Source organism: Haliotis rubra, unplaced genomic scaffold (genome assembly GCF_003918875.1).
Source record: "Haliotis rubra isolate DU_JTF1 unplaced genomic scaffold, ASM391887v1 Scf259, whole genome shotgun sequence".
NCBI classification, from domain to species: domain Eukaryota; kingdom Metazoa; phylum Mollusca; class Gastropoda; order Lepetellida; family Haliotidae; genus Haliotis; species Haliotis rubra.
In genome coordinates, this window is record NW_025766658.1 from 293,478 (window position 1) to 412,416 (window position 118,939).

Here is a 118,939-nt window from a genome sequence, read left to right on the forward strand (position 1 = left end):
TTATCGATGATCATGGTGGTCACACCAGATACTGACATTTCACTCTGACCAAGTGGCTTTAATAACCCTCTGTGGTTTTACCAAACATTTTATGGATTTATATATATAATTTATCATGTTTTGGATTTATATATATAATTTATCATCATTTTATTGTATCTGAGCAATGATGTCATGTTTGAATCAGTTATAATCACTCAGTAAGTAAACTCCCTAACAGCATGTCAAGTTTCTTTTTTTTGAAGAGTATATTTAAGAGCTGTTAACATGGTGTTAGCTTCCACTGTGAAAACAGAGCTGTGGTCAGGTAATCTAGAAGATATTGTACTGGATCCAATGACAGTGGCACAAGCAACGGCGCCACCATCCTTGGACCCATCTGTAAATAAACATTTGTATGTATTATAATTATTTCTTATTTGATTATATTCCTGCCTATATTGTAATTCATTGGTTTGTGACTTGTTTAATGCTGCCTTACTAAATGCCAAGGAGGAGAAGAAGACGAGAATGACATATGCTATACATTGCTGATTATGAAAAATCAAATAAACTAAATTATAAGTGTACAATCGCAAATCAAAAGTGCAATATTTTGTACTTGGGTTTACATGTAAGCACAACACAGTGGATTACCATCGGCATTAAGCTAATTGATGTTGCCTGATTAAAGGAGTATGGATAAGGATTAGGCCTAAGTAGGTGAGGTAAACTGGTGAGTGACAGGTGTCACTTGTATTATAAATTAATTGTCGAAAACAGTAAATTTGACAAAAGTAACACTCTGACGCATGATTGGTTTTTGACTGCCCGCAGTAAAAACATGCCCATTTCTGGCCCTATTTTGAAAGAGAAAGCTATTCAGTTTGCTCCAGAATTAAATGTCAACGAGTTTAAGGCATCAGATGGTTGGCTGGCATGTTGGAAGACACGACACGACATCAAACAGGTCAAAGTGAGCGGCGAAAGTGCCAGTGTAGATCAGAGTGATGTTGACAAGTTTAAGTCCCGCCTCCCGACTTTGATTGATTGATATTCGCTTGAAGATGTCTTTAACTGCGATGAGACTGGTTTGTATTTCCGTGCTTTACCGGATAAGACCCTATCGAAGAAATGAGATGCAGCCAAAGGTCTGTTAACTGTTCTTCACAGGTTGAAAAGGGAAATGTTCTCTAAACCGGCATGTCCTTTAAACCGGCATTTTAGAGGGCTTCCACTGTCTATGTTCCAACTCAGCAGAAATGCATGGTTGGATTCTTATCTGAAGAGATGGGACAAGTGAAGTTGTTGTTTTTTATTGTACAAGTCATAAAGAGGATTAAAAGCGCAATTGTAAGCAGGGTTTGACTCATTAGAATAAAGTTTCGTGACCTACTGCAACGATAATGTGGTACGGCGAAGTGTTCAAGAGGGTTCAGTTAGGACATAAGGACTGTCAACAGGAGAAGTCCTGAAGGATCCAAGACAAAGTTTTAGACCTTGATGATAGATAGAATCAAGTATTTTGAGGCTGCTTTTACAAGCTCCACTATATACCACGGAGCCGTAATCAAGTTTTGATCAGATGAGCGATCTGTGTAAGTGTAGGAGGGTAGTTTGGCCCCCCTTCCCACTTTGAATTGGAAATAATTTCAATAAATCGATTGCCTTCAGGCATTTATTGTGTAGGTATTTGACATGCGGAAGAAAAGTTAAATGGGAGTCGAAAATTAGACCCATGAAATTGGCTTCCTTGGCAGGTTCTAAGGGTATAATTTGTAGCCACTCCAGTAAAACGTTGACTAAAACTCACAGACGTTGTCAACAGTGTCACAAGCGCGTATTTCAAAAGACGCTGAAGAAAGTGTCAGTTTTCGTATTTGATATATATTTTATGTGAAATCTCAGAGGAGTTCCGTGTATGGATTCTCATGGAATAAAGCTTAAAATTGTCTAAATGTTTCTAAGTGAATGATGATCACATTTTCTTCACCACCAGAAACACTCATCTTTCACTAAACCAAGGGTCAGTTGATCAGAATCTTATAAGACCGCAATAAACAGACCTCTATAGCTAGTCTCGAGGGAAGTATAACAACGCACTAAGCAATATTCCAGCAATATATATGGCGGCGGTCTAAGTAATCGCGTCAGGACCAGACGATTATGTGATCAACAGCATAAGCATCGATCTTTGAGTAATTTTGTAATTAGGTTACAATGGCATGTGTAAGCCAAGTTAGCGAGCCTGACCACCCGATCCCGATGCCGTCGCCTTTTACGACAAGCATGGGTTGCTCAAGACCATTTCTAAATCGGACCAAATCCAAATATAGCTATAAGTACACTACACAAACTACTATAATCTTACCTGTGTTCCTGACGTGGATATGGTCCTGTCTGAAAATATTACCACTTCAATGATATTTTCAATGTCGCCAATTCAATAACGTATGCCCCGGAAATAACGTAGTGAGAAGCCCCTTGCGATTGAACGAACAATATCACTTTGTAAGACAATAAATGACAAACCTAACATGTTGCCTCAGTGGGATAATGCAAAACGATAAAAATGCCATAAACGATTTTATTAGTTGATACCAAAGGTAGTTACTACCATCCATGCTATTTATTCCCCCTTTTGAAGTGAAGATATCCTGAGACATAAGATTATACATTCATCATTGGACGTTGGGGGACGTCAAGGTCAGATGGGTACATCTGATGCGTCCTCAGGAGTGATGGGGTCATGAATGTTTTACTTGAACATAGATCAGGTAAGTATGGATTTCAACTTCGTTATTCCACCAGTGGGACGATGAGGTACAGATGTTGGTACTTTATCATGTGATCAGCAAATGAGTAGGTTATACGATCCTTTCAACAGAACGTGCATTGTTGGGTCCTACCAAAGGTAGCTCCGAGTGTCTGATTACCCGTAACTCTTGGGTGGGCATCAATTTCATTTGAATTGTATCCAACAAACTGGTTATTTCATGAGCACCATAGCAACAAATTATGTCATCTTGTATATTGATCCATAGCGAATATAGAAAATGACCATACTTTTATGGTCATCCAAACGTGCTAAAACCTGGTACTTTATTTGAAAGTAAGAACAAATCTTTCTTGGAAAGAAAACTTTGTTCTCTCCTGATGCTAAGCTACAAGTCCCCTAGATAATAAAATACTTTCATCTTCCCTTTAAACAATATAAAAACTCACGGGCGAAAGAAACGTCACCCAAATTATTTTTGAATCTTTTATCGCACACTAAGTGATTATTCATATCTGTAGTTCACACTTTCATCATTCAGAATGTTGTAAATCCATTAATTTTCCACATATGATTGTTCAATTTCCAAAATCTGAGTTTGTTGTTTTGTGACATGTTAAAAAAGCGAGGTGACGTTTCTTTCGTCCGTGAGTTGACTTGAATCAGTATGTACATAAATATAGCGAATTGTAATACCACCATGTATGTGTTTTGAATAATATTGTACATTGAACTTCATATGCCACGGGGAGTATGTCTCTGTTCACCCATCAGTGAATGGGTAACCATAGCGACTCTACCCCTCACTCAGCATGGGTCGTATACGCCAAAAGGAGATGAGAATGAAAATCCGTGTGCACACTGATAAACTGGCAGGGGCGGTAAGGTAGATCTACTATGGTAGAGTACAACTGGCAGGGGCGGTAAGGTAGATCTACCATGGTAGAGTACAAATGGCAGGGGCGGTAAGGTAGATCTACCATGGTAGAGTACATCTGGCAGGGGCGGTAAGGTAGATCTACCATGGTAGAGTTCATCTGGCAGGGGCGGTAAGGTAGATCTACAATGGTAGAGTACATATGGGCAACATTCGCTTAAGAAATACATACACATATTTCAAACCAAGTTTTGACAACGAGTGTGTGTTTGGTTTTGTTTAGTTGTTGTGTAAATCCGTACTCAGCAATATCCTGGTTATATGCTGGCGGTCTGTAAAAAGTCGAGTCTGGACCAGACAATCCCGTGATCAACAGCACGAACATTGATCTACGCAACTGGGATACGATGACATGTGTCAATCAGATAATGGACTGTGGTTTTAATACACTGGATAACCAAAATACAACTATGACACTCAATAATGTAATCCATTAATTAACCTTATACAACATACAGGGTCGCAGAGTTAGCTGCACAAAGCTTAGTCCTATTGACATAACAAAGGATTGTGGGTTCGAAACCCCGATTATGTTTCAACGTTTGTCAGCATCATACCTGTCTACTTCAGTTTCACCAAAATGGCAGACGTTCTTCCCACAGTATCATGGGAATGCTTGTAAAAGCGCAGAACAGTTCTACTTGTATTAACGGCGTTGAACTTGGGACATGCTGACGGAGTTACGCACCGAGTACGGGTGAGTATTTTATGTCCGTTTCATTTACCTCTGACAGCGCGGATCGGTTGTCGCACTCGTTTGCTTAACCACCGTGTCGCGTGTCCCACGACAAAACACATAGAGTTCTCCGGCACAATTGCATCGAAAAGCACATCCTCACGAACCCAATACTTCCACTTTTGTAGCATGAAATGTTCAGCGAACTTTTGTTGCTTCGATTACTTTGACAGTGCTTGGGAGTATTTCAAATATTTTCTTTTTACTTCAAGTTTCTTTTTTTTTAAATACATCCTACAATTTTTCAAAGAAACTTGAAGTATCGATAAAATACTCAAAGCAACGAGATATTAGTCAAAGTAAGGAGGAATACTAGGTAGTATTGCCCTGGTATTTCCATTATTTTCTCGCTACTTGAAATTTCGAGTATTTTCTCGTTGTTTGGGGTTTCTTAAAAAAACTCGAAATTTCAAGTTTTTGAGAATATTATTGACATAACGAGAAAGAATGAAAATAAGGAGAAAAAACTTCAAAGCACCGACAAAATAATCAAAGCAACCAGGAATTTCGCTGAAATTCTCGATTAAGCAGTATGTTATATCTTCCTTCTAGTGTCATGAATAGACCGATCCAGTCTGTCAATCAAAACTGGCGCATGCGTCAATTTTGGTTAATCAGCAGGCCGGGCCATTCGCATTCGTGACCAACTCGTGTTATTCCGGGACAAGCCGAATAGCATTCGTCACCACTCGCCTCTTTCCGTAACCTCCAAGAACATTCGTCACCACTCGCCTCTTTCCGTAACCTCCAAGAAGACTCGTCCCCCTATCGATGCTTGTTATGTGCGAAAATACGACAAACCAATCAGAACGCGCGTAAATGACTGCGGTGTTTTGGTAAAAATAATCCCGAGTACTTCAATCGTTTATGGCATTATGTCATTGTTTAAAAAATCATGAAAAATATATATCGCCATTTTGAAAGTACAAAGAACTTAGCTAACAGGATTTTGATGCCTATTATGAAGTTTTTGATAAGAATCATGCGATTGACAGTGAGAGATTCAAATACACACACGTGCGTTTGTTGACATAACGACTCTCATAGGTCCAACTGAGGGTATTTCGGACGATCTTGCGAGCTTGCTATGGAGATTGTACGTGCGCTTCCAACAATTGTAGGAAATGTAATTATAAATCGCTACGAGTTTCCAAACAATAATATTAGACATATATCTGCATGTACCTAATCAACTTTAATCTTTAACATTGGGCATATATTTCACATCTCTGGGAATATTTTTGTCTGACTTTGTTTTTGGTCATTCATATATTTTTCAGCGAGTCATTTAAAATTCCACCTAGGGTATGACAGCAAGGTTACACGAATGTTCAGTTTGAGAAATATTTTAAAGTCATTTTTGAGTTTCTGCTTTGGGATTTAATGTAGCTTTTATAAATTTTATTTACATATTTAATAAAACAAATCCCATTTGTGATAATCAAACCCTATTTAGAAATATAATTGGAAATATAAGGTGAGCATCTGGTAATAATTATGTCAGAAAAAGTCTGTAACAAATAAGTTTTTCTCCTTCTTTTAGTTGTATCAAAAAGATTTAATTCTTTAAAAACATAAACAGCAATACAATGTAAGATTACATCGGTGATATTAAGTACCATTGGAATCAAACAAGAATAGAGTTATCGTTCCTGTTTAAAGTAGTTCTGATGTTCATGTGCCAATATGAAATCTTTCCAGAGGGGCACGAGTCGCTATTCGGCTTGTCCCGGAATAACACGAGTTGGTCACGAATACAAAAGTGTCGTCTGCTGTTTCATTGAGCGCATACGTTTGTTCGTGTAATCATGGGAAAAGAAATCGAAAGAACTCAGTAGTGATGTAGAAAACACAGCTGTGGAGTTAAAAGAAGAAGGGAACAGTTATAAAACTATTGCTGATCTACCTGTTGAGGATTCCCAACTGTAAAGTAGCATTTTAAGCAAAGTTCAGCCAACAGGTTCAGTGGAAAACATCTCGAGACAATGTAGACAAAAATTGTTTTCAGACAGAGCTCGGGCCTCTCTGTTCAGAATCGTGAAGCAAAATAGACAGAGACCTTTGAGGTATATAAGTGGTGTGTAGAGAAGAACGTGAACGATTTTACAGGCGCATTACGAAGAAACAAAATGGCTGTCGTGGGTTTGAACATAAAGAAAACCGTACGTATCATGTGCTGTCGGGGGATGAAGAGGGAAACTGAAAGGTCAGGTTGTTATATGAAACAATAACCGTGTACATGTTTGGCGAAAAGAAAAGCTGATCGACTGGAGTGCGTGTGTAGGAAATGCCGTGATAATATACCGATTTTTCATGGCGTGTCAGTTCGTATTGCGCTTGGAAATAAAACAAAATGTGGACCTGCTACCAGTGGACGACAGCCTTTGACCCGTGGCCAAAAAGCCTTCAAAAAGTGATAAATCTCTCCAAAAGTAAACAAAGTGCCAGTTCGTTCTTTATTTCAGTACAAATGTGGGCCAACGGCCCATGGTACAACATAGATTGGTCCATTACACATAAGTATGTACATACATGTATATGTGTTACAGAGATGCACATAAGGTATGAGGCAGTTCACTTTACTATAGCATGTCTAAGCTGGTTAGAATATATGAATACATTAAATTTTGTCACAGCAGGATATTCGTAATATTTCTTGGCAATATATCGTTGACGTAGATTATCAAAAACTGTACAGATCAAGAAAAAAATAAACAAAGTGCCAGTTTTGAAGAACTCTATTAAAAGGCTCTATTAAAGGTTTGTAGCATAACTTATTTAATTAAAGAGTCACACATGCATTCTCTGATGATTTCATATAGTTTCCTTATATTTAGTGATATATGAACTGTCTCAAATTGAGAAAATAGGATTCTCATAATAAGGAAAGCCTCTTTTAATGGCCTGGGTACTGTAGTAGGGTCATTTTCTGTCACTAGCTTAAAAAGAAGATGGCAAACTCGCCCACTCGCCCCTCATCAGCACCAGTTTGGAGATGAGAAACATAAAAAAATGTGGATGGCCCAAAAACTTTCATCATTCTTCATCAACTCAACTTCCAAAATGCCCATCAAAGAAGTTTGCAGAACAAGTAAACGTTCCAGTAATTTTGAATGAAGAGTTCACATCAAAAGTCAACACATGATACTTTGAAGTCAAAGTTGAAAGTCACATATTTAACGAGTGTGAATTGTCACCGTTGTATTCTTCTATCTGTAAGCAATGCACACCATGGAATGGGCAGTAGAAAATACCCTTTGTTGAAAGTCTTTTCATTGCACAGCAATATTTGAGGTGAGTCCAGTGGCCACATCCCCCCATGAAGTGAAATAGATGGAATCTGAATGTACTTTATCCAAGGGCACAAATCTATGGCTTACGCATCAGTTCTCTTCCTCTGTAATTTCCTCTTCACATGAACTTTCTAAAACTATGATCGGCTTCATACGACAAGCAACGTTTGCCTTCTTGGTGTTGGAAGGTCCAGGCTGTTGCAGGCCAGATGATGAAGCTGCTGCTGCTTTCTTAGGTTTTGGTGAAGCTCTACCAGTGACCAGGATGTTGTGTTGTACAATGTTCTCTCTTGTGGAGTCTTCAGTGATGGCCATTCCTGACACAACTGTGCTGATTGTCCTCCTCGTCCTCTTCTGGACTTTGCCAACAGTTCCTCCCTGAAAAACAAAGCAAAACAAAACAAACAAAAAATTCAACATCACTTTCAACAAAAAAATTTTTTTTAAAAACAAACAATCTCCATCACCTTGGAGCCTTTACAGAATAAACACAGGCATGTTTTCGTATTTCATTAATAACCTTTTAGCATCACTAGTTACCAAGGCAGACGCCAGGTACATTGGAGCTGTGATGAATGAACACTATTTGAGGGTTCATTTTCGTCCCGATGTTTTTGCATTAGTGCATGAACGATGCATTCCCATTTCAGGATGCTAATCATCTTCTTCATCTGGGCATGTGCTTGTGAATGTAAATGGTTACATGGCATAGACTATTGTGAATGGCCGGCAGTGTGTCTCGATCTGGAAATTACTGAACAGTTCGTAACTTTGGTAAAACAATTGGAAACACGTATCAAAACGTCCTGCATACATGCTGAACTTTCCACGCTGACACCTGGATCAGTTTGGGTTTGAAGGACATTCGCAACCTGAACCAAAATAAAGTGGGTCATTAAACCTTTTTGTTTCAAAATTCGTTTCTTCAAAGATGTGAATTATATACAAATGGACGCCATATTGAAGTGACGAATACGCGGGGTTCCTCCGTGGGTACTTCCAATTTTTCTTACTTTTGAGTTCTTTCCGCAGTTGAGTTCGACTTTTTAACCTAACCACCACTTTAATCCCTTATTACAACATGCGGTGCACTTCAAAGAACTGTTTTACTGAAATCACAAAGGTCGTCTTCCTGGGAAGACACCAGTTGGTATAGACGTTGGCAGGTGAGTTTGTGCGGTAAACCTTGAAATCAGCGTGCCGGATTGTAGAGCTGGCAGGGTTACCTACGACTAGAACTGAACCAGTTTTGTCACTCTCATATACATATTGACCGTTGTGGGTCCTCGCCTTGGTGGATACTATAAGACCAACTGTCGTTGATTTCCCGATTTCAGTATGTCGCATGACTACGTTATCAGTCAAGCAGAGAGTTAATGAATTGACAATAGTTAGCGCATCATGGAATCGGCTCACGTGAATCATTATCTTCATCACATGATGAATGTCAACAATACAAAGTCAGTCTTATCATATTGACTGGCCTCGCCGAGATGAACGCTATCAAGTACATGTGGTCAACTGCATTGTTCAAGCAGACATTATGAGGCCACCAGCTGTGATCAGCAGAGCGTGTTTTAAATGAAAGAAATCAATACATTTGAAAACAGGGCACACCTCAATGTGATTGACTGAATGAGTGAGTGGGTAAAATTTATAGTCACATCGGCAATATTGCAGCCATATTGTGATTTAAAAGGTATTAATTAACAATAAACGCAATTGAATATTTTTAAAAAAACTGTCCACAAAGGACAGTAAAATAACTAGGTTATCACAGAGAATCAAATCTAGCATGTAACTTTTAAGATGAGACAAACATTATAGACATTGCACTATAAAATCGGGCTGAGGATCACCAACAACTGAAGGTAGATCGCCATGCTAGGAACCATGGGGACTTACAGTAATTTGCTTCCTGCATGGGCCCTAGCTGGATTTACATCGTCCCTTCAGATGCTGGTGACTTTTGCACAACTTAGCTATAAATAATAAGAACACATATACTACGATTAAAATCACGGACAATGTCAAATACTTTAAATGAAATGGGACTTACATACCCTCTCTGGGGGGACAATACTTTTACGCTACTTCAGCCCCCTCTGAAGGAATAGCCACTAACAATCAGAGCTATTTAGTCATTCTCACAAATTACAATTCATATACTAATTACAATTCATATACTAATTACAATTCATATCAAAATTTATCAGTTAAATCAATTACTTTTTAAAACGCAATGATTAAATGAACATGTGCATTATTAATGGTCATTTTAATATTGAAATACTTATCCCTTGTGATGGAAAAATCAACACAGTCAACACGTGATTCTTTCATCATAAGGATGTAAACTGTAGGATCTTCACCTTTTTAACAGGTTTCATGGGTATATCGAGAGAGGCCAATAAGGCATCGTCTTAAAATGACCTTTTCAAATCTGGACTGACAACCCCAGTTTGGTATAACCAATATAGGGTTTTATTGCATTTATTTTATTGATACCTACTTGAGTGTCCCTCTTCTATTGCTTTAGATCACGGATGTAAGATCTAATATATATGATGGCTTTGTAATCAGATTATGGGATCAGAAGTGGTGTTACATATTTGTAAACGTTGTGTGCTAAGCAAAATGGGCCATTGTGTTACTTGATATTCCAGCATGGCTGGGTACCCAACAGAGGACGATGCTGTATTAGCCAGCAAGTTCATTATAATTATACAATTCAATTATTTCGATTAAGAGTGGATGTTTGCAAGACAATTTTTAACAACTTTTATTCAAGTTCATGTCCATAAGGTTTTATCATTTTCTAAGAAATTTATATTGAAGACAAACTACAGCTTTTAGCCAGTCAGTTTTATACTTTGTGATATATGACTGATGCATCCCTTTGTGCACATTAAGGAATTCACAGTAACACGTTCCCGCTACGAATAGCTGGAAAACTGCTGGTGCGCCGTAAAACAATATCTATTTACTCATTATTCATTTCTCACCCATCAAGATAACCAAACAGCGTTTAACGTCAGACGAATTTGCTCACTCATTCATTAATGTTTGATCTTCAGAAATCATTACTTACATAAAGTAATAATGCCTTGAGTAGATGAGAGAGGGAGTATGGTTTTACACTACTGTTATCAATATTCCAGCAATATCAGAACGTCCTGTGAGGTATCTAGGAATTTAAATTAAGACCAAAGTGTATCATCTATGTTCTACTGAACGTCCTACTGCTAAAGCGGCATAAGAAAGCACCCACTCACTCACTCACTCAGCCACAACGGAAGTATGGAAATTGTTTTCGTGATTATCCGGTAATCTAGAATATATTATTCATTATCCAATAGCAGTGGCACAAGCCACTGTGCCACCATCCTTGGACCCATCTGTGCATAAATATTGGTACTTTTTAATTGACTAAATTCTTGTTTGTTCTGTAGTTCATTTGTTTCTGACTTTTTAAATGTGGTTAATGTTAGGTCGACTTGTGGCTTCACCAACTGCCAAAAGGAGAAGAAAAAAAACGGGAAGGAGATACATTTCTCAGCTCAATTCCAGCCTCAGAAATGATCCTTTCAATATCAAAACAAAACTTGGCAGATATATGCGGCAGATCCCAAAGTGGTACATCTCTACGTGAAGGTGTTATGCCAGAACAGCTGAAGCGTGCAGCTATCAGCCCTCTCCTCAACAAGAAGAGCTTAGATCCTGAACAACTTAAAAACTATAGACCCGTATCGAATCTGACATTTGTCTCAAAGCTGATAGAGCGTGCAGTTGTTACAAGACTCAAGTATCACCTTTCCCTGAATGATTGCCAGGAAGAATTTCAATCTGCTTATCGTAACTTTCACAGCACAGAAACAGCACTGACGAAGGTTCAGAATGATCTTCTCATGGGAATAGATCAAGATGGGGCTGCTATTCTAGTGCTACTAGATCTCTCAGCTGTTTTCGATACCATCGACCACAAGATACTCCTTTCAACTTTGGAAGGTACATTGGGCATCAATGGAGTCGCATTGAAATGGTTGGAATCTTACATATCTGGTAGACAACAGACCGTCATTATAGATGGAGAGATATCAAGTGCCAAGAACCTTACATATGGTGTACCACAGGGATCCGTACTAGGTCCTCTCCTCTTCACAATCTACACTTCCTCTCTTGGTGCTATTGTGAGATCTTACAAGCTGGGCCTGCACTTGTATGCTGATGACACACAGGTTTACGTGGCATTTAAACCACTGGACAAGTCATCAGTCGATCTCACATTTGAGTCAGTTCAGCAGTGTGTCGGTAGCATCAAGACATGGATGACCTTCTAACTTCCTGAAACTGAATGAGGAAAAAAACAGAGCTTCTAGTATTCTGTTCCAAACGAAGTAAAAATTCTCTCTCCCTTCCAGAGTTCTGCATTGGTGATTGTGCGATCTCTGTAAGCAAGGAAGCCCGGAATCTAGGTGTGATATTCGACTCGTGCCTGAACATGGAATCGCATATCAATAGCGTCTGCAAGCGTGCGTACTTCCATATTCACAATATCAGCATGATCAGGAGGTATCTCGATGTCAAGACCACCTCAGCTCTTATCCAAGCCTTCATCACGTCGAAACTTGATTACTGCAGCTCGCTGCTGTTTGGAACATCTGAGCATCTACTTGGCAAGCTTCAGCGTGTGCAGAACACTGCAGCGAGGCTGATAACCCGTCACCAGAAATACGACCACATCACCCCTGTACTCCACCGTCTACACTGGTTGCCAGTCAGATACAGGATCCAGTACAAAATACTGTTGTTAGTGTTCAAGTGTGTGAATGGACTTGCCCCCAGCTACCTTTCAAATCTTCTTAAAATACACTACCCTCCCACATCCTTACGGTCTGGTTCCCAGTATTTCCTGGAGGTACCAACTACCCGAACAAAGACATTTGGCGACCGTTCATTCGCAAAAGTTGGTCCAGTAATGTGGAACAGTCTACCTATGCACCTGAGATCGCAAGAGAATCGACCAGCATTTAAGTCACAACTGAAAACTCATTTGTTCAGTGCTGCCTACCGAACTTGACCAATGTCGTTCCAGACTCATTTCCAGCGCTTTTGAGTGGCAGATGCCAGAAACTAGCGCTATATAAATATTTGTATGTATGTATGTATGTATGTACATTTCGCTATTTACAGATATTTGGCATTTTAATTTCTCCCGGTTTCATGGAAACGATTCGGACATAGTTTCAAAAGGGAGAGGAGGGTTTCGTTTCCCGGAACACAACTCGAAAACCTTTAAATAGTTTTCACCAGAACTTAGCAGATATATGAAGCGGATCCTAAAGTGGTACATTTCGCTATTTGCAGACTTTGGGCATTTTTATTTTTCTCGGTTTCCGAGGAAACGATTCGGACTTAGTCTCAAAAGGGAGAGGAGGGCTTCGTTTTCGGACCAAAAACGTTCAATATCTTTCTACAAGACTTGGCAGATATATCAAACAGATCTTGATGTGGTGCCTTTTGCTATTTACATATTTTTGGCATTTATATTGTTCATTATTTCCATGGAAACGATTTGGACTTAGTCTAAAAAATCAAGTTGGACTTCACGTAACTGTCAGATGATTTGTTCTTTCAAAGTTGTCGGGGCCGGGGGGATTCGTTGATATTGGGAACACTGCCGTTTCCCCTACTCCTAATGTTACTGACTGGGAAATAATCGCGTCTCTCGTCTTATGCTGTGCCCACTGTCAAATGAAAACTCGTGCAGCAAAATTAGTATTGTCAACCACTGCATATTCTCTCGTATGTGTTTGCTGGGTCCTGGTGAAAGACTCGGCACGTGTGAGGCAAGTTGACAACAACACCGGCCTCTGTGTTTTCCAGATTTCCTGAAGATGGTGATGGTATGCGTCAAATGTTAACACTTAACATTCCATGTCGCTATCGTGCTTACTGATATCTCTCAACGTGTCTTCTCTGAAATGGACCTGTGAAGATCCGGGTTTGAACTGGTCTTCAGAAACCCTTGCCTGTCGTAGGAGGCGACTAACGGGATCAGGTGGCCAGTCACTGACTTGAATACACAGTTCCTTTCAGAAAGTGGTCAAGTGTAACATATGTCCTATTTGTGAGTACACCCTCTCAGTCGATTCAAGTAAATATTTTGCTAATCCGGGATTCGAACCAACACTTTTTACTGTCCTTTGTTGGCATTCTTTGCTGAAATGAGTACATTGTTGTCATCGTTGTGTGGCTGTGACAATGCTGATATGATGTAAAATGTTAACTTGCTCTACATTAATAAAAAAACACTTTTATTCAAGTTCATAAGGTTCTATCATTTTCTAAGAAATTTATATTAAAGACAAACTACAGCTTTTAGTCAGTTAGTTTTATACTTTGTGATATATGATTGATACTATATGTCGTCTTTGACATCCTACGATTATTCCTTGTGCTTTAAGGAATTCACAGTAACACCTTGCCGCTACGAATAGCTGGAAAGCTGCTGATGCGCCGTAAAGTAATATCTATTTACTAGGGCTGCGCAATATAACCGATTTACCGGTATTAACCGGTTCAGACATGAGAACGATACGTATTGCGATACGCTGATCGAAAACCGGTATTTTGACATGCACTGTGAAAACTTCGTAACACTCGGAAATCTTCGGATATTTCCGTTTTTCACACCGGAAGTCATGCGTTTGTTGTAAAATGGTGACCCCCAACAGCGAACAATTTATTGTGGTGCCAAATACTAGGGCAAAGGCTTCAGTATGAAAGCATTTGGGGTTGAAAAAGTTCACGGTAGATGGAACTATTGATAAGAGGAACGCGGTATGTAAAATATGCAATGGTAAAGTGAAATTCTTAGGCGGGACGATTAATATTTTCATTAAAATTTTATCAAGCTTGGTGATTTTGTTGTGTTTTTGCTTTATAAATCAAGCATTAACTCGCTTATAAGTAGTCCTTTTGTTAAAAAAACGTCTTGCAATACTTTCAATACTTACATATTGCAATATGAAAATTCTCTGCAATACCCATCCCTACTATTTACTCATTATTCATTTCTCACCCATCAAGCTAACCAAACAGCGTTTAACATTAGACGAATTTGCTCACTCATTCACTAAAGTTTGATCTTCAGAAATCATTACGTGCATGAAGTGTTAATGCCTTGAGTAGACTACTGTTATCAATATTCCAGCAATATCAGAGCGTCCTGTGAGGTATTGAGGAATTTGAATTAAGACCAAGTTCCACTGAACGTCCTACTGCTAAAGCGGCGTAAGAAAGCACCCATTCACTCACGTACTCAGCCACTACGGAAGTACTGAAATTGTTGTCGTGATTATCTCACTATCGTTCAGGTGTAAACTTAACCTATTATATCATCATCAAAAGAAATTGGATTGTTTTAAAAAAAATGATAAACATGATTTGTAAATATATAAATAGCACAATCGCCAACGGCTGAAGTGATGGTGTAAATCCAGGTAGGGTCAATGCAGGAAATGAAGGTACTATAAGTCCCCATGGCCCATATGGTGATCTACCTTCAGTTGTTGGCAATCTATTGCCTGTTTTTTGTATCGTATTGTCTTCAACAGTTAAACATTTTTTAGATTTAATAGTGCTGATTTGACTTAACATCGTAACTCACTCACTCACTATTATATCATAAGTGTTACGTGACACTTTCCGAATCCTACAAGAACTGTTTTATTCTGTATTCCTTTTCGGTAAGACTCGGCTACAACTAGATTCAATTTGTTGTACCATTTTATCACAGAATTTACATACTACCGGGTTCTTTCTCAACATATTTCACCACGTCTTTACAAAGCTGTCATCGTCAAGGCCCGTGGGTGTTCAATTTAATTATTCGGGGAAGTGTAAGTTCCAATCCCCCAGCTGTAAATACGCTGATGGCGTTCAACCTCGCCCAGGTCACGTGCACTCCTTCCGGGGCTATTACCAGCAGGAAATTGATTGAAAGTTTACCAGGAGACAGAGCGCTTGCCTCGTTGATCTTTGCCTAGATGTGATCATCTCATTTAAAATATATTTCAGGCGTAATCTTTGAATACCACCCAATTGTGAACGATGTTTAAAGGTCAAGCTATTTTATTTGTGTCGTCCAAAGCACGTATTCAACAAGAGCAATGCCTCTGTTATGGTTCCCAGTCGGTATCGTTACGTCACTAATTACGAAATCCGAATGGATGGGATGATTAGTTTTAATAATGTTTTGTCATAATGAATAATGATTGTTATCATCTTACCCTGATGGTTTGGGATATCTTTTTTGATAATATTAATTAATCTGTATGATAATATGCACTGGTTCAGAGTTGACTATTAAAAGGCAAATGTGAAGCAGTTGAAATATCAATATTACTATCACAGAAATAAACAAACAAAGCGAAAATATTCAAACTATATCACCACGAATCAAGACGAATAATAGAAAATGAAACTTTTTCATTAACAAATTTGCAAAACTTCTTCCAGGCTCCGGACATGGTTATAATAGATTTCCTAAACATGAGTGTGGCGCCAGACGTGGTCAGGGGCAGCGGGTAGCACTTAAATATATTTCAAACATGATAACCGACTTTGGACTCCCCATTTAGCACGTGAGGTACGTCTTCTTTATGGAATAATTTACAAATCGTTGTGAAAGACATTAGATCATTCATACTAATTAGAATTACACTTTCTTCATTTCAAGAAGTTCTGGTTTTGTGTTAAAATAACACTACCTGCAGGTAAGGTCCAACATTTAAAAACATTTCAATGGATATTAGAAAGTGTTTCTAATATGTTATTAACCTGTGATGATCCTGGTTAGAATTGATCTTCAGCAACCAATGCTTATCGTAGGCGACTAGACGATCCAGTGATCGACATCATGAGCATCGATCTGCGCAATTGGGATACACGGACATGTGTCAACCAAGTCAGTGAGCCTGACCACCCGATCCCGTCAGCCGCCTCTTACGACAAGCATGGTTAGCTGAAGACCATTACTAGCCCGGATCTTCACGGGTCGTCGGTGACTACTGGGATCGGATGGTCAGGATCGCTGCGCTGACTTGGTTGATACATGTCATCGCATACTATTCGCGTAGATCGATGCTCATGAAGTCACTCCCTGGATTCTTTGGTCCAGATTCGATTATTTGCAGACTTGCGTGATATAGCTTGGGACATCGCTTGGTGCGGCGTTATACAACTAACAATTCTAATTCAACTTCGTATGTAACACGAGTTCTGATTGGTCAATGCTATAAATTTCCGACCATTTCCGACCATCAGCATATACGGTCGCAATTTGAAAACCGATTCACCAAAACCTTTGAATGTATCCCTACACTATTGGGGTAACGCTGTGTTTCAGGGCATTGTCATTTGCAGAAACCCTAGGTCAGTTTAACTCCCCTATCACGCTAAAATGGATGGAATTTGTGTGGAAAAAGACAAAACAGTATCATAAATTTAATTGTAAGTTCAAACAACTTAATCGCAACGGGCTGTTGACCAAACACTGTTAGATCATGAAACAAGATTTATGACGTCATTATGGAGCATGACGTCACCTGCTGTGACGTCATTTGACAACAGAACAGATAGTGGCCCGTAGTTGAGGAATCACCGGGCCATTATCATTTGCAGCGGCCCGCTCATATCTGATAACTTTAGAGGGCAGTTTCATGATAATTCCGTCCATTTTAGCTATAACACTATAAGTTATTCATCATTGTCAGATTTAGTCAGTGTGCACATAATAAACGTGTTGATGTTTGAAAGGGAACTACTTTTTCTGGCGATGGTGTAAGTTCAAGGAGTGATATGATTTACCTTTGAACAGAAACACTTTGACCTGGTTTACATAATGAATTTCTTTCACGAAAAAACAGTGTAAAACGAGTTGAATTAGAATGGGGTTAATTTGCGGCTATATAACTACCGGTATACGTCCCCAATTCGTCAAACACAGTACAGTTATCCCCTAAATATATTGTGATATTCTCTGATTTTACATTATTCCTATAGGGGATGCCAGAAATGGTCTTCACACACTTTACCTGTATGGGGAATCGAAACTATGTCGTCGCTCTGACGAGCAAACTCGCCTACAAACTTAGAACACCTGGTGTTATTTCTCATTTGTAGTCAGTGTGCGAAATAGCCACTGGCTTGAAAAAATCCAGGCGGGCCGGTAAATCTCCACAGTCACTGGTCCGACTGGCTAGTGAATTTTCATGGAGTCATTTTGTAAATATATCACTCTCTCCGACTTGTTAAGTTATAATACACTTTTAAATCGTGCAAGATACTGACCTGATAAAATGTTCATCATATTAGCAGCTTAATGATGAAACCCGTGTCCACATTCAAATTTCGGACTAGTAAGTTATTTTGTGGGCTAGTAACTTTCAGGCACAGCTAGCCCGACTGACTAGCAAAATTTGAAAACTATTTCGCACACGGTTTGTAGTGGTCCTTTCCCATAATTTTCATATAATTGTGCTTTTCGGTTCCTGTGCATTCTGTTTCTGCTGATATTGGATATTCTGTCGTATTGGCGCTTTGAGCAGATCTAAACTGTTTCCGTTTAGGGGTCAATGTGTAGGATGTCATGAATGTAGTTCAGGTTGGAGAGAGAGTGTTCATGACCTACAACAAAACACAAGTCCTTCTGAAACTGAATGAGTTTATTTCAAATTTCAAGATTCCTGTTGCACAGTCAACTACTGTATAACTGACACAAGTCCTATAACAATCGTTACCAAGACCAGATACTGATCCGTGGGGGGTTGAGGAAAGACTTCCGAGCCCGCCGTCACACAAACTGCCGTCAAATGAAAATAATACACTTGTAAATTGGTCCCAAGACTGAAAAACTTAGGTTCGAGGCCTGGAAACAATCGCCGAAACAATGCAAGTCTAAGATAAAAAAGACAAACATGATACCCGTATCGGACACATCACCATGAAGTGATGGTTTCAATTGTTGTTGGTTTCAATTTCAGCCACCTTAGAGCATAAGTGTAGGATTTCATTTCATTGGTCCACACCACACCACACTGTCAGCTGAGGAGTTTACGTTACTGCAGCTGTAGCGTCCCCCGGATCGTCAAAACTGGGCACCCATCAATTTGGAAATATAAAACACTTACCAACTGAAGTGAATATCGCATTTTTATTCTAATCGACAATACTGGCCTTCTGAGATGTGAATCGCAACGTCCGTTTGACACCCGGTTCATATTACTGGTTCAGTACTGAACACCGTATGTTTGGGTTTATTGACACCCTCTCTTCGTATTAAACACAAAAGGCTCTCTCTGTTCACACTCATCGTTGTTTGGACATATCAACAGTAAACGTTAATGTCACTTCTAACATTTAGCAATCTTGATGACTGTTCCTTTATTTTAATCTATGAGTATATTAAGCATTTTAAATATTCATTGTCAAAAATGACTTTAGTGGGGCAAATCAAAGCTGCATGGAAAATTATGTCGCAACATACCAGCCTTGTGTTGTGGGAAACACCAGCTGATGCTGGTCGGGGTCTATTACACTTTGATGGCACACAGGGTATGGTGTTGGCAAACCGTGAAACATTACTATGTCAAATCTTGGATTCAAACCCTTGATCAGTGTTTTTTTCTGGCACTCCAAAAGAAAACAACTCGGTTATGAAACCAGTAGGGATGTCACGATACTTTCATGAATCGATACGTATCACGATACCCATGTCACGATTCGATACGTACTACGATACCTATTTTCGCGGCATTATTGCGTAAATTTAGTTACATTTGGATCATTAATATTTCATATTTTATAATTGTCCATGAAAAGATCAACATTTTTTATTCTCACAGATTAAAAAGTTCTAATTTCCCATCTTTGTGCATGGGAATAATAAATAATCATTTATAACTCTCATAACATCAAAACTAAATATCGATACAGTTTTGAATGTATCGATAATTGTATCATCTTACATCTTAGAAAAAGCCTCGATATATCGATGTATCGTGGCATCCCTAGAAACCAGCAAAGATGGTCTTTATCTTGGACTTGAAACCTCCATCAGCAAATCCAAGCCTTTTTTTCATAACCTTCTTCTACATATGTATCATGTATACGTTATGATGGTATTTAATCTCTAATGGCACATAGCGTGATTACTTTATCGATGTGAAAATTATTTCCATTATGATGTAGACGACTAGTGAAAAAACGGTCGCCCTTGTTCACAAAACAAGATACTGTCCCAAGAACACCACAACACATCTTTAGTAACCAAGACAGATGTACTCGCCTGGAAGACTAAGCAATCCACAACTTACTGAGGAGACAAACCCAACAAGAACAACACAGCTCAGGACAGGGTATTTGGTTACTTCTTCGCAGCTCATCAACGTCAATAACATAACTATCTAAACCACAAATCATCTGGAAGTATGAAAGAATCCGCTGTCCTTTAGTTCTTTTGAGTAGTATATATTCCCTAACCATAGACAAGAAAAACATGCGTCTTGGAGACCCTGACGCCCGATGATCACATTCATGCAGGACTTCGACCAAGGTAAGTGATCTCGTAAAGGATCAATAAGTACGTTATCTAATTTCAAATGACAGCCGTGTTAGATATTCGTCTGTTTCAGCAGGCTTGTTCATGGCAGTACGTGTAGTTTCATGGTTGTTTCGACAGGCTCAAATAGCTCAATTGTCTGAATGATAATAAGAATAACAATAGGAAGAAGAATATATAAATCACTGGAATAGGCCCGAACACGGCATAAGACCAAGGAAGACAAACCCGATCTCGATGTCGTTTATAGATCTATTTAAATCATTGGTATCAATGAATTCAGTGTCGTGATTAACACGAATACGACTGACAAATGCAAGATTCAGGAAAAGTATGGCAAATGTGTGCACCTAGCTGACGAAATGTCACGATTGCATCCCAAGTACAATTTTGCACCTCTCTCCATTGTTCTTGGTGCCTTAGGTTTGGTAGCTGCCAATCTATTGACCTTCTTTGGGAGAGTACCTGTTTTTCAATAAGGAACACAGCACTTCTGACAACCTGGGTAATACAATGGCTTCAGTTTTGGGGGAGTCTTCACATTCTCAGAAAAGTTCTTGGTGGGTTTAACTAAGCAGCGCGTTCGTGGAAAGGTCCCCTTTGTTGTCTGGGTTGCGAGTAAAAGGGGGACACCAGGTGTTCGCGAAAAGGATAATCATGTCCTGCCTACCGGTATTGCCCGCTAATCAAACAATTTGCATAAAAATGAACAAATCAAACGTTCCATCTATTGACTGTAATGGCGACGCTAACGCTTAATAACATCACAATGGTGAGATCAAATGTACGTCGCCTACCTACACACTGGCGGTATTTCCTGATCAGCAAAACTTGACTAACCTATAGTTTTACAGCAGAAATACATCTTATTGTACTTAACGTTGAGAATTTTTGGCAACACTTAATAACAATGCGTAGTTCAGTGATTTCATAAAGCTTTCGTACAGGTAAGGATGCAAACCTTTAAAGTATATTTAAAAAATCAGGTCCACATGGCTTATCGCTGCCAAGCGCCCTATTTCTTCAAGGTTGAATGTGACATTGTAGCAACCTTGTCGCGCTCTGAACAACACTTAGTATTATATGTACTTATATTTGCATATGACAAGAGACATTATTCCGTGCATATAATCCCAATATGGAAAATTACATGTTAAAAATACATGTGTACATGTGTATTTGTAATATAGACAATATTGACCAGGTTACTTCACCTGACACAGAGGTTTCTCTCTAAACACAAATCCCATCACCTTCAAATCTCACACTATCCATATCAGCAAAGGGGAGCGGAAACTCCATATCTCGAAGTCGGATAAGTCGATCGGTAATTGAGTAAATTCACCTAAAACACGCAATATTTCAGCCATATTGTGACGACAGTCTTAAAATGAATATTAGTAGTGCAGTAAACAAAAATCAAAAAAAAATTTGATATTTATTAATTTTTGTGTCATTTGGACATTTGAAATGGTGTACTCAAAAAGTCGAGTTGTTGTAGATATACCACTGTCTTTAAATACTGTTATAGCCTCCTTCAGAGCTCCGGTGGTACAATTACACATTCAGTCTGCATGAGTGGTCTCGCGAGCATCCATTGGAGATCTTTCAACAAGTACAAGTACAAAAAACCTCCAGGTAAAACAAGAGGTGATCGGGATTGATGTGAGCTAATGTTTATCTTTACGAAACAGGACAAGAAACTATATATATATAAACAGTGCTTAAACAGAGCTACATCAAGTGTTCACATGTGCTGATCCTGCGGAAGTTCGTCAGTTTGAATACAATAAATACCTGCTGGTAAACGTCTCCAGCCGTACAGTGTATGTTGTTGAGTTGCATATAAAACAAGAATTACACTCATGACCGGGAATAAGTAAAAAGTGAAGCTTATATACATTCCGAGCTTTAACACAGGTGGAGAAGCAGGAAGAGGGCACAGAAATACTTGCGAGAACAATCGAGCTTTGTTCTCCCAAATTTACCTATATACCCTGAAGCAGTACTGTCACTCAAACTGTCACACCGCGTGTCACTCCACGCCCTAGCATGGCCATCGCAAGGAAGAGGAAGAGTCAGCAGAGGTGAATAACCAGGGTACATAATATATATTTGTTGCAAAACTTCCGGCAGGAAAACGCCTGTGAAGGGTAACAATGTGTCGAAATACAAAATTATAGAAGATCGGGGTGGTGAAAATTGGGACGAGGGCGGTTCGGGTTGTGTAAAAATAACACATCGAAAGGAGAGGGACATTAACATGTATGGGTATAGGGGGCGATGTCATGGAAAACGTTACGTGTATAGAGGAAGAGCGGGTGGACAACAATATGTAATAGTCTTAACAATCTCATCACCTTACGACTCCACACACGCAAACCTCACCCATTCCCACCGGGTTGAGATACTAAAGGGTAGGATGGCCATTCATCCCAGGAAGAATATGTACGATGGGGAATTCCTTTCAGCTTGCATAAACATCATATGAACATGTGAGATACTAGTATTGACTAAGATAGTGTATTAACATCATGTTGGTTGGAAACCTTGCCCTCGAAGGCAACGTTCAGATGATAACATAAAAGAGATGTTCAAATAATTCTGATGAATGCTCACGAAGTTTTCACATGTTGCTCACGCAGTGTCCTTCACAAAGTTCCATTCACAGATATATGTACTTCATTCAGCTATGTAATTCCGAAGAATCGCTCTTCAATTAGGTCATGTTTTACCCGGTTTATTCCACAACGTTGCCTTAGTTCGTCGAGTCATTTCAGAGTAATCACTCCTTTGTAAAGTCGTCTGAGAGTATTTGCTCCTTTGTTTGTAAAGTCCTCTGGTAATCGCTCCTTTGTTTGTAAAGCCCTTTGATAATCACTCCTTTGTTTGTAAAGCCCTCTGAGACTATTCGCTCCTTTGTTTGTAAAGTCCTCTGGTAATCGCTCCTGTGTTTGTCAACTCCTCACAGAGTATTCTTTCTTTATTTTGTCATGTCACAGAGAGCATTCGGTTTTAGCTTGCCAAATCCTTACATAGTATTCGTTCTTAATTGTTTAGGCCATTGAGTCTCGTTAGTAAATTGTCAAGTCCTTACAGAGTATTTGCTGCTTTGTCAAATCCTCACATAATATTCTTTCTTAATTTGTCAAGTAATCTAGAGTACTGGATTTTAGTTTGTCAAGTCCTTATAGAGTATTCGTTCCTTTGTAAATCCTCACACAGTATTATTTCCTCATTTGTCAAGTCATTGAGAGTACTTGTTTTCAGTTTGTCAAGTGCTTTTCGAGTATTCGCTCCTTTTTTAATCCATGCGCATGTTATCCTGTGTGACTAGCTTTAATCTGTGCACAGATGACAGAGACACTTTCGCGGCAGTCTGTGCAGTACGTGTTCCGCATAGCCAACAGATACTACCAGAGATCTGTTGGTGTCACATGAATATGAGAACTGTTCCACGAACGCCCAGATCTGGTACTAACTGTGCATACTATTGCTTGAGAAACAATATGTAATTATTTTATTGTCTGTATACTATGATGCCCTTGTACTCCTCACACTGGAGAAAATAAAAATATGTAAGTCATTGAGAGGACTGAAAGTTAGTTTGTCAATCCTTGTAGAGTATTCGCTGCTTTGTAAAATCCTCACAGAGTATTCTTTCTTAATTTGTCAAGTCATTGAGAGTACTGAATGTTAGTTTGTCAATCCTTGTAGAGTATTCGCTGCTTTGTAAAATCCTCACAGAGTATTCTTTCTTAATTTGTCAAGTCATTGAGAGTACTGAATGTTAGTTTGTCAATCCTTGTAGAGTATTCGCTGCTTTGTAAAATCCTCACAGAGTATTCTTTCTTAATTTGTCAAGTAATTGAGAGTACTTGTTTTTAGTTTGTCAAGTCGTTTTCGAGTATTCGCTCCTTTGTAAATCCTCAAAGAGTATTCGTTCTGTTCTTGTCAAGTCATTGAGAGTACATGTTTTTAGTTTGTCAAGTCCTTATAGAGTATTCCTTCCTTTGTCAAATCCTCACAGAGTATTCTTTCTTTATTTGTCAAGTCATTGAGAGTACTTGTTTTTAGTTTGTCAAGTCCTTTTCGAGTATTCGCTCCTTAGTAAATCCTCAAAGAGTATTCGTTCTTTTCTTGTCAAGTCATTGAGAGTACTTGTTTTAATTTGTCAAGTCCTCATAGAGTATTCGCTTCTTTGTAAATCCTCAAAGAGTACTGTTTCTTATTTTGACAAGTCATTGACAGCACATGTTTTTACTTTGTCAAATCCTTACATATTACTCTTTCTTAATTTGTCAAGTCATTGTCGCTCTTTAGTTTGTCATGTCCGTACACAGTGTTTGTTCTTAGTTTGTCAGGAGTCAATATGTTTTGATTCCACAGATCACACAAAGGCAATTGTGTTTTGTTTAAACAGTCATCTTGTCATGATTTCTTCCGCCTACACAGGGGGTCTTGGCAGATAATTACAATTTTTCCAGTTCCTCTTGGTCCATGAGTTTCTTGTTTGCGGGGTTAGACGAGATGGTGTCTTCAAGCGGGGAGTCTTTGGTCTCGCGGAGCAGGGCGGCGACTAAAATACAGATTGCCATTGTGACACTGACCACGATGAATGGCATCAGGACACCCTTCCCGCCCTGCAACACAACATCCTTACTTGAAACATGGTGTACGTGAAGCACAGGACATGAGAGAGGAACTAGCTTGAGGAAGAGAAAAGGAAAAGAGGGATATGAAAAGATATAGAAAGAGTGAGATGGCAGACAGGAAGAGAGAAATGGGGAACAAAAACGAGAGACAAACTTGGGTGAAAGAGAAAAATGAGCTATACATATTGTACCGATGAGGGGAATCGAACCCAGGTCTTCGAGGAGACAAGCAAACGCTTTAATCACTAGGCCACCCCAACGTCCATAACAAGATATACTGAGGGAGAACTAGAGAGAAATGGAGGAAGACAAAAGATGGAGAGGCAATTACAGTTGGCGAGGAAGAGGCAATGGAGGGAGAGGAAGAGCGAACGTGAAGTAAAAGAGTATGAAAGAGAGAGATGAAGAGTGAGTTTAGTTTTACGCTGCTTTAAACAATATTCCAGCAATATCACGGCTGTGGACACCAGAAATTGGCTTCACACATTGTGCCCATGTGGGGGGATCGCGTGACGAGCGAATGCCTTAAACACTAGGCTACCCCACTGCCCCAGAGAGAGATGAAGAGGGGAATGAAAAGAGAGGAAAATGAGAAAAAAATGGTGGAACTGGAGAGATAAGAAAAACAGAAAGCGACCAAGAAACGAATAAGGATTTATTGTTAGCATTACGTGAAAAAAAATAGTGGGTACATTAAATTGGCAAATGGTCGTTATCTCAGTAATACTATAACGCACAGTGAACACTGATCAAAGCTCACCAGAGTAAAGATGAATGGTGCGATGATGGCGCCAATACGAGATGACATTCCAGCCGCGCCGTAACCAAGATTCCTGAAGTAAATTAACTTTATATTACATATATATGACATTGGAGGTCAAGGGTAACCCAATTTGGACATCACTCTATGAAGGATTATATTCTTGAATCTTTAGGAATGACAAGTCGTTTATGCATGATCAACTACTTTAATGTGCAATAGTGACGTTTCGGTATAGATACTTGTACGTTTTCAAGGATGAGGTTGTGAATGGATACAGCATATTATATATGCTAGCCCTCATGTACCATATATATATACTAATGTAGTGAATGGAGGTTGTGAATGGATACCTCATATTATATATGCTAGCCCTCATGTACCTTATATATATACTAATGTAGTGAATGGAGGTTGTGAATGGATACAGCATGTTATATATGCTAGCCCTCATGTACCATATATATACTAATGTAGTGAGTGGAGGTTGTGAATGGATACAACATGTTATATATGCTAGCCCTCATATACCATATATATATACTAATGTAGAGAATTGAGGTTGTGAATGGATACAGCATATTATATATGCTAGCCCTCATGTACCATATATATATATATATATATATATATATATATACTAATGTAGTGAATGGAGGTTGTGAATTAATACAGCATATTATATATGCTAGCCCTCATGTACCATATATATATATACTAATGTAGTGAATGGAGGTTGTGAATGGATACAGCATATTATATATGCTAGCCCTCATGTACCATACATATATATATATACTAATGTAGTGAATGGAGGTTGTGAATGGATACAGCATATTATATATGCTAGCCCTCATGTACCATACATATATATATACTAATGTAGTGAATGGAGGTTGTGAATGGATACAGCATGTTATATATGCTAGCACTCATGTACCATATATATATATATATATATATATATATATACTAATGTAGTGAATGGAGGTTGTGAATGAATACAGCATGTTATATATGCTAGCACTCATGTACCATATGTATATATATATATACTAATGTAGTGAATGGAGGTTGTGAATGAATGCAGCATGTTATATATGCTAGCACTCATGTACCATATGTATATATATATATACTAATGTAGTGAATGGAGGTTGTGAATGGATAAAGCATATTATATATGCTAGCCCTCATGTACCATATATATATACTAATGTAGTGAATGGAGGTTGTGAATGGATAAAGCATATTATATATGCTAGCCCTCATGTACCATATATATATACTAATGTAGTGAATGGAGGTTGTGAATGAATACAGCATATTATATATGCTAACCCTCGTGTATACATATATATATGCTAATGTAGTGAATGGAGGATGTGAATGGATACAGCTTGTTATATATGCTAGCCCTCATGTACCATATATATATATATATATATATATATATACTAATGTAGTGAATGGAGGTTGTGAATGGATACAGCATGTTATATATGCTAGCCCCCATGTACCATATATATATATACTAATGTAGTGAATGGAGGTTGTGAATGGATACAACATGTTATATATGCTAGCCCTCATGTACCTTATATATATACTAATGTACTATGTATGAAAAGGTGGTTCTAAAATCAACGAATACTCCTGAGAATATAACACACGATCGAAACAAGCAATTTGATTGGCTGGTCAGACTGTCAATAAAATGCCTGCTTTCCCGCACATGTGTTTGCTTCGAGAAAACATTTTGTGTTTGCGAAGGCTCAGTTCTCGTCGAATTCACGAACAAGGTTGGAAATATATAGCTTTATTGATATTTGTCACATCTACTCTTAGATGTATAGCCCTTCTATTCTGATGTCTGCATCGAAGTCGACATGTAGATCTTGAGTTTATCGTTTGAGTTCAACTCCTTGATTTTCAATATCATTTCGTAAAAGTGTTTTTAATCAATTCATGTAATATGTGTTTCATGCACAATCGTATGTTGGTCAAAGGCTGATAACTGCATTAAAATCTGTGTACCTCGGACTGCTGTCTAATTCGGACTTTTTAGTCGGTCCTAAGCCGGTCCGAATTAGACAGAGTACATATATATATATATGGTTCATAAGGGCTAGCAAAGAAAATCGAGACAAGTCGTTGATCATCCTTAAAGACTTGTCATTCCTATCACTTACAACTTCTAGAATGTCTCTCAAACAGTTCTTGAATCTCTGTTAAGTCATTACAACATCATGTTATTCTTGTTTAAGTTGAATCTGAGACAGGAATTCAAAAACACTTTTAATGCATTTTCAGGTATAACTGACTTAGGTACATGTCCGTATACAAAATATACATACCTATATGTAAATATACTCTCCTAAAAAAGAAACGCATCATGAAAATAGCAATTTCATGTAGCAATGAATTAAAACGCGATTCATTTTACAAAAGGTTTTGCTCTGTTTATGAGTCCCATGGTGTTTATGTTTTGAAACATCACAACAAAACGAACCATCCGTAAAATACCCGTATTTAACAGCATGATTTGCAATTTCGGCGTGTAGTGTCACAGGATACACAATTCACATACAATGCACGTGAAAGTTGGGGATCAGATAGTCTCAATGATGGGTATAAAAGGATGATCGCTGTCTGTCGATTATTCACTGTATTTGGAATATTGTTGACGAACGCAAAATGCCACGTCTAAGTGAAGCCAACCGTCATATCGCCATTGGTTTGCTTGAAGCTGGCCAGTATCAACGTGCAGTTGCCCGACGCATGAATGTTCACCAAAGCACCATTTCACGGCTCTGGGAGAGATATCGCCGGCAGAATGCGGTAGCAGATGCCCCTCGTAGTGGGCGACCTCGAGCGACCACTGCGGCGCAGGATCGCTACATCCGGGTACATCACCTGCGTCATCGAACAGTTACGGCGACCAGTACCGCTCGACAAATACCCGGATTGAGGAGGCTTTCTGCACAGACCGTCAGGAACAGGTTGAGAGAGGCTGGTTTACGTGCCAGAAGACCTTATTTTGGCTATGTGCTTCGACAACAACATCGTCGACATCGAGTTCAATGGTGCACCAACGTTCAGGCCTGGTACCTACCGAATTGTCGTAGAATCTGGTTCAGTGATGAATCACGATTTCTATTGGAACGACGCGATGGCAGAATGCGGGTGTACAGACGTCGACGTGAACGTTTCGCCGACGCTTGCGTTCCCCAGGTGGATAGATTCGGCCGGGGAAGTGTTATGATGTGGGGAGCGATCACCTGCCGTAGGAGAAGTGATTTGGTGATGATCCAGGGCAACCTGACAGCTCAACGGTACTGTGACCAAATCCAATCCTTCCAATCATTGATCGCCAGAGGGAGTTGTTTAAACAGGACAATGCCAGGCCCCATACAGCACGTCACACTAGAGACTTCCTCCAGAACCACAACATCAATGTGCTCCCCTGGCCCTCAAGATCACCGGACTTAAACCCGATCGAACATATGTGGGATGCCCTGGACAGACGGGTGCGACGCCGTAACCCTCAGCCCCAGACACTTCAGCAACTCGCACAGGCACTACAGGCAGAGTGGGCTGCGATTGGGAAACACGAGAATCTGAGACTTATTCGTTCGATGCCGAGGCGATGCCGTGCAGTTCTGGATACCCACGGTGGTCACACGAGGTATTGACTTCAGCGCCACCACACGTCTCCATTTGACACTCAAACTGACTTTCCTCGAGTTGGTGCCAAAGACGGATAAGTCTGCATTCCCACTGTGCAATTTCGCTATATATCATTGACTCATAAAGCCTACAAGATGTTTCAAAATAAACATAAAAATACAGTTGAAATTCCTATATGCGTTTCTTTTTTGGGAGAGTATATATACAAACCAATTTTGTATCTACCATAAGGTGGTTTAAGGAAGAGAAATCAGAGTAAACAGATGTTCATAAGTTATCCATTACTGAGTCCATATATTTTCCAGGAACATATTGTGATATATATAATAATACGATAAACGTCCTTGGCATCAACATATATTTCATGTAATGTGACTGAAGCAATTAATTTCATGTCATTTGAACGGCAAATCAGTATTGATGAAATTAATTGCTTCGGTCCAAAGATTAAATGATATATATGTTGATATATCAGGCAGAAGGCAGTACATAGCATCATGATGATCTTAGTGAAATAATCATTTCGAAACAGCTGGTTTGCCGTTCATTTAAGATGAAATTAATTGCTTCGGAAGTTCGGTCCAAACATTAAATGGTATATATGTTGATGCAAGGACGTTTTATCGTTTTATCATATAAATCACACCCATTTCCTTACATATGGCTATGGACTACAATTCCGCTATGGACTTACATATGGCTATGGACTACAATTCGGCTATGGACTTGCATATGGCTATGGACTACAATTCGGCTATGGACTTACATATGGCTATGGACTACAATTCGGCTATGGACTTGCATATGGCTATTGACTTACATATGGCTATGGACTGGCATTCGGCTATGTGCTTGCACGTGACTATGTATTTACATTTGGCTATGGACCTACACGTTGTTACATACTTACATTCGGCTATGTATTTACACGTGGCCATGCACTTACACGTTCCTATGTGAGTGAGTGAGTGAGTTTAGTTTTGCGCCGCTTTTAGCAATCTTCCAGCAATGTCACGGTGGGGACACCAGAAATGAGCTTCACACATTGTACTCATATGGGGAATCGAACCCGGGTCTTCTGCGTGACGAGCAAACGCTTTAACAACTAGGCTGCCCCCCTACACGTGGCTCTGTATGTACCTGCCAGTGACGATATCTCTACACGTGGCTACCTACCTACGCGTTGGTATGTACTTACACGTGGCTATGTACCATACGTGGCTATGTACTTATACGTGGCTGTGTACTGACACGTGGCTACCTACCCACACGTGGCTCTGCACCACACCTGGCTATGTACTTCCACGTGGCTGTGTGTATTACACGTGGCTACCTACCTACACGTGGCTATATACTTACACGTGGCTGTGTGTATTACATGTGGCTACCTACCTACACGTGGCTATGTACTTACACGTGGCTGTGTGTATTACACGTGGCTACCTACCTACACGTGGCTATGTACTTCCACGTGGCTGTGTGTATTACACGTATACACGTGGCTACCTACACGTGGCTATGTACTTCCACGTGGCTGTGTGTATTACACGTGGCTACCTACCTATACGTGGCTATGTACTTACACGTGGCTGTGCGTATTACACGTGGCTCTGCACCACACCTGGCTATGTACTTCCACGTGGCTGTGTGTATTACACGTGGCTACCTACCTACACTTGGCTATGTACTTACACGTGGCTGTGTGTATTACACGTGGCTACCTACCTACACTTGGCTATGTACTTACACGTGGCTGTGTGTATTACAGGTGGCTACCTACCTACACGTGGCTATGTACTTCCACGTGGCTGTGTGTATTACACGTGGCTACCTACCTACACGTGGCTATGTACTTACACGTGGCTGTGTGTATTACACGTGGCTACCTACCTACACGTGGCTATGTACTTACACGTGGCTATGTACCACACGTGGCTATGTATTTACACGTGGCTGTGTGTATTACACGTGGCTACCTACCTACACGTGGCAATGTACATTAATGAAGGGAAATGCACGTACCTGATAACAGTTGGGTAAGATTCGCTACTGAGGACCTGGAATGCAGTCCACCCGGAACCTACCCCTACTTTAGCCACCATTGCCAGGGTGGTGATGATTACTCCTCGGTTTTCCAGGGGTGCTGTGGAATAAAGAAAGACACATCACAAGTATACCAAATGGTCTGATTCAGAACCTTGTTGGTCCATCATCAAATTTGTAAACGGGACGTCCAAAACTTGCCATCGTAACCTTGTCCGTATTAAACAGGTTCCACTATATCCGGGGATTTTTGTGAACTGTTTCACTCGATATTTTGAGATGATGCTCGTTTAAACAATGCAGTGGTTCAGCTAGCCATCTCATGAAGCGATCTCAGCTACGAACATCCCAATTCCTGGGTGGAACTTTCGATGCTCGTAGCTCTAGATTACATTGTTGGACACGATACTTTGGGTTCTACGCACATAAAGATTCAACAGGGATATATTATATTTATCTATAAACAGGTCTGGTTCTCTCAGTGGGGGAGCTGGGATTATTATAATACTTTTATTTCTGGGGACATGATTTAGGATTTAATTTGCAATGCTTCTAAACTATGCAGTAAGTTGCAGGAAGCTCGCAGCATTCTCTGCTATAGCAACCCATACACATCCCTTAAGCCCCCATACCATCAATTTTACATCCCCCGTACATAATAGAAGAGTAAGAGTAAGAGATGAAAATTCTTCAGTTCAACATTCCCCAACCTGTCCCAGTCCTCCATAATTATCCCTTTTTAGAACTGGGCAGGAAACTCTTTTGTAGACTTATACAAAATTCACGACAATGTAACGGTTGAAAACAGCTTCCTTTCTTCATTGATGTACATGTACAGAGTTTAGCTCTTACTCACTCACTCGCTAAATTCACGCACGCACGCACGCACGCACGCACGCACGCACGCACGCACGAACGCACTCAATCACTCACAATCATGAAGAGTTTGACCAACTGGGTCCCCCTACTATCACAAAGTAAATCAAGAGTAAGTTTATGACGTCACAATGCGCAGTGTGTATGTGATTCCTTTCATGCACGAATAGAGACGATTAGCAACAAGAACTGATAACTAATGATGGTAACGAAAGGAAAATAACAAAAATAACCTATTACGGTGTTAATATCACTGTTAACAACCCAAAAATAAATATAAAAATATAAAAAATTAGAAAGTTGATAAATGACTGAATCATTTTGTTCTTGTCCTATTTAGTTAAAACTTCGTGAAAAGCCTGACTCCTACATCTTTTAACTTCACAATCAATATAACTGTCACGCGTGCCCCGCGAGCGACAAAATACAAACCATGAATGGACGCTATAATGACGCTAAGGGCGCCGAAGAGTCCTAACACCAAATAGCCCAAACATGTATACTTCCGGCCGAACCTGAAACAACAAGTATGCGCATGTCCAAATTATTTACTACTTCCGGACCACGTCAACTGCTAGGTTCGATTTCCGGGTGGAGGGTTGAATGTCTGGAACAAAGCGGGACATATGTGGCACCGAGGTGAACATTAAATATTTACGACTAAAACAGGCTTTCAGGAAACTAAGCAACATAATATATTGGTACTTTTTGTAAAGACGAATGAAAAATCACGCCCGACTGTGCAGAATTGTTTTCACTGAAACGGAAGTATCGTTTTAACACGAAACATCAAATACCACGACGAAAATATCATTTCTGACACCCTTCCCCTCTATGGCATGCTGTACTTAGAGTCTGATATGGCTTTCATTAATCTGCAGCAAATGGGCTTCTGAAATAATCTGCAGTGGCAGATGCATTCAAGCCATAGCTATATACATATGTATATCTGTAATAATTACTAAAGGGTTTGTTTAATATATATTAAACTGTATACACATATTTTCTAAAGTGAAACTCTGTAAATAGGACCCGTGAAGATCCAGCTTGGGACTGGCCTTCAACAATCCATGCTTGTCGTTAGAGGCGACTAATGTGATCCTGTGGTCAAACTCGCTGACTTGGTTTATACATGTCATCGTATCCCAATTGCGGAGATAGATGCTCATGATGCTGATCACTGGATTGTCTGGTCGAGACTCGATTAGTTACAGAGAACCGCCACATAGCATGAATATTGTTGAGTGCGGTGTTAAACAAAAACAACGATAGCAAATAGAAACATTTGTAAATAGGTTCAGAATTGGAATTTAAATGTATTGCTGTAAGGCTTTGTGTAAACATTGTGTATTATAATGCGACTTCACAACAGAAAATAATATATCCAAACTAAAAAAGTGTTTGTAGTTATTTTAAAGGAGATAGTTGGTAAATTTGTGAATTATACAATCACTGAAACAATCGACAGTAAACACAAACAAAACTGTTCACTCGCGTTAACTATCACGTGGCTATCATGCTATAATCATTGTTTTTCATTCTGCACTCAGATAGCATAGCAAGTGGTTATCACGCAATAGTCTAACTAAAGGGCGCAAGATAACGCAATGACACTCTCACATCATAGCTACTTGGTATCTTCAGAAAAGTGCATTAAAGTAACGCAATCAGTATCAGGTTACATAATGCACGATAGCCACCTCCTATTTGCAGTTCGCAATACAAATAAACTATAACATAATAACCGCTTCTTTAGTTTATACTATAATACAATAAGACAACAACAGCCACTGTTTTACTTTATTGTAAAATGTTGCACAGTGAGACTAAAACATTATCATTCTGGTAAGTCTATGGTGTAATTACATTGATCACTGTGTTGAGGTCATTGTGACACTGTCAAAAGACAATGACCACTGTGTTCAGGACATAAGGATACTACATAGGGACAATGATCTCTGTGTTCAGGGCATAAGGATACTATACAAGGACAATGATAAATGTGATCAGGGCATAAGGATATTATACAGGGACAATGATCTCTGTGTTCAGGACATAAGGATACTATACAAGGACAATGATAAATGTGTTCATGGCATAAGGATACTATACAGGGACAATGATCTCTGTGTTCAGGGCATAAGGATACTATACAAGGACAATGATCTCTGTGTTCAGGGCATAAGGATATTATACAGGGACAATGATCTCTGTGTTCAGGACATATGGATACTATCAAGGACAATAATCTCTGTGTTCAGGACATAAGGACACTATCAAGGACAATGATCTCTCTTTGTTCAGGACATAAGGATACTACCTAGGGATAATGATCTCTGTGTTCAGGACATAAGGATACTATCCAGGGACAATGATCTATGTGTTCAGGACATAAGGATACTATCAAGGACAATGATCTCTGTGTTCAGGACATACGGATACTATCAAGGACAATGATCTCTGTGTTCAGGGCATAAGGATACTATCAAGGACAATGATCTCTGTGTTCAGGACATAAGGATAATATCAAGGACAATGATCTCTGTGTTCAGGACATAAGGATACTATCAAGGACAATGATCTCTGTGTTCAGGACATAAGGATACTATCAAGGACAATGATCTCTGTGTTCAGGGCAAAAGGATATTATCCAGGGACAATGATCTCTGTGTTCAGGGCATAAGGATACTATCCAGGGACAATGATCTCTGTGTTCAGGACATAGGGATACTATACAGTGACAATGATAAATGTGTTGTTCAGGATACTATACAGGATGATCTCTGTGTGTTCAGGGCATAAGGATACTATACAGGGACAATGATCTCTATGTTCAGGGCATAAGGGTTTTATCCAGGGACAATGATCTCTGTGTTTAGGGCATAATGATACTACCAAGGACAATGAACTCTGTGTTCAGGACATAAGGATACTACATAAGGACAATGATCTCTGTGTTCAGGACATAAGGATACTACATAAGGACAATGATCTCTTTGTTCAGGGCATAAGGCTATCACCAGGGACAATGATCTCTGTGTTCGGGAAGTAAGGATATAATACAGGGACAATTATCTCTGTGTTCAGGACATAAGGATACTATCCAGGGACAATGATCTCTGTGTTCAGGAAATAAGGATATAATACAGGGACAATGATCTCTGTGTTCAGGGCATAAGGATACTATACAGGGACAATGATCTCTGTGTTCAGGACATAAGGATACTACATAGGGATAATGATCTCTGTGTTCAGGGCATAAGGATATTATCCAGGGGCAATGATCTCTGTGTTCAGGGCATAAGGATACTATACAAGGAGAATGCTCTCTGTGTTCAGGACATAAGGATACTACATAAGGACAATGATCTCTGTGTTCAGGGCATAAGGCTATCACCAGGGACAATGATCTCTGTGTTCGGGAAGTAAGGATATAATACAGGGACAATGATCTCTGTGTTCAGGGCATAAGGATACTATACAGGGACAATGATCTCTGTGTTCAGGGCATAAGGATACTATACAGGGACAATGATCTCTGTGTTCAGGGCATAAGGATAATATACAGGGACAATGATCTCTGTGTTCAGGGCATAAGGATACTATACAGGGACAATGATCTCTGTGTTCAGGGCATAAGGATACTATCCAGGGACAATGATCTCTGTGTTCAGGGCATAAGGATACTATACAGGGACAATGATCTCTGTGTTCAGGGCATAAGGATACTATCCAGGGACAATGATCTCTGTGTTCAGGACATAGGGATACTATACAGTGACAATGATCTCTGTGTTCAGGGCATAAGGATACTATACAGGGACAATGATCTCTATGTTCAGGGCATAAGGGTTTTATCCAGGGACAATGATCTCTGTGTTTAGGGCATAATGATACTACCAAGGACAATGATCTCTGTGTTCAGGACATTAGGATACTACATAAGGACAATGCTCTCTGTGTTCAGGGCATAAGGATACTATACAGGGACAATGATCTCTGTGTTCAGGGCATAAGGATACTAGACAAAGGACAATGCTCTCTGTGTTCAGGACATAAGGATATTATCCAGGGACAATGATCCCTGTGTTCAGGGCATAAGGATACTATACAAGGACAATGCTCTCTATGTTCAGGACATAAGGATACTACATAAGGACAATGATCTCTGTGTTCAGGCCATAAGGCTATCACCAGGGACAATGATCTCTGTGTTCGGGAAGTAAGGATATAATACAGGGACAATGATCTCTGTGTTCAGGGCATAAGGATACTATACAGGGACAATGATCTCTGTGTTCAGGGCATAAGGATACTATACAGGGACAATGATCTCTGTGTTTAGGACATAAGGATACTACATAGGGATAAAGATCTCTGTGTTCAGGGAAGTAAAGATACTACATGGGGATAAAGATATCTGTGTTCAGGACATAAGATACTACATAGGGATAAAGATCTCTGTGTTCAGGGCATAAGGATACTATCCTGGGACAATGATCTCTGTGTTCAGGAAATAAGGATATAATACAGGGACAACGATCTCTGTGTTCACGGTGTAGGGATACTATCAAGGACAATGATCTCAGTGCTCAGGACATAAGGATATTATACAGGGACAATGATCTCTGTGTTCAGGGCAAAAGGATATTATCCAGGGACAATGATCTCTGTGTTCAGGGCATAAGGATACTATACATTGGGATTCTGTACGAGGACAATGATCATTGTGTTCATATCACAATGATCCTCTGCCTGGCACAAACTTGATTATTTACAATTATGTGGCACTAAAATATTCCCCGAAACAACATCCAGTCATGCATACCCTGTGATGGTGAATGTATCTTCATAACTATATGTATATCTTAGTATAAAAAGTATCCTATATGTATAAAAAACAGAACTATTAACAGTGGAGGGAAAATCAATAACCATTTAATCTTTAGTAACTCAAATTTAAGAATTCATTTTTTCTTATCCACATTCATGTTGGCACATATTTAGCATTCTGAAAAAGATATTTATGGGGTAATGCATCAAGAATCAATCTGAAAAAACAAGTTTTCTGAATAAGACCATACAACTAGAAATACTTTGGCATGCCTTTCTATTTCTATCATTCTTGAATAAAAATGCCAACAATATTACCACCCCGGTCACTTCTACACTGATGGTACTGTTAGCACGTGTATCCTAAAACTTAAACCACCCTGATCACATGTACCCTAAAGCATAAGAACACCCCCACCCCCGTCACATGTACCCTTAAACGTAAACAGTGATCACATATACCCTAGAGCAAAAACAACCCCATTCACATGTACTAGTACCCTGAAACAAAACAATCCTCCCACACACACACCCCCACCCCCACACCCCCACCCCCATACCACTTGTACCCTAAAACATCAACCCCGTTCACATGTATCCTAAAACATAAACAGCAGTGATCACATGTACCCTTGAGCAAAACCTGCCCCATTCACATGTCGCTAAACCGTTAACCACCCCGATCACATGTACTCTAAAACATAAACCACCCGCTGTTACAGGTCATTGGCTCCCTCCCTCTGCAAGCAGTTTGCGTTCTGCAGTTTATTTTGTTGACAGTTACATAGACAGATTCTGTAATACAAATGCATAAAATTGGTGATTTACAATGTGATTAGGTTGTCTGACAAAACATCCACTTGCACAGTTTGAGATCGATTGGGTCATTGGATGAAGAGATGTTTACAAAAAAAACGGATCCACATGCATTTCATGCCAAACTATTAAACAGTTGAGTCCGGGAAAGAACTGGGCGTGAAACCAACAAATTACAAAGATGGGACGTAATGATGGTCAGCTAATCTCTCTGAACACGATCATCATCCTGTTTGTGCGTTTCAAGTGAGGCCAAAGTCCGATCCCATCAAGATAACAACGTCTTTGTCTTAAGCACCATTCAGGTACAGTAGGTCAACCACATGTGAATGATTTACTCTACTGACAGCTACTAGTACAAACCTCTCTGTGAGTGAGTATGGTTTTACACCTCTGTTGGCAATGATCTATCAACATCACGGCAGGGAACTATGGAAAAGCTGTCCACACATTGATTCAATGTGGGAATTGAGCTCGTTCGTTTGACGTGACGAGTGAACGCTTTTAGCAAGAAAGATAACGTTTTACGTACTTGTTATTGAGATAGAGTGTCGCGATGTCGGCAGGTATGTCCACGACGCTCAGGAGGAATATGTTGAGACAGAGGTTGCCAGACAGGGCGTCCACGCCAAACAGAATACCATAGTAGATCAACGCTAAGCATGCCCTGGGAACAAACGAAGTATTTCAAATACAACCCACAGAACCTTTTAAGTATTCATAAGAGAAATCTCTCCTAAAACAGATTTAAAAATAATGTCATATAAAAATAAGAAAACGGTTTCATGATTTTATGAATCGCGATGCAATAGTGATGATAACAAGACGTCACAAACGCATGCAAAGGCAAGACAATTGATCACCATCATTTTTGTCATTGGTATAAATATGGAAATGTCCTCCACATGTCTACCATAAAACGTTTTGAAAGCTGGTGAGGCTAGCTAATAGTAACTGCCCAGCAACACCAGTGTCTGATGGGCTGTCCAATACAAGAAATACTTAAGCTGGGTCCCGATCCACAAAGCGTTCGTAACGTTACGACCTGTCGTAAATCTATAGTTTACAAAAGGCTTACGAATGTCGTAGCGCTACGAACGCTTTGTGGATCGGGACCAAGGTTGCTTAAAGCAATCAGATATTTGTCAAATGCCAAGGCCAAAAATATCAAAACAGATTCAAATGGGTGTAAAGAAAACAAACGGTGAAAATCATATGAACATTACTGAAAATTAGTACTGACGCGAGGTGTCTACAAGACTAAGTCTTGTATAGACTACAATCTCTGTACTTACATTGAAAGAAATCTGGACGTATACTACGCATGTCAAATAATTTATTGCGTCAATGCGTCCGGATAAAACGGGGCGTGGGTTACTGGAAACATCATCAAAATGAATAGAGGATGCAGACAATACAACTGACTACAACTTTACCACTGAAACTGAATGAGGAGTGACATCCTGCACATCTTCGAGCCTCTGTAGATGTCTATATAGGTATATTTCTTGTCTAGGGCAAGTCTTCGCTCTTCATCCGCAACCAGTTTCAGAATACCCAAGGTGTGTTCCGGCTTGGGCCGCTTGTTGTACTGGCACACTTTCAGGACAACCGCTTCCGCCTCTTCTAAACGGTTCTTGACAGCCAGCCAACGAATACTCTCGGGGGTGTAGCTGTAGAGAAAAGAACATCGGTGAGTGTCATGTACAGGATTCTTGACCCTAAACCAGGGATTATTTTGAAGTAGCTATTGAAAATGGAACATGGGTGATTGTCCTCTATTCGGTCTTTGAAAGCAAACCACGAATACCCTTATGGAGAAAAGAAGGTTGAATGTCCTGTACGGTTCTTGACAGCCAGCCAGCAGAATCTCTAAAGTAGCTTTTGAGAAAAGGACAACGGGAGTGTCCTGTATACAAATGTTAAGAGCACCAGCGAATATTTTCGGGTTTCTCGGATACATTCATGCAGCTGTGGAAACAACGCCACATATGAACATATTCTATACAGTTCTTGAAGGCTTCAGACACTTTTCTGCCGCTTTTAGCAATATTCCAGCAATATCACGGGTAAACCAGAAATGGGCTTCACACATTGTACCCATGTGGAGAAACGAACCGGGGTCTTTGGCGTGACGAGCGAACGCTTTAACCACTAGGCTACCCCACCGCCCCTCTTAAGACAAGACAAGGTAGCAGGGAGCCTATTCTGACGCAGACTCCCTAAGTGGAGACCCGCCTAGGTTGCTGTGCTAATCAAGAATTTATATTGGGCTAGTTTAAGTAGGCACAAAGCTATCCATAGTACAACGGTACTTACAACCATCCACACAGGAAGGGGATGTGGATGACGCCACAGATGATGTGAAGATTGGACCAATCAGGGGTCAGCCACGCAGTCAGGGCGAACAGACACACGCCCACTGACCAGAACGGCATCCCGGAGCAGAGTGACCGCCACTTCTTGCCGATGAACTCCATGTAGTAAGTGAAGCTGACCACGAGTAGAGCTCCGACTGCGATGCCCAGGATGAAGCTGAAGGAGAACGACGATCAGACACAATTTGGGGGTGTCGATCAAGACGGGGTGTATTGTAATGTCACGAAATTGGCCTTTGAATATTGAATAAAGATTGATAGATTGATAGAAAGTTGACTAGTTTGGCGTTTAACATAAACAAGTTTTACAAACGTTTTATAAAACATTTGCTGTTCCCGAATCAATTATTTCTCATTACGGTCTCATTCTCTGTCAAATTCTGACTCCCCATCAATACTCATGTTCTCACTCACATCTCACAATACTACACAGTACCCAGAATCGTTTCATCACTGGGGGCGTTTGGGTACCCTAGTGGTTAAAGTGTTGGTTTGTCACGCCGAAGACCCGGGTTCGAATCCCCACATGGGTACAATGTGTGAAGCCCATTTCTGGTGCCCCCGGCCGTGATGTTGCTGGAATATTGCTAAATGCGGCGTAAAACTCAACTCAGTCAGTCAGTCAGTTTCATCACTGATCATGTATTCCTGCACAGTAGTACAATTTGTGAAGCCCGTTTCTGGTGTCCCCCGCCGTGATATTGCTGGAATATTGCTAAAAACGGCGTAAAACCATACTCAGTCAGTCAGTCAGTCCTACTCAGTACCCTGAATCGTTTCATCACTCACTCACTCACTCACTCACTCACTCACTCACTCCACATAGCAACTCACCGGATTATTGCAAACATCTGCCATGACACAGAGAAGCCAGCAATGACGTTGGCGATGGCGTGGATGAGCATGAAGGCGAAGTGGGACTTCCGACGTCCGAACATCTCTGCGGACTGTCCACCAGCGAGTGCCCCAAAGAAAACCCCGCCCATCTGTATAGATGTGATGATGGGAGTGATCCACTTCCTGCTGCAGACCAGATCCCACTGGCAATGTAAGGACAAACGTATTGAATATAGCCTCTGTACATAGTGACAGGCAAAACGTTTCTGTACGGATGAATGGATAAACTGCTTCAAACATAGAATTTGAGAATGTAGTTAAGGGATTTGGCGTGAAACTGATCGTAGGTCTTAGAAAGGCGGAACTACATAGTTCAACATGTGTTTAAGTTCGTTCTCAAGAAGCTTTTGACAAAAGAACAGAATGAGCTTCCTGTAAACGTTCTTCACAACAAACCAGCGATTACTTTCGGGGATACTCGGATAGTCATAGTTTCACATACAGTCCGTTTGGCTGAAAAGCGGACCGATGAATTGCAATCTAACTCGAAGAGTGATAAACATAACATACTCAATGAAACGCTGATCATAATCAAAACATCATACCAACTCTGTGAGGTTTTTGCAGAACTTTTGTCCTAAAAATAATAAAGTTGTTTAACAAACTATCATTAAAATATTGACATAGTTCACTGTTTGTTATGAGGGAGGAGTGCAGTTATTTATTCATTAACCTGTGCTGTGCCGTCTCCATCCGTTCTCGAACACCTGACTGTCCCTTTCTCTGCACTCCTCCCTCGTAACAAATAGTGAACTGTGTCAATATTGTAATGATAGATTGATAAACAACTTTTTTAATTTTAGGACAGAAATTCTGCAAAAACCTCACAGAGTGGGTATGATGTTTTGATTATGATCAGCGTTTCATTGAGTATGTTACGTTTATTAGTTTTCGACTTAGATTGCAATTCATCAGTCCGCTTTTGAGCCAAACGGACTATAGACATACGACTACGGTCGCTTCGTGTAAGGGGTCAGATAGTCTTTGATACAAAATAATCGCAGCTCTGTGAATAACACAGCTACCGTAGTTTAACATGGGCTTGTTGTAGCGCTACGATCGTCCATTGACGGTGTCCAATAGCCCGTTACAACACAGTAATTCCCGCTGTTCGAGGAACTGCCGTAGTATTCACCACTGTCAGTGGACTATGTGGTAGGGGGAATGTTTCGCATGACTTACAAATGTCGGTGCAAAGCCCCAGGTGCCCCATGAAAGTCAGTGTGACATTATATAATTTATACAATCACTAATCCATTGTTGAGATGATAAAGATTAATCATACGTGGCTTAGATATGATAACAAAATATTGGAGGTTAGGGGTACCTCCCCCTTCCCATGCAGGAGGCTCATCTAAATCCCTGGCTGAAAGAACTCAAGATATGGGCCTTGCCTGACATCTCTCTTGATAGTTTTAAGTCTTGGCTCAGCCCCCTCGCAAAAGGAGAACTCCATTGTCGGTGGTCCAAATGGCCCCCAGCACTCTCCATACTATTCCAATTGTCCACGTTCGATCAAATTATTGATATTTATTTCTTCATGAATATGATTTTCCTAGCGTGTGTGTGTATTGGATACATATCAATGATCTCTGTTAATGCGTTATACATGTACAAATCAGCCTGCAGCCAAACAATATAAACACTTTTTCATAATCCTGTTTTACACCAAATGGATTCTGTTTGCTAAATAGTATAGTCTCTCTTTGAAATAGAACTGATTTAAATACACAAAAGGTTGTTGTTTCGTCGAGGGGGGTGAGAGGGGACAGGGCTTATTGTATTTATTGCTTTAAGTATCAACGGTGCAGTGTGGTAACATTAATGATTGATGAATGGTGGCTTTGCTGTGTTGCGCAGGAACCTATGAGTGTGCGTTGTTCAAATCCCAGATTATGTCTAGGCATGACAGCACCATACCCATGCCCGTGCATGTTGTAAACACCTGAGAGGCACTTCAGGCTTTGTAGTTTGGAAGGACACGTCTAGTAAGGGAAAGTGTTGGTTGGTTTCTGTTTCCATGGTAAACTGGATTCTTTGGTGCTGGGCAATGAGGTGATCAAGTAGTTACCCCCCTGGTTTCCATTTATTTTCTTATCCCTTGTTAGATTGCCACCATTGTTACCTCATCAATCATGCCTGGATTAACATTCCCTGGCTTCCAATTCATCTACCAATTCAGTGCCAATTAACTACTGGTTTCCCTTGTTATCTCATTCTGTACATATATAGCTGTCTGTTTCCTAATTTCTTCATTCACCTGATGAATGAGTACGAATATACTTCGAAACGTCTTGTCCATCACAATAACGAAGTTGACATCCATTAAAAAGTCTTGATTCAAAGTGTCGTCGTCGCCCACAGCTAACACTCCGTGACGTTATCTGAATGTTGTTTAAGGTGTCGTCGAAGCCATCCAACTTAATAAATGTACAGCAAACATAGAGAGATTTTTAGACAATTCGGATGGGTGCGGGTAATTTCGTAATGTTGCGATGGGAAGGTCTCTCACACAGTGGTTGTGTGTAGAATCAGTGAAAGTATACGATCGCCATTGGTCAACATATATAGACAGCATTCATAACAGATATACATGCGAGCGGACATGGTTTGTATCTAGTATATTCAGGACAGTTGGGATGTGAGAAAGGAGGTCGGCACAGAAAGATAATGATTAGTATGTCTCTATTGTTTATGGCAATAAACCTCCAAAGTCATCAGCGTGCGATCACGTGAACCGTCATGGGGGTCAAGGTCGACGGTTTCAGAGATTTGGAGTGCACGAACGTGTGCCAGATATATTGACAGTCATCACCATGTGAACAGTATTCAAACATAATAGAACAAACTTGTGTCATAACCAGTAACAGAACACACATATGGGTACATTACAATCTGCAGGGTATATATGCCAGTAAGGTAGACGACAGGAGAGGATATGCCAGTAAGGTAGACGACAGGAGAGGATATGCCAGTAAGGTAGACGGCAGGAGAGGATATGCCAGTAACGTAGACGACAGGAGAGGATATGCCAGTAAGGTACACGACAGGATATATATGCCAGAAAGGTAGACGACAGGAGAGGATATGCCAGTAAGGTAGACGACAGGATATGTATGTCAGTAAGGTAGACGACAGGAGAGGATATACCAGTAAGGTAGACGACAGGAGGGGATATGCCAGTAAGGTAGACGACAGGAGAGGATATGCCAGTAAGGTAGACGACAGGAGAGGATATGCCAGTAAGGTAGACGACAGGAGAGGATATGCCAGTAACGTAGACGACAGGAGAGGATATGCCAGTAAGGTAGACGACAGGAGAGGATATGCCAGAAAGGTAGACGACAGGAGAGGATATGCCAGTATGGTAGACGACAGGATATGTATGTCAGTAAGGTAGACGACAGGAGAGGATATACCAGTAAGGTAGACGACAGGAGGGGATATGCCAGTAAGGTACACGACAGGAGAGGATATGCCAGTAAGGTAGACGACAGGAGAGGATATGCCAGTAAGGTAGACGACAGGAGAGGATATGCCAGTAACGTAGACGACAGGAGAGGATATGCCAGTAAGATAGACGACAGGAGAGGATATGCCAGAAAGGTAGACGGAAGGAGAGGATATGCCAGTATGGTAGACGACAGGATATGTATGTCAGTAAGGTAGACGACAGGAGAGGATATACCAGTAAGGTAGACGACAGGAGAGGATATGCCAGTAAGGTACACGACAGGAGAGGATATGCCAGTAAGGTAGACGACAGTGGAGGATATACCAGTAAGGTAGACGACAGGAGAGGATATGCCAGTAAGGTAGACGACAGGAGAGGATATGCCAGTAAGGTAGACGACAGAAGAGGATATACCAGTAAGGTAGACGACAGGAGAGGATATGCCAGTAAGGTAGACGACAGTGGAGGATATACCAGTAAGGTAGACGACAGGAGAGGATATGCCAGTAAGGTAGACGACAGGAGAGGATATACCAGTAAGGTAGACGACAGGAGGGGATATGCCAGTAAGGTACACGACAGGAGAGGATATGCCAGTAAGGTAGACGACAGGAGAGGATATGCCAGTAAGGTAGACGACAGGAGAGGATATGCCAGTAAGGTAGACGACAGGAGAGGATATGCCAGTAAGGTAGACGACAGGAGAGGATATGCCAGTAAGGTAGACGACAGGAGAGGATATGCCAGTAAGGTACACGACAGGAGAGGATATGCCAGTAAGGTAGACGACAGGAGAGGATATACCAGTAAGGTAGACGACAGGAGAGGATATGCCAGTAAGGTAGACGACAGGAGAGGATATACCAGTAAGGTAGACGACAGGAGGGAATATGCCAGTAAGGTAGACGACAGGAGAGGATATGCCAGTAAGGTAGACGACAGGAGAGGATATGCTAGTAAGGTAGACAACAGGAGAGGGTATGCCAGTAAGGTACACGACAGGAGAGGATATGCCAGTAAGGTACACGACAGGAGAGGATATGCCAGTAAGGTAGACGACAGTGGAGGATATGCCAGTAAGGTAGACGACAGGAGAGGATATGCCAGTAAGGTAGACGACAGGAGAGGATATACCAGTAAGGTAGACGACAGGAGGGGATATGCCAGTAAGGTACACGACAGGAGAGGATATGCCAGTAAGGTAGACGGCAGGAGAGGATATGCTAGTAAGGTAGACGACAGGAGAGGGTATGCCAGTAAGGTACACGACAGGAGAGGATATGCCAGTAAGGTAGACGACAGGAGAGGATATGCCAGTAAGGTAGACGACAGGAGAGGATACGCCAGTAAGGTAGACGGCAGGAAAGGATATGCCAGTAAGGTAGACGGCAGGAGAGGATATGCCAGTAAGGTAGACGACAGGAGAGGATATGCCAGTAAGGTAGACGGCAGGAGAGGATATGCCAGTAAGGTAGACGGCAGTAGGGGAGACGGTAGGAGGAATGGGACTGGACAGTATACAACAGCATGGGATCTGACTGGACAGTATACAACAGCATGGGATATGACAGCATGACATGTGGCAGGTACAGGACAGAACAAGACAAGTCCGGACGAAACTGGACAGCAGGTGAGGGTCATGTTAGTTGAGACATAAAAGCAAACCATAAAGTATTTCGAAAACAGAGAAACAGATGGGTGAAAAACTGGCAAATAAGCACATATGATCGTTTTTGTCATTTGACAAACTCACCTCGTTAACAATCGTGTTATAGGTATCACTATACTCGCGGCTGCAGGTGACGTTGTCGTCTTCGGTGTAGCACTTGTGAAACGTTGTGTTGTCGAAGCTGACATTGACATTTTGGGAATGATTATCCCCTTTAGACACGGGGAGGCACCACCAGTCTGGGATTGTTCCAGTGAAGGACATCACCAACATGCTCCAGCCTAGCAGACCACGTGGCCCGAGAACCGTGACCAGCATTATCTTCTGGAAGCGTCCGAACGTCCATATTTCCTCAATTATCTCCTCCACGTGCATGTTGAGGACGGTACAACCACGGAATGTCAGAGAGATGGTATGATGAAATGTTCGGGGGTCCCGGCCCTAGCCTTCTTGTCGGGAGCACTTTCTGTCACTTCAAGGAGTTTCAACCACGGTGCAGAACTATAGGCCTCAAAACATTGTCGTGACACCTTGCCTGGAAGAAAAATATGAATTGTAAATATAAAGCCACATCTATATTCAAAGTAAATACCTGCCAATAGCAGATTGAATATTATTCCGACAATTCCATTAACATATGTTTATGAATCACTATCAATTGGTGGTGATGAAAGTCATACTAGAAAGTATATGCTCGATACCTCAAGCGTCATGGAACATAAAATCTAATGAATGAAACTGAATGAATATTCCGCGACTGGTGGAAAGTTGAAGTCATCATTCTTGTCATATAAAGATCTGAAAGTTGAAGTCATCCTTCTTGTCAGATATAGATCTGAAAGTTGAAGTCATCCTTCTTGTCATATATAGATCTGAAAGTTGAAGTCATCCTTCTTGTCATATATAGATCTGAAAGTTGAAGTCATCCTTCTTGTCATATATAGATCTGAAAGTTGAAGTCATCCTTCTTGTCATATATAGATCTGAAAGTTGAAGTCATCCTTCTTGTCATATATAGATCTGAAAGTTGAAGTCATCCTTCTTGTCATATATAGATCTGAAAGTTGAAGTCATCCTTCTTGTCATATATAGATCTGAAAGTTGAAGTCATCCTTCTTGTCATATACAGATCTGAAAGTTGAAGTCATCCTTCTTGTCATATACAGATCTGAAAGTTGAAGTCATCCTTCTTGTCATATATAGATCTGAAAGTTGCACCGACACTAATTTCACACAGATCAGGCGGCCTCACGGTCCCATTTTCTTTATTTCGAGCTGTTAATCAATGGATGTCATTTCGCAGGATGATATAAGTAAGGTATGCGGTAAGATTTACTGCAAAATGGGATTTAACAACAAGAGTCATCAGAAGATGACAAATCCCCCCGGCCCCCCACATATTTGAAAGAACAAATCATCTGACGGTTACTAAAAGTCCAACTTGATTTTTTTTAGACTAAGTCCAAATCGTTTCCATGGAAATCATGAAAAAATATACATGCCAAAAATCAGTAAAAAGCAAAAGGCACCACTTCAAGATCTGTTTGATATATCTGCCAACTCTTGTCAAAAGATATTGAAAGTTTTTCGAGTTGTGCTCCGGAAACAAAGCCCATCCCTCCCTTTTGAGACTAAGTCCGAATCGGTTCCATGGAAACCGGGGGAAAAAATGCCCAAAACCTGCAAATAGCAAAAGGCACCACTTTGGGATCTGCCTCATATATCTTCCAAGTTTTGTTGAAAGTTATTGACTGTTTTTCGAGTTGTGCTCCGGAAACAAAGCCCACCCCTCAATTTACATTGCATGCCGGGGGGATAAAAAGGCACACGGCAGGACTGTATTACAAAGGTATACGGCAGGATAGGATATAATCATATGACAGTACGGGATGTAACAGTAAATAATACTGCAATTTACCTATTTGATGGCTATTGAGTGATAATGGATAAAAAGTTGCTTGTCGAAATTACTTTATTTGGACTTGATTGATTTCAATAAATATGCATAAAGAAATTTAACAGATAAGCAAGAAGGGGCTGCACCTATTGCCTGTGGGGATTCCTATACTTCAAGCATGGCTGTCTCACCCCACACTTTACAAAGACGAGGAAGTCGAGAATTTCAAATATTGTTTTCCCAAAAACATGGTAAGTTTCAGATGTCATTAGCTTTCATTTACGACAAATTACCTTGATCATTAATGTGAATAAATAGATCACATGATATCATAAACTATTGAAGAGAAGTCAAAGGCCACCCTGTGTGTAACAATATACTAAGTACCAAGTTGATATAGTATGTCAAGGTATACAACGACGTTGATTTAATGTGACAATACGAATGTTTCATGTTTTATTCGTAACAGATTGTGGGTAATTAGATATATGTAAGTCTCTAGCTTTCTACTTTATAGTGTCTGCAAAGTATGCCATAATACATATCTACAAGGTTCAAGATTAGTAAGCCATGGCATCACAACCTTTCCATATATATGTTGACAGCTTGTTTCTTTGTTAAATGGTCAGATAAGTGCATTCACTGCTGCCAACACTGGTCACTGGTCACCACTGGATGACAGTATCACTTTGATAAAAAATATAGACCTGGTAAAGTGCCACGAACATAGTGACAACTAGTGTTTGCTAGAACATCCCAAAGTCAAGAGAGCATCAAAGTCAGAAGAAATTACCAAGCCTGTCAGATTATTGTCACAATCACTGTCCGAAAATCACTCAGCCTGTAGAACATCAAATTGCCCAAGAAACATCACCTGCCTTCTTCGGAAATCGTAAATCCTGCCCAAACAACATAACTGAAGCGACAAAACCCTTTCCACATTTATAAAAAGTATCTGCCAAAAGCAGAGTCGATTGTACAATTGTCACTATGTCATGAGCAGATGGATTAACCAACCATGCCAAACCGATACCACCTACTGGCCTACCCCTGCCTAATAGATAAAAATTAAGTGTCATGGGTGGACACCGAGCAGATATTTGTTTCAGTAGTATTACAGCTGTATGATGTTGTTTGTAAACAAATCCGGTCATTCATAAGAAATCTCTGCCAAAAGCAGAGTTGATTGTACAAAGCCTGCCCAAACATCATTAAGCTTCTCCAGGCACCATAAAGCCTGCCCGAACATCATTAAGCTTCTCCAGACACCATAAAGCCTGCCCAAACATCATTAAGCTTCTCCAGACACCATAAAGCCTGCCCGAACATCATTAAGCTTCTCCAGACACCATAAAGCCTGCCCAAACATCATTAAGCTTCTCCAGACACCATAAAGCCTGCCCAAACATCATTAAGCTTCTCCAGACACCATAAAGCCTGCCCAAACATCATAAAGACACCTGCCTGCCCAAACCAAGGCTTCTCCACCATAAAGCCTGCCCAAGCATCATTAAGTTTCTCCAGACACCATAAAGCCTGTCCAAACATCATTAAGCTTCTCCAGGCACCATAAAGCCTGCCCAAACATCATCATTAAGCTTCTCCAGACACCATAAAGCCTGCCCAAACATCATTAAGCTTCTCCAGACACCATAAAACCTGCCCGAACATCATTAAGCTTCTCCAGACACCATAAAGCCTGCCCAAACATCATTAAAGCTTCTCCAGACACCATAAAGCCTGCCCGAACATCATTAAGCTTCTCCCACCATAAAGCCTGCCCAAACATCATTAAGCTTCTCCAGACACCATAAAGCCTGCCCAAACATCATTAAGCTTCTCCAGACACCATAAAGCCTGCCCAACATCATTAAGCTTCTCCAGACACCAGACACCAAAGCCTGCCCAAACATCATTAAGCTTCTCCAGACACCATAAAGCCTGCCCAAACATCATTAAGCTTCTCCAGACACCATAAAGCCTGCCCAAACATCATTAAGCTTCTCCAGACACCATAAAGCCTGCCCAAACATCATTAAGCTTCTCCAGACACCATAAAGCCTGCCCAAACATCATTAAGCTTCTCCAGACACCATAAAAAGCCTAAACATCATTAAGCTTCTCCAGACACCATAAAGCCTGCCCAAACATCATTAAGCTTCTCCAGACACCATAAAGCCTGCCCAAACATCATTAAGCTTCTCCAGACACCATAAAGCCTGCCCAAACATCATTAAGCTTCTCCAGACACCATAAAGCCTGCCCAAACATCATTAAGCTTCTCCAGACACCATAAAGCCTGCCCAAACATCATCAAGCTTCTCCAGACACCATAAAGCCTGTCCGAACATCATTAAGCTTCTCCAGACACCATAAAGCCTGCCCAAACATCATTAAGCTTCTCCAGACACCAGACACCATAAAGCCTGCCCAAACATCATTCAAGCTTCTCCAGACACCATAAAGCCTGTCCAAACATCATTAAGCTTCTCCAGACACCATAAAGCCTGCCCAAACATCATTAAGCTTCTCCAGACACCATAAAGCCTGCCCAAACATCATTAAGCTTCTCCAGACACCATAAAGCCTGTCCAAACATCATCCAGACATCATTAAGCTTCTCCAGACACCATAAAGCCTGCCCGAACATCATTAAGCTTCTCCAGACACCATAAAGCCTGTCCGAACATCATTAAGCTTCTCCAGACACCATAAAGCCTGTCCAAACATCATTAAGCTTCTCCAGACACCATAAAGCCTGCCCAAACATCATTAAGCTTCTCCAGACACCATAAAGCCTGTCCAAACAGTATTGAGCCCAGTCACACATCATTGACATCATCAAGCCTCTCAAAACATCATAAACCTTGTCTAAACAGCATTAAGCCGTTCAAACACCTATAAGCCTCTCCAAATATCATAAAGCCTGTTTGATAGTTTCAAACTGAATTCCTTTACTTACAGACATTTGGGTGGAGTCACTACTTCAACTTGGAAATCAACACGCAACGCTATTCATATCTTTCGACCATGAGATCCACTTAGAGGGGTACACAAAGTTTCTCTCTTGTAAAATATTCCAACAGTCAATTTGCTCAACCACAGCATTGTCTCGGTGTATTACTTGTGCTTTAGTGACGTCTCGGTGCATTACTTGTGCTTTACTGTGGTCTCGGTGCATTACTTGTGCTTTACTGTGGTCTCGGTGCATTACTTGTGGTTTGTTGTCGTTTCGGTGCATTACTTGTGCTTTACTGTCGTCTCGGTGCATTACTTGTGCTTTACTGTCGTCTCGGTGCATTACTTGTGTTTTGTTGTGGTCTTTGTGCATTACTTGTGCTTACTGTGGTCTCGGTGCATTACTTGTGCTTTATTGTCGTCTCGGTGCATTACTTGTGCTTTGTTGTCTTCTCGGTGCATTACTTGAGCTTTGTTGTCATCTCGGTGCATTACTTGTGCTTTGTTGTGGTCTCGGTGCATTACTTGTGCTTTATTGTCGTCTCGGTGCATTACTTGTGCTTTGTTGTCGTCTCGGTGCATTACTTGTGCTTTGTTGTCGTCTCGGTGCATTACTTGTGCTTTGTTGTCGTCTCGGTGGTGCTTGTGCTACTGTGCGGTTTGCTTTACTGTCGTCTCGGTGCATTGATTGTGCTTTATTGTCGTCTCGGTGCATTACTTGTGCTTTGTTGTGCATTGTTGTCTTCTCGGTGCATTACTTGTGCTTTGTTGTCGTCTCGGTGCATTACTTGTGCTTTGTTGTCGTCTCGGTGCATTAATTGTGCTTTACTGTCGTCTCGGTGCATTACTTGTGCTTTACTGTCGTCTCGGTGCATTACTTGTGCTTTACTGTCGTCTCGGTGCATTGCTTGTGCTTTGTTGTCGTCTCGGTGCATTACTTGTGCTTTACTGTCGTATCGGTGCATTACTTGTGCTTTACTGTCGTCTCGGTGCATTACGTGTGCTTTACTGTCGTCTCGGTGCATTACTTGTGCTTTGTTGTGGTCTCGGTGCATTACTTGTGCTTTACTGTGGTCTCGGTACATTACTTGTGCTTTACTGTCGTCTCGGTGCATTACTTGTGCTTTGTTGTCGTCTCGGTGCTTTGTTGTTCAACAGACCTCCAGACTAAAGGTTGTTCATTTTTCAAAATATTCTGAGTAAGGCCCCAAGCTGACTGGTTCATAACGGTGTTATTTCAATGACAGTATCTTCACGTATGGCAATGATAGGGAAGGAAGCCATATAAAGAGCGGAAATCATAAAATCAATGCCTTTGACAAGTTTACACATCATCTAAATAAGATTTGTGTTCCTCACTTAATATAGACGAACGTAATACCCAGTGAAAAACTCAAACTGAGGGTTTTAGAATTTAAATATTCATATCCATATTCATATTACAAGTAATAATATATTGTGTGCTGTGTGGAATCCAGCTCTACAAGATTGGATGATAATGAAATATTATGATCTGACACATTCAAGGGCAGATCCCGAGTGGGAGACACTGGGAGCTATAAATGTCAGTATAACATGTTCCTTGAGAAGCGTGTGGAATATCTGAGCCTACAGTTTACTACAAGCACATCTAACACAAGCCAGAAAACATAAAATGCAAAGTTAAGGCAAAACGAAATGATGACAGCAATAGTAGCTGTGATACAGAAACAGTTGGGATTCACTCCCGGCTGATCATTATCGCAAACATATTCAGCGAGCAATTAAACAATTGAACTACATGTACACCCTTAGATCACAATATGCTGTTACATGTTATACAAAACTCTGTCACATATATATGCACAGTGAAAATACCCTATACAAGCACGTCTCACACAGTTACCTGCATCACAGGTGGTACGCCAAGGAGCGTGAACTGATCGTGTTCTATCTAAACGTTCACCTTGGAAAGGAGAGGGTAAAGTTACGACATAGATTTTAACCTCATGTCACAAGCTGCAGCAGGGGAGACAGGTCGTGTCAGTTTGCAATGCCTGTTATGGAAAATAGTATGCCTATGTATATCCGTAGTCCAGCTGTTAATAATGCCTGTTATGAAAAAATAACATGCTTATGTACATCCGTAGTCCAGCCAATAATAATAATGCCTGTTTAGAAAATTAGTATGCCTATGTATATCCGTAGTCCAGCTGTTAATAAAGCCTGTTTAGAAAAATAGTGTGCCTAATGCCAGTTTAGACAAAAGTATGCCTATGTATATCCCTAGTCCAGCCTGTTTAGACAAGAGTCATCAGAAGATGACAAATTTCCCCGGCCCCTAACAATTCAACTGACAGTTACTTAAAGTCCAACTTGATTTTTTGGACTAAGTCCAAATTGTTTCCATGGAAATCATGAAAAAAATAAATGACAACAAGAACACAAAGTCATCAATATCCCCCGCAATGGAAAAATACTCTTCATGATTATGTCTACGAGTTATGATATTGTCAAATATTTAGGTGTGTACATAGAAAAGTGGAAGGAAAGTATTGAAAGGGTTTAAAAGTTCTGCTCCAAAAAGGAGCACTATCACCAATTCCAGTCTAAGTCAAACTTGTTGCCATGGAAATGCCAACAATATTTAATTCAGAATTCCAAAACTACCAAAAGGCACCAGTACACCACCAGATCTATCTATGTGCCAAGTTTGGTGAAGAAATATTGAACGGTTTTAGAGTTCAGCTCCGGAAAAGAGCACTACCACAATTTCAGGCTAAGTCGAACTTGTTGCCATGGAAACGCCAAAAATATTTTAATCAGAATTCCAAAACTACCAAAAGGCACCAGTACACCACCAGATCTATCTATGTGCCAAGTTTGGTGAACACATATTGAACGGTTTTAGAGTTCTGCTCCGGAAAAGAGCACTACCACCAATTTCAGTCTAAGTCAAACTTGTTGCCATGGAAATGCCAACAATATTTAATTCAGAATTCCAAAACTACCAAAAGGCACCAGTACACCACCAGATCTATCTATCTGAAGACATATTGAACGGTTTTAAAGTTCTGCTCCGGAAAAGAGCACTACCACAATTTCAGGCTAAGTCAAACTTGTTGCCATGGAAACGCCAAAAATATTTTATTCAGAATTCCAAAACTACCAAAAGGCACCAGTACACCACCAGATCTATCTATGTGCAAAGTTTGGTGAACACATATTGAACGGTTTTAAAGTTCTGCTCCGGAAAAGAGCACTACCACAATTTCAGGCTAAGTCAAACTTGTTGCCATGGAAACGCCAAAAATATTTAATTCAGAATTCCAAAACTACCAAAAGACACCAGTACACCACCAGATCCATGTATGTGCTAAGTTTGGCGAAGAAATATTAAACGGTTTTAGAGTTCTGCTCCGGAAAAGACAAATGTGCACGGACGGACGGACGGACGGACGGACGGAGTCCATTTTAATACCCCCCGCAAAACGCGTTGCGGGGGATAAAAATCTGCAAATAGCAAAAGGCACCACTTTAGGTTCTGTTTAATATATCTACCAAGTCTTGCTGAAAGATATTGAACGGTTTCCGAGTTGTGCTCCGGAAACGAAGCTCACCCCTCTCTTTTGAGACTAAGTCCGAATCGTTTCCATGGAAACCAAGAAAAATTAACAAGCCACAAATCTGTAAATAGCAAAAGGCACCACTTCAGGTTATGTCTGATATATCTACCAAGTCTTGAAGAAAGATATTGATCGGTTTTCGAGTTGTGCTTCGGAAACGAAGGCCATCTCTCCCTTTTTAGACTAAGTCCGAATCGTTTCCATGGAAACCTGGAAAAATATAAACGCCAAAAATCTGCCAATAGCAAAAGGCACCACTTTGGGATCTGCCTCACATATCTGCCAAGTCTTGCTGAAAGATATTAAGAAGTTTTTGAGTTGTGCTCCGGAAACAAAGCCAAGGTCTCCCTTTTGAGACTAAGTCCGAATCGTTTCCATGGAAACCAAGAAAAATAAAAATGACAAAAATCTCCCTATATTAAAAGGCACCACTTTGGGATCTGCCTCACATATCTGCCAAGTTTTGCTGAAAGATATTAAGAAATTTTTGAGTTGTGCTCCGGAAACGAAGCCTTTTGAAACTATGTCCGAATCGTTTCCATGGAAACCAAGAAAAACCAAAATGCCAAAAATCTGTAAATAGCAAAAGGCACCACTTTAGCTTATGTCTGATATATCTACCAAGTCTTGAAGAAAGATATTGATCGGTTTTCGAGTTGTGCTCCGGAAACGAAGGCCATCTCTCCCTTTTGAGACTAAGTCCGAATCGTTTCCATGGAAACCAAGAAAAACAAAAATGCCAAAAATCTGTAAATAGCAAAAGGCACCACTTTAGGTTCTGTTTGATATATCTACCAAGTTTTGTTGAAAAATATTGAATGGTTTTTGAGTTATGCTCCGGAAACAAAATGATTACGGGCGGACGGACGGACGGACGGACAGACGGACGAGGCGTCGACTATAGCCCCCCGCATTACATGCCGGGGAATGAAAAAATAGTATGCCTATGTATATCCGTAGTCCAGCTGTTAACAATGCCTGTTTAGAAAAATAGTGTATCACTGGTTAAAATTCACAAACAACTAAAACCTAATTCACTCCTCCTGGTCTGAGTGAATGAGAGTGGTAAGTCACACTGACCCACGAGACAAAACAGGAATTGTTGGGGGACTTTTCAAAGAAATGAAGCGGTATTCATAAACACATGTTCGCTACCGACAATAGCAAATTACCTGAGCACGCTTGCGTGCACACTGTGTGTAAATCTGCTACGATACGCAGAGAGTACGCCGTTTGTAAGTTATACCCCATTAAACGCCAAAACTATTAATGTCACTTCTTAAATACTCACTGCGCACTTCAGTGAGAACCCAAATCAGTGTTACATCGATGGTGTGTACAATGGTTGATTATGAGAAATAATATGATATTGCTTCAAACGGCGTCCTTTATATCGAAAATAATTTCGTACTTTGAAGTTTACACAGATTCCCGAACGTTGGTTGGTTGAGAGAGCGGTCATGTGATCTAAATTTCAAGGTGCATTTCCCTTGAACCCTTCAAATCGTTCATACGTGTGTGAACGTTTTCGAGCCGATCTGGGTCATGTGAACTTTTGCCGGAACTACTTTCCGGGTTTTCCCTAGGATACTCGCTCCCCAGCTTGACGTAAACAAAATAAATCATTTGGATTCACACTCCTTTTAATTTATACATATCACTTACTTGTTTTTGTATGTAACAAAAAGCACAAACTGAGCACAGTTTTGCAAAAATCTGACCGACAACAAGTTCGACAACAAGTCCCAGCCAGTGAGACCTAATTTTCAAATTTCCGCTACGGTTTCAAGGAACCCAAATGATCTTGCTGCATTTGGTAATGACAATTTAGCGAGCGATCCTGTTTCAAGTCACCCCAATTTTGGCAATGTCGCTTCTTTACGACCAAACGGATTTGCAATTGCCGAGAATTGTTCCTTATCCCAAGAGTTTAATCTCTCGCGGTTTGCGGGTTCTGCCCCGTGATCTGTTTAAAAACTGCTCATTAAATTTCACAATAAACAATCACAAATAAATAGAATACACCAACGAGATCTGCTTCCTATTCGCCACGCCGCACAACTTCGAAGTCGGTCAGTGTATTATTACGCGGTCAAACGAATCCGTCATAGTTTTATAGGTACAATGACAGTTTGTTAAAATGATATTGTTATTGATATTTGTTTCTGTTTGATAATATTATTGATGTTATGCTTATTAAAGCAGTTTCAAACCTATTGACGAATTTGTTGTAATATTTTAAGGAATACTTTGAGAACTATTTCTTCAAGGGTTGGGATACATGTGTAAAAAAATCGCCAAGTACACAAACATCGCTACTATACGGTCTTGAACAGAATGACATTACAACATTTTACAGGTATTAAAACACATCACTGTAAACAATGATCATGTAGAAGTGGGTAAAAACGTATGTGTAAACATCAAAGTGCGAAATTATAAGAATTGAATGTCACTTTGTGTGTTTGCACTGAAAAATGAACGATGTCAAAGCGTTGTTCAAACTCTCGTGTGAACAACGCTTTGACATCGTTCATTTTTAAGTGCAAACACACAAAGTGGCATTCAATTCTTAATTGTACACGGACACTGCTATGGATACGTATTTGTTATGCAGTTATTTTCATATATATCATTAACATCCATGTACTTTATTCATTCACCAGCTGTGATATGCTTTCCCGTAACTGTATTTATATATAAGCAGTGTTTCGTTTGTTTACAGTGATTCGATTAATGAAATTTACATGTGTTATAAGTAGAATGAATCACGCGTATAACATGCTTGGAACTTGGTACGATGAAGAGGAAGAAGTGATATGAATTGATAACGTCTTTATTGCAATGAATGCGACGTTTGGGCGTAGATGCTAACACCGTTACCAAGCACGTATTGCACAACATTATGCACTAGGACATTATGCAGCAGAACATAATGCCCGTCACTCGACTTCGAGAAAATTACATCAACGAAGTTCAAATTCGCTCAACCGTTAACTAAAGACTGTTCACTTCAATTCTTGGTTCAGGCACACGCAGTACATGTATTCAAAAAAAAAGTAAAAATCGAGTGAGCACATCTGTATCAGTTGTTTTCTTTTTACTTGATGTGATTGATTGATTGATTGATTGATTTTGATTGATTGATTGATTGATTGATTGATTGATTGATTGATTGATTGATTGATTGATTGATCGATCGATCGGTCGGTTGGTTGGTTGGTTGGTTGATGCCGCAATATTCCAGCTATATGGCGGTGGTCTGTAAATAATCGAGTCTGGACCAGACAATCCAGTGATCAACATTATGAGCATCGTTCTACGCAATTGGGATACGATGACATGTGTCAACCAAGTCAGCAAACCCGACCACCCGATCCTGTAAGTGGCCTCTTACGATAAGCATGGGTTGCTAAAGACCATTTCTAACCCGGATCTTCACAGGTCTGTTGTCATTGTTATCACGGTACCCACGCGCGTATTCGTCCGGTAGACAAGATGTAGATCCACATGCGTTGCAAACGGGGCAAAGCTTCCTTGGCAATTTGAGTGGGTTCCTCTCAGTCACATAGATGCCACCTCGCAAACAGTCATTACGTTGAAACTGGCTTGACGTTCATTTCGTCGTCACGTGACACGACCAGATCTATCAGGAAAGTGCGAAGTGAATCAGCACTCATCTGTAAAAAGTGACGGTTACCCCAGTTTCGACATCGTGTACACATTTGATAACTGTGGGCAATACGACGATATTTAAGGGGCGGTGGAACACAACGACGTCGTGCATAGCGATGAGATGCAAGCAGACGATTTCTAATCGTCAGACTCGAAGCTCGTACAAGCCTAATACAGGTTTGTAGCATTTGTAGACAATAAAATATTAACCAAGAACACCACTTTTCGAAAAAGTGCACAACTACCCAAACACCTTTTTCCACCATATCTCTATCTGGGCAAGCAAATATTGGCTCCTGGTATAAAACCTCACCAGAGTGAGATATCATGCCACCATATTTTGGTAATATGAATTTACGGCAAAATCGTGAACTAAAAATGTACCGATTTTTATGAACCTGCAGAAAACAAGCTATACATTCCCGTTAACTACCTTTCGTTGACCAAAGCTCCAGGGATGGAGATGCCCAGTTATCTCCAGTCCGTATCGCAATCCCTCCATTACGTCATTCCTCTTCCTATCAGCCCTTTCTATAGCCTTAAATGATACAAGTCTATATTTTCCACACGTTCGGGAATAAGTATCCCCCTTTAACTATTCCTTTTCAATATAATTGTAATTGATCGTTTCTTACAAAATTATATGTTTTCAGAAATTGAACGTCAGTTGAAGCCTCGATCGTGTCCCGCATGGGGAACACATACTCGCAGGCATTCGTCCCATGTTGTTGGTGACGTATTTGGTTCATTTGTTTGTGACTAAAGTAGCATGGGGCCCCCTTTTGTACAGCTACAATATATTATACCACAGGAATAGATACCAATCTATTCTATACAATAGGATTTTGTTTGATAAACAACGGGAACTCGGGTGGACCATTCATTCACTCACTCACTCACTCACTCACACACACACATTTTAAAAATTAGGGGGGAGGTCCTTCGATTGATATTAACTTGCGCTATTTCTTAGAATGGCTTAGTTATTATTCAACAAGACTCTTATATTAAATACGGTTTTACAAGAATGATCACTACCAAAATATTTTAGGATAATATACATCGTAACAATAACATCAGTAATTCTATAGCAGCTGATAACCATCTAATTCCAACCAACAGGTTTCCATATGAATATCATGAGGCCCACTTGGTATAATGAATGATTCATACCGACGGAATTAAACATTTTTTTATCACTATGAGATACACGGACAGGATAGGTGAACAGATACAACTCACAAAAACAGGATGTCAAATCAGAGGTATGGTAACGGCTGCCTCACAGCATTAAGGCGTGTTAGGTTTTCTAAATTGTATCTGACTTGCATGAAGATCCATAATGTTTGAAACATTCGACATGGCACACTCTACACCTACCTCACTGCACCAGTCCAGCCACAGCCCTGAGGCTACTCGGGCGTACGCTTAGGAGGGGGCACTGTGACCATAATGGCGTAATGCATTTCATATCAGTGTCGAGGCCGTTTAAATACAGAATTTTGTGCATAGAATCATACAGGAAAGCAACTGATATCAATATTTATATAATTTATTAACACTTATGTAAGGTGCCTGTTTGTATCACGTGATAGTCACATGCAGAAAGCAAGTTAACAGTTGGCGCCAGTGCTGACTGAGTCGAGCTGTGCTATGGTCAGGATGTTGAATAACCCATGAGAGCAGGAAACCGGAAGTGTACACATCGTATGACACACAATCATCGTCATATGATGACATATGTGACTGGCAAAACCACCCCGAACGCTTCCGCACATAAGAGGAAGAGTTTCACGAGCACTGAGGAAACCGCCCTCACACTAACACATGATGTGATACGCAGAGAAGGGTTTCCTTGTAGAGATGTGAAACTACTTCGTTAAATGAAACAACCAATGCTTTTAATTTCTGTACAACATTTATGGGCAAAACCCAGGTTAAACGTTTCCTGTAGATGTATGAAACTACCAACAGCATCACCTGTCTGTCCTCAGCATTACAACATTGGTGTCCATGTACTCAAATACTAGTTTAAACAAACTATTTTCAATATGAGTAGCCCATGTGATGCGACGAGTTGTCTTCTGATCTGGTTCTTGATCCACAAAACGTGCGTGACTTTACGACCTGTCGTAACTCTATAGTTTAGGCTTACGAATGTCGTAGCGCTGCAAACGCTTTGTGGATTGGGACCCTGCCTCCGGCGGAGAAAATTATACGAAAGGAACGGCGAATATCCATAATGACACCTGTGTTTGCGAAAAGATAAGCGTGTCCTGCCCTATGGGTATGTTCAGCTTCATACAAGGAAAACGCACTGCAAATGATGACAGGTCTGTAGTAAGAAATTGTAAGCTTGTTCAACCGTGTGAAACTGTGTGCGAAGTCATCAAATATATATACCTGACATGATTGCCCTCTCTCTCTCTCTTAGGCTTCCTTAAACCCTAATTGTGCTCTCTCTCTCTCTCTCTCTCTCTCTCTCTCTCTCTCTCTCTCTCTCTCTCTCTCTCTCTCTCTCTCTCTCTCTCTCTCTCTCTCTCTCTCTCTCTCTCTCTCTCTCTCTCTCTCTCTCTCTCTCTCTCTCTCTCTCTCTCTCTCTCTCTCTCTCTCTCTCTCACACATGAGAGCAAGAGTCATACACAGGTTTAAGAAGAGATAGTCATTACAATAATTATTATACATAATACGAGGCCCTTTATCTGGAAAAATAATAATATGTGGTACCAGTTGTCGAACTCAGTTTTGAGTAAATTGATGTAACATTCGTTTTTAAGATTGTCTCCATTCAAATATTATGTACTGAGTTAAACATTTATAAAAAGTGCCATAACTGTTTGTGCTCAAGTTCAAAACATAAGAATCAGGGGGATTATCTCTGAAAAGAAATAACTTAAGTGACCAGTTTTCGAAAACAGTGTTTAAATTGTCTCCTACATAAGCTTCATTCGTGTGACTCCAATAGGTTCCGAGGAATCCTGTCCACACTATATATAGTATGTACTCAGCTAAACTGCACGGAACAAGAGCCATAACAAGGGCAAAACGTTGAGCTATGACACCAATTTTCGAACTCATTTCATGACCAATTACAAGAGTGTATTGTCATCATTTCACACACTATGCACTTAGCTAAATTGCATGGAGCAAGGGTCCTAACTCTTTTAAAAAATTCAAACAATTTTCGAACTCATTTTAGAACATGACCAGTTTACATCAGCGTGAAAAAATTCAGCTCTCCAACAATAGTTTTCCAGAAAATGTGGATCTAGTGAGAGGAGGATAGACGGACCGTGTACGATGAACTGTTCCATTAATCCCTGACCTACCTGGCAAGGAATAATAATGATCTCGAACGGAAACTTTTGAAAAGACTTACACGATTCACATACACCATACCATGTTTACAATGTATGTTGACCTTACAGAAATAACTGTAAAAAAACCTGTTCTCACAATGAGTAATATGCGGCAATGGCACATAGACACTGCACGTCGTTGTTGGGAGCGGCTCAGCAGGTTATCAAAGTATGGTGATATACGTAGACTCCGTTAACTGGCTTATTAGTCACAACATATTATGTGGGACATGATTTCGTTTATGGTAATAAAAAGGTTAAGACTGGTGCAGGAACCTCATCCACCCCTACACTCACACGCAAACGGACTCACACTCACAAACACATACACACTACACACATAAACACATAAAACTACAAAAACACATACAAACTACACACACATACAAACTACACACATACAAACTACAAACAAGCACATACAAACTACACACACTAACACATACAAACTACCAACTACACACATACACACATACAAACTACACACAACACCTACAAACTACACACACAAACTACACACACAACACATACAAACTATACACAAACACATACAAACAACACACACACAAACTACACACACAACACTTACAAAACTATACACAAACACATACAAACTACACACATACAAACTACACACATACAAACTACAAACAAACACATACAAACTACACACACAAACACATACAAACTACACACAAAACAATAACTACAGACACATACAAGTTACACACACAAACACATACAAACTACACACACATACAAACTACACACACATACAGACTACACACATACAAACTACAAACAAACACATACAAACTACACACACTAACACATACAAACTACACACACAATACATACAAACTACACACACAACACATACAAACTATACACACAAACACATACAAACTACACACACAAACACATACAAACTACACACAAAAACACATACAAACTACATACACATACAAACTACACACACAACACATACAAACTACACACACAAACACATACAAACTACACAACACATACAAACTACACACACTAACACATACAAACTACACACAACACATACAAACTACACACTAACACATACAAACTACACGCACAAACACATACAAACTACACACACATACAAACTACAGACACATACAAACTACACACAAATGAACTACACACAAGCGAACTACACACACGAACACATACAAACTACACACACAAACTACACACAAACTACACTCACAAACACATACAAACTACACACATATACAAATCACACACACAAACACATACAACCACACACACAGACATACAAACTACACACACAAACATATACAAACCTCACACAAACACATATAAACTACAAACACAAACTACATACAAACTACACACACAAACACATAGAAACAACACACATAACTACACACAAACACATACAAACTACACATAGAAACTACTCACACAAACACTACAAACAAACACATAGAAACTCCACACACAAACACTACAAACTACACGCACAAACACATACAAACTCCACACAAACACATAACTACACACACAAACACATACAAACTACACATACAAACTACACACACAAACATATAAACTACACACACAAACACATACAAACTACAAACACACATACGCACTCCATAAAAACACTTATACCGCACACATACAAACCAAAAACACATAATAATCAACCACATACATACACTTACCACACACACACGCGCGTGCGCACACATATACACACAGAAGCGCACACACGCGTACGCATGCTCATCAAAGAAACATTTCACACACAGACACACCATAAGATCACACACATACATACACAAGCACGTTCACACACACACAATTAAATTTACAACTTGTCATTAACAAGATTCCAAAATCACCTAAAATACATCCATATGTACAAACATATTACGATGCCAAAATGTTGCCAAAATAACATATACATATTCTATCAATTTTCAAATCTTACGGTAAAAGCTGGAGCATGCTAGTTGTGCCACGCACCTTGGCGAGACCTGCTAGCGCGACATGATTCATTAATTGACTGCTGCTTATTTCTTACAGTGCAGTGACTGACACAATGACTGCTGTCAGTCCCCGTCATAGTGCCTTGTCACCCTCGTCTACTTCACTTTCAGGGACCTCTTGTAACTCTGGCTGTGGGGTGAGCTCATGGGTCAACAGAATGTGCATACCCCGTACCAGGTGCTTCGAGACGGTGTATTGTGAGGACAGGGCAAACTAGCCATGGCGAGAGTGTACACACAAACAACACGGACCTTCATTTACCATCTTCAATACCAGATGGACATGGTCCTTCAGCCACTGACTACCTACTAGGACTGTCCATTGTGTACACTGGTCCTCCTACCACTGGTAAAGGTCTAGTCAGGGCTTGCAGGATGTGGAACACTGTAATCTAGTCTCCTTTCAAGGGTTACCTCCTGCTTACGCCTGGATTCAAGTCATATAATTCATCAACCGATATATATAGTATATAATCATGAAGTATGAGCTGTAAGTTGTAGGGTTAGAGCACCCGGTGTCTTATCATTGAAATGACAAATTAGAGTTGAAGGCATTGGATTTCTGTCTCTACTCAACTTCAGCTGTAGGCCTTCGGCGCGGCTTTTGCGGGTTGCGATACCTCTCATCACCCCATATTCCACACTTATCACGTCCCATGTTTAACAGGGGCGGTGGGGTAGCCTAGTGGTTAAAGCGTTGGCTCGTCACGCCGAAGACCCGGGTTCGATTCCCCACATGGGCACAATGTGTTAAGCCCATTTATGGTGTCCCCTGCCGTGATATTGCTGGAATATTGCTAAAAGCGGCGTAAAACTAAACTCAGTCAGTCAGTCAGCCATGTTTAACAGGCAATATTCCACACTTATCACGACACAGTTTAACAGGCAATATTACACACTTATCACTTAACAGTTTAACAGGCAATATTACACACTTATCACGTCACAGTTTAACAGGCAATATTACACACTTATCACTTCACAGTTTAACAGCCAATATTACACACTTATCACTTAACAGTTTAACAGCCAATATTACACACTTATCACGACACAGTTTAACAGGCAATATTGCACACTTATCACTTAACAGTTTAACAGGCAATATTACACACTTATCACGACACAGTTTAACAGGCAATATTATACACTTATCACTTAACAGTTTAACAGGCAATATTCCACACTTATCACTTAACAGTTTAACAGGCAATATTACACACTTATCACGTCACAGTTTAACAGGCAATATTACACACTTATCACGACACAGTTTAACAGGCAATATTGCACACTTATCACTTAACAGTTTAACAGGCAATATTACACACCTATCACGTCACAGTTTAACAGGCAATATTACACACTTATCACGACACAGTTTAACAGGCAATATTACACACCTATCACGACACAGTTTAACAGCCAATATTACACATGTACACTTATCACGTCACAGTTTAACAGCCAATATTACACACTCATCACGTCACAGTTTAACAGCCAATATTACACACTTATCACGTCACAGTTTAACAGGCAATATTACACACTTATCACGTCACAGTTTAACAGGCAATATTACACACTTATCACGTCACAGTTTAACAGGCAATATTACACACTTATCACGTCACAGTTTAACAGGCAATATTACACACTTATCACGACACAGTTTAACAGGCAATATTACACACTTATCACGTCACAGTTTAACAGGCAATATTACACACCTATCACGTCACAGTTTAACAGCCAATATTACACACCTATCACGACACAGTTTAACAGGCAATATTACACACCTATCACGTCACAGTTTAACAGGCAATATTACACACCTATCACGACACAGTTTAACAGGCAATATTACACACTTATCACGTCACACAGCAATATTACACACTTATCACGACACAGTTTAACAGGCAATATTGCACACTTATCACGTCACACAGCAATATTACACACTTATCACTTAACAGTTTAACAGGCAATATTACACACTTATCACGACACAGTTTAACAGGCAATATTACACACTTATCACGTCACACAGCAATATTACACACTTATCACGACACAGTTTAACAGGCAATATTGCACACTTATCACTTAACAGTTTAACAGACAATATTACACACTTATCACTTCACAGTTTAACAGCCAATATTACACACCTATCACGTCACAATTTTAACAGGCAATATTACACACTTATCACGACACAGTTTAACAGGCAATATTACACACTTATCACGTCACACAGCAATATTACACACTTATCACGTCACAGTTTAACAGCCAATATTTACACACCTATCACGTCACAGTTTAACAGCCAATATTACACACTTATCACGTCACAGTTTAACAGGCAATATTACACACTTATCACGTCACAGTGTAACAGGCAATATTACACATGTACACTTATCACGTCACAGTTTAACAGACAATATTACACACTCATCACGTCACAGTTTAACAGGCAATATTACACATTTTTGCCATTTCATAGTGTAGCCAGCACAAGGAACTTTAAAACAAGCCTAACAATTCCGATGTAGAAAGACTGACGGACGGAAGGATGTAGTGCCTTGGCTTTCCACTTTACTTTTGTGGTAAGGGAAATTTCTCAATGATTTCACGGAAAATCAATTTTCGTTTAAACAATAATTTATCTTTTTATTGCCAGTAAACAGGAACAAAATATGCATTCAACTTTTAACTCATTCTGAACACGGACGCACAAATGGCGAATGTGTCACATTGACCTGTAGCCAGCGGTATGACAGATGTCACAGCGGCTTGTAGTAACCAACATGATTAATGTGTCCCAGTAACCTAGAGCCACCAACAGGGCGGATATGTCACAGTGACTGGAAACAGCAATATGGTAGATATATCACATCGACTTGAAACAGCAATATGACAGATATATCACAGCGACTTGAAACAGCAATATGACAGATATATACTTATGCCAATAATGGTTGTCACCCCCTCCCCATCCCAACAACCATGACAACCATTATTGGCATGAGTATATATCAAAGCGACTTGAAACAGCAATATGACAGATATATTACTGCGACCTGAAATAGCAATATGGCAGATGTATCACATCTACTTGAAACAGCAATATGGCAAATACATTATTATAGGATATTTATATAGCGCACATATCCACACACTAGTGCATGCTCAAGGCGCTGTTATTATATATCACAGCGACTTGAAACAGCAATATGACAGATATATCACAGCGACTTGAAACAGCAATATGACAGATATATCACATCGACTTGAAACAGCAATATGACAGATATATCACATCGACTTGAAACAGCAATATGACAGATATATCACAGCGACTTGAAACAGCAATATGACAGATATATCACATCGACTTGAAACAGCAATATGACAGATATATCACAGCGACTTGAAACAGCAATATGACAGATATATCACATCGACTTGAAACAGCAATATGACAGATATATCACAGCGACTTGAAACAGCAATATGACAGATATATCACAGCGACTTGAAACAGCAATATGACAGATATATCACAGCGACTTGAAACAGCAATATGACAGATATATCACAGCGACTTGAAATAGCAATATGACAGATATATCACAGCGACTTGAAATAGCAATATAACAGATATCGCTGCGACTTGAAATAACAATATGACAGATATATCACTGCGACCTGAAATAGCAGTATGGCAGATATATCACATCGACTTGAAACAGCAATATGGCAAATACATTATTATAGGATATTTATATAGCGCACATATCCACACACTAGTGCATGCTCAAGGCGCTGTTATTATATATCACAGCGACTTGAAAATAGCAATATGACAGATATATCACAGCGACTTGAAATAGCAATATGACAGATGTATCACAGCGACTTGAAACAGCAATATGACAGATATATCACAGCGACTTGAAATAGCAATATGACAGATATATCACAGCGACTTGAAATAGCAATATGACAGAGATATCACTGCGACTTGAAATAACAATATGACAGATATATCACTGTGACCTGAAAAAGCAATATGACAGATATATCACAGCGACTTGAAACAGCAATATGACAGAGATATTACTGCGACTTGAAATAACAATATGACAGATATATCACTGTGACCTGAAACAGCAATATGACAGATATGTCACAACGACTTGAAATAGCAATATGGCAGATTTATCACATCGACTTGAAATAGCAATATGACAGATATATCATTGCGACCTGAAGTAGCAATATGGCAGATGTATCACATCGACTTGAAATAGTAATATGACAGATATGTCACTGCGACTTGAAACAGAAATATGGCAGATGTATCACATCGACTTGAAATAGTAATATGACAGATATGTCACAACCATGTGTAGCCGGAAACTTAACAGTCTGTGTTCGCCTAGTCAGAAACATTACACAGTTGCGTCCCTTAGTCGAGTCAGAATCTTGTTATTATTGTTGGTCCAAATATTCGTGTGGGTTTCCTGGTGAACGTCAACGCTTCGGAACGAATTACTCTTGTAAACAGGCTAAACACACTCACTCACTCGCTATTAACGATCTGAGTTAGGTAATACAGATGCAGTGCAAGCTATACTGTTATAAAAGAGTAACGAATAGTGCTTGTTTGTGGACTCAGGTCGCCTATATACGAAGCCTGACAAATACATACGAGTTCTAGAAGCCATCGTAATGAACACTACGTAGAGCATCTGACCGGAGAGTGGAAGACTGGTGGTTCGATCCCCAGCCACGTCTTATCAAAGACGTAAACAGACAGTACTTGTTGTTACCAGGGCTGGCGCTTGGGGTTCAGGATCTCAAAAGGACTTGTTGGCGGAATCAGTATACTGTGTCTGAGTGTTGTATCCCTGTCAACCTAACAGTATCTCATACTGCAAGCACCATACGACCGGCATTAGTCAAAACTAGTACGAGCAGTCGCACATGCACATGCATATACATGCACATGCACAAAAGCAATATTCGTGATCGCGACGTGAAAATCTCTTTCACCTCACCGTTACTCGATATCCCAAAGTGCACCCTATGAACCGCATAACAACACTTACAGTTCTATTTCCTGAGCTGCAATATTTTACTGAACTCTCGTAGCATGACTGGCAATCCCTCGCTCTGCATACATCATGTGATATTGCTTAGCGACAGCGTGGTGTTACTTAACTACAGAGGTTACTTGAGACTGGATATACTTGGCTTGAAACGATTCCTTGGGGTACCCTTATGTAACCATTGTGATAAATGTCCGCAACCTGTAATCAGTTATATGACAGATATCACCCTATGTCCGCAACCTGTAATAAGCTATATGACAGATATCACCCTATGTCCGCGACCTGTAATCACCTATATCACAAATATCACCGTATGTCCGCGGCCTGTAATCAGCTATATGACAGATATCACCCTATGTCCACAACTAGTAATCAGCTATATGACAGTTATCACCCTATGTCCGCAACCTGTAATCACCTATATGACAGATATCACCGTATGTCCGCGACCTATAATCAACTATATGACAGATATCACCCTATGTCCGCAACCTGTAATCAGCTATATGACAGATATCACCCTATGTCCGCGACCTGTAATCAACTACATATATGACAAATATCACCGTATGTCCGCGACCTGTAATCAACTATATGACAGATATCACCCTATATCCGCAACCTGTAATCAGCTATATGACAGATATCACCCTATGTCCGCGACCTGTAATCACCTATATCACAAATATCACCGTATGTCCGCGATCAGTAATAACTTATAACATGACAAGTGAGTTTCAAGCAAGATGTGCGTTTACACTAAAGTAATAGTTTTATAGCATAAATGAGCAATTATTCTTGCAAGATGGGTTTATGCAGTTGTTACTGAAACCCCTGAAACATCACGCAAATGTGTCATCGACACGCACCGAGAGTCTGATAAACAGTCATCCAGCACATTTCGTGTTATCTAAATCATCTATGAAATCGCAGCGTCATCGCCTTCCGTATAGAAACTTCTATCGCGTGGCATTGTGACAAAACCATTAACATTACGTGACAGGCGTGATGAACCACTGCCGCACTTTGTGTGCCAGGAGCGATATAACACAGACATCACGTGACAGGTGTGATATAATACTTGATTACCCACGTGGTCAACGTGTGAGCAGTTGCATACTAAAAGTACTGTTGGAAATAGAAAAAAACTGTATTCTCTCATTTATCTCTACAGTTTATGTAGTTGATATGTGAAACTGTGAAATATCTGTTAAACTAAGTTTCAGTGGTAGAAGGATAGGAAACGGAGAAAAAGGACTTTACTGAGGGGAAATTAGTGCAGAAATGAGCAATGCTGTCCAAAAAGACTTATTTGGAACAGACCGTGGCTTTATGCAAATTATTGTTCGACAATATTGTATTACAAAGGACACTTTTTAAATGCCCAATTTGAAATTAGACGTAGATTCATTATAAACGATAGCTGACGTAAAAAATAACAACTTTTATGCTGAAACTATTAAGGATGTAGCTACCATGCAGTCTCACTGTCATCATCACACGTTTATTACTCAAAATAATCCACCATCGGTGGTACATGAGTATAACAAAGAGGTATGTTACATACAATATGTACAACAAGATGACTAAATGATGCATCAATTAAAGTGTTTGCAAACAATCTTGATGAACTTGGATACATTTTTAAGGGTAGAAATTTTACTTGAAAACAGTTGACGGAATTTCGATAAATTTGGCCAGGAACTATAAGGTTCTTTTAACAACGATTTACGTATGTCTGCAAAATAATTACATTTAAACAAATAGTGGAACTCATCTCCGATCAAATGTGAGTCACATACGTTACAAACTCTGTGTTCTTTTGGTATATTTTGCCATCTCCCTGTTTCTATGGGGAGTTTATGGTTGCATGTTCTAAATTTTAGGATCGGTTTAGAAATAGCATCTGAGAGAAGTAGGTATTGTTCGAAGTTTGGAGAGCGCTTCAGAACTTTATAGTATATTCCTTTAGAGGAGTTTTGCATATCGCTCGTCCACGATTGTAAAAATTGGTCCTTTAAGATAGATTCAACATTTGAAATGATCCATGAATTTGAGTATAGATGAGGGTTGTCAAAAACGTCAGGCAATCCGCACCTACAGAGAATATGTTTAATATGACTTAGCCAGACATAGTTATTCGATGTTTTGTTTTGTTTAGTAATATATTGAAGAATGAAAGTTGCTATTTTGTTATTTGGATGTGATAATGTCAATTTACACCAGTATGAGATTAGTCGTTTCGAAATTTGAAGCTGAATAGGTTCCCTACCAAGCTCCCCGTACACCATGAAATTAGGGGTGTTATATTTTAAACCAATTGCTAATTTAAGAAATTTTAGATGTACTCTTTCTATCATGTCAGTCTTCTCATGTCCCCATATTTCACATCCATACATCAATATTGGTACTACTAATCTATCAAATGCAGAAAGGAGCAGGTCCAGTGGTAACTTAACATTTCTGGCACGTTTTAGTAACGCTATTGATGCCTTCATACCAAGATCGGCTATGTGTTTAACAGCAAAATTCATACGACCATTTCTGTGTAGTAGAGTTCCCAGATATTTATAAGTGTCTACAACTTCTATTCTATCATCATATAGTGTAAACGATTTCTTATAACTAGCTGCAGGTCCGGAACCAAAACAATAATATTAGTTTTACTAATATTTACTTTAAGTTTCCATATGTCGCAATATACAGCGAATTTATTCAGTGTATGTTGTAAATCATCATGAGTTTCAGCTAAGAGGGCTGTATCGTCAGCGTAAAGTAGAACTAGCAATTTTAGATAAATAATAAACTCATCATTATTTGTTTTTAATTCAATACCGGCACATGCTTGTTCTTCTAAATGGGATTCTAAGTCATTTAGAAATAAAGAAAATAAAAGAGGGGACAAGTTTTCTCCTTGTCTAACTCCTGAAAGACAATAAAAGAAATCTGATCTTGCAGATTCTACCATAACGCAAGGTTTTATATCATTATACATATTTTGTATTAAAGTCAGTATTTTACCCTTGATACCAGTTTGTCTTAATTTGGTCCACAGTCCAATTCTCCAAACCTTATCAAATGCTTTAGAAAAATCAAAAAGGCACAAGAGAGTTTCTTTTTACATTTCTTCAAATGGTTTAACAAATTATGAATAATAAACACATTATCTGTTGTGGAGAAGCCTTTTCGGAAACCGGATTGGACATGCGATATTATATCGTTATCATCACAAAATTTATTTAATCTCTCGTTTAGGATGCTAGTAAAAAGTTTACCAAAGCAGCTTAAGATAGAGATTGGTCTATATGAAGCCGGGTCCGTACGATTACCAGTTTTCTTATAGATAGGTTTGATAGTACCAGTAAGCCATGCTTCGGGCAAAATTCCAGTCTGAAGTACAGCGTTAAAATATTCAACATAAAATGGTAGCAGTTTTGGTAAGGCTGAAGATAAGTGCTCATTTGAAATTAAGTCTAAGCCAGGCGTCTTGTTTTTCTTCAGTTTTTGAAGGGCAACGACGATTTCATTTGAGGTTATTTCATCATTGAGTACACTAACATCATAATTTGGGGGGTCTGACATTCCATCCCTGTCCACATCATCGTTAATGGTACTTTCGTTAACATTTTTAAAATAATCATAGAATTCATCTAATGAGATAGGACAACTGTCTTCTTTCTGTTTTCCTTTCAATAATCTCCAATAGTGTTTTGGAGATAAATGCTGGGTTTCGCGTAACTGTTTTCTAATAAAATTATTTTCTTTCTTTATATACTTATTCATTGTTTTCTTATACTCTTTACTTGCTTTACGGAAAAGAGTTTTATTATGATCGGTTTTGTTCTTATAATAGACATATTTTGCTTTGAAAAATGACTTGCGTTTCTTCTTACAATCTGATCCAAACCATGGCTTATAGAAAGCATTCGTTTTACTACGAGTAGTGGTATTAGCCTTATAAGGAATATCGCCAAATGTTTTTCGTGCAGAATCAATTAGCACGTGCGCGACCTCATGAGCTATTTCATTCACAACCTCTAGTGGGTTACCTTGACCTTCCCTTAGTGACCTTGCCTTCGTGCACAGTGTGTTTACACAATCATCTGAAATGTTTTCAAGGAATACAACAACTTTATCATGCATGAATTTACCTGGTTTGCTGTCAGGAATGTCTGTGTGGGTATGAGCTGCCGTCTGCTCATGACATATGTTTGCATAATGGGTGTCTGACATATGTAGACTGAAGTGAATTGGTTTATGTACATCAGATAGCATTGGGCAAAATTCTTCAATATTAAAATCATGGAGTAAAGGTAGTGCATTTGGTGAGGAAATGACATAGTCTACTGTACTGACGTCTTTACATGTTGTTTTACCTTGGTGTTTATCCAAACCAAGTCTACCATTACAGATGACTAAATTATGATTTTTACACAACTCAATCAATCTAAATCCATAATTGTTTGGTTGGCCTCTGTCTTGAGATGTTCTCTTAAGTGGAATGCCAAGATCTTCGAGCATTGATTCCGAGTCAAGTTCCGTCTTCATGTCCTGAAGGTCTAGATCTTCAGATATATGTCTATCAAATGTACAGAAATCAACCAAAGATTTAGTCCTTGCGTTAAAATCACCAGTTAGGATGATAGTGTCGGAATGAGTAGATACTGATGAGAGATCGTGTTCAATTGACTCAAACATGTCATCACTAGAGAATCGGGAGCATTCTGGTGGTATATATACAATACCTACATGTACATCTTGGGCTAGGTTGAACAAACAGCCTGCTAGTTTAACCCACATAACTGCTTCATTATCTAAGTCTAATAAAGTAACATAAGGGAACAAGTGATCTTTGACTGCTAAACCTATTCCACCAGATCGCCTAATGAAATTTCTTCTGTTTTTCAATAAAACTGAGTAACCTTTTATTTGAATATCATCTAATGAATCTGTTTTAGTTTCTTGTAAACATATAAAATCATGTTTTTCAATAAATTCAATGAAATCAGGGCATCCTAGTCTTCTCCTTAGTCCACAGACGTTGAGACTAACACACTTGAGCTCTGTGTCTGGACTTCCACTGCCAGACTGATCCTGTGAGTCACTCTCACTACCACCGACGTCCCCCTAGCTCTGGGAGGGTCACTATAAAAACAAACAGATAGGAGGGGCCGTCTCAAAAGCAAAACCTGGGGTCGGGCTTGGGGATAGAGATATCAGCTAAGATAAGATAATCCTTTAGGGCAATTATACTGGGGAGGTACACGGCACGTCATAACAATTTACAAATAATATCCAGTCCTGTCGATCTTCGGGTGGTCATGCCACCTATATACTACGATGCGTTTCTATGGTTTTCGAGTATCATAATCTTTTACATATCTCAACATAAACTATATGAAATTATATGAAAGAAAGACACGTAAGATGTTAATCAATAGATGAGACATAGTCAACACACATGAAAAAGCACAAAATATCTTTGAGATGACCCCTTGTGCCTGTAGGCAGCACGTGCATTTCATGCCAGGTGAGTCGACGGTCTGTCGTCATACCTGGCTGAGCGACCTAATTGCCATCTATAGTCTGATCTATTGTTTTCAGCAGCAATTCGTATGTTTTCTAAGTTTTGCCCGATTTTACGAGTAAACATGCTTTTTTGGATATCCTATTACGCATCCCACTGAACGCCCAGTTAGGCAGAAGTGGGTTATTTCGACATATGCTATTTGCAATTGTGTAAATTGTAGGGATACAGAGTAACAGCCTAAAAACAGTTTTTTTCTCTCTCGTACGTCACACGAGTGTCGTATCGCGTTGACCTGTGTCGTAACAACTTGACCTGAGATTCTAACGATTTGATTGGATAACCGATGACCTGTCAGTTAGGTCACGTTGTGACGGAACTACTTGTTCATTCATGCAGACACGAGAATTCATTTATTCTCCAGCTTATATGCATTGTGGGAATGTAAACATTGCGACCGTTGCCGTGTCGCTGTTTAATTGGGAGTCGAACTGAGACCTTATATCCGTCAAAAACATAACCGCAATGTTTCCACCAGTGATGTAAGCCGAGTGAAGCAATTGCAACCAAGAAACGGGGTGCTACGGAGTAGTTTACTGTAGGAGGCTGTACGTGACGACGACAACTGACATGCATCGTGACGTCGGTTACCAAGGGGACAGTCGAGAATGGCGTAGTGACGTCAATACAGTGTGACGTCATGCAAAAGTGTACTACAGAACAAAATTCTTCCGTAACCTCTTTATGAAACCGATTTCGGGTTGAAATCCTGAAAATAACGAAAACTACGCTATTTTGTCAATTTTATGCAGGTGAGAGGTGGGTAATAAATAAAATACCACACTCGGTCTCATTACATACGAATTATACGAAACTCGCTTTCGCTCGGTCAGATACCATTGGAAGGACACTCGTTTCGTATAATTCGTATGTAATGAAACCTCGTGTAGTATTCTCTATGATGTCACTAATCCGTGTGATGTAAGACTGACATCACGTGACAGGCGTCATAAAAACTCTGGCTGCATACCGATGAATATACGTGACAGTCGTGACATGTCGATGAAATAATGTGACAGTGGTATTAAATCGATGACTTCACGTGAAAGGCGTGATCTTTCGATGACTTCGCGTGACAGGAGTGATATATCGATGACTGAAAGTGACAGGCGTGATATAACGATGACTTCACGTGACAGGCGTGATATAACGATGACTCCACGTGTCAGGCGTGATATAACGATGACTCCACGTGTCAGGCGTGATATAACGATGACTTCACGTGTTAGGCGCGATATATCGATGATTAAACGTGACAAGTGTGATATAACCGTGACTTCACATGATGGGCGTCACATAAGACTGATTGGACTGGTCCAGTTCGTATAAAGACATGAATAATGTTATTAATATGCAATGTTCGTGTAATCCCCAAATTTACTTATTTGTAACGAGTAACAACGATATATTATTAAATACATGCAATAAATTTGACCTTTGTCACGATACACGATTCTGTTGAATTCTGATAAGTAAGTTTTCGTATTCCCTATGAGAGTACAAAGGGGAGCCGTGTTTCTGAAATATTTTGCATGGGACCTAATGGGTGACGGGCGTCATTTGGGTTAGTTCTGAGGTAATTGTCTGGGTATTGAATGTAAACTGAACGTGGGACGTGAATCAGTGTCTAGACCGACTGGGTCACGTCACATTAGTATGTCTTCTGGGTCACATCAGTGACAGCCCGTAGACCATGAAATACGCATATTGTAAGGACCAGCCTGTCGGATAAGTTTCTAACAAAGTGTATGCATGTGTGGACACGTGGAGCCTGAGGAATCACAAAAGTTCATCTTTTTACCTCCATTCTACAGTGAAATCATACAAATGAAGTGGTATTTTGAGTCGGTTGTCGGTCGACGTAACGTACTTGTAGCTTTAACCTGCTTTTAGCAAATATTCACACAATACAGCGGAGGGACACCGGAAATGGGCTTCTCATGAGGATTGAGTGAGTGAGTGAGTTATTATTTAACGTCACATTGGCAATATTTCAGCCATATCGTGACGAGAACACTTGACATTGAAATAGAATATATAGAGAGATTATAAAACCTGCCGACAAAGGACAGTAAAGCAACTAGAGTATCACAGATATACATGTAAAACTAGTAATTGAATCTAAAACGTTTTAACTATAGGGGACAACACAATATAAAAATTGGCTATAGATCGCCAACAACTGAAGGTAGATCACCATACTAGGGACCATGGGGACTTACAGTACATTTGCTTCCTGCATGGGCCCTAGCTGGATTTATATCATCCCCTCAGCCGTTAGCAATTGAGATATATCTAGCCATACATTAAAATTACACATATTCTACGATTAAAAAACGGAATGTTGAAATTTACTTTGAATGTTTTGGGACTCATGAGGATTGAAGATAAATGACAACATTAACGATAGCAGACACTATTAGACCATAGTGGCGATATTAGGCCGCTGTGTCGATAACTGACAACATTGACGATTTAGACCAAGCTGATCCCATCAGACCATACTATCGATATATGACTGACTGACTGACTGAGTTTGGTTTTACGCCCCTTTAGCAATATTCCAGTAATATCACGGGGGACACCAGAAATGGGCTTCATTCATTGTACCCATGTGGGCTTTCGAACCCGGGTCTTCGGCGTGACGAGCCAACGCTTTAATCACTAGACTATCCCCACCGCCCCTATCGATATATGACTACAGTATCGATATATGACTATACTATTAATATATGACCGTAGTATCGATATATGACCATAGTATCGATATATGACCGTAGTATCGATATAGGACTAAAGTACTGACACATGACTACAGTATTGACTATAGTATTGATATATGACCATAGTATCGATATATGACTATAGTATTGACACATGACTATAGTATCGATATATGACCATAGTATCGATATATGACTATAGTATCGACACATGACTATAGTATCGATATATGACCATAGTATCGATATATGACTATAGTATTGACACATGACCATAGTATCGATATATGACTATAGTATTGATCGATATATGACTATAGTATTGACACATGACCATAGTATCGATATATGACTATAGTATTGACACATGACCATAGTATCGATATATGGCTTTAGTATTGACACATGACTATAGTATTGAGACATGACCATAGTATCGATATAAGACTATAGTATTGAGACATGACCATAGTATCGATAAAAGACTAGAGTATTGACAAATGACTACAGTATTCACACATGACCATAGTATCGATATATGACCATAGCATCGATATATAACTATAGTATTGACACATGACCATAGTATCGATATATGACCATAGTATTGACACATGACCATAGTATCGATATATGACTATAGTATTGAGACATGACCATAGTATCGATAAAAGACTAGAGTATTGACATGTGACTATAGTATTGACACATGATTACAGTATTCACACATGACCATAGTATCGATATATGACCATAGTATCGATATATGACTATAGTATTGATATATGACCATAATATCGACATATGACTATAGTATTGATATATGACCATAGTATCGACATATGACTATAGTATTGACACATGACCATAGTATCGATATGACTATAGTATTGACACGTGACCACAGTATCGATATAAGACTATAGTATTGACACACGACCATAGTATCGATGTATGACTATAGTATCAATATATGACTATAGTATTGATATATGACCATACTATCGATATCTGACCATAGTATCGATATAAGACTATAGTATTGACACACGACCATAGTATCGATATCTGACTATAGTATCAATACATGACTATAGTATTGATATATGACCATAGTATCGATATCTGACCATAGTATCGATATATGACTATAGTATTGACACATGACCATAGTATCGATATGTGACTAGTATCGATATATGACCTTAGTATCGATATGAGACTATAGTATCGATATATGACCATAGTATCGATATGAGACTATAGTATCAATATATGACCATAGTATCGATACATGACTATAGTATCGATATATGACTATAGTATCGATATATGACCACAGTATCGATATACGACTATAGTATCGATATATGACCATAGTATCGATATATGACTATAGTATCGATATGAGACTATAGTATTGACACATGACCATAGTATCGATATATGACTATAGTATCGATATGAGACTATAGTATCGAAATGTGACCATAGTATCGATATGAGACTATAGTATCGATATATGACCATAGTATCGATATATGACTATAGTATTGACACATGACCATAGTATCGATATATGACCATAGTATTGACATATGACCATAGCGTCGACATACAAATGTGTCATTATAACCGCTTTACCAAGCTATCTCTTATTTCACACGGACTGTAGAAGAGGTTAAAACTTGCACTCGCTGAAAAGTCGAGTAACGGGCGGGGCCCCATTGCCAACGACCTGTGATTCACTTTCACCGGTCAGAGCCTACTTATCACGATTGTTCATGTTGTTTCAGGGTGGGGGAGCAGCCTACTGGATTAGGTGTTGGGTTTTTTCTTTCTTTTTTTTTTGTTGCTGTTGTTGTTATTGGGTTTTTTTCTTCTTTTTTTCTTTTTTTTTTATCAAATCATACTTCTTTTTTTATTCATTGTTTTTATTGTTCCCAATACGTTGACTACAAGCATATAGAAGAATATGTGTACAAAACAGTTTGTGGGCTCAAATGAGATATAGTACATTAAATTATCAATATCAGTAATATGTTTTGGTTATATAGTCATTTAGGATTAAATTCTGGGATGAGAGGAAACCATTTGCCTAAAAAGCTTTCAACATTATTATTTCTTCTGGAAATGAATTTTTCAGTCGTGAATATGTCTTTCAATATCCTTAAGTAATTATCAACTTTTGGATTTTTTCTTTTTTTCAAAGAGCAAGTGTAAATATACCTCATAGCGTGATTCAGTAATGGGTTTCTACCTAAAAAGCCAAACCTGATCAAAGTTTTTGTCAAATTAAGTGCTTGGATACGTTTCGTAATCCACTGTTCAAGTTTCTTCCAGAAAGTTTTGGTTTCATCACATTCCCAATATACATGGCATAAGGTCTCACCAGAAACATTACAAAAAGAACATATTGTATTGTCAACAAGATTCATTATAGAAAGTTCTTTTTTGGTATAAACAATTCCGTGCAGAAATTTATATTGAAACTCTAACAATTTCACATCTCTTAAATTCTTTCTGCAAATATCAAAAATCATATGCCAATCAAAATCCATACAATCAAATAATGTTTCCCATTTTGGGCATATATGAGGTTAAACATTTTCAGATAACAATTTATCATAGAATAATTTTGAACCTTTTCTTGGGGATATGAAATCCTTTTGGAGAGAATTTATAACGAGATCATTGATGTTTATATATCCATATTCCTTTATAGTCTTTTTCCAAGGTTCAGGTAAAATATATATAACATATCCAAGATCTAAGTGAGTACCTCTTATATCAAATTTAAGCTTCAAATGATCAAAGGATATAAACCTATGTTCATCACAAAGATCTTTCATTGTCAAGATTCCACTTTTAGCCCAATATCTAATAATGTGATTTGAGTTTTTGAAATTATTATTCAGCCATAAAGGTTGGGATAAGATTTCATTAATGTTCTCTGCTTCTATAGTATTTTTGATGCAATATAATTTCCATGCCTTTAAAACATCTGTCCAGAAAGGATTATCAACTATATTCTGAAAATTTGCTCCATATTTTAGCATATCCTTAACAGGAAAGTTGTATGGGTTTCCAGGATTATTTTTATAAAATATAGTTTGAGTGTAGATAATTTCATGGCGGTAACAAAGGTGTCAATATCAATCAGACCCCCATTTTGTAATCTTTTTTAAAAGTGCTCCGTTTGATTTTGTCATGTTTGTCATTCCAGATGAATTTATAAAAATATTCTCTCAAGTGCAGTGATAATATCCTTAGGAGGGTTAGGTAAAGTGTTAAAAATATGAACTAATTTTGAAAGAGCCAATGTCTTAATAACAGTAATTTTGCCTGTCAAAGTCAAATGTCTTTTTCTCCAAGTTGCCAGTAATCTATTAATTTCTTCCAGTCTTTTCTTTGTGTTAATAACCCATAAGTTATTCAAATCCGGAGTAAATGTAATTCCTAATACTTCAAATTGTTTTCTTTGCCATTCGATATTCAAATCCTGACAAAGTATATCTCTGCTATCACCTTTTTAGCCAATCCAGATTGCTTTAGTCTTATCTATGTTTGTCTTTAGTCCTGACATATTGTAAAATGTATTAAGTGTGTCTATAGCAGAATACAAGTTTTCATCTGAGCCATCCAAAAATAATTCAGTCTCATCTGCATATTGACCTAATTTGTATTCCTGATCATCAATTACAATAGCCTTTATAGTTTCGTGTTGTCTTATCATACATCCTAGGGTTTCAGCAACAAAGAGAAATAGATATGGAGATATCCAGCCTACTGTATTAGTTCGTCAAACTTTAGGTCCAAGTTCGTGAGTGAGTGAGTTTAGTTTTACGCTGCACTCAGCAATATTCCGGCTATATGACGGCGGTCTGTAAATAATTGAGGCTGGACCAGACAATCCAGTGATTAACAGCATGAGCATCGATCTACGCAATTGAGATACGATGACATGTGTCAAACAAGTCAGCGAGCCTGACCACCCAATCCCGTTAGTCGCCTCTTACGACAAGCATGGGTTACTTAAGATTAATTCTAACCCGGATCTTCACGGGTGTGTGTCAAACAAGTCAGCGAGCCTGACCACCCAATCCCGTTAGTCGCCTCTTACGACAAGCATGGGATACTTAAGATTAATTCTAACCCGGATCTTCACGGGTGTGTGTCAAACAAGTCAGCGAGCCTGACCACCCAATCCCGTTAGTCGCCTCTTACGACAAGCATGGGTTACTTAAGATTAATTCTAACCCGGATCTTCACGGGTGTGTGTCAACCAAGTCAGCGAGCCTGACCACCCAATCCCGTTAGTCGCCTCTTACGACAAGCATGGGTTACTTAAGATTAATTCTAACCCGGATCTTCACGGGTGTGTGTCAAACAAGTCAGCGAGCCTGACCACCCAATCCCGTTAGTCGCCTCTTCGGCCAAGCATGGGTTACTTAAGATTAATTCTAACCCGGATCTTCACGGGTAGGTCCATGTACGATTCCACATAAGAGTAAAAGAAAGTAACGGAAATACATGTATCTTCCAAGATACGCCATATCTCTAAATCATATCATGCAATTGAAAACCACAGTAAGATCAGGTAGCTGATATATTGTGTAAACATCAAATAACGTTCAGAGCCGATTGCTATCATCTCACCTCAGTCCCACACACCCAAAAGACACAACAGAGAGGCTGGTTTACAAACCAAAACACAGTCAGATGGGTCAGAGGAACCCGCTGTCAACCCTGCCCAACAAGTCACGTCTGATGCCAACCATCCGTTTCACATAAGAGAACTATTTTAAAAATTCTCACCTCGTGATCTCAAGAAAAATGTGACGTTCGCCTTCAAGTATTCGCCCAACAAGTCAACCCATGAAAGGTGCACGTGCTTGCTTGTCATGTCACAACATGCCTTGTATCTACTATATCTGAACAACTGTAGTGATGTGTCACCTAAAGGGTTACATATGTAACCTAGTTTGTCCACCCCAAGGTATACCAATGCCTGTCAATAAAATTAGGAAACCTACAATTAGAACTATGCCTGTTCATTGAGCAGCGTTCGTTGGAGATAGCTACACTGTACTTTTCTAAGCGGGTGTGAAAGGTCTGAATGGTTGAATGGATCAATAACACTCCTTACGATCACCGACTATTGTCTGTCATGCAAGAGTGAGCACATATACTCTAGAAAGAAAGGTCAAGGGGTATGATACGCTATGATACACATACAGATGTGTTTGCCAGGCTCGATTTGTTGAGCCATGGTGATCCAAGCCGTTAATAGCCGTTATCCTACATCCCCACTCCTAGCAGTCACCCTACAAGTCACAACATAGATCACACAACAGTCTCGTTTCCTGTTGATTGGTTCCCGTCCTATTGCGCAATTTAGTACAATAACCAGTCCAGAATTTTGAGACCAATTCATTTAACTGGATACATAATTATTAATCAGTATTATTTGATACATCTAATTACTTGTATAATGCAACACTACGCTCCTTCTAATCCTTGCAAACACGTCGTGTAACGTGCTCTGTCGTACAGCGAGCTCTGACAAACGGAAACCTGGAAATCGTGGAAATCTCAAAACGAGGCTCTCTCGCTAGAAAAGTTTGGCGGTCTGGTACGGACTTGATATTATATCACATTGTGCGTTACAGAACTACACTCAATAAGCGCAAAAAACACATAACAGGTGTAACCAGTGAGCCAGATGCATTATGAATCATTTTACGACCTCATCAAACAGGGTCAGTCTGTGACGTTTTAGTTAGGATCATGTTGTCTACACCTCGACATAAAATATAGAAATACGATGTTATTAAAGTTTAGAATTAAAATTCATTTGTAAATACCATTTTCTTATGAAACAAGGAATTGGAATTCAGTGTAACCATAGTTGCTTGTGATGTCTATTTTCACTTTCACACGAGAAAATTCGAGAAAGGTAGGTCATTTTCTGAATAGGTTAATGAGTCATGTTTCGGTTTGAACTCCTCCTCTTACCTCATCCCTTATCATTACCCCTGATTGAACGTACCGACTACCCTGACCGTCACCATACATCACCCGCCAGCCCGACCCCTTACCTTCACCTATATTCCCACCAATAACACTCACCCTATATTCCCACAATTAACTGTCGCCCTATATTCCCACCAATAACACTCACCCTATATTCCCACAATTAACTGTCGCCCTATATTCCCACCAATAACACTCACCCTATATTCCCACAATTAACTGTCACCCTATATTCCTACCCAAAATCACTCACCCTATATTCCCACAATTAACTGTCGCCCTATATTCCCACCAATAACACTCACCCTATATTCCCACAATTAACTGTCACCCTATATTCTCACCAGTAACACTCACCCTATATTCCCACAATTAACTGTCACCTTATATTCACACATTTAACACCTACCCTATATTCCCACAATTAACTGTCACCCTATATTCCCACCAATAACACTCACCCTATATTCCCACAATTAACTGTCGCCCTATATTCCCACCAATAACACTCACCTTATATTCCCACAACTACCTGTCATCCTATATTCCCACATTTAACTGTTACCCTATATTCCCACCAATAATACTCACCCTATATTCTCACACTTAACTGTCACCCTACATTCTCACACTTAACTGTCACCCTATATATCCACAAACAACTGTCACCCTATATTCCCACTTTTACCTGTCACCCTATATTCCCAAAATTAACTGTTACCCTATATCCCCACCAATAACAGTCGCCCTACATTTTCACAATCAACTGTCACCCTACATTCCCACAATTAACTGTCACCCTATATTCCCCCTTTTAACTGTCACCCTATATTCCTATACTTATATTTCTGTCAACCTATATTCCCACCAATAATACTCACCCTATATTTTCACAATCTACTGTCACCTTATATTCACACATTTAACACCTATCCTATATTCACACAATTAACTGTTAACCTATATTCACATCAATATAACATTCACCCTACATTCCCACAATTAACTGTCACCCTATATTCCCCCTTTTAACTGTCACCCTACATTCCTATACTTATATTTCTGTCAACCTTATATTACCACCAATAATACTCACCCTATATTTTCACAATCTACTGTCACCTTATATTCACACATTTAACACCTATCCTATATTCACACAATTAACTGTTAACCTATATTCACATCAATATAACATTCACCCTATATTCCCACAATTAACTGTCACCCTATATTCCCCCTTTTAACTGTCACCCTATATTCCTATACTTATATTTCTGTCAACCTATATTCCCACTCTTAACTGTCACCCTATATTCACACAATTAACTGTTAACCTATATTCACATCAATATAACATTCACCCTACATTCCCACAATTAACTGTCACCCTATATTCCCCCTTTTAACTGTCACCCTATATTCCTATACTTATATTTCTGTCAACCTATATTCCCACCAATAATACTCACCCTATATTTTCACAATCTACTGTCACCTTATATTCACACATTTAACACCTATCCTATATTCACACAAATAACTGTTAACCTATATTCACATCAATATAACATTCACCCTACATTCTCACAATTAACTGTCAATCGATATTCCTACCAATAACACTCACCCTACATTCCACACTTAACTCCCACCCATTATCAACCTACCTCAAGTATAACGGGTCATCTCAGACAGTCTTTTCAAAATCGTATCATATAGTTAGACTATATAATCAGAGATGTGTATTGTAAATCCCTGGGATGTGAATTGTAAAGTGGTTTCCCAGACCTGTGACTTTGAACTTATGATTTCTAAACCTAGGATATTATTCATGATTGATACAACTTTGTCTTGCTATCACTGACCGTAAAATATCACATTATTGAGACCATCCAATATATAGTGGCGATAACTGGTTTCGAACCTGCAACTTGGCGGTTTTATCCACTAGTCTACGAAGGATCGCTGTGAAGAATTAGATTGTTTGTCAGCATGAAACGTGTGTTCCTCACAAGACGGGTACTGCGGGCAGCGCACGTGCAGGACACGGTAGCACGTGCATTACGCGTGCAAGGCAAGGTGTTGGCTGCCAGTCGCATCCCAGTTGACTCCGGGTGTCCCATCATTTGCGGGCTCTCCCATCAATGTTGTACTGCTCGGGGCGTATTGGTGTCGATCGTTATATATTATTTTAAAAGATATTTTACGCAAAAACAGTTGATAAGTCGGAGAAACCACTCCTACTCGGGTTTACTAGAGATTGTGAACCCTGAGAGAAGTGAACATCCCTCCTCTCAGGGTTCACAATCTCTAGTAAACCCTCGTAGTCGTGACTGACTGACTGACTGAATTTGGTTTTACGCCGCTTTAAGCAATATTCCAGCAACATCACGGCGGGGGACACCAGAAATGGGCTTCACAAATTGTACCCATGTGGAGATTCGAAAACGGGTCTTCGGCGTGACGAGCCAACGCTTTAACCACTAGGCTACCCCACCGCCCCCCTCGTAGCCGTGGTTTCTCCTATACATATTCCCACTCTTAACTGTCACCCTATATTCCGACCCCTAACTGTCACCCTATATCTCCACTCCTAAATATAACCCTATATCCCCACCCCTAACTGTCACCCTATATCCCATACCCCCATCCCCTAATTGTTGACCTATATCCTAAACCCTAACTGTCACCCCTATATCCTGACCCTAATTGTCAACCTATATCCCCACTCCTATATCCCTAACTGTCACCCTATCTACCCTAACTTTCGACCTATATCCCCACCCCTTACTGTTACCTATATCCCTACCCCTAACTGTCGACCTATATCCCTATATCCCCACCCCTAACTATCGACCTATATCCCCACCCTAACTGTCGACCTATATCCCCACCCCTAACCCTATATCCCCACCCTAACTGTCGACCCTATATCCCCAACCACCCCTAACTGTCCTATATCCCTAACCCTATCCCCTATATCCCAACCCTAACTGTCGACCTATATATCCCAACCCTAACTGTCACCCTATATCCCCACCCCTAACTGTCTATATCCCTACCCCTATATCCCCACCCCTAACTGTCGACCTATATCCCCACTCCATAACTGTCCCCTATATCCCACCCCTAACTGTCACCCTATATCCCCACCCTAACTGTCACCTATATCCCCACCCCTAACTGTCGACCTATATCCCCACCCCTAACTGTCACTCACCCTATATCCCCCTAACCCTAACTGTCACCTATATCCCCACCCCTAACTGTCACCCAATTCTATATCCCTGCCCCTAACTGTCCTGTCACCTATATCCCCACCCCTAACTGTCTGTCGACCTATATCCCCACCCCTAACTGTCGACCTATACCCCTTAACTGTCAACCTATACCCTAACTGTCGACCTATATCCCCACCCCTTACTGTTACTCCTATATCCCTACCCCTAACTGTCGACCTATATCCCCACCCTAACTATCGACCTATATCCCTACTCCCTAACTGTCGACCTATATCCCCAACCCTAACTGTCACCCTATATCCCCAACCCTAACTGTCACCCTATATCCCCTACCCCTAACTGTCACCCTATATCCCTACCCCCTAACTGTCGACCTATATCCCCACCACTAACTGTCGACCTATATCCCTACCCCTAACTGTCACCTATATCCCCTAACCCCTAACTGTCACCCTATATCCCTAACCCTAACTGTCACCCTATATCCCTAACCCTAACTTTCTGACCTATATCCCCACCCCTTACTGTTACCCTATATCCCCACCCCTAACTGTCGACCTATATCCCCTACCCCTAACTATCGACCTATATCCCTACCCCTAACTGTCGACCTATATCCCTACCCCTAACTGTCGACCTATATCACCACCCCTAACTGTCACCCTATATCGCCAACCCTAACTGTCACCCTATATCCCCAACCCTAACTGTCACCCTATATCCTACCCCTAACTGTCACCCTATATCCCCACCCTAACTGTTACCCTATATCCCCACCCCTAACTGTCGACCTTTATCCCCACCCCTAACTGTCGACCTATATCCCCACCCCTAACTGTCACCCTATATCCCAACTCCAAACTGTCCACCTATATCACCACCCCTAACTGTCACCCTGTATCCCCACCCCTAACTGTCACTCTATATCCCCACCCCTAACTGTCGACCTATATCCCCATTCTTAACTGTCACCTTATATTCCCACCCCTAACTGTCACCCTATATCACCACCCCTAACTGTCACCCTATATCCCCACCCCTAACTGTCAACCTATATCCCTACCCCTAACCCCTAACTGTCGACCTATATCCCCACCCCTAACTGTCACCCTATATCCCAACTCCAAACTGTCCCCTATATCACCACCCCTAACTGTCACCCTGTATCCCCACCCCTAACTGTCACTCTATATCCCCACCCCTAACTGTCGACCTATATCCCCATTCTTAACTGTCACCTTATATTCCTACCCCTAACTGTCACCCTATATCCCCACCCCTAACTGTCACCCTATATCCCACCCACCCCCTAACTGTCAACCTATATCCCCACCCCCTAACTGTCGACCTATATCCCCACCCCTAATTGTCACCCTATATCCCTATCCCTAACTGTCGACCTATATCCCCACCCCTAACTGTCAACCTATATCCCCACCCCTAACTGTCGACCTATATCCCCACCCTAACTGTTACCCTATATCACCACCACCCCTAACTGTCATCCTATATCCCCATCCCCCTAACTGTCGACCTATATCCCCACCCCTAACTGTCACCCTATATCACCACTCCTAACTGTCACCCTATATCCCTATATCCCTACCTAACTGTCAACCTATATCCCCACCCCTAACTGTCACCCTATATCCCCACAATCCCTAACTGTCACCCTATATCCCCACCCCCCTAACTGTCACCCTATATCCCCACCCCTAACTGTCACCCTATATCCCCACCCCTAATTGTCGACCTATATCCCCATCCCCCCCTAATTGTCGACCTATATCCCCACCACCTAACTATCGACCTATATCCCACCCCTAACTGTCATCCTATATCCCCACCCCTAACTGTCGACCTATATCCCCACCCTAACTGTCACCCTATATCACCACCACCCCTAACTCTCAACTTATATCCCCAACCCTAACTGTCAACCTATATCCCCCCCTAACTGTCAACCTATATCCCCACCCCTAACTGTCGACCTTTATCCCCACCCCTAACTGTCTACCTATATCCCCACCCCTAACTGTCACCCTATCTCCCCACCCTAACTATCGACCTATATCCCCACCCCTAACTGTCACCCGATATCCCAACCCCTCACTGTCAACCTATTTCCCCACCCCTAACTGTCAACCTATATGAGGAGGTTAATTTTGAAGAATTAAAAACTCTCATGATTGCCTCATTAGGACATTGGTCGAGTGGATGAAGTTGAGGTCTATGCGATGTAACTCATACAACTGACCTCCAACATGCGGAGATTCTTCCGAAAATACGTATAACTGTTTATTGGAACGTTTATGTGTTGATCAACAGAGAAAGAAGTTCAGCTATTCACGATATTGTTGATCGTAGTGTTTACTTACGTTCCTATATAAGATCTGACCACTACGGTGACCAGTGAAGCGATATTTACAGTTTCACATGACTATAGATAAGACCAAGCGATGTGTGCGACTTTGAACTTGTATCGAGATAACATTTAGCACATTGTGGCACGGGGCTTGTGTTATGGGTAGGGGAGAACAAACATTAGAACTCTCATAAATTAAACGTGGTAACTATTTAACAGCATAACTTGACGTCGTTGGAGGAGTGGCGCTTTGCAGAGCTATGCTGACTAACATGTGTTATATTTGGGATTACACGTTCTTAGTAAAGTACAGATTCTAGTACGTTTTGGGTTGAGTCCCATCCGGGATTCGAACCCACACCCTCAGAGTTAGGCACCTAATCGCCTGCACACAAAGTCAGACGCCTAGACCGCTCAGCCACCGCGGCTTCCACTTCCCGGATGGGACTCAACCCAAAAAGTACTAGAATCTGTACTTTACTAAGAAAGTGTAACACAACACAATCACCACACAATAACAACACAATCACCATACAATCACCATACAAAAACACAATTACCACACAATAACAACACAATCACCACACAATCACCATACAAAAACACAATCACCACACAATCACCATACAATCACCATACAAAAACACAATTACCACACAATAACAACACAATCACCATACAAAAACACAATTACCACACAATAACAACACAATCACCATACAATCACCATACAAAAACACAATTACCACACAATAACAACACAATCACCATACAATCACCATACAAAAACACAATTACCACACAATAACAACACAATCACCATACAATAACAACACAATCACCATACAAAAACACAATTACCACACAATAACAACACAATCACCACACAATAGCAACACCATCACCATACAATCACCATACAAAAACACAATTACCACACAATCACCACACAATAACAACACAATCACCATACAATCACCATACAATCACCATACAAAAACACAATTACCACACAATAGCAACACAATCACCATACAATCACCATACAAAAACACAATTACCACACAATCACCACACAATAACAACACAATCACCATACAATCACCATACAATCACCATACAAAAACACAATTACCACACAATAACAACACAATCACCACACAATAGCAACACAATCACAACACAATCACGTACAACAACACAATAACAACATAATCACCACACAACTACTACACAATCACCAATCGTGATCTGAGATCAAAGTAGAGATTCTAGTGCTCTTTGAGATTCGAACACACACTCAGAGTAAGGCACCTAATCGCAGCACACAAAGTCAGCGATCTAGCCCACTGAGCCACCATGGTTATCACCAAAATGGAAGTCGGACAACTGATAGTCTAGATCACGTACTTTGCGTACCTCTCCGACATGCGTCACCATTGCTGAAAATGAATACATAAGCCTAACTGACGCGACCATCTAAACAAGCAGATTCAACGGGGGGTTCCCGTTTTGCCGGACGATTTTGTTCTAGATAAAAAATCACTGATGCGCGATAATCCTTAAACAATAGGGGATTAACTTATAGTCTTTTTCGGCTATATGTACACACTATAACTTCATCTCGATGTTTTCATATTCTCTTCATGATAAAATTCATAAATACACATTTCATACATTTTCAGAAAATGAGAAAATGGTAACTGAAGACATATAAATAAATATGCATACATATTTTTCCATAAATATACATAAAGATTTTTGTTCGTTAATATGCATAAATAATAATTATTCCAACACAGGGACACCAACTAGGTCTGAGACAAGATCCCCTAGAATTTGGAATGAACAGAATTTGGCAATGAGGGAACCATATCTACATTCTTTACATACAGGCACAATGGCAGAAATAATCATTTGAATAAGTTTCACTCAATTTAGCTGATATAATTCGAGTTCACCCAAAGCAAATTGGTGCCTTGTACTTATTGAGTTCGAACTCTGCCAATCGCTCATGTCCCCCAAATGAGACTATGGGTGACAACTACTCACTGAAAACAGACTATAGCCAGCAAACTAGCGGACCGTTACTCTTAATCCGTTATCATCACATCAGCTGTCCGGCAAAGTGGGGTATGACCGATTCAACAATCCCTACACGTGTGTTGTGATGACTGCAGATTGTACAGTGATGCCATGGAACCAGGCGTACATAGCATGAACTTGGACAATGACAATGGACAATGACAGCCGCACGTAGTATATATGAATAGGTTTGATTAACTGCATCTAACACTAATATACAGGTTTCATTTGTAGAGTAAACTCGGAGGTGTAGCAGCTGTGGGGTGCGATACATCGCGCTTCAGTTATATTACTTGATTATAAACATGATACACATAACCAAACCCGGATCGCGCCATCCCACTCCATATAGGCTGTCACGTGGAAATGTACGTGAACAGCCAACACAAGGACACTACTATTGTTTCCCACAAAATAAAAGACTGTCATCGCTTCACTGAAGCATTATATGCATTAAATCCTGCCAATGAATGCGTGGCATCATTCGAGGTCATTTTAAATGGTGTATGATCTACCGGTACTGTCTCCATATGGCGAGGGTATTTACAGAAGGTATAACATAGGCCGTGTATATACAGACTGTATATACACTATAGTGAAAGTGAGTTCAGTTTTACGCCACGTTTAGCAATATTCCTGCAATATCACGGCGAGGGACACCAGAAATGGGCTTCACACATTCTACCCATGTGGGAATCGTAGCCGGTCTTCGGCGAGACGAACGAACACTTTAACCACTGGGCCACCCCACCGCCCCGTATTATATATACAAACTCCATGGACACAGTAGATAGATGGTAGATTTTGAAGGAGTATGTGGACAGTACTTATTGAGGGCGTGCATCGATGTGGTACGACACATTTCAATGGTTGCGTAAATAATTGCTTCGATTTTTACGAGAATAATAGTGGGTGGTGGTGTGGGTTTAACAACCCTCTCCACACACACAAACACCACCCCCCACACACACACACCACCCTGGCCCCACACACCCCACCCCTAGTTGTATATCACTACGGAGTATAGGGTTATCAGCTGCGGTTTCTCCCTATGGGTAACCGTGACGCATCGGTTGCTCGTGAAAGAGTGAGTCACATTTGGGGTATTCAAACAGAGTTTTGAACAGAATTCAAATTATATAACAGTGAGTCAACTTGACCTTGACCAAGGGATATAGGTCTTACACGTTTACCGCTTTCGTAATATCCTGTCACGCCCAAGGGGCGTAATTCAGTGATGCGAGTCATATTAGTGAAAGTTACTGTGATATAAATGAACTGCCAATACGATACTGTAATATTTACTGAATCAATCTCAAATATTGGACAAGGAATGATAAAATATTCTGGGATGAATAAAACCTATTTCTTCAGTTCGCGATATATGTGAACTTGAATGTGCCTGTTCAATATTCATAATCTGTTTCGAGTATTATACCGATATATCATTGTATGTTACAATATTCGTTTCAGGATTTATCTTTTCAACATCTGGTACATGACAGGATTATATCATCCATGTAAATTTACACATCCACTAGCAATCGATAACGTTTTGTTAACATTAAATTTCGTAAAGTAAATCAGTTTTAAGACTTTTTCCAAGTTTTGACTGCCTATTGAGGTAATATAAATTTCTTATAATAGCAAAGAAGCAAATTTTGAAGAACGAAAATTAAACCTGAAATAGTAATATGCGATTTTAGGATATAACTCGAAACTATTTAAATACAGCCGAACAGTGTCTTAATTTCTCGAATACAGGAAGTCATGTCAGTTAAAACTGAAAAAAGCAGGAATTTGAAATAACCTTCGTTTTCACACGCCAGCTCGTGGTTACATAAAACGTGAGAAGTTAACCCATAAAAAGCAATACAATCCGACACTATATAACAAGCGAGAGAGGCGAATTAGCTTTCACTGATGGAAACGTTTAAGCCGTGCATCCGTGGAGATTGGTGTCGTGTCAACAACGTGGGGCGCCGTGGGTCAGCGTGTTCTGATGACAATATTATGTTGACATTCGGTTTACTCCAGTTGAACCTTTCAGTAGGTTCACACACTGCGTATGCTCACCTTCTCCCTGGCATATTGCACTAAATTCATCCTATCTGCCGTCATAACATCGCTCAATTTACGCATGTTCAAATGGCTAATCAAAATATTATGATGAAAACACGTTGATGGTATATTTCACGTTACCTTTTGCTTACTGATTCCGGTGGTAAAACACGTCCCATGATTTCGATGTTACGAAACGAAGCGGCTGAAAGCTGGTATCCCATACTTGCCATCTGGTCTCTCGGTACATTTCGCCGGCCCGAGAATTACCGAACGTTATAGCATGCAGTTTTCAAACGCGTATGCTTCGGCAGAGACCACATCCTTGATTCTCTCAGGATTTGATCAAACTCATTTCAACACGGTGTAATAATTACCGGATTACATACACTATAGAGGCACTTCCGGACGATCAGGGTGGACAGACACGCTTTTACCGCAAGAAAGTAATGATGTGTAAATACCTACTTTTCTGTTTCCCCAAAATGGCGGCTTCGGCTGTCGTCTGCTTGTGACCCAAAGAAGGCAAATGTGACCTCTTTAGCTCGGCATGTTGAGTAGACGAGCAAGTCGGAACGAGGAAAGGTGCGATGTCGGTATAAGCCTCGAGTCTGTAGGAAGAGTGAGATACAGGCTGGTGACCTCTGTTATTTAAATTTTATATGTCCACGTGGTTGACCTGTCGATGAGCGCTCCGACCGAATCAAACACAGAGGGATGTGGACGATAGTAAGTGCGGACTGCCATGGCGTACAGCCTGCACTCATCCCTTCCGCACGTCAGTTAGCCAGCCTTCTTTTTCACTATCCACATCTTAACTATGTTTAATGCGTCCCGGTTATTGACTTCTACTATGAATAGCACACCATAAACATATCGATTACTAGCAGTTTTCATATCACCGTTTCCGGCGCCTCAGAAGTAGCGGTGGTCCCATGTGATGCTGTAATTGGATTTCTTTTAAGTCCGTTATACTTAGCTATCGATTTGTAAATTTCCCCCCCCCATTTTGGTAACAGTTTGGAGGAATAATAGGACACCAAGGTAATTCCTTAATTATCAGCTCAAGATAGATGGACGATGTATACAGAGGGGCAGTGTCTGTCATGTATGTGAGAACCCTCATCTGTGGTATAATTGATTTCGTCAGCCACGTACTATTGGTTAACATCATTACATGAATGAATGAATGATAATTGATTTGTATAGCGCCTGGTTTCCAGATTCGACATGGCTGCTCAACGGCGCTAGTTGAAGTGAGCGGGAAAAAAAATGTCTTCAGATGAGTTAGAAAAGAGTCTTTTGTTGGACAGTTTCTGATTTCCAGTGGTAGAGCATTCCACTGTTTTAGAGCTGCAAAGCATAGACCCACTTCAGCCATCTTTGTTTTAGTTTTAGGAACATGAAGTAGTTTATCATCGGCTGATCTTAAAGCTCTTGCGGGTTGGTAGTGATGTAACATGTCCTTAATATAGGTTGGGGAGTTTTCATCATTCAATGCTGGATATGTGATAGAAAGAGTCTTGAAAGTGATGCGGTGCTCTACGGGTAGCCAGTGGAGTGATTTCAGGACAGGGGTGATATGGTCAGTTCTCTTGGTACCAGTCAGCATCCTCGCAGCACTGTTCTGCACTTGTTGCAGTAGTTTGATGTTAGCGGTAGTAGTCCCATTGAGGAGGGAATTTCCATAGTCAAGACGTGATGTGACACAGGCGTGGATTACTGTCCTCAGACTGTCATTGTCAAGGTATTTCTTGATCTTGCTGATCTTAAATAGCTGGAAGAAGGCAGATCTGCATGTTGACTTGACATGGTTTTTCATCGTCATGTTTCTGTCGAACTTGACTCCCAGTTTTTTGCACGTCATTGCTTGGCTTGATATGACTGCCACTAATCTCAAGAGTTACATCTGGGATTTTGGACTGTAATTTTCCAGAGCTAATAGTTATGAATTCTGTTTTGGAACTGTTGGGTTTGAGTGCATTTGCTGTCATCCACTGTTGAATATCATTGATACAATGTTCAAGCTGTAATTTGGAAGCAACTACTTGGGTAGGTTTTGTTCCTATATACAACTGGTTGTCGTCTGCGTATCCATGGAAGTTGACATTGTGTTGTCGGATGATATTCTCCAATAGGCGGTATGTAAATGTTAAAAAGGAGAGGACCAAGGGCAGATCCTTGTGGGACACCACAGCGCAGATCCATCAATTTGAACTTGAAGGTATCTGTCAGTGAGGTACGATCTGAACCACTGAAGTGCAGAGCCGCCAATACCAACTGTTTGTTCCAATCTCTGAAGCAATATGTCATGGTCCACAGTATCGAAAGCTGCAGACAGGTCTAGCAGAACTAAGAGAACTGTTTCCCGATTGTCCAGTGACTGACTGACTGACTGACTGAGTTTGGTTTTACGCCGCTTTTAGCAATATTCCAGCAACATCACGGCGGTCATGATGTCATTTTGGACAGACAGTAGTGCAGTTTCGGTACTGTGTTTCCTCTTAAAGGCAGACTGGAATTCTTCTCAAAGGCTGTTATGATTAAGATGCTCCCTGGCACGTATGGATACAATTCTCTCCAAAACTTTAGCAAGAAATGGAAGATTGGATACGGGGTGAAAATTGTAGACACAATCAAATTATCATTTTCAACATACAAAATCAGTCATGCATTTTGATACACCAGTTTCCATACTGAACGTATTCTGGCAATAACTTTTATATAGGAATTATATTGGGATAATGAGATTCTCATTACAACGTTATTCAGATATACAGTTTTCATTATACCGTTATTCTCATATCTCATATACAGTTTTCATTATACCGTTATTCTGAAATACAGTTCTCTTAATACAGTTATTCTAATTTCCAGTTTCCATTATACCGTTATTTTGATCTACAGTTTTCGTTATACCGTTATTTTGATCTATAGTTTTCGTTATACCGTTATTTTGATATATAGTTCTCAGTTTACAGTGTTTCTGATAAAACGTTATATAGAAAATAACATGCTGTTTGGTACGCTTTTCATGTCATACATATACTTTGTGTAGAAGAGTTAAAGGTATTGTGATAAAGTAATCAATAGAAAAGGACACGGCGAGGTCAAACGGTCCTGAGGAGAAAGCTGCAGTGAAACTGCATCACATTTCATTATGGGTAATGAATGACCCCGCGGCTACGTATACTTTTGTATGACGTCACTGAACTCACTGTCACCGAGGCGGGATACCTGTACTTTTTACACTCGACAAACCTGGTTTAACTGATTACAAACTGAAAGTTGAAAGAATTACTTTGATAACAGATAGCATATCACCCTCGTATCTTTTGATATCGGATACATGTACATCAACACTCGTCGATAAATGATTAAATGTTATTTAACATTTGAGGTGAAGGTGAAATTGAGTTTAACGTCGTGCTTGAGAATATTTCGCTCATATGACGACGTGCATGCGTGTGTATGTGTATGTGCGGCTGCTTGTACTAGCCCAGACTGAAGCTGGTTTTATAGTGCTAGCCCACTGAGATACCATGCCGCAGTGAAGCATGAATACCCCACTCAGACACACTATACTGACTCCGAGCCGACCAGTCCTTGTTGTACCCATTAATGCCGAGCGTCAGGCAGGGACCAACAAGTACCATATTTTAACGTCTTTTGGTATGACGCGGTCGGGGATCGAACCCTCGACCTTCCGGCTCTCCGGCGGACGCTCTAACCACTACAGCACGGAGGCGGTTAATATTGTCAAGAATATCATCTTCAGGTATATCGATTATCTGATATGGTAGACTAACTATCAAATAGGCAACTCCCTTTCACTGGCTTACCCACCTGAATCTCTCTTCAGGTATATCGATTATCTGATATCGTAGACTAACTATCAAATAGGCAACTCCCTTTCACTGGCTTACCCACCTGAATCTCTCTTCAGGTATATCGATTATCTGATATGGTAGACTAACTATCAAATAGGCAACTCCCCTTTCACTGGCTTACCCACCTGAACTCTCTTCAGGTATATCGATTATCTGATATCGTAGACTAACTATCAAATAGGCAACTCCCTTTCACTGGTGTACCCACCTGAATCTCTCTTCAGGTATATCGATTATCTGATATGGTAGACTAACTATCAAATAGGCAACTCCCTTTCACTGGCTTACCCACCTGAATCTCTCTTCAGGTATATCGATTATCTGATATCGTAGACTAACTATCAAATAGGCAACTCCCTTTCACTGGCTTACCCACCTGAATCTCTCTTCAGGTATATCGATTATCTGATATGGTAGACTAACTATCAAATAGGCAACTCCCTTTCACTGGCTTACCCACCTGAATCTCTCTTCAGGTATATCGATTATCTGATATGGTAGACTAACTATCAAATAGGCAACTCCCTTTCACTGGTGTACCCACCTGAACTTCTCTTCAGGAGAGAAGTGAGACCGCCTGAACTTTGTGCATAAGTGACAAAATATTCTCCACCATGCTGTATGACAAAAGATACGATTTCAACCCCCAAAAGGTCAACTTTCCTTTCTTGCCGAGCAACAGCTCTTGCCTTTGGTGTTTACATTTCACAACTTTTGAGGTATAAGATGTCAAAGAGCGTCATGCCAGAATGACTTACATTAAACTAGCTCTCACATATATCATCGAGAACGAAGCATGGGTATTTCTGAACATATTGTCGCAGTTTATGAATATCACTATGGTAATTACTGCCACCGGTGACAGGAGCAGCCCTGACACAGAGGTATTACTATTACCATGTCAATTGTTGATAACGCATGGCATATACATGTAGTACATCCATAACTATTGTACTATGCTCATTATTACGCTTGCATGTTACCCTACTTGTCTGTATTAAACTCTCTCTCTCTCTCTCTCTACATGGCTCTCAGTATAGATGAACCAAAAGACTGGAATAGAAGGTACTTGTTGTCACCTTTAGTCATATGTAAAACATTTGTAATAATACAAACGTATAGTGAATAACTGATAATTACTAATCGACTTGTGAGGAAACACGTGTGCACCAGCGAAGGAAAAGATCGTCCAAGACCTAGAAGACCAAGAAGGTCCAATTACCATGATGACTGAGCCCTGAAATCCCAGGTCCATGCCGAAGAACTGCAATCGAAAGTGGGACTGTCAAAGAGTACCATCAGGAGGAGGCTGCGGGCTGCTGGCATGAGGGGATGCCGTGCGATCAGACGTCCCTTCCTAGTCTGTCTCACAGTCCCTGAACCACATTAATTTTCCTACTGCCAAGCCCTCTCTGCAGTGCTAAAGCCCTAAATAAAGCAAGTCTAGATTTCCTTAACGTCGTTCTCAGCAATATTCAAGTTATATGTCGGTGGTCTGTAAATAATCGAGTCTGGAACAGACAATCCAGTGATCAACAGCATGAGCATCAATATACACAACTGAGATACGATGACATGTGTCAACCAAGTCAGCGAGCATGACCACCCAATATAAATGGGCTTGTTTGTTACTATCAAAATTATATATATTCAGAGACAAAGCCTTAGTCTAGTCCCTTCCTTACACAGCCAGGAACGCCTTGCGTGCTGCAGGCCCCAAGGAAAACGCAATTTGAGTACATGACGTATGGTTCACTGGTCTGATGAAAGTCGCCAGCTCCAACAAACTGACGCCACTGAGCACTTCGCCAACGTTCGTGGTTTCGCACTGTTGTCGCGTATGGTGGCGAGGTGACGAAGTTTGGTTTGGTTGTTGTTTAACGTCGCTCTCAGCAATATTCAAGTTATATGTCGGTGGTCTGTAAATAACTGAGTCTGGAACAGACAATCCAGGGTTCAACAGCATGAGCATCAATCTACACAACTGAGATACGATGACATGTGTCAACAAAGTCAGCGAGCATGACCACCCGATCCCGTTAGTCGCCTCTTTCGACAAGGGTTACTGAAGACCAATTCATCACCAGGAGGTGTATTAGAAGGAGACTGGCAGATGTTATCCGTGCGAGGGGCAGCTACACCAGGTTCAGATATGATTTGTACAATCACAACAATCAGTATTTGATCACTGTAAGACAGTCATATTTATGCCGTTGTCATGGTGACCATACTTTACGGCATTGTTGATATTTACGTTTATTCCTCTCAGACTGCAAGTATATTCTTACCAAATTTCAGTTTTGTTTTTGTTTTAATCCGAATAATATGTAACAGTTACCATATTAAAACGCGGAAATTAGTCCCAAAGCTTAAACAACGACATGTAATGTTTTCACACTAATGTCCACAAACGAGGGTCGTGCTTGCTTAATGCTCAAGTGTATATATATATTGACCTGACGGATGGAAGATTCACGGGCGTGCGTTATCGTATTGATAACGGTGACCCTGACACTACTCATGTGTGTCAGTGTAGTACTTTAGGCAGGGAGAAGCTGAGTGCGACATTGATCACCCAGACGTCCCCACTCAGGTCCCACTGATGTTCCATATACATACCCCAGTTATCTCACCTGTTACCACAGGCTTCCTTAAACCCTAAGTGTTCACACAATATGTTGCGTTAGCTTATTTATATTCCAATGATGCATAAATGTAACAGAGTCTCCTCTCTCTCTCTCTCTCTCTCTCTCTCTCTCTCTCTCTCTCTCTCTCTCTCTCTCTCTCTCTCTCTCTCTCTCTCTCTCTCTCTCTCTCTCTCTCTCTCTCTCTCTCCCACCCCGTTATCAGGCAAGAGACACCAAACAGAATGCATTACTTGCTTGATAACGATGTTAGGACCTACACGGATACGTCGTTTGCTTTGTAATAAAAAGTAGTTCATCCATATCTTGTAATCCATCCTTAACAATCATGGGCGGTAGGATAGGTTCTTGGTCAAAGAGTTCGCCAAAGACCCGGATTCGATTCCCCACATGGGTGCAATGTGTGAAGCCCATTTCAGGTGTCCCCCGCTGTGATATTGTTGAAATATTGCAAAAAGCGGCGTAAAACTAAACTCACTCACTCCTTAACAATCACTGCTTTGCTCGATATTGCCTCGGGAGTTGTTGTGTAACCGAAATGGTAGCATCATACATTCTGTATCGGTATCGGGCGGTGGGGTAGCGCTGTAGTTAAAGCGTTCGCTCGTCACGCCAACGGCCCGGGTTCGATTCCCCACATGGGTATAATTTGTGAAGCCCATTTCTGGTGTCCCCCGCCGTGATATTGCTGGAATATTGCTAAAAGCGGCGTAAAACTAAACTCACTCACTCACTCACTGTATCGGTATCATGAAGGTAATGTTTACATAGATGTCCAAACGGCTGGAATCAAGCTTTAGACGTTCGATTACAACTCAAAGTATCACCCTGACGATCACTTATATTGTCAATAACGTACAGGTGAATTAGTATCCCTTGTCTCATACCGAAATTGCAGGTGACATGATTAACACAGAATATTCCCGTTAGAGCTCCAGAACACCACTGATAACATTGTCGCAACTCAAAATAGCACACTAAAATTCATTTATTTTGTTAATAACGTATATGTACCGGTTAAAGAGTGTCTCCTTGTCTCACTCCGTAATTGCACGTGATTCAACTAGGACAGAGTAATCCCGTTAGAGCTCCTCAATACCACTGTATAACAATGTCACATCTGTTACTGACGCCCCAAATAATTTTTATGGCATATTGTTGAACCATTGAGTGGGCGGTCCCTCCATATTCTATTTAGTGCGCACACGAGGTAAATCCGCAAGTTACCAGTAATGAAATAAAACATGCTATTTAGTACCTATGTTATTCCCGTCTCATTTTACTTTGTAAGTGATATACATACTAATTGTGACCCATATAGAGTACAAATTTAAAAAGAACCCGTTAATATTACTGGCAACACATGTATACGGTTTTAACCAGAAATTTCATTACTGGGTTTTGGTCACGCACTTCAATCCACGTGAAGGACTCAGTCAGGTGACTCCGAGCGTTTATACTCTATCAAAAATGAGACGCATAGGACAACTTTGAAATAATAATTGTCTTTAATGAAATGTGTTTCTTTCAATTAATTTAATTTGACAAGGATAAAACGTGGTGAAAGTCTATGTTATGTAGGCCCGATGTCGGTCCTGATTGTCCTGTCATAAGGACACCTGTGTCCTCTAGGAGGCGTTCCGATCAATACCTGGTATGATCACCGTTATTTCTGCTTTGTACCTCACAGGCTGAATGCACCCGTGAAGATTCGGGTTAGAATTGATCTTCAGTAACCCATGCTTGTCATAAGAGGCGACTAACGGGATCGGGTGGTCAGGCTCGCTGACTGGGTTGACACATGTCGTCGTATCCCAATTGCCTAGATTGATATTCATGCTGTTGATCCCTGGATTGTCTGGTCCAGATCCGATTATTTACAGACCGCCGCCATATAGCTGGAATATTGCTGAGTGCGGCGTAAAACTAAAGTCATTCACTCACAGACTGAATGCGTCTACTGATTCTGTCATGTGAAATTCTCTTTCATTCTTCCTGTAGCGCGTTGGCCAGGTATGCAAGTGTCTGTAGCGTATGTTGACATTGACGTTGACGTTGGCGTTGACGTAAATCACACAGGTTTTCTATTAGCTTCATGTCCGGACATCTGGACGGCAAGACACTGACACGAGCTGTGTGTGGTGTATGTAGCCATGTCGTTTTGAAACACTATCGGTTGGAAGGGGACCTTGAAAACATTTGGTCAATGTACCGATTTTCTGCCAGATTCCCCTAAACCACCACTAAGTCAACTATCCATTACCCGACACCATCACACTTCCTCCACCGAATCTGACGAACGCAGCTCATGTTGACGTCGGTAGATCAGTCCGTTTGTTTCCAAATGTGAACAATGAATTGCAAAATAACTCGGAATCGGGAATAGGATAATGAATGTTAAATATTTCAGCTTTCAGACTCGGTATTTTCCCACTTATAATAAATCTCCTTATGTTGACAGACGTTTGATCGTTCACAGTATATATGTAGCCACTTTAAATGATTGTCACAACTTCCGCATGCATTCTGGTTTTGATTTACTTCATATAACATTTTCATGCAGTTTTGAACAGTTGTGTTTGTGCACTGGAGCCAACAGAAATCGTTCCATACAAAATATTGCATTTGTATTTTTAAGAACAAACTAAATCAGTTTGCTCCTATTCGTTTCCAAAACTCATACTATGTTCAATTAATATCGGCTCCTGCATATCTTTACGAGATTTTGGAACAATATATTATCATCTCTATGTATCATTAGTAATAAAGATCCGGGTTAGAATTGGTTTTCAGTAACCGATGCTTGTCGTAAGAGGCGACTTACGGGTTCTGGTGGTCAGGCTCGCTGACTTGATTGAAACATGTCATCGTATCCAAACTGTGTAGATTGATGTTCATGCTGTTGATCACTGGATTCGATTATTTACAGACCACCGCCATACACTTGGAATATTGCTGTCTAGCGTTTAACAACAAACGAAACATAAGGTTTTAATAGAAATGTTCAATGCGCAAGAATCAAGATTCACACTTTCAGTCTCCAAACATCATTTATCTTATAAATATAGTATATGTATTACATAGCAGGATCCTTAATACAGTCATATAACACCAACGCCTGCTGGGATGTGAGTGTAGCAGGATCCTTAATACAGTCATATAACACCAACGCCTGCTGGGATGTGAGTGTAGCAGGGTAAAGGTGGTACAGTCAAATGAGACCAACGCCTGCTGGGATGTGAGTGTAGCAGGGTAAAGGTGGTACAGTCAAATGAGACCAACGCCTGCTGGGATGTGAGTGTAGCAGGGTAAAGGTGGTACAGTCAAATGAGACCAACGCCTGCTGGGATGTGAGTGTAGCAGGGTAAAGGTGGTACAGTCAAATGAGACCAACGCCTGCTGGGATGTGAGTGTAGCATGAGACCAAAGGTGGTACAGTCAAATGAGACCAACGCCTGCTGGGATGTGGGATGTGAGTGTAGCAGGGTAAAGGTGGTACAGTCAAATGAGACCAACGCCTGTTGGGATGTGAGTGTAGCAGGGTAAAGGTGGTACAGTCAAATGAGACCAACGCCTGCTGGGATGTGAGTGTAGCAGGGTAAAGGTGGTACAGTGGGATGTGAGTGTAGCAGGGTAAAAGGTGGTACAAATGAGACCAACGCCTGCTGGGATGTGAGTGTAGCAGGTACAGTAAAGGTGGTACAGTCAAATGAGACCAACGCCTGCTGGGATGTGAGTGTAGCAGGGAGGTGGTACAGTCTGATGTGAAATAGAGACCATACACATATAAGACTGCTGGGATGTGAGTGTAGCAGGGTAAAGGTGGCACAGTCAAATGAGACCAACGCCCTAGCTAAAAGGTGGTATGTCAAATGAGACCAACGCCTGCTGGGATGGAGTGCAGCAGGAGTGTAGCAGGGTTAGCAGGGTGGTACAGTCAAATGAGACCAACGCCTGCTGGGATGTGAGTGTAGCAGGGTAAAGGTGGTACAGTCAAATGAGACCAACGCCTGCTGGGATGTGAGTGTAGCAGGGTAAAGGTGGTACAGTCAAATGAGACCAACGCCTGCTGGGATGTGAGTGTAGCAGGGCAGGTGGTACAGTCAAATGTTAAAGGTGGTACAGTCAAATGAGACCAACGCCTGCTGGGATGTGGGAGTGTAGCAGGGTTGGATGTGTAGCAGGGTTCAGGTGGTACAGTCAAATGAGTCCAACGCCTGCTGGGATGTGAGTTTAGCAGGGTTCGGGTCGTACAGTCAAATAAGACCATCACCTGCTGGGGTGTGAGTTGTAACTCAGGAGCCACCAGTTTATAAGGCACAGATATATTTTACACCCTTTAACAATAATAATAATCAATAAGTAAAACTGCCAAACTACATACACATTAAAATATGGCACATCATCATTAATTACATGATGTTCAAGATATACTGTATTCATTACATTAATCATAAATCATACCGTGTGCAGATGAAAACACAAATGCATGTACACTAATTTATCTTAATAGTTAACCTTGGTTAGAGTTGGACTAACCAAAGAGTACTATTTTTTTACATATTTTGCAAATGATACACAAGTACAATAAAAGGTTAAAATGCCTACTAAAAGTGTGGCACTCAGTTGAGTGGAAGCACGCCTACCTCATGTTGCACTGATTATCCTTCTATAAATGTTAATATACACAATAACTATATTATAGACTAACGTATTCAAATATAAATATCATAATAAAACATATGTTATCCATCCGCCATATCAGTTCTACAAATAACATAATACTGTGATGGCATCTACATGAATATTTCAATGTCTATGACACAACAGCACACCATTACCTGAAGCTGTAATATATTCCTACCTGTGCACAATATCCATAAAACAGAAATATGCATTTTTGATTCCACATGGCATAAATACTCCATGTACTATGAATACAAACATTAAACATGGCCGAACAAGATGGCGGACAATATGGCCAATATTTATACCCTTTCGTGACCAACTCGTGTTATTCCGGGACAAGCCGAATAGCGACTCGTGCCCCTCTGGAAAGATTTCATATTGGCGCATGAACATCAGAACTACTTTAAACAGGAACGATAACTCTATATTGTTTGATTCCAATGGTACTTAATATCACCGATGTAATCATACATTGTATTGCTGTTTATGTTTTTAAAGAATTAAACCTTTTTGATACAACTAAAAGGAGAAAAATTTATTTGTTACAGACTTATTCTGACGTAATTATTACCAGATGTTCGCCTTATATTTCCAATTATATTTCTAAATAGGGTTTGATTATCACAAATGGGATTTGTTTTATTAAATATTTATAAAAGCTACATTAAATCCCAAAGCAGAAACTCAAAAATGACTTTAAAATATTTCTCAAACTGAACATTCGTGTAACCTTGCTGTCATCCCCCAGGTGGAATTTTAAAGGAATTCGCTGAAAAATATATGAATGACCAAAAACAAAGTCTGACTAAAATATTGCCAGAGATGTGAAATATATGCCCAATGTTAAAGATTAAAGTTGATTAGTTACATGCAGATATATGTCTAATATTATTGTTTGGGAACTCGTAGCGATTTATAATTACTTTTCCTAAAACTGTTGGAAGCGTACGTACAATCGCCATATTGAAAGTACAAAGAACTTAGCTAACAGGATTTTGATGCCTATTATGAAGTTTTTGATAAGAATCATGCGATTGACAGTGAGAGATTCAAATACACACACGTGCGTTTGTTGACATAACGACTCTCATGGGTCCAACCAGGGATACTCTACAGACTCTTATATAGTCTCCCTGGTCCAACTGAGGGTATTTCGGACGATCTTGCGGGGGCTTGCTATGGAGATTGTACGTGCGCTTCCAACAATTTTAGGAAATGTAAGTATAAATCGCTACGAGTTTCCAAACAATAATATTAGACATATATCTGCATGTAACTAATCAACTTTAATCTTTAACATTGGGCATATATTTCACATCTCTGGCAATATTTTAGTCTGACTTTGTTTTTGGTCATTCATATATTTTTCAGCGAATTCCTTTAAAATTCCACCTGGGGGATGATAGCAAGGTTACACGAATGTTCAGTTTGAGAAATATTTTAAAGTCATTTTTGAGTTTCTGCTTTGGGATTTAACGTAGCTTTTATAAATTTTATTTACATATTTAATAAAACAAATCCCATTTGTGATAATCAAACCCTATTTAGAAATATAATTGGAAATATAAGGTGAACATCTGGTAATAATTACGTCAGAATAAGTCTGTAACAAATAAATTTTTCTCCTTCTTTTAGTTGTATCAAAAAGGTTTAATTCTTTAAAAACATAAACAGCAATACAATGTATGATTACATCGGTGATATTAAGTACCATTGGAATCAAACAATATAGAGTTATCGTTCCTGTTTAAAGTAGTTCTGATGTTCATGCGCCAATATGAAATCTTTCCAGAGGGGCACGAGTCGCTATTCGGCTTGTCCCGGAATAACACGAGTTGGTCACGAATCGCTATTGGGCTTGTCCCGGAATAACACGAGTTGGTCACGAATGAATCAATAGATGAGACATATTCAACAGACATGCAAAAGCAGATGAGATGACCCCTTGTGCCGGTACGCAGCGCATGCACTCCATGCCAGGTGAGTTGACGGGGCGTAGTCATACCTGGCTGAGTGACCTAATTGCCATCTATAGTCTGGTCTATTGTTTTCAGCAGCTATTCGTATTTTTTTTGCCCGATTTTACGAATAAACATGCTTTTCTGGATATCCTACCACGCATCCCTCTGAACGCCCAGCTAGGCCGATGTGGGTTATTTCGACATATGCTATTTGCAATTGGGTAAAATTTAGGGATACAGAGTAAGAGCCTAAAAACAGGGGTTCCGACTACTTTAGAAACTCACTGGATGCCAAGTTATATTCCGGGCGTTAGTAACTCGCTGGATGCCAAGTTATATTCCGGGCGTTAGTAACTCGCTGGATGCCAAGTTATATTCCGAGCGTTAGTAACTCACTGGATGCCAAGTTATATTCCGACCGTTAGTAACCCACTGGATGCCAAGTTATATTCCGAGGTTAGTAACTCACTGGATGCCAAGTTATATTCCGAGGTTAGTAACTCACTGGATGCCAAGATATTTTCCGACAGTTAGTAACCCACTGGATGCCAAGTTATATTCCGAGGTTAGTAACTCGCTGGATGCCAAGTTATATTCCGGGCGTTAGTAACTCACTGGATGCCAAGTTATATTCCGAGCGTAGTAACTCACTGGATGCCAAGATATTTTCCGACCGTTAGTAACCCACTGGATGCCAAGTTATATTCCGGGCGTTAGTAACTCGCTGGATGCCAAGTATTTTCCGACCGTTAGTAACCCACTGGATGCCAAGTTATATTCCGAGGTTAGTAACTCGCTGGATGCCAAGTTATATTCCGGCGTTAGTAACTCGCTGGATGCCAAGTTATTTTCCGACCGTTAGTAACCCACTGGATGCCAAGTTATATTCCGAGCGTTAGTAACTCACTGGATGCCAAGTTATATTCCGGGCGTTAGTAACTCGCTGGATGCCAAGTTATATTCCGGGCGTTAGTAACTCACTGGATGCCAAGTTATTTTCCGACCGTTAGTAACCCACTGGATGCCAAGTTATATTCCGGGCGTTAGTAACTCACTGGATGCCAAGTTATATTCCGAGCGTTAGTAACTCACTGGATGCCAAGTTATATTCCGGGCGTTAGTAACTCGCTGGATGCCAAGTCATTTTCCGAGCGTTAGTAACTCGCAGGATGCCAAGTTATATTCCGGGCGTTAGTAACTCACTGGATGCCAAGTTATATGAGTTATATTCCGAGCGTTAGTAACTCACTGGATGCCAAGTTATATTCCGACCGTTAGTAACCCACTGGATGCCAAGTTATATTCCGAGGTTAGTAACTCACTGGATGCCAAGATATTTTCCGACCGTTAGTAACCCACTGGATGCCAAGTTATATTCCGACCGTTAGTAACCCACTGGATGCCAAGTTATATTCCGACCGTTAGTAACCCACTGGATGCCAAGTTATATTCCGAGGTTAGTAACTCACTGGATGCCAAGATATTTTCCGACCGTTAGTAACCCACTGGATGCCAAGTTATATTCCGAGGTTAGTAACTCACTGGATGCCAAGATATTTTCCGACCGTTAGTAACCCACTGGATGCCAAGTTATATTCCGAGGTTAGTAACTCACTGGATGCCAAGATATTTTCCGACCGTTAGTAACCCAATGGATGCCAAGTTATATTCCGACCGTTAGTAACCCACTGGATGCCAAGTTATATTCCGACCGTTAGTAACTCACTGGATGCCAAGTTATATTCCGGGCGTTAGTAACTCGCTGGATGCCAAGTTATATTCCGAGCGTTAGTAACTCACTGGATGCCAAGATATTTTCCGACCGTTAGTAACCCACTGGATGCCAAGTTATATTCCGACCGTTAGTAACTCACTGGATGCCAAGTTATATTCCGAGGTTAGTAACCCACTGGATGCCAAGTTATATTCCGACCGTTAGTAACTCACTGGATGCCAAGATATTTTCCGACCGTTAGTAACCCACTGGATGCCAAGTTATATTCCGAGGTTAGTAACTCACTGGATGCCAAGTTATATTCCGACCGTTAGTAACCCACTGGATGCCAAGTTATATTCCGACCGTTAGTAACCCACTGGATGCCAAGTTATATTCCGAGGTTAGTAACTCACTGGATGCCAAGTTATATTCCGACCGTTAGTAACCCACTGGATGCCAAGTTATATTCCGAGGTTAGTAACTCACTGGATGCCAAGATATTTTCCGACCGTTAGTAACCCACTGGATGCCAAGTTATATTCCGAGGTTAGTAACTCACTGGATGCCAAGATATTTTCCGACAGTTAGTAACCCACTGGATGCCAAGTTATATTCCGAGGTTAGTAACTCGCTGGATGCCAAGTTATATTCCGGGCGTTAGTAACTCGCTGGATGCCAAGTTATATTCCGAGCGTTAGTAACTCACTGGATGCCAAGTTATTTTCCGACCGTTAGTAACCCACTGGATGCCAAGTTATATTCCGGGCGTTAGTAACTCGCTGGATGCCAAGTCATTTTCCGACCGTTAGTAACCCACTGGATGCCAAGTTATATTCCGAGGTTAGTAACTCGCTGGATGCCAAGTTATATTCCGGCGTTAGTAACTCGCTGGATGCCAAGTCATTTTCCGACCGTTAGTAACCCACTGGATGCCAAGTTATATTCCGGGCGTTAGTAACTCACTGGATGCCAAGTTATATTCCGGGCGTTAGTAACTCGCTGGATGCCAAGTTATATTCCGGGCGTTAGTAACTCGCTGGATGCCAAGTCATTTTCCGACCGTTAGTAACCCACTGGATGCCAAGTTATATTCCGGGCGTTAGTAACTCACTGGATGCCAAGTTATATTCCGGGCGTTAGTAACTCGCTGGATGCCAAGTTATATTCCGGGCGTTAGTAACTCGCTGGATGCCAAGTCATTTTCCGAGCGTTAGTAACTCGCAGGATGCCAAGTTATATTCCGGGCGTTAGTAACCCAATGGATGCCAAGTTATATTCCGAGCGTTAGTAACTCACTGGATGCCAAGTTATATTCCGACCGTTAGTAACCCACTGGATGCCAAGTTATATTCGAGGTTTCCGAGGTTAGTAACTCACTGGATGCCAAGATATTTTCCGACCGTTAGTAACCCACTGGATGCCAAGTTATATTCCGACCGTTAGTAACCCACTGGATGCCAAGTTATATTCCGACCGTTAGTAACCCACTGGATGCCAAGTTATATTCCGAGGTTAGTAACTCACTGGATGCCAAGATATTTTCCGACCGTTAGTAACCCACTGGATGCCAAGTTATATTCCGAGGTTAGTAACTCACTGGATGCCAAGATATTTTCCGACCGTTAGTAACCCACTGGATGCCAAGTTATATTCCGAGGTTAGTAACTCACTGGATGCCAAGATATTTTCCGACCGTTAGTAACCCACTGGATGCCAAGTTATATTCCGACCGTTAGTAACCCACTGGATGCCATGTTATATTCCGAGGTTAGTAACTCACTGGATGCCAAGTTATATTCCGGGCGTTAGTAACTCGCTGGATGCCAAGTTATATTCCGAGCGTTAGTAACTCACTGGATGCCAAGATATTTTCCGACCGTTAGTAACCCACTGGATGCCAAGTTATATTCCGACCGTTAGTAACTCACTGGATGCCAAGTTATATTCCGAGGTTAGTAACCCACTGGATGCCAAGTTATATTCCGACCGTTAGTAACTCACTGGATGCCAAGATATTTTCCGACCGTTAGTAACCCACTGGATGCCAAGTTATATTCCGAGGATGTTAGTAACTCACTGGATGCCAAGTTATATTCCGACCGTTAGTAACTCACTGGATGCCAAGTTATATTCCGACCGTTAGTAACCCACTGGATGCCAAGTTATATTCCGAGGTTAGTAACTCACTGGATGCCAAGATATTTTCCGACCGTTAGTAACCCACTGGATGCCAAGTTATATTCCGACCGTTAGTAACCCACTGGATGCCATGTTATATTCCGAGGTTAGTAACTCACTGGATGCCAAGATATTTTCCGACCGTTAGTAACCCACTGGATGCCAAGTTATATTCCGGGCGTTAGTAACTCACTGGATGCCAAGTTATATTCCGAGGTTAGTAACTCACTGGATGCCAAGATATTTTCCGACCGTTAGTAACCCACTGGATGCCAAGTTATATTCCGGGCGTTAGTAACTCGCTGGATGCCAAGTTATTTTCCGACCGTTAGTAACCCAATGGATGCCAAGTTATATTCCGAGCGTTAGTAACCCACTGGATGCCAAGTTATATTCCGGCGTTAGTAACCCACTGGATGCCAAGTTATATTCCGAGGTTAGTAACTCACTGGATGCCAAGATATTTTCCGACCGTTAGTAACCCACTGGATGCCAAGTTATATTCCGACCGTTAGTAACCCACTGGATGCCAAGTTATATTCCGAGGGTTAGTAACTCACTGGATGCCAAGATATTTTCCGACCGTTAGTAACCCACTGGATGCCAAGTTATATTCCGAGGTTAGTAACTCACTGGATGCCAAGATATTTTCCGACCGTTAGTAACCCAATGGATGCCAAGTTATATTCCGACCGTTAGTAACCCACTGGATGCCATGTTATATTCCGACGTTAGTAACCCACTGGATGCCAAGATATTTTCCGACCGTTAGTAACCTAATGGATGCCAACTTATATTCCGAGGTTAGTAACTCACTGGATGCCAAGTTATATTCCGGGCGTTAGTAACCCACTGGATGCCAAGTTATATTCCGAGCGTTAGTAACTCACTGGATGCCAAGACATTTTCCGACCGTTAGTAACCCACTGGATGCCAAGTTATATTCCGGGCGTTAGTAACTCGCTGGATGCCAAGTCATTTTCCGACCGTTAGTAACCCACTGGATGCCAAGTTATATTCCGAGGTTAGTAACTCGCTGGATGCCAAGTTATATTCCGGGCGTTAGTAACTCGCTGGATGCCAAGTTATATTCCGGGCGTTAGTAACCCACTGGATGCCAAGTTATATTCCGAGCGTTAGTAACTCACTGGATGCCAAGTTATATTCCGACCGTTAGTAACCCACTGGATGCCAAGTTATATTCCGAGGTTAGTAACTCACTGGATGCCAAGATATTTTCCGACCGTTAGTAACCCACTGGATGCCAAGTTATATTCCGAGGTTAGTAACTCACTGGATGCCAAGATATTTTCCGACCGTTAGTAACCCACTGGATGCCAAGTTATATTCCGAGGTTAGTAACTCACTGGATGCCAAGATATTTTCCGACCGTTAGTAACCCACTGGATGCCAAGTTATATTCCGACCGTTAGTAACCCACTGGATGCCAAGTTATATTCCGAGGTTAGTAACTCACTGGATGCCAAGATATTTTCCGACCGTTAGTAACCCACTGGATGCCAAGTTATATTCCGAGGTTAGTAACTCACTGGATGCCAAGATATTTTCCGACCGTTAGTAACCCACTGGATGCCAAGTTATATTCCGAGCGTTAGTAACTCACTGGATGCCAAGTTATATTCCGGGCGTTAGTAACCCACTGGATGCCAAGTTATATTCCGGCGTTAGTAACTCACTGGATGCCAAGTTATATTCCGAGCGTTAGTAACTCACTGGATGCCAAGTTATATTCCGGGCGTTAGTAACCCAATGGATGCCAAGTTATATTCCGAGCGTTAGTAACTCACTGGATGCCAAGTTATATTCCGACCGTTAGTAACTCACTGGATGCCAAGATATATTTCCGACCGTTAGTAACCCACTGGATGCCAAGTTATATTCCGAGGTTAGTAACCCACTGGATGCCAAGTTATATTCCGATGCCAAGTTATATTCCGACCGTTAGTAACTCACTGGATGCCAAGATATTTTCCGACCGTTAGTAACCCACTGGATGCCAAGTTATATTCCGAGGTTAGTAACTCACTGGATGCCAAGATATTTTCCGACCGTTAGTAACCCACTGGATGCCAAGTTATATTCCGAGGTTAGTAACTCACTGGATGCCAAGATATTTTCCGACCGTTAGTAACCCACTGGATGCCAAGTTATATTCCGACGTTAGTAACCCACTGGATGCCAAGTTATATTCCGAGGTTAGTAACTCACTGGATGCCAAGATATTTTCGACCGTTAGTAACCCACTGGATGCCAAGTTATATTCCGAGGTTAGTAACTCACTGGATGCCAAGATATTTTCCGACCGTTAGTAACTCACTGGATGCCAAGTCATTTTCCGACCGTTAGTAACCCACTGGATGCCAAGTTATATTCCGGGCGTTAGTAACTCACTGGATGCCAAGTTATTTTCCGACCGTTAGTAACCCACTGGATGCCAAGTTATATTCCGGCGTTAGTAACTCACTGGATGCCAAGTTATATTCCGGCGTTAGTAACTCGCTGGATGCCAAGTTATATTCCGGCGTTAGTAACTCGCTGGATAATGGATGCCAAGTTATATTCCGAGCGTTAGTAACTCGCTGGATGCCAAGTTATATTCCGGGCGTTAGTAACCCAATGGATGCCAAGTTATTATATTCCGAGCGTTAGTAACTCACTGGATGCCAAGTTATATTCCGATATTTCGACCGTTAGTAACCCACTGGATGCCAAGTTATATTCCGAGGTTAGTAACTCACTGGATGCCAAGATATTTTCCGAGCGTTAGTAACCCACTGGATGCCAAGTTATATTCCGAGCGTTAGTAACCCACTGGATGCCAAGTTATATTCCGACCGTTAGTAACTCACTGGATGCCAAGTTATATTCCGACCGTTAGTAACCCACTGGATGCCAAGTTATATTCCGACCGTTAGTAACTCACTGGATGCCAAGTTATATTCCGACCGTTAGTAACCCACTGGATGCCAAGTTATATTCCGACCGTTAGTAACTCACTGGATGCCAAGATATTTTCCGACCGTTAGTAACCCAATGGATGCCAAGTTATATTCCGAGCGTTAGTAACCCACTGGATGCCAAGTTATATTCCGACCGTTAGTAACTCACTGGATGCCAAGTTATATTCCGACCGTTAGTAACCCACTGGATGCCAAGTTATATTCCGAGGTTAGTAACTCACTGGATGCCAAGATATTTTCCGACCGTTAGTAACCCACTGGATGCCAAGTTATATTCCGAGGTTAGTAACTCACTGGATGCCAAGATATTTTCCGACCGTTAGTAACCCACTGGATGCCAAGTTATATTCCGACCGTTAGTAACCCACTGATGGATGCGTTAGTAAAGATATATTCCGACCGTTAGTAACTCACTGGATGCCAAGTTATATTCGACCGTTAGTAACTGGATGCCACTGGATAACTCCTGGATGCCACTATATTCCGGGCGTTAAAATCCCACCGGATTTTCCGACCGTTAGTAACCCACTGGATGCCAAGTTATATCTCGAGCGTTAGTAACTCGCTGGATGCTTATATTAGCGTTAGTAACTCACTGGATGCCAAGTTATATTCCGACCGTTAGTAACCCACCGGATGCCAAGATTATATTCCGAGGTTAGTTTCCAAGATATTTTCGATAGCCGATATATTTTCCGACCGTTAGTAACCCACTGGATGCCAAGTTATATTCGATAGTAACTCACTGATGCCAAGTTACCGTTAGTAACTCACTGGATGCCAAGTTAGTAACCCATTATCTGCCATATTCCGGGCGTTAGTTCCGGAGTAACCCAATGGATGCCAAAGTTATATTTAGTAACCCACTGGATGCCAAGTTATATTCCGACCGTTAGTAACCCACTGGATGCCTGTTAAGTTAGTAACTCACTTGCTATATTCCGAGGTTAGTAACTCACTGATGCCAAGATATCATTTTCGACCGTTAGTAATTCACTGGATGCCAAGTTATATTCGTTAGTAACTCACTGGATGCCAAGTTATATTCCGACGTTAGTAACCCACTGGATGCCACCGTTAGTTACCCACTGGATGCCAAGTTATATTCCGAGGTTAGTAACGTTAGTAACCCACTGGATGCCAAGTTATATTCCGACCGTTAGTAATGCTGCCAAGATATTTTCCGACCGTTATTCCACCGGCCAAGTTATATTCCGAGGTTATATTCCGAGTTAGTAACTCCAACTCACTGATGCCAAGATATATTCCTGTTATATTCCGAGCGTTAGTTACCACTGATGCCGTTAACCCGGCGATGCCTAGTTATACTCCACTGGATGCGATGTAAGATATATTATGCCAGTTATATTCCGACCGTTAGTAACCCACTGGATGCCAAGTTATATTCCTGAGGTTAGTGCAACAAGTTATTCCACTGGATGCCAAGTTATACTCCGACCGTTAGTAACCCACTGGATGCGTTAGTAAGTTATATTTATGCCAAGTAACTCACTGGATGCCAAAGATATTTTCCGACCGTTAGTAACCCACTGGATGCCTGGTTATATTCCGAGGTTAGTAACTCCGACGGGCGTTAGTAACCCACTGGATGCCAAGTAAAACTCCACTATATTCGACCGTTAGTAACCCACTGGATGCCAAGTTATATTCCGAGGTTAGTAACTCACTGGATGCCAAGCTTAATGACCGTTATGCACAAGTTATATTCCGACGTTAGTAACTCACTGGATGCCAAGATTATATTCCAAGATTCCGGCGTTAGTAACTCACTGGATGCCAAGTTATATTCCGACCGTTAGTAACCCACTGGATGCCAAGTTATATTCCGACCGTTAGTAATTCACTGGATGCCAAGTTATTTTCCGACCGTTAGTAACCCACTGGATGCCAAGTTATATTCCGGCGTTAGTAACTCACTGGATGCCAAGTTATATTCCGACCGTTAGTAACCCACTGGATGCCAAGTTATATTCGAGCGTTAGTAACTCACTGGATGCCAGATAGATATTTTCCGACCGTTAGTAACCCACTGGATGCCAAGTTATATTCCGAGGTTAGTAACTCACTGGATGCCAAGATATTTTCCGACCGTTATTTTCCGATGCCAAGTTATATTAGTAACCCACTGGATGCCAAGTTATATTCCGAGCGTTAGTAACCCACTGGATGCCAAGTTATATTCCGACCGTTAGTAACTCACTGGATGCCAAGTTATATTCCGACCGTTAGTAACCCACTGGATGCCAAGTTATATTCCGAAAGTTAGTAACTCACTGGATGCCAAGTTATATTCGATCGTTAGTAACCCACTGGATGCCAAGTTATATTCGAGACCGTTAGTGGATGATGCCAAGTTATATTCCGAGCGTTAGTAACTCACTGGATGCCAAGTTATATTCCGACCGTTAGTAACCCACTGGATGCCAAGTTATATTCCGAGGTTAGTAACTCACTGGATGCCAAGATATTAGTTCACTGGATATTCGCGTTAGTAACCCACTGGATGCCAAGTTATATTCCGGGCGTTAGTAACTCACTGGATGCCAAGTTATATTTTCCGACCGTTAGTAACCCACTGGATGCCAAGTTATATTCGAGCGTTAGTAACTCACTGGATGCCAAGATATTTTCCGGGCGTTAGTAACCCACTGGATGCCAAGTTATATTCCGAGGTTAGTAACTCACTGGATGCCAAGATATTTTCCTGGAGTTATATTAGTAACCCACTGGATGCCAAGTTATATTCCGACCGTTAGTAACCCACTGGATGCCAAGTTATATTCCGACCGTTAGTAACCCACTGGATGCCAAGTTATATTCGACCGTTAGTAACCCACTGGATGCCAAGTTATATTCGAGGTTAGTAACTCCACTGGTTAGTATACTCACTGATGCCACTGGATGCCAAGATATTTTCGACCGTTAGTAACCCACTGGATGCCAAGTTATATTCCGAGGTTAGTAACTCACTGGATGCCAAGATATTTTCCGACCGTTAGTAACCCACTGGATGCCAAGTTATATTGCCAAGAGGTTAGTAACTCACTGGATGCCAAGATATTTTCGACCGTTAGTAACCCACTGGATGCCAAGTTATATTCCGACCGTTAGTAACCCACTGGATGCCAAGTTATATTCGGACCGTTAGTAACCCACTGGATGCCAAGATATATTCCGACCGTTAGTAACCCACTGGATGCCAAGTTATATTCGAGGTTAGTAACTCACTGGATGCCAAGATATTTTCCGAGGTTAGTAACCCACTGGATGCCGACCGTTAGTAACCCACTGGATGCCAAGTTATATTCCGAGGTTAGTAACTCACTGGATGCCAAGATATTTTCCGACCGCTAGTAACCCACTGGATGCCAAGTTATATTCCGACCGTTAGTAACCCACTGGATGCCAAGTTATATTCCGAGGTTAGTAACTCACTGGATGCCAAGATATTTTCCGACCGTTAGTAACTCGCTGGATGCCAAGTTATATTCCGGGCGTTAGTAACCCAATGGATGCCAAGTTATATTCCGACCGTTAGTAACCCACTGGATGCCAAGTTATATTCCGAGGTCAGTAACTCGCTGGATGCTAAGTTATATGCTGACCAAGTATTTCTCTTTCTCACACTTTCATAATCTCTGTAAAGTAAACAGTGTGCGAGTCACGACATGGATGAAATACTGCCGATGTGATTAAATTTGACTCACTCACTCACTAATGTTATGTGAGAATTGCGCTTGCTCAGCACTAAATATACCTCTACTGTAAACTTACGCTGGGGTTATGATATTAAATTTTCTATCTGATAGTGTAAATTTAGCCGCTTTGAAACAGGCAGTGTTAAGTGATAAAATAATATTACTGTGCAATGCTATTTCTGCTTATTCAGCAGTTTATGGAAACTGTGAGCCAGCATAATACTGCCCAAGAACAGGACAACATAATGGTATATCAATTGGATGTGTATGCCTATGTATAACGTTATATATTCGACATAAAGACATCTCGCTATTAAAAAGAAATTCAATATTCCCCAATGTCAAAACAGGAGAGTTTTGAACGCGCACAAGGAAGAAGGGCTATTACTCTGCTATGCTTAACACCAGCTCGTCCACTACCTGGTGAGAATCTGCTGTGACTGACTGACTGACTGAGTTTAGTTTTACGCCGCTTTTAGCAATATTCCAGCAATATCACGGCGGGGGACACCAGAAATGGGCTTAACACATTGTGCCCATGTGGGGAATCGAACCCGGGCCTTCGGCGTGACGAGCCAACGCTTTAACCACTAGGCTACCCCACCGCCCCAGAATCTGCTGTGGGTGTTCCCCACACCATTCAAAGATTCCTGGGACAGTGTATTGTCTCTGGGGTCTACACATCGGTTTGCTGTCTCTACTTGGGTAGTTCATGACTTCTCTCTTCTGTCGTCATCTCTCGGTTGGTCGGGGACGGTGGGGTAGCCTAGTGGGTACAGCGCTCACTCACTTGTACCCCTGAAGCGTGGAGCGTTGTTCATAATATCGATCATCAGATTGTCTGATCCAGACTCCATTATTTATGGACATGTATTATGTTAGCGTCATCTCTTTACCTGATAAATAATTGTGAATTTTTACAAACTATGGATGGCGCCCCTCGATATGGTTTGTTGGCGTCGACCACTGCTAACCTGACATACTATTCTGCTTCAGTCGTCTTTGTTGGACATCCTCATTAGGACCATTTTCAATGAATGGAACTTTGACGTATCGTCATCATGATGAACTTTCATCCGACAAAAGCATAGCTGAAATGTGAATTATTCTACATCATCCTGCGTGTTTGTCCCATAGGAATACTGTTTTTTTCTGTCTGTAATTCCTTTTGCAGCAAATGCAAAACAACTTTATGGATATCAACTTCTAAGGGTATTCGAATCTACATCGAAACGTCTCCATATGTGATGAAAATAGAATATCATCAATAAAGATGTACACTTCCTTTAGTAAAACCCTCCCTAACAGTCCCCGGTCCTATTTCACACAATGAATGCTTGTCAGGGATTAATCCTGACATCTTGGATAATGTTACAAGTAAGGCATAAGATTAACAAGATTTATATCTGAGGCACAACAAAACTAGCATGGAAGCAAATAGACACAAAACAAGGGAACCGACCCAGGAAGCCAAAACCTCATTATTGTGGGCACAACAAAACCAGCATGGTAATTCAGTGGGATGGTACCACAAAACCAGCATGGTAATTCAGTGGGCTGGTACCACAAAACCAGCATGGTAATTCAGTGGGCTGGTACCACAAAACCAGCATGGTAATTCAGTGGGCTGGTACCACAAAACCAGCATGGTAATTCAGTGGGCTGGCACCACAAAACCAGCATGGTAATTCAGTGGGCTGGTACCACAAAACCAGCATGGTAATTCAGTGGGCTGGTACCACAAAACAAGCATGGTAATTCAGTGGGCTGGTACCACAAAACCAGCATGGTAATTCAGTGGGCTGGTACCACAAAACCAGCATGGTAATTCAGTGGGCTGGTACCACAAAACCAGCATGGTAATTCAGTGGGCTGGTACCACAAAACCAGCATGGTAATTCAGTGGGCTGGTACCACAAAACCAGCATGGTAATTCATTCAGTGGGCTGGTACCACAAAACCA

At 40.5% G+C, this 118,939-nt stretch overlaps 1 protein-coding gene across 3 annotated transcripts; it reads right to left on the reverse strand.

Annotated features, from left to right (window-relative positions):
• Window positions 1-20,284: 20,284 nt before the first annotated feature.
• LOC124279934 (organic cation transporter protein-like) lies at window positions 20,285-94,391 on the reverse strand. Of its 3 annotated transcripts, none has more exons than XM_046715811.1 (10): window positions 93,665-94,391; window positions 46,502-46,952; window positions 41,232-41,437; window positions 40,339-40,554; window positions 39,456-39,692; window positions 38,552-38,686; window positions 32,803-32,885; window positions 31,474-31,594; window positions 25,762-25,834; window positions 20,285-24,989 (listed from the first exon to the last, which is right to left on the reverse strand). In XM_046715811.1, the coding sequence occupies exons 2-10, from the start codon at window positions 46,790-46,792 to the stop codon at window positions 24,819-24,821; spliced, it is 1,533 nt and encodes a 510-aa protein (XP_046571767.1). In that variant the 5' UTR covers window positions 46,793-46,952; window positions 93,665-94,391; the 3' UTR covers window positions 20,285-24,818. The 3 variants fall into 3 exon arrangements, with proteins under 3 accessions (XP_046571767.1, XP_046571766.1, XP_046571768.1); XM_046715810.1 differs by lacking the exon at window positions 93,665-94,391 and adding an exon at window positions 93,338-93,639; XM_046715812.1 differs by lacking the exon at window positions 93,665-94,391 and adding an exon at window positions 82,223-82,478.
• Window positions 94,392-118,939: the final 24,548 nt, after the last annotated feature.

What these genes read in the sequence shown, in the direction of transcription:
- LOC124279934 (XM_046715811.1), bottom strand. Translation starts at nt 46,792, where the DNA reads ATGCACGTGGAGGAGATAATTGAGGAAATATGGACGTTCGGACGCTTC. An exon ending in CAGATGTTTGCAATAATCCG is followed by an intron (nt 40,555 to 41,231) that starts GTGAGTTGCTAT and finishes GTTCTCCTTCAG; the next exon opens with CTTCATCCTGGGCATCGCAG. An exon ending in CTCCTCATTCAGTTTCAGTG is followed by an intron (nt 38,687 to 39,455) that starts GTAAAGTTGTAG and finishes GTTTGTTCCCAG; the next exon opens with GGCATGCTTAGCGTTGATCT.